General features: G+C 42.0%; 1 protein-coding gene across 4 annotated transcripts; it reads left to right on the top strand.

The window, feature by feature from the left end:
• Positions 1 to 30,287: 30,287 nt before the first annotated feature.
• Positions 30,288 to 106,026, top strand: LOC123748317 (tripartite motif-containing protein 5-like). 4 transcript variants are annotated; one of them, XM_069337402.1, is made up of 6 exons: positions 30,288 to 30,570; positions 54,949 to 55,018; positions 92,874 to 93,575; positions 93,991 to 94,137; positions 98,749 to 98,928; positions 99,045 to 106,026. In XM_069337402.1, the coding sequence occupies exons 2-6, from the start codon at positions 55,013 to 55,015 to the stop codon at positions 99,555 to 99,557; spliced, it is 1,548 nt and encodes a 515-aa protein (XP_069193503.1). In that variant the 5' UTR covers positions 30,288 to 30,570; positions 54,949 to 55,012; the 3' UTR covers positions 99,558 to 106,026. The 4 variants fall into 4 exon arrangements, with proteins under 4 accessions (XP_069193503.1, XP_069193504.1, XP_069193502.1 ...); XM_069337403.1 differs by having other exon boundaries at positions 30,477 to 30,584; XM_069337401.1 differs by lacking the exon at positions 30,288 to 30,570 and adding an exon at positions 31,700 to 32,155.
• The last annotated feature ends 38,153 nt before the right edge of the window (positions 106,027 to 144,179 follow it).

Here is a 144,179-nt window from a genome sequence, read left to right as displayed (position 1 = left end):
CTTGGCTTATTAGGCAAATCGGGCCTTGCATAGTAGGCTGAGAAGTGCGTTCTGGCTATTAGGTACGACATATATATATATATATATATATATATATATATATATATATATATATATATATATATATGTCGTACCTAGTAGCCAGAACGCCCTTCTCAGCCTACTATGCAAGGCCCGATTTGCCTAATAAGCCAAGTTTTCCTGAATTAATATATTTTCTCTAATTTTTTTCTTACGAAATGATAAAGCTACCCATTTCATTATGTATGAAGTCAATTTTTTTTTATTGGAGTTAAAATTAACGTAGATATATGACCGAACCTAACCAACCCTACCTAACCTAACCTAACCTATCTTTATAGGTTAGGTTAGGTTAGGTAGCCGAAAAAGTTAGGTTAGGTTAGGTTAGGTAGGTTAGGTTGCCGAAAAGCAATTAATTCATGAAAACTTGGCTTATTAGGCAAATCGGGCCTTGCATAGTAGGCTGAGAAGTGCGTTCTGGCTACTAGGTACGACATATATATATATATACATATATATATATATATATATATATATATATATATATACATATATATATATATGTATATATATATATATATATATATATATATATATATATATATATATATATATATATATATATATATATATATATATATATATATATATATGTCGTACCTAGTAGCCAGAACGCACCTCTCAGCCTACTGTGCAAGGCCCGATTTGCCTAATAAGCCAAGTTTTCATGAATTAATGGTTTTTCGACTACCTAGCCTACCTAACCTAACCTAACCTAACTTTTTTGGCTACCTAACCTAACCTAACCTATAAAGATAGGTTAGGTTAGGTTAGGTAGGGTTGGTTAGGTTTAGTCATATATCTACGTTAATTTTAACTCCAATAAAAAAAATTGACCTCATCCATAATGAAATGGGTAGCTTTATCATTTGATAAGAAAAAAAATTGAGAAAATATATTAATTCAGGAGAACTTGGCTTATTAGGCAAATCGGGCCTTGAATAGTAGGCTGAGAAGTGCGTTCTGGCTACTAGGTACGACATATATATATATATATATATATATATATATATATATATATATATATATATATATATATATATATATATATATATATATATATATGTCGTACCTAGTAGCCAGAACTCACTTTTTGGCCAACTATTCAAGGCCCGATTTGCCTAATAAGCCAAGTTTTCCTGAATTAATATATTTTTTCAAATTTTTTTCTTATGAAATGATAAAGCTACCTATTTCATTATGTATGAGGTCAATTTTTTTTTATTGTAGTTAAAATTAACGTAGATATATGACCGAACCTAACCAGCCCTACCTAACCTAACCTAACCTATCTTCATAGGTTAGGTTGGGTTAGGTTGCCGAAAAAGGTAGGTTAGGTTAGGTTAGGTAGTCTAAAAAACATTAATTCATGAAAACTTGGCTTATTAGGCAAATCGGGCCTTGCATATTAGGCTGAGAAGTGCGTTCTGGCTATTAGGTACGACATATATATATATATATATATATATATATATATATATATATATATATATATATATATATATATATATATATATATATATATATATATGTCGTACCTAGTAGCCAGAACTCACTTTTTGGCCTACTATGCAAGGCCCGATTTGCCTAATAAGCCAAGTTTTCCTGAATTAATATATTTTTTCTAATTTTTTTCTAATGAAATGATAAAGCTACCCATTTCATTATGTATGAGGTCAATTTTTTTTTATTGGAGTTAAAATTAACGTAGACATATGACCTAACCTAACCAACCCTACCTAACCTAACCTAACCTATCTTTATAGGTTAGGTTTGGTTAGGTAGCCGAAAAAGTTAGGTTAGGTTAGGTTAGGTAGGTTAGGTAGTCGAAAAACAATTAATTCAGGAAAACTTGGCTTATTAGGCAAATCGGGCCTTGCATAGTAGGCTGAGAAGTGCGTTCTGGCTACTAGGTACGACATATATATATATATATATATATATATATATATATATATATATATATATATATATATATATATATATATATATATATATATATATATATATATATATATGTCGTACCTAGTAGCCAGAATGCACTTTTTGGCCTACTATGCAAGGCCCGATTTGCCTAATAAGCCAAGTTTTCCTGAATTAATATATTTTATCTAATTTTTTTCTTATCAAATGATAAAGCTACCCTTTTCATTATGTATGAGGTCAATTTTTTTTTATTGGAGTTAAAATTAACGTAGATATATGACCGAACCTAACCAACCCTACCTAACCTAACCTAACCTATCTTTATAGGTTAGGTTGGGTTAGGTAGCCAAAAAAGTTAGGTTAGGTTAGGTTAGGTAGGTTAGGTAGTCGAAAAACCATTAATTCATGAAAACTTGGCTTATTAGGCAAATCGGGCCTTGCATAGTAGGCCGAGAAGTGCGTTCTGGCTACTAGGTACGACATATATATATATATATATATATATATATATATATATATATATATATATATATATATATATATATATATATATATATGTCGTACCTAGTAGCCAGAACTCACTTCTCAGCCTACTATGCAAGGCCCAATTTGCCTAATAAGCCAAGTTTCCATGAATTAATTGTTTTTCGACTACCTAACCTACCTAACCTAACCTAACCTAACTTTTTCGGCTACCTAACCTAACCTAACCTATAAAGATAGGTTAGGTTAGGTTAGGTAGGGTTGGTTAGGTTCGGTCATATATCTACGTTAATTTTAATTTCAATAAAAAAAAATTGACCTCATACATAATGAAATGGGTAGCTTTATCATTTCATTAGAAAAAAATTAGATAAAATATATTAATTCATGAAAACTTGGCTTATTAGGCAAATCGGGCCTTGCATAGTAGGCTGAGAAGTGCGTTCTGGCTACGAGGTACGACATATATATATATATATATATATATATATATATATGTCGTACCTAATAGCCAGAACTCACTTCTCAGCCTACTATTCAAGGCCCGATTTGCCTAATAAACCAAGTTTTCCTGAATTAATATATTTACTATAATTTTTTTCTTATGAAATGATAAAGCAACCCTTTTCTCTATGTATGAGGTCAATTTTTTTTTATTGGAGTTAAAATTAACGTAGATATATGACCGAACCTAACCAACCCTTCCTAACCTAACCTAACCTATATTTATAGGTAAGGTTAGGTTAGGTAGCCAAAAAAAGCTAGGTTAGGTTAGGTTAGGTAGGTTAGGTAGACGAAAAAACATTAATTCATGAAAACTTGGCTTATTAGGCAAATCGGGCCTTGAATAGTAGGCTGAGAAGTGCGTTCTGGCTATTAGGTACGACATATATATATATATATATATATATATATATATATATATATATATATATATATATAAATATATATATATATATATATGTCGTACCTAGTAGCCAGAACTCACTTCTCAGCCTACTATGCAAGGCCCGATTTGCCTAATAAGCTAAGTTTTCATGAATTAATTGTTTTTCGACTATCTAACCTACCTAACCTAACCTAACCTAACTTTTTCGGCTACCTAACCCAACCTAACCTATAAAGATAGGTTAGGTTAGGTTAGGTAGGGTTGGTTAGGTTCGGTCATATATCTACGTTAATTTTAACTCCAATAAAAAAAAATTGACCTCATACATAATGAAATGGGTAGCTTTATCATTTCATAAGAAAAAAATTAGAGAAAATATATTAATTCAGGAAAACTTGGCTTATTAGGCAAATCGGGCCTTGAATAGTAGGCCGAGAAGTGCGTTCTGGCTATTAGGTACGATATATATATATATATATATATATATATATATATATATATATGTCGTACCTAATAGCCAGAACGCACTTCTCAGCCTACTATTCAAGGCCCGATTTGCCTAATAAGCCAAGTTTTCATGAATTAATGTTTTTTCGTCTACCTAACCTACCTAACCTAACCTAACCTAGCTTTTTTTGGCTACCTAACCTAACCTTACCTATAAATATAGGTTAGGTTAGGTTAGGTAGGGTTGGTTAGGTTCGGTCATATATCTACGTTAATTTTAACTCCAATAAAAAAAACTGACCGCATACATAGAGAAAAGGGTTGCTTTATCATTTCATAAGAAAAAAATTATAGTAAATATATTAATTCAGGAAAACTTGGCTTATTAGGCAAATCGGGCCTTGAATAGTAGGCTGAGAAGTGCGTTCTGGCTATTAGGTACGACATATATATATATATATATATATATATATATATATATATATATATATATATATATATATATATATATATATATGTCGTACCTAGTAGCCAGAACTCACTTTTTGGCCTACTATTCAAGGCCCGATTTGCCTAATAAGCCAAGTTTTCCTGAATTAATATATTTTTCCTAATTTTTTTCTTATGAAATGATAAAGCTACCCATTTCATTATGTATGAGGTCACTTTTTTTTTATTGGAGTTAAAATTAACGTACATATATGACCGAACCTAACCAACCCTACCTAACCTAACCTAACCTATCTTTATAGGTTAGGTTAGGTTAGGTAGCCAAAAAAGTTAGGTTAGGTTAGGTTAGGTAGGTTAGGTCGTCGAAAAATAATTAATTCGTTAAAACTTGGCTTATTAGGCAAATCGGGGCTTGCATAGTAGGCTGAGAAGTGCGTTCTGGCTACTAGGTACGACATATATATATATATATATATATATATATATATATATATATATATATATATATATGTCGTACCTAGTAGCCAGAACGCACTTCTCAGCCTACTATGCAAGGCCCGATTTGCCTAATAGGCCGAGTGATTTTTTTTTTAATAAATAGTTCCCAATTAATTTATTATAATTATTATTATTTTATTATAATAGAAACATAAATTATTTACTTAGTTGTGTTAGTTTAGATAGGTTAGGTGAGGTTAGGTAGGGTTGGTTAGGTTCGGTCATATATCTACGTTAGTTTTAACTAACGTGACAGAAGTGACTCGAACCCATACTCCCAGGAGCAAACGCAACTGGTATGTACAAGACGCCTTAATCCACTTGACCATCACGACCGGACAAAATGAGGTGATAGCCGAAGCTATTTGAACCACCCCACCGCCGGCACTCGGATAGTAATCTTGGGCATAGCATTTTACCAAATCACCTCATTCTTTGGGGCACACGTGAGGAACACAAATGCGAACAAGCCTGAATGGTCCCCAGGACAATATGCAACTGAAAACTCACACCCCAGAAGTGACTCGAACCCATACTCCCAGGAGCAAACGCAACTGGTATGTACAAGACGCCTTAATCCACTTGACCATCACGACCGGACAAAATGAGGTGATAGCCGAAGCTATTTGAACCACCCCACCGCCGGCACTCGGATAGTAATCTTGGGCATAGCATTTTACCAAATCACCTCATTCTTTGGGGCACACGTGAGGAACACAAATGCGAACAAATTTGTCCGGTCGTGATGGTCAAGTGGATTAAGGCGTCTTGTACATACCAGTTGCGTTTGCTCCTGGGAGTATGGGTTCGAGTCACTTCTGGGGTGTGAGTTTTCAGTTGCATATTGTCCTGGGGACCATTCAGGCTTGTTCGCATTTGTGTTCCTCACGTGTGCCCCAAAGAATGAGGTGATTTGGTAAAATGCTATGCCCAAGATTACTATCCGAGTGCCGGCGGTGGGGTGGTTCAAATAGCTTCGGCTATCACCTCATTTTGTCCGGTCGTGATGGTCAAGTGGATTAAGGCGTCTTGTACATACCAGTTGCGTTTGCTCCTGGGAGTATGGGTTCGAGTCACTTCTGGGGTGTGAGTTTTCAGTTGCATATTGTCCTGGGGACCATTCAGGCTTGTTCGCATATATATATATATATATATATATATATATATATATATATATATATATATATATATATATATATATATATATATATATATATATGTCGTACCTAGTAGCCAGAACTCACTTCTCAGCCTACTATTCAAGGCCCGATTTGCCTAATAAGCCAAGTTTTCCTGAATTAAAATATTTACTATAATTTTTTTCTTATGAAATGATAAACCAACCCTTTTCTCTATGTATGAGGTCAATTTTTTTTTATTGGAGTTAAAATTAACGTAGATATATGACCGAACCTAACCAACCCTACCTAACCTAACCTAACCTATATTTATAGGTAAGGTTAGGTTAGGTAGCCAAAAAAAGCTAGGTTAGGTTAGGTTAGGTAGACGAAAAAATATTAATTCATGAAAACTTGGCTTATTAGGCAAATCAGGCCTTGAATAGTAGGCTGAGAAGTGCGTTCTGGCTATTAGGTACGACATATATATATATATATATATATATATATATATATATATATATATATATATATATATATATATATATATATATATATATATATATATATATATATGTATAATATATATATATATATATATATATATATATATATATATATATATATATATATATATATATATATGTCGTACCTAGTAGCCAGAACGCACTTCTCAGCCTACTATGCAAGGCCCGATTTGCCTAATAAGCCAAGTTTTCATGAATTAATGTTTTTTCGACAACCTAACCTACCTAACCTAACCTAACCTAACTTTTTCGGCTACCTTACCTAACCTAACTTATAAAGATAGGTTAGGTTAGGTTAGGTAGGGTTGGTTAGGTTCGGTCATATATCTACATTAATTTTACCTCCAATAAAATAAAATTGACCTCATACATAATGAAATGGGTAGCTTTATCAGTTCATAAGAAAAAAAATAGAGAAAAAATATTAATTCAGGAAAACTTGGCTTATTAGGCAAATCGGGCCTTGCAAAGTAGGCTGAGAAGTGCGTTCTGGCTACTAGGTACGACATATATATATATATATATATATTTATATATATATATATATATATATATATATATATATATATATATATATATATATATATATATATATATATATATATATATATGTCGTAACTAGTAGCCAGAACGCACTTCTTGGCCTGCTATTCAAGGCTCGATTTGCCTAATAAGCCAAGTTTTCATGAATTAATTGTTTTTCGACTACCTAACCTACCTAACCTAACCTAACCTAACTTTTTCGGCTACCTAACCAAACCTAACCTATAAAGATAGATTAGGTTAGGTTAGGTAGGGTTGGTTAGGTTCGGTCATATATCTACGTTAATTTTAACTTCAATAAAAAAAAATTGACATCATACATAATGAAATGGGTAGCTTTATCATTTCATTAGAAAAAAATTAGATAAAATATATTAATTCATGAAAACTTGGCTTATTAGGCAAATCGGGCCTTGCATAGTAGGCTGAGAAGTGCGTTCTGGCTACGAGGTACGACATATATATATATATATATATATATATATATATATATATATATATATATATATATATATATATATATATATATATATATATATATATATATATATATATATATATATATGTCGTACCTAGTAGCCAGAACTCACTTCTCAGCCTACTATGCAAGGCCCGATTTGCCTAATAAGCTAAGTTTTCATGAATTAATTGTTTTTCAACTATCTAACCTACCTAACCTAACCTAACCTAACTTTTTCGGCTACCTAACCCAACCTAACCTATAAAGATAGGTTAGGTTAGGTTAGGTAGGGTTGGTTAGGTTCGGTCATATATCTACGTTAATTTTAACTCCAATAAAAAAAAATTGACCTCATACATAATGAAATGGGTAGCTTTATCATTTCATAAGAAAAAAATTAGAGAAAATATATTAATTCAGGAAAACTTGGCTTATTAGGCAAATCGGGCCTTGAATAGTAGGCCGAGAAGTGCGTTCTGGCTATTAGGTACGATATATATATATATATATATATATATATATATATATATATATATATATATATATATATATATATATATATATATATATATATATATGTCGTACCTAGTAGCCAGAACGCACTTCTCGGCCTACTATGCAACTCCCGATTTGCCTAATAAGCCAAGTTTTCTTGAATTAATTGTTTTTCGACTACCTAACCTAACCTAACCTAACTTTTTCGGCTACCTAACCTAACCTATAAAGATGGGTTAGGATAGGTTAGGTAGGGTTGGTTAGGTTCGGTCATATATCTACGTTAATTTTAACTCAAATAAAAAAAAATTGACCTCATACATTATGAAATGGGTAGCTTTATCATTTCATTAGAAACAAATTAGAGAAAACATATTAATTCGGGAAAACTTGGCTTATTAGGCAAATCTGGCCTTGCATAGAAGGCTGAGAAGTGCATTCTGGCTACTAGGTACGACATATATATATATATATGTCGTACCTAATAGCCAGAACGCACTTCTCAGCCTACTATTCAAGGCCCGATTTGCCTAATAAGCCAAGTTTTCATGTATTAATGTTTTTTCGTCTACCTAACCTACCTAACCTAACCTAACCTAGTTTTTTTTGGCTACCTAACCTAACCTTACCTATAAATATAGGTTAGGTTAGGTTAGGTAGGGTTGGTTAGGTTCGGTCATATATCTACGTTAATTTTAACTCCAATTAAAAAAAATTGACCTCATACATAATGAAATGGGTAGCTTTATCATTTCATAAGAAAAAAATTAGAAAAAATATATTAATTCAGGAAAACTTGGCTTATAAGGCAAATCGGGCCTTGAATAGTAGGCCAAAAAGTGAGTTCTGGCTACTAGGTACGACATATATATATATATATATATATATATATATATATATATATATATATATATATATATATATATATATATATATATATATATATATATATATATATATTTTTTGGTAGCAGTCTTTCCTGTAAACATATATTATTAAATATGACCGAAAAAGTAAGATTAATAATTCTAACACGAATTTTCTCAATCTTTCGTACATTTCTTTTCACTGTTGGAGGTAATTCAAAAATCAATTCTCCAAAATTCATTTTTATTTCTAGTCTGACGCGACACGAGCGCGTTTCGTAAACCTTATTACATTTTCAAAGACTTTAGTTTACAAATACACAACTGAATAGTTTATACGCATACGCATCTCCGATTTTGTTTATATCTACATTTGAGTGAGGTGGATGGGGTGAGGTGGCATTAATGGGGTGGGGTGAGGTGGCATTATCCGCATACGCATCTCCGATTTTGTTTATATCAGCATTTGAGTGATGTGGATGGGGTGAGGTGGCATTAATAAGGTATTAATTTAATCAACACAAGACAGAACAAGAGGTGGCATTAATAGGGTATTAGTTTCATCAACACAAGACAGAACACAAAACAATGGGTATTGAAATGGAAGTGATTGTAGAAAGCCTATTGGTTCATATTTCTTGATGCTTCTATATTGGAGCGGAGTCTAGAGGTGGGTAGAATATAGTTGTGCATTAATTGGCTGTTGATTGCTGGTGTTGACTTCTTAATGTGTAGTGCCTCGCAAACGTCAAGCCGCCTGCTATCGCTGTATCTATCGATGATTTCTGTGTTGTTTAATTGGATTTCTCTGGCGATGGTTTGGTTGTGGGAAGAGATTATATGTTCCTTAATGGAGCCCTGTTGTTTATTCATCGTTAAACGCCTAGAAAGAGATGTTGCTGTCTTGCCTATATACTGGGTTTTTTGGAGCTTACAGTCCCCAAGTGGGCATTTGAAGGCATAGACGACGTTGGTCTCTTTTAAAGCGTTCTGCTTTGTGTCTGGAGAGTTTCTCATGAGTAGGCTGCCCGTTTTTCTGGTTTTATAGTAAATCGTCAGTTGTATCCTCTGATTTTTGTCTGTAGGGATAACGTTTCTATTAACAATATCTTTCAGGACCCTTTCCTCTGTTTTATGAGCTGTGGAAAAGAAGTTCCTGTAAAATAGTCTAATAGGGGGTATAGGTGTTGTGTTAGTTGTCTCTTCAGAGGTTGCATGGCATTTCACTTTCCTTCTTATGATGTCTTCGACGAAACCATTGGAGAAGCCGTTGTTGACTAGGACCTGCCTTACCCTACAGAGTTCTTCGTCGACTTGCTTCCATTCTGAGCTGTGGCTGAGAGCACGGTCGACATAGGCGTTAACAACACTCCTCTTGTACCTATCTGGGCAGTCGCTGTTGGCATTTAGGCACATTCCTATGTTCGTTTCCTTAGTGTAGACTGCAGTGTGGAAACCTCCGTTCTTTTCCATGACTGTTAAATCTAGAAAGGGCAGCTTCCCATCCTTTTCCATCTCGTAAGTGAAACGCAGCACGGAACTCTGCTCAAATGCCTCCTTCAGCTCCTGCAGATGTCTGACATCAAGTACCTGTGTAAAAATGTCGTCAACATACCTGCAGTATATGGCCGGTTTCAAGTTCATGTCGACTAAGACTTTTTGCTCGATGGTACCCATGTAGAAGTTTGCAAACAGGACACCTAGGGGAGAACCCATGGTGACCCCATCTACTTGCTTATACATGTGCCCATCCGGGCTCAACAAGGGTGCCTCTTTAGTACAAGCTTGGAGTAGTTTCCTTAGAATATTTTCTGGTATGTCAAGAGGAGTACAGGCCGGATCACGATACACTCTGTCGGCTATCATCCCGATTGTCTCGTCCACAGGTACGTTGGTAAACAGTGATTCGACGTCCAACGAGGCTCTTATCCCTGTGGCCTGTGTGCCTCGCAGTAAGTCAACAAATTCCTTTGGAGACTTCAGGCTGAAGGCGCAAGGGACATAAGGAGTCAGCAGGCCGTTGAGTCGCTTCGCCAGTCTGTACATGGGTGTGGGTATCTGGCTAATGATTGGTTGAAGTGGGTTTCCAGGCTTGTGTGTCTTGACATTTCCATACGCATATCCAGGTTTATATTCCCCAATAATCTTTGGCAGGTGGAGTCCGGATTTCTTGGCGTTCACAGTTTCGATCAGTTTGTTGACCTTTGCTTTCAATTCGGCTGTAGTGTCTTTCGTTACCCTTTGGAATTTAGTTTGGCCAGAGAGTATGAGGTTCATTTTTGTCAGATATTTGTCTTTTTTAAGAATGACGTATATTGGCGACTTGTCACCTCTCCTGACAACTATCTCCTTGTTCTCACGAAGTTCTTCCGCAATAAGTTCTATTGAACTTATTGTGGAAGGAGGAAAGAATCGAGGCAACTACAGAAGCACCATACTGTCCCCCGAGCTCAAAGCGGCAGCTAAAAGCCTTCGTGAGAACAAGGAGAGAGTTGTCAGGAGAGGTGACAAGTCGCCAATATACGTCATTCTTAAAAAAGACGAATATATGGCGAAAATGAACCTCATACTCTCTGACCAAACTAAATTCCAAAGGGTAACGAAGGACACTACAGCCGAATTGAAAGCAAAGGTCAACAAACTGATCGAAACTGTGAACGCCAAGAAATCCGGACTCCACCTGCCAAAGATTATTGGGGAATATAAACCTGGATATGCGTATGGAAATGTCAAGACACACAAGCCTGGAAACCCACTTCGGCCAATCATTAGCCAGATACCCACACCCATGTACAGACTGGCGAAGCGACTCAACAGCCTGCTGACTCCTTATGTCCCTTGCGCCTTCAGCCTGAAGTCTCTAAAGTAATTTGTTGACTTACTGCGAGGCACACAGGCCACAGGGATAAGAGCCTCGTTGGACGTCGAATCACTGTTTACCAACGTACCTGTGGACGAGACAATCGGGATGATAGCCGACAGAGTGTATCGTGATCCGGCCTGTACTCCTCTTGACATACCAGAAAATATTCTAAGGAAACTACTCCAAGCTTGTACTAAAGAGGCACCCTTCTTGAGCCTGGATGGGCACATGTATAAGCAAGTAGATGGGGTCGCAATGGGTTCTCCCCTAGGTGTCCTGTTTGCAAACTTCTACATGGGTACCATCGAGCAAAAAGTCTTAGTCGACATGAACTTGAAACCGGCCATATACTGCAGGTATGTTGACGACATTTTTACACAGGTACTTGATGTCAGACATCTGCAGGAGCTGAAGGAGGCATTTGAGCAGAGTTCCGTGCTGCGTTTCACTTACGAGATGGAAAAGGATGGAAAGCTGCCCTTTCTAGATGTAAGTCATGGAAAAGAGCGGAGGTTTCCACACTGCAGTCTACACTAAGGAAACGAACATTGGAATGTGCCTAAATGCCAACAGCGACTGCCCAGATAGGTACAAGAGGAGTGTTGTTAACGCCTATGTCGACCGTGCTCTCAGCCACAGCTCAGAATGGAAGCAAGTCGACGAAGAACTCTGTAGGGTAAGGCAGGTCCTAGTCAACAACGGCTTCTCCAATGGTTTCGTCGAAGACATCATAAGAAGGAAAGTGAAACGCCATGGAACCTCTGAAGAGACAACTAACACAACACCTATACCCCCTATTAGACTATTTTACAGGAACTTCTTTTCCACAGCTCATAAAACGGAGAAAAGGGTCCTGAAAGATATTGTTAATAGAAACGTTATCCCTACAGACAAAAATCAGAGGATACAACTGACGATTTACTATAAAACCAGAAAAACGGCTAGCCTACTCATGAGAAACTCTCCAGACACAAAACAGAACGCTTTAAAAGAGACCAACGTCGTCTATGCCTTCAAATGCCCTCTTGGGGACTGTAAGCTCCAAAAAACCCAGTATATAGGCAAGACAACTACATCTCTTTCTAGGCGTTTAACGATGCATAAGCAACAGGGCTCCATTAAGGAACATATAATCTCTTCCCACAACCAAACCATCGCCAGAGAAATCCTAGTAAACAACACAGAAATCATCGATAGATACAGCGATAGCAGGCAGCTTGACGTCTGCGAGGCACTACACATCAAGAAGTCAACACCAGCAATCAACAGCCAATTAATGCACAACTATATTCTACCCACCTCAAGACTCCGCTCCAATATAGAAGCATCAAGAAATATGGACCAATAGGCTTTCTACAATCACTTCCATTTAATACCCATTGTTTTGTGTTCTGTCTTGTGTTTAGGAATTTAATACCCTATTAATACCACCTCACCCCATCCACCTCACTCAAATGTAGATATATATACAAATCGAAGATGTGTAAGTTCTACATCACCTTCACTCACTAGACCACTCCACAAGTGATCATTTGAATTTCATCATGGAATTCCAATTGACTTATAATCGATCCAGCAATGCTGCTCAGTGTAGGAAAAGACCATCGATAATGGATACAAGTTCTGAAAGTGACGGCGAGTGGCATCACGTGAATAAGGCTAACAAGACAAGCCACTCCATGACGAACCATCGCCCATTAATCTCTCCAGCCTCTCCAGCTCTCCCAGCGCCTCAGACTAGATCTACGCTTCCAGTCTTCAAAGTGCAGCACACGGAAGGTAAGTCTTCCTACGCTACTGTAGTGGACCTGGAAAAAGAGTACCCCAGCTCCAGGTCAGAGCAAAACCTAATCTCAAAGGAGAATACATTCTGAGGCCTAAAGACGAGTCGGCCGCTACGATTCTAAAAAATTACGCAAAATGTGAGGAACTGAAACCAGAGGATAAAATAAGTAAAATCATTGTCCTCCACTATCCCTTGCATATGGCCCTTGGCCATCTCGAAAAGCTGAAGTATGTGGTGTCAGCAGAGAGATGCCAAGTACGAACCACAAAACAGGAAACTCGACAAGTCCTTCTCACAGTAAGAGGACGGATCCCGGAGAAACTTGACCTTGGAATCTGGGGTGTTTCAACACAGGCCTTACACCCCAGAACCCCTAAGATGCTTTAGATGTCAGAGATTTGGGCATCACAAAGATGGCTGCCAACGCCCAGTGAGGTGCGGAGTCTGCAGCCAGCCCCATGATACAAAAACATGTATTGATAAATTCAAGGCAAACCACCCTGTTCAGGCAAAATGCCCAAATTGTTCCAAGGCACATCATGCCTGGAACTTGAAATGCCCTGAAAGGCTCAAAAGGCTTCAAACGAACCCCACCACGCCTACAGAGGAGCCGAAACCCAAACCAAAACGAATACCAGCTCCCATGCCCACTAAAACCGCGTGGGGTCTACCCATTCAGGAAGAGGGGGCACACGGCCCTCCACCATCGGCCATGGTGAAGGGTGAAAAGACAGTACAGGACAAAAAAAAAGATGGAGGACACAAGACTCATGTTCAAAGCAGTCGGCCTCCCATTTCATCCAGCAAGCACACTGGGGCCAATAGGAGTAGCAATCCCAGTGCCAAAGTTACCACCGAGAAGGGTCTAAAAGCCACTAGGCCCTCAACCTGCACAACATTAAATAGTGCTCCCACTGAACTGAACGCTCTCTGGCCAATGCTCAAAACTTTGGTCACTGAGTTAATCGAAAGTCTGCTGTCTTCACATGGAATCAAGCAAACCACAGAGACTCGGAAGACAATTGAGCACAAACTCAAAAAATTCGAAGATGTAATATCCACACCGTCAAGACAGCAGGGCAGGAGACACCCCCATAAAAAGCAGATAGAGTCCAGCTTGTCGGAAAGCGACATTGATGAGGCAATTTCAGGACCACTAAGAACCTATACCCCAATTGCAACTTCCATGGCGTATTCATCAGACTCCATGGATACCACGGAATTATCAGCACATTCCAAGAACCTAGAATTCTAAAGATCCTGCAATGGAATGCGCAAGGACTGCGCACTAAATTGCAACACTTGCAATGCATAGCAGCAACCAAAGGCATAGACATCCTGATACTACAGGAGAGCTTGCTTCGAGCCGGATTAGAACCTAAAATCTCAGGCTATCGAGGCTTCTTCCTTCCATGGATCAATGGGCAATCCAGGGGATGTGCAATCTATGTAAAATGTGACCTGATCTCCAAATCCATAACCAGCCCACCCAATTGTGGAGCAGGGACAGAGGTAATGGGAGTCACCATTGAGCTAAGACACGACAAACTTGAAGTGTTCAATGTGTACAGGTCTCCACAAGCCGAAATGGATCTCTCTGTGTTATTTGGACACGCGACAACAACAAACACAATCATTTGTGGAGATTTTAATGCCCATCATCGATTGGCACTGGGCTCGAACAAAACAAATGAAGCCGGCATACACATTACACATCTACTGGACCAGCTTCCAGAAATACAAATCCTAAACAAGAATGAACCTACCCACATCCAAGGAGGCAGATTAGACCTAACCTTCGTTTCAGCCTCCCTAAGAGATGCAGCAACATGGTCAGTTGAGTCCACACTCACAAGCGACCACTATGGGGTCCAAATTGATCTTCAGTTAGACCTACCCACCCCACCTCCGCCTCCATCTGAAGCCTGGAACTTTGCTTTAGCAAACTGGGACCGATTTCAAATCCTCATTTCAGAGTGGCAAAGAAACTATGATCTTCCCGAAGACATTAATCAGGCAGAACAAGAATTTGTCAAAGCGATTCAAAGTGCAGCCAACCACTCAATCCCACTGAAAAAACAGTCCACCGGACACCATAAAGATCATTGGTACTATTGCGAACGTGTCAAAGAACTCAACCATAGACTCAATAGAACAAGAAAGCTATACAAAAAGCAGCCAAGTGACCGCAACAGGATCTTACTTTGTGAGGTCAAGGAACATGTACATCGAGAGACCAGACAAATAAAAGAACAAAAGTGGCTAGAATGGTGTTCACACCTGAATGAACACACCTCTCTCGGGGAGATGTGGCAGCAAATTCACCGGGCCAAAGGGAATAAAACACCTAAAGCTCCACACCCCAAAGATCCTCAACAGGAAGCCGAAGTACTGGCAACCAGGTTTGCAGAGAGAGCAGCCAGCAATCAACTTCCACCAGATGTATTAGCAGTACAGACCGGACTAGAGGAAGAAAGGTGGCACAGAATCCTTACAGCATGTGAAGAAGTCTCTGACACTAATGCCCCCTTCACACTGGATGAGCTCAATCGGGCTAAGAAAAACTCCAAGGATACATCCCCTGGAGCCGACAAAATAACCTATAAAATGATTAGAAACCTCGGCCCAGAGGGAGACGCTGCATACCTAAGGTTAATTAATTTAGCCTGGACTTCTCAAACTAGACCTTCTGCTTGGAGTAGAGCAGACATAGTGCCGATCCCAAAACCCAAAGATCCAGCTAATCCCAGGCCCATCTCTCTCCAAAGCTGTGCAGCCAAGACGGCTGACAGAATGGCACTCAACAGACTGGAGTGGAAAATGCCTAAACTGCACCATGATATGTATGCCTATAGAAGAGGGGTTGGCACAGTGGAATGTATTACAACTCTGTTAGCCCACTTGAATGACAGACCAGGAATGCTGATATTCCTGGACCTCGAAAAAGCCTTTGAACTGGCTAGAGCCCCAGCTATTCTCTGCTGCCTCATTGACAAAGAGGTCAGAGGCAACCTGCTCTCCTGGACCAAAAACTGTCTCATAAACAGAGAAGCAAGAGTAAAACTTCATGGCACAGTCTCTGAGTACAAAAGACATGAAAATGGTACACCGCAAGGAGGTATTCTTAGCCCTCTTCTCTTCAACTGTTTAATGACCATCTGGTCACCACTTGGTCCGGGAGACATCTCCCGTCACGCAGGGTGCAGTCGCGCCTCCACAGATCTCCAGTATCAGCTCTTGATACTGGTAATGGCTCAAAAGGGCCACCACTTACGAGCTATTCATGCCCGTGCCACCTTTTGGGTGGCTTCATCTTCATAACACATTCACAAGGGAGACATCTCCCGTCACGCAGGGTGCATTCGCACCTCCACAGATCTCCAGTATCAGCTCTTAATACTGGTGATGGCTCGAAAGGGCCACCACTTACGAGCTATTCATGCCCGTGCCACCTTTTGGGTGGCTTCATCTTCATCTTCTTCATCTGTTTAAAACACGGGAGACATCTTCCGTCACGCAGGGTGCAGTTGCACCTCCACAGATCTCCAGTATCAGCTCTTGATACTGGTAATGGCTCAAAAGGGCCACCACTTACGAGCTATTCATGCCCGTGCCACCTTTTGGGTGGCTTCATCTTCATAACACATTCACAAGGGAGACATCTCCCGTCACGCAGGGTGCATTCGCACCTCCACAGATCTCCAGTATCAGCTCTTAATACTGGTGATGGCTCGAAAGGGCCACCACTTACGAGCTATTCATGCCCGTGCCACCTTTTGGGTGGCTTCATCTTCATCTTCTTCATCTGTTTAAAACACGGGAGACATCTTCCGTCACGCAGGGTGCAGTTGCACCTCCACAGATCTCCAGTATCAGCTCTTGATACTGGTGATGGCTCAAAAGGGCCACCACTTACCAATTCATGCCCGTGCCACCTATTGGGTGGCTTCATCTTCATCTTAACACAAGGGAGGGATGTCAAGGGAGACATCTCCCATCATGCAGGGTGCATTCGCACCTCCACAGATCTCCAGTATCAGCTCTTGATACTGGTAATGGCTCAAAAGGGCCACCACTTACGGGCTATTCATGCCCGTGCCACCTCTTGGGTGGCTTAATCTTCATCAATCAATCAACTGTTTAATGGAAAGAATAATGAGGTTGAAACTCCCACATCACTGCAGGCTGCTAAACTACGCGGACGACTTTGTCATCATCATAAAAGGAAGGGATGCGGCGCGCCTTGCACCCAAATGCTTAGACTGCATCAGTAAAGAGGCAAAACAGATTGGGATCAAACTCAACCCCTCAAAGTCAAAGGCCATGCCCATAAAAATAGCGAAGCCCAACATCCAACTCACAGTACAGGGTCAACCAATAGAATGGATCGACACCTATCAGTACCTAGGAATCATCCTGGACACACACATGAATTTTAATGCTGAGGTCACATACTTGAGAGAGCAAACTGCGGCCCGGACGGCAATACTCAGGTCGCTAACCTCCCTTTCTGGAGGAGCCAATCTGCAAGTCCTTCGCACATACTATGTACAGGCAGTCAGATCAGTGATCGATTATGCCGCACCTGCACTCACAAATCTATCACACCAACAGTGGAAAAAGCTTGAAGTTGCCCAAAACAATGCTATGAGAGCTGCACTGGGAGCCCCCATGTGGACCAGGCTTGAAACTCTTAGACTGGAGACGGGTTTGCCCTCTCTACAAGAAAGAATATCACAAAGGACAGCTACAATTATCAGTAAGATAATTATTTCTTCTGATCCAATCCCAGTACGGCAGGCCTTGGTGGTTGGACTAGGCCAAAACAATGGAAACTCTTGGGTTGCAAGAGCAGGAAAAGTCCTAAACAGACTACATTTAAAAAACATGATTCTTGATAGAGAGGGTGATCATCCACACCCAAATTACACTCCTTCCGCGCCGTGGGAAGAGCCTACCTTCAAAATAGTAATAGAAAGTCTCCCAATGAAAGAGGCTGCCTATGATCCGACAATCCTAAGGCGCATAATAGAAGAGCAAATGTATAGCATAGCAGTAGCAGGAGCCACCCACATCTTCACAGACGGATCGGTGGACACAGAAAATGAGAGTGCTGGCGCTGCTCTTTGCACGACCAGCGTTCAGGCATATTGGAGACTGGGAGGACTAGTATCATCAACCCAAACTGAGCTGTTCGCCATACAACAGGCATTCGCATATGTGATTGCACAAAACACTCAAAATGCAATCATACACACAGACTCAAAAGCTGCACTTCAAATACTAGGACAAAAACAGTGGAAAGATAATGTGGAAATAATTACCACCATTTTGTATCAAGGAGCAGTCGCTAAAGGCAAAGGCCTCAACATAACTTTAAACTGGATCCCATCCCATATTGGAATCCCATTAAATGAAAAAGCTGATGAAATTGCTAAATTGGCAACTCGTCATCCAGTGATACATAAAACAATTCAACCCAGCCTAGAGAACATAAAAAACATCATCACCAAAAAACTCTCACATCTCAACAAAGCCTACCTGCACCAGAGAATAGCTGAAGGTTCGCCATCTGCAACATGGTATCTTCAGGCAACCAAATTAGAAAGGTTAAATATCCCAAAAGGAATCCACAGGGAAATAGCAGTTAGGCTACATAGACTACGTCTAGGTTACAGATGCAACTGGGAGATTGGTGAACCCCGACAGAGAGAGTGCATCTTCTGCCAAACTGTCACAGAAAAGCCATTACTTCACTATCTTCTGGAATGTGAAGCAACCAATGACCTTAGAAGAGCTTTAAGAGTTCCTGAATCATGCAGTGGCCACCCTGAAGCCATCAACACAGCCACTCACTCTCCTGGTCAACAAAGGTGTCCAGCAGCTGGACACCCTCATAAAGACTGTGAAGCAGTATCCTCCCCCACGATAACAGCTTGATGGTTAAATGCAACCTCAGAACACTGGGAAAAAAAAAAAAAAATTGTACCACTTACGGGCTATTCATGCCCGTGCCACCTCTTAGGTGGCTTAATCTTTATCAATCATCAATCAATCAATCGAAAAGAAAATTATACACATGACAAGATGCTTAAGGGGTGGACATTAACAATGAGGAGAGCTCACAGGGATTGGAATAGGAATGGTAGGACTGAGGAAGGGAAGAATGCTTTACTGGCAGTTGCTAGGCTGTGTGGGGAGAAGAGAAAGGAAATTAGGGGCAAGTATTGGCAGGAATTTGCAGAGAAAGTTGGGAGTAACAGAAACTTGAAGGAAATCTGGCAAGACATAAATAAAATAAGGGGTAAAAAGCACAATTTTGTTGCACATCCAGACCCCGCAAGGAATTGCAAATGGGCTCGTAAATAAATGGGCGGAAGCTGCCAAACTTAGTTCATTACCCGCTGTAACGAGAGAGTCATTAGATTCTTGGAAAGATCTAAGAAAGGATTTCATACTTATAGCAGGTAAAAGTGGTGATGTCACTTGCACAGGTATTACCAGAGAAGAACTAATAACGGCGATTAAAGTTGGGAAATCTACCGCACCTGGGGAGGATGGAGTAACTTATGAAATACTTAATGAACTTGCCACTATGACGAAAAGCCCACTTTTAGACCTCTTTAATATTAGTTATAAAGAGGGCAGTATTCCCAGTAAATGGAAAAAAGCTATGATCACCCCTATCCCTAAAGCCAATGGAGAGTAGAGACCTGTGTCTTTAACCTCGTGTTTTTGTAAAATGATGGAGAGGATCATTTTAAATAGACTTTTATATATAATAGGTGATCAGCTGTCTAGTAATTTGTTCGGGTTCCTCAAAGGAAAAAGTACCTCTGATTGTATTATTAAATGTCTAGCTAATGAAAATGATTATTATAGAATTTTCATTGATTTACAAGGAGCTTTTGATAAAGCCAACAAAGAGGTTATTTTATATGAATTAGCTAGTCTTGGTGTTAAAGGGAAATTATTGCGCTGGTTAGGGGATTATCTTTACGAAAGGAAGGCTCAGGTGTGGTATCAAGGTTGTATGTCAGGTGTGAGGTCTTTTGAACTCGGCACACCTCAGGGAGGAGTGTTGAGTCCCACCTTGTTTAATGTACTAATTTATTTATTTATTTATTTATGCATATACAAGAATGTACATAAGGGATGTGAGGATACAAATATGGTAATTACAGTCTTGTAAAGCCACTAGCACGCGCAGCGTTTCGGGCAGGTCCTTAATCTAAGAAAATTTTAAGGAGGTAAATACTTGCAAAATTTATAGACAAAAAAATGTTAACAGATTACATGGAATGAAAAAAAAAAGAAGAGAGAAAATTATAGGTACAGTATATTAAAGCACATAGGTAGCTATGCTTGATTGCAATGACAGCTTAAAATGGTAGTTGACAACAAATTGGTAGGCACAATACAGCAGAAACAATATAAGATTGATTGCAATGACAGCTTGAATGGTAGTTGACAAAAATTGGTAGTCACAATACAGCATATGGCTAGCACATAAAAGAAGACAGCAATGAGCACAATGATAAGGTTGTTTGATATTACATAAAAATTAGGAGATTGGGTAACACTAGGTACAGAGCAAATTTAAAGCTCAGTGTAGGAAACTAAATAGATGAAGTTAGGTACTTTTTGGTTTTGCTTTTAAATAAGGCAAAAGTTTTACAGTTTTTCAATTCACTAGGGAGTGAGTTCCATAGACTAGGTCCCTTAATTTGCATAGAGTGTTTACACAGATTAAGTTTGACCCTGGGGATATCAAAGAGATATTTATTTCTGGTGTGGTGATAATGGGTCCTATTACATCTGTCCAGGGAGAGTTTCAGAGCATGGTTTGCATTTAAGAACAGGGTCTTGTAAATGTAGTTGACACAAGAGAATGTGTGGAGGGAGTTAATATTTAGCAAGTTTAGGGATTTAAACAAGGGAGCTGAGTGTTGTCTGAAAGCAGAGTTAGTTATTATTCTGATAGCAGATTTTTGCTGTGTGATGATGGGCTTAAGGTGGTTTGCAGTGGTAGACCCCCATGCACAGATACCATAATTAAGATAGGGGTAGATTAGTGCATAATATAGTGAGAGGAGAGCAGAGTTAGGAACATAATATCTGATTTTGGAGAGTATACCAACTGTCTTAGAGACTTTCTTAGTTATGTGTTGAATGTGGGTGCTGAAGTTGAGTCTCTTGTCTAGGAATAGGCCAAGAAACTTGCCATCATTTTTATTACTGATGTTAATGTTGTCTATCTGTAGCTGAATTGCATTTGATGATTTGCTTCCAAATAAGATGTAGTAAGTCTTTTCGATGTTTAATGTTAGTTTGTTCGTTGACATCCATAAGTGGACTTTTTTTAATTCATTATTCACAACATTATTTAGTGTATGTGGGTTGAGGTTTGAGTAGATAAGGGTAGTATCGTCAGCAAACAATATAGGTTTGAGAATATTAGAGACATTAGGCAGATCGTTTATATATATAAGAAATAGAAGAGGTCCTAAGATGCTGCCCTGTGGCACTCCAACGGTAATTGGTAGAGTGGAAGAAGTTGTATCATTGATGGTTACATATTGGTGTCTGTCACTAAGATAGGATCGGATGTAGTCAAGGGCAAGGCCTCGGATTCCATAATGCTGGAGTTTAAGTAAGAGGTAGTTGTGATTAACAGTATCAAAGGCTTTTCTTAGGTCAATGAAGAGTCCAATCGGAAACTCATTTTTGTCAAGGGCTGAGTAGATAATGTCAAGGAGACTAATGATTGCATCATTGGTGCTCTTTTGGGACCGGAAGCCAAACTGGCAGGGGCTGAGTATGTCGAATTTTACGAGGTAGGAATAGAGCTGTTTGTAAATAATTTTTTCAAATATTTTTGATAGAATGGGTAGATTTGATATCGGTCTATAATTGTTTATGTCCGCCGGATTGCCTCCTTTATGGACTGGCGTTACTCTTGCTTTTTTGAGGATATCAGGGAAGGTGTGATACTCTATAGATTTGTTGAACAGTAGTGCTATGGGTGGGGCAAGGGCATGGGAGGCTCTCTTGTACACAATGGACGGAATTTCACTGGTGTTCCCTGCCTTGGTTTTTAGAGAATGTATGATGGACACAACATCTGCCGGGCTGATTGGTGAAAGGAGAAGAGAGTTTGGATAGCTGCCTGAGAGATATGTGTTAATATCTGTCTGAGTCTGTGGGATTTTACTGGCAAGATTAGCACCAACCGATGAAAAGAAACTATTAAATTCATTTGCCATTTCTAAATCAGTTGACGGTATATCCCCATCCTTGTAGAGTTTTATTTGGTTATGTGAGTGTTGTTTAGTTCCTAGGATACTAGAGATAGTTTTCCAAGTGCTTTTCATGTTGCCTTTTGCTTCATTGAATCTATTCACATAATATGCAAGTTTTGCCTTTCTTATGATACTGGTAAGCATTGATGAGTACCTTTTAGCTACTTCCTTTGGAACTAGGCCAATCCTAACTTTCTTTTCATATTCATGTTTCTTGTTGATTGAGTTGAGAATGCCACTTGTGAGCCATGGATTGTTTAATCTTTTGTCAGTTACTTGCTTGGTAAGAAGGGGACAATGAATGTTGTAGAGGCTTAGAGTTTTGGAGATGAAGAGGTTAGCTAATGAATTTATATCATGGGTATTATTGAATTCAGAATCCCAGTTAATATTGTAAAGTGCCTCTGTAAGATTGAATAAGATAGCATCTGAGAGATACTCAAATGGGGTAACTCCGATCATATATGCCGATGATATTTTGTTTCAGGGCAAAGATATTTCAAAGGTTCAAACAGTGTTGGACAATTTCGGAAACCTGTGTCACCATATGGGATTGGTGGTTAATGAAAACAAAACTAAGTTTGAATGTAGAAGTCGGAGTCCCATTGTTTTGAAAATAAACGATAAAAATATAGAGAGAGTTAATATATATAAATATTTAGGCATATATGTTGGATATACCCATGAGAGTTTGGAAGCTGAGATGAACAGACTGTTGGGTCAATGTCGGAAGAGATTACAACCTCTGAAGGCTTTGGCATGCTGTGGAAAGGGAGTGGGAGTCCCTGTGTTACGAATGTTATACTTGAGTACTGTAAGATCTCTTATATACTTGGCCCTCTCCTCTTTCTCATCTACATTAATGACCTTCCAAATGCCTCCCAACACCTCAAACCAATTCTATTTGCTGATGACACAACCTTCATTTACTCCAGTCCTGATCCCCTTGCTCTAAATGCCACAGTAAATACTGAGCTAAATAAAGTCCATCTGTGGCTAACTGCCAACAAACTCACCCTTAACATTGACAAAACCTTTTATATTCTGTTTGGCAATAAATCCTCTAATCAAATAAATCTCAAAATAAACAATACCCAAATTTGTAACAAATTAGATGGCAAATTCCTTGGCATTCTCATTGACCACAAGCTTAATTTCCAGGGACACATTCTAAACATATCCAAAAAAGTTTCAAAAACTGTGGGCATTCTTTCTAAGATCAGATATTATGTACCACGCCCTGCCCTGGTGACTCTCTATTACTCCCTTATCTATCCATATCTCAACTATGGTATTTGTGCTTGGGGCTCTACTACCCAAAATCACTTACGTCCTCTCATTACTCAACACAAAGCTGCTATTAGGACAATATCCAATTCTGGCCCCAGACATCACTCGGTACCCCTACTTAAATCTCTGAATATGTTAGACATTAAGTCACTGCACATTCTCTCATGTGTATTATACATATATAAAACGCTAAACTATAATGCCAATCCTGATCTCAAAAGCTTCATAGAAGGTTGTATCAGAACCCATGAGCATCACACCAGAAATAAATACAGTTTTGATATTCCTAGAGTACGACTTAATCAAACTAGAAATGCTCTACAAATCAAGGGGCCCAGAATGTGGAATGACCTTCCCAACCATGTTAAAGACTGTACCTCTCTCAACCAGTTTAAGTTAAAAGCGAAGCTATACCTAATAAATTCCCTGTAACCTACCTTACCCTTCTATTGTCAACCAATGTCTGTTTTTTTCTTTAAAGAGCGCTGTTTGTCGACATAATTGTATTTGTGCTGCTTTTTCATCTATGTTTTCATTTCTTGTTTTCATTCTACTCATTATGCTCAATTAGTATTAAGCTTGTCATTTAAGTTTATCATGCCCGAAACGCTTTGCGTAATAGTGGCTTTAGGCATTGTATGTACTAGCTCTACCTATAAGTCAAACAATCCTTGTAAATATTTATTGTATGTATGTACCTTACCTAAATAAAATTGTATTGTATTGTATTGTATTGTATTGATTATGCTGCACCTGTCATTTCTTGTTTTGGTAAAGGTAGGATGGGCAAGTTGGAGAAGGTACAAAATGAAGCAATGAGAATTATCTTAGGATGCCCAAGAAATGCTATGATTGAGATAATGAGGATGGAGTTGAATCTGCAGAGTATTGGGGATAGAATTTCAGAGATAAATGTAGCCTCTGCCATTAGATTAATGAGAGGTGGGGGAGCTAATGCATTAATCCTCTCGGTTCAAAAGGTGGGAAGTAGTGAACAGTGTATGATGAAGAAGAGAGTATATATGAATAAATTATGTTATAATGTTATAAAGTATGATGTTATTACAGAGTGTATTGCTGTGCCCAAGAGAAAATTTACACCACCATGGGAGGATTGTAATGTAGATGTAGTAATTACTCCCTTGCATAAGAAAAAAAGTATGTATGAAATAGGAGAGCTGAGGGCAACATATGATTGTATAATTAGAAAACTGCCTACGGAAAACACTCTACATGTATATTGTGATGGGTCAGTAGCTAGGGATGAGAAGGCAGGATGTGGAGTCTTGATCAGGGAGTACACTGACATCGGCACTGTAGATACTGTTATTGGACGCCGCTTAACTGACAATGTCTCTTCAACGCAGGCTGAACTCCAAGGAGTATTAGCAGGATTACAGGAAGTAGTCAAATGTGGTAAAAATGCTTGCTTCTTTATTGACAGCAGAGGAGCGTTAGTCTTTAAATAGCAGACGCCCAGTATATCAGAATATTGTGATAGAGTGTAGAGAGAATGTTAAGAGACTAGAAAAAACTGGGTATAAAGTAAGATTCATGTGGATCCCTTCACGCCACCATTTGGTCACCACTTGGTCCGGGAGACATCTCCCGTTACGCAGGGTGCAGTTGCACCTCCACAGATCTCCAGTATCAGCTCTTGATACTGGTTATGGCTCAAAAGGGCCACCACTTACGGGTTATTCATGCCCGTGCCACCTTTTCGATGGTTTAATCGTCATCTTGGACACATTCATGGGAGACATCTCCCGTCACGCTGAGTGCACTTGCACCTCCACAGATCTCCAGTATCAGCTCTTGATACTGGTGATGGCTCGAAAGGGCCACCACTTACGAGCTATTCATGCCCGTGCCATCTTTTGGGTGGCTTCATCTTCATCTTCTTCATCTGTTTAAAACACGGGAGACATCTCCCGTCACGCTGGGTGCAGTCGCACCTCCACAGATCTCCAGTATCATCTATTGATACTGGTGATGGCTCAAAAGGGCCACCACTTACCAATTCATGCCTGTGCCACCTATTGGGTGGCTTCATCTTCATCTTAACACATTCACAAGGGAGACATCTCCCATCATGCATGGTGCATTCGCACCTCCACAGATCTCCAGTATCAGCTCTTGATACTGGTAATGGCTTAAAATGGCCACCACTTACGGGCTATTCATGCCCGTGCCACCTTTTGGGTGGCTTAATCTTCATCATCATCATCAGCTGAAATTACACCATTTGGTCACCACTTGGTCCGGGAGACATCTCCCGTCACGCAGGGTGCAGTTGCGCCTCCACAGATCTCCAGTATCATCTTTTGATACTGGTAATGGCTCGAAAGGGCCACCACTTACGGGCTATTCATGCCCGTGCCACCTCTTGGGTGGCTTAATCTTCATCAATCAATCATCACACTTATGCACCATTTGGTCCGGGAGACATCTCCCGTCACGCAGGGTGCAGTTGCACCTCCACAAATCTCCAGTATCAGCTCTTGATACTGGTAATGGCTCAAAAGGGCCACCACTTACGGGCTATTCATGCCCGTGCCACCTTTTGGGTGGCTTAATCTTTATCAATCAATCAATCGATCCCTTCACATGTGGGAATACTGTTGAATGAGGTAGTTGATGACATAGCGAAGAGAGCCACTGAAAAAAACTCTTGTTGATGTTGTATGTCAGTTAACCTTGAAACAAATAAAAACAAGACTCAAGGTGATTCAGGAGGGTGAAGAAATGATAAAGAGAATGGCAATGGTGGACAGTAGTAACACACTTAAGAATTATTCAATAATAAATACAAATTCGTCCTACACTTATGGTAAAGGAAAGTCTATTTGGAAGGATTCAATTTACATGAGATTACGATTAGGATATAAATATATCTGGCAATACGGTGTTGATGTCAGTGAAAAAGATAAGGAGTGTAAATTATGTAGTATGCCGTACGCCCACACCTTAGAACATTATGTATTAGAGTGTCACCTTATTGAAAAATATAGAAATAAGGAAATAAATAGTGTACCACATCAAATTGTTTGGATGTGTGATAATGGTATAATAGACCATTGAATTTAATAGTTTCTTTTCATCGGTTGGTGCTAATCTTGCCAGTAAAAATCCCACAGACTCAGACACATATTAACACATATCTCTCAGGCAGCTATCCAAACTCTCTTCTCCTTTCACCAATCAGCCCGGCAGATGTTGTGTCCATCATACATTCTCTAAAAACCAAGGCAGGGAACACCAGTGAAATTCCGTCCATTGTGTACAAGAGAGCCTCCCATGCCCTTGCCCCACCCATAGCACTACTGTTCAACAAATCTATAGAGTATCACACCTTCCCTGATATCCTCAAAAAAGCAAGAGTAACGCCAGTCCATAAAGGAGGCAATCCGGCGGACATAAACAATTATAGACCAATATCAAATCTACCCACTCTATCAAAAATATTTGAAAAAATTATTTACAAACAGCTCTATTACTACCTCGTAAAATTCGACATACTCAGCCCCTGCCAGTTTGGCTTCCGGTCCCAAAAGAGCACCAATGATGCAATCATTAGTCTCCTTGACATTATCTACTCAGCCCTTGACAAAAATGAGTTTCCGATTGGACTCTTCATTGACCTAAGAAAAGCCTTTGATACTGTTAATCACAACTACCTCTTACTTAAACTCCAGCATTATGGAATCCGAGGCCTTGCCCTTGACTACATCCGATCCTATCTTAGTGACAGACACCAATATGTAACCATCAATGATACAACTTCTTCCACTCTACCAATTACCGTTGGAGTGCCACAGGGCAGCATCTTAGGACCTCTTCTATTTCTTATATATATAAACGATCTGCCTAATGTCTCTAATATTCTCAAACCTATATTGTTTGCTGACGATACTACCCTTATCTACTCAAACCTCAACCCACATACACTAAATAATGTTGTGAATAATGAATTAAAAAAAGTCTACTTATGGATGTCAACGAACAAACTAACATTAAACATCGAAAAGACTTACTACATCTTATTTGGAAGCAAATCATCAAATGCAATTCAGCTACAGATAGACAACATTAACATCAGTAATAAAAATGATGGCAAGTTTCTTGGCCTATTCCTAGACAAGAGACTCAACTTCAGCACCCACATTCAACACATAACTAAGAAAGTCTCTAAGACAGTTGGTATACTCTCCAAAATCAGATATTATGTTCCTAACTCTGCTCTCCTCTCACTATATTATGCACTAATCTACCCCTATCTTAATTATGGTATCTGTGCATGGGGGTCTACCACTGCAAACCACCTTAAGCCCATCATCACACAGCAAAAATCTGCTATCAGAATTATAACTAACTCTGCTTTCAGACAACACTCAGCTCCCTTGTTTAAATCCCTAAACTTGCTAAATATTAACTCCCTCCACACATTCTCTTGTGTCAACTACATTTACAAAACCCTGTTCTTAAATGCAAACCATGCTCTGAAACTCTCCCTGGACAGATTTAATAGGACCCATTATCACCACACCAGAAATAAATATCTCTTTATTTATTTATTTATTTATTTATTTATTTATGCATATACAAGAATGTACATAAGGAATGTGAGGATACAATTATGGTAATTACAGTCTTGTAAAGCCACTAGCACGCGCAGCGTTTCGGGCAGGTCCTTAATCTAAGAAAATTTTAAGGAGGTAAATACTTGCAAAATTTATAGACAAAAAAATGATAACAGATTACATGGAATGAAAAAAAAAAAAAAAAAAAAAAGATGAGAGAAAATTATAGGTACAGTATATTAAAGCACATAGGTAGCTATGATTGATTGCAATGACAGCTTAAAATGGTAGTTGACAACAAATTGGTAGGCACAATACAGCAGAAACAATATAAGATTGATTGCAATGACAGCTTGAATGGTAGTTGACAAAAATTGGTAGTCACAATACAGCATATGGCTAGCACATAAAAGAAGACAGCAATGAACACAATGAATCTCTTTGATATCCCCACGGTCAAACTTAATCTGTGTAAACACTCTATGCAAATTAAGGGACCTAGTCTATGGAACTCACTCCCTAGTGAATTGAAAAACTGTAAAACTTTTGCCTTATTTAAAAGCAAAACCAAAAAGTACCTAACTTCATCTTCTTAGTTTCCTACACTGAGCTTTAAATTTGCTCTGTACCTAGTGTTACCCAATCTCCTAATTTTTATGTAATATCAAACAACCTTATCATTGTGTTCATTGCTGTCTTCTTTTATGTGCTAGCCATATGCTGTATTGTGACTACCAATTTTTGTCAACTACCATTCAAGCTGTCATTGCAATCAATCTTATATTGTTTCTGCTGTATTGTGCCTACCAATTTGTTGTCAACTACCATTTTAAGCTGTCATTGCAATCAATCTTAGCTACCTATGTGCTTTAATATACTGTACCTACAATTTTCTCTCATCTTTTTTTTTTTTTTTTTTTTTTTTCATTTCATGTAATCTGTTATCTTTTTTTGTCTATAAATTTTGCAAGTATTTACCTCCTTAAAATTTTCTTAGATTAAGGACCTGCCCGAAACGCTGCGCGTGCTAGTGGCTTTACAAGACTGTAATTACCATATTTGTATCCTCACATTCCTTATGTACATTCTTGTATATGCATAAATAAATAAATAAATAAATAAATAGACAGTATACTTAGGAGCTACAAGAATTTTGCCTCAAGAATGTAACAATTATATGCTGTACTTGCTGTATGCAATGTTAAATGGGATTCTTGTACTGTTATATGTCTATTTGTACTCACTGAATTTGTGCGCCCCTTGAGGGACTTGAAGTAGAGGGGGGTAGAAATAGCCTAAGCTACTCTATCCCTTTGAGATGTATTTATTGCTTATCTCAATAAACATACTTGAACTTGAATTATGAAAGATATTACAGAATTAGGAGGAATTGTCAATCATGGTTAAGCACTTATGTTAAAATTAACGTCAATTGAGAACAGAGAATATATGCCCGAAACGCTTTGCGTAATAGTGGCTTTAGGCACTGTATGTACTAGCTCTACCTATACGTCAACCACTCCTTGTAAAAATTTATTGTATGTATGTACCTTACCTAAATAAAATTGTATTGTATTGTAATAAGTCTTGTATATTACCTAAGAAGCATTTGACTTCAGTAAGATTTGAATATATGAAAAAGTATTCCGTCATTGGAAAATAAGTACCCAGTCTAGTTTCCTAAATCATGTAATTAGTGAAATACAAGTGCTACTGAATATTGTAATTAATCTGGCTCTTGTATCTAGATAAATCCCAATTGTTTTGGAATAATAAAGTCACCTTCAGTGACAAATACTGGATTTTAGTTAATAATCATTTTCAAAGATTAATCTGGCAACTAGCCTGGGTCAGCCTGTGAGAGGTCAGTGTGGAGAGGTTAGTTAGTGTGTGTTGAAGGCTTCCTGGAGGTCAACATCTCTCAGAGCGTAAGGCTGAACAACGAGCCTGGGTCAGCCTGTGAGAGGTCAGTGTGGAGAGGTTAGTTAGTGTGTGTTGGAGGCTTCCTGGGGGTCAACATCTCTCAGAGAGTAAGGCTGAACAACTGGCCTGTCTGTGGTGTTTAAGGTATCTGTCTCTGAAGTTTTAGTACAGTGTAGAGTCCACATCATTTCTGTATTCAGTATTCAGTTTAGGAAGTGTTCAGATAGAACGTTTGAAACTTACCATTATTTTCAGTGTTAATCTTTGCTGTAATAAATCTGTTATAGAATTTGTGGTGTTTAGTGGAATTTCCCCAACGATAATTTTTCATTGTTGTTGATATTAAGTCCCCGTGTTTGAAACTTGGGTTCCCCCTGTAAGCCTGCTGCTGCTTTAGATTCAGCTACTTACAACAAAAGTTCCAAAGTAACACGGGCTATGGTGAGCCCGTAGTGGACTTACCTGGCACAGGAGCGGGGCTATAACTGCCCTGTAAGCCAGCAAGCATTTATTTAATACCAAAGATAGTCCCTTTATACTTAGATTTAATTCCCACACTAACGTCGAAATCTTATCCCATCCTTTTCCGATAACTGGGGATCCATTTTCGGGGTTTATGCCTAGTTGAGGGTATCCTGCTCCACCGTCAATTGAGGAAACTAATCAGTGGGTAGCAGGTGGTGGCGGAGAACTTCAGAGTTACAGTATAACATAGAAGGGTACAGTATCCTCCAGCCATGACATCTAAACTGTCAAATGTTTAGATCTTGACGAGGTGAACTATTATAGGCTACACAGCACATACTCTGGTTCCTGTATATAGTTTTACTTAGTAACGACCAGCATTTAACCAGGAAAGTGAGGGTTAAAGGCTAGCCCCCCTTACACCAGTAGAACAGTCCAGGGTCCCGGTAGTACAGTCCAGGGTCCCGGTAGTACAGTCCAGGGTCCTGAGAGTACAGTCCAGGGTCCCGGTAGTAGAGTCCATCACAAGTCAACAATTTGGACGATGTCAATCCGGACACTTTCTTCAAAAGGTCAGATGTAATACGAACGAGGAGCAAAGGGTTCAAGCTCAACAAGCCACAATGTAGGACAGAAAACAGGAGAGGCTTCTTCACCCGTATGGTTGTAAACCCGTGGAACAGCCTACCCGCCAAGGAGTAGGTAAGGTAAACACCAAAACTCTACTGGGTTTTAAAATACAGATAGAAAAGATCATCCAGGCAAATGGGTAGGACCTTTGACAAGCCGCCAACTTCCTGTCCTCGTTGAGGCCACCAGTATTAGTGGCTCTCAGGTTAAACGTCAGCAAAGATCAGTAACCAAAGAAAATGGGAAGAGCACCGTGGCGGGTAAGCGAGCGAGCGAGTGACGTCATCACAACAAAGGTTGCTATAGACGTCTCCACGACTCGTGAAGTTCGCCTGTCTTAAAGACCTGTGTCCACAATACCCGCCAAATTGTCCCTCTCACAGTACTCTCAGGACACTTATGGCAGTGTAAGTGTGTGGTGAGGCCACACCACTGAAGACATTGAGGATATACCACGAGGGAGAGACAAAACTGTTGAAGGAAGGAGTCACTGGCTCCACCTGACCACCTTGTTCCTCGCACTCTCATCATCCGTAAGTACTTGAGTACTTTCTGCTCCACCATTGTCTTACACCCGAACATGCAATTGTTGGGGTGTGGAAATAAGCCTATGGCAGTGTTGGGGTGTGGACATTGGCCTATCGAATATGATAATTTTTATAATAATAATAATAATAATAGAGAAAATCTACTGGGACTGTGTGGTGTTGCAAACCCACGACCAAGGCATTGCCAGCTGCATACTCTACCACTGTACCACCACTGACTTCCTAAAAGTCTTACAATCAGATTTCTACTGATATCACAGGAAGTCCTGAAGCCAGGCCAAGTTTTACGTAAGGCCCCTAAGCACTCAGGTGAAGGGGTTAAGTATTGTAGTTGAACACCGTATGCCCATCTTCAGATACACAGAAAATCGCACTAAGGAGATATACATGAATGAACGATCCACTGGGGCTGTGAGGTGACGCAAACATTGCAGGTTCGCATCGCCTCACAGCCCGAGTGAATTTTCTCATTGATGTATATCACGTTAGTGTGATTTTATGTGTGTAAATAATAATATTAAAAATATTATTATTATTCAAAAGATTGTTTACAAAGAACATAAGAGTAATAAATGAATAATGGCTTTACCATTGTGATCATTGCTGTCTTCTTATATGTGCTATCAATCTGCTGTATGGTGTCTGTTAATCTTGTTTAAATTAACAATCAAGTTGACAATGTAATCAACCAGAGCTTTAATAAACCAATGTGCTTTAATATACTTACTATTCTCTCTCATCTCATTTTTTTTCTTGCAATGTATGTTATCATTTTATTAATTCTGCTAGAATTTACCTACTTAAAATTATCTGTTAGGTAATAGTTAGATAATGACCTGCCCGAAACACTGCGCGTACTAGTGGCTTTACAAGATTGTAAATATTATGCTATGTATTCTCTAACACAATGTACCTTCTTGTATATAAATTAAATAAATAAATCAATCCATAAGGGCCGTGAAGAGGGTTCGAACCTACATCAGAGAAGATCCCAGACGCTCCTTAACCACTTAACTGCGCCAACCGAGAATACGCAGTTTGTCAACCGAGAAAGCTCATTTTGATTTTTTCGTACCCATTCTAAATGTGTGCGAGGTTGGTTGTGTACGAAATGGACTCTTAGGACCTCCAGTGAGAGGTAGCCATCTAGGAAAAAATTCCCCTTATGCCCTAGGGCTGCTGGCTGGGTTAGTACCGAGTGGCACACGCGCCTCTGGCTCCCAAACACCTGTCCGACGCGAGTTGAAAGATCGTGCTTTGTCGGTGAAATTCAAACCTTAATGTTTGAAGAATATAAGGGTCATAATATTGGTGAAGCTAGACGCAATAGGATCTAACACAAAGATCAGATGCAAGTGATACAGCACCTATGAGGACGATACAGCGAGCATATCCAGTTGTAGCTCTGAGCGCCACCCTTGCCCATCTATGCTATCTCCAATTTATTTAGATGATACATAGATGAATCGTTTTCTGCATTCAGTGATGATGCATCTGATACAAGTAGCATAGATGAGCAGTGTTAGCGGCTTCCATGGTGGTGTTTTCCATAGATATTTTCAAGAATAGCTGAATCTCTTCTTTACTGACGGACACTCTTTGAGGCTGGCTGAATCTCTTCTTTACTGACGGACACTCTTTGAGGCTGGCTGAATCTCTTGTGTGGGACCTTACAAGGGGATCTTTTCACGACTACCTTACAAATTGATCTTTCCTTGTAATCTTTTCAAGACTACCTTACATTTTACAAGCTTGGATACATACTACCTACAGGTACTAATGCCAAGGGTGTACATGAGTGCGTTATTTGCAAGCACACAGAACAAAGAAACAGGAAGCGAAATTCTATCTGTACCTGGTGCAACGAGAGCGAAGTCGCGCTGTGTACCCTGGACTACTTCATTGATTATTACTCACTTCCGAAGTACTGATTGTGTAATACAGTGTGTTAGTGTGTAAATAGTGTGTGAAACTGTACATATTGTAATTTTAGTGAATTTTTAACACGTAATATTGCGACAATAAACATTTATTGTGGACACATTACTGACACATGTATCACAGTTTCATGGAACATTATGAACATTCTGCTGTATACATATTGTAAAGGATACAAATATGCATCATATATGCACACAAGCATAAGAAATATTGCCGGAACAACCGTGGACATATTCAAGAGGAAACTAGATTTATTTCTCCAAGGAGTGCCGGACCAACCGGGCTGTGGTGGGTATGTGGGCCTGCGGGCCGCTCCAAGCAACAGCCTGGTGGACCAAACTCTCACAAGTCAAGCCTGGCCTCGGGCCGGGCTTGGGGAGTAGAAGAACTCCCAGAACCCCATCATCCAGGTATCAACCAGGTATACGATAAAAAAACAAACAAATAAAACCAAATTGGAAATACATAAAACAGATAATTGAAAATATATTTGTGCCAACATCTGGTGCTTGAATGGCCCGCGCGACCGTGTCTGGGCGTGTCACGCATGGGCCACCAGCCCCTGATGACATCACAACGCACCTTGTCCACATCCCCAGAGCCAAAGTAAGTGGAATTTGGTATTTATTTTTACATAGATATTGTGAGAGTTTTAAGTGGTGGAATAAATGAAATTGTTATAAGGAATTGAGCTCGGAAAATTTCTAAGAATTTTCTTTATTCTTTAACCTTTATTCCTGTCGTGATATTCAATTAGGTCGCCTGAGGAAGGACTTGCTTAGCTAATACACCAGTGTAGTAAGCAGCTCATTCCTCACTTTGGGACCATGTATGAACAATTGACTAGGCGCGAGCAAACGCCGAGACCCCAATGAAAATTGAAATCCCCTCCACTTGGTCGTCGACCTTCGCCAATCGCTGAAGCGAATCTAACGAGTAGGTCCTGGGCTCTCACAACAATAATTTATTGTTATGTGGTGCCGTATATTTGGTCCAAAACTCAGAATCGGTCTCAATTTTATTAGTCGAGTGTGAAGAACACATGCATAACAATAATAGTGTGTGGGGTGTAACGAAAAGACAGTGTTAACCATAACAACTTAGTTTATTCAATAAAGTACTAACTACTACAACAAAACAAAAAGAAATGTCAATGACGTTACTCGAAATCCTTCCTGTGACACTATCAATGACAGCTAGACACCAGCCCCTCGAACTGCATAATGAACTAACTCGAACATAAGCGTGAACACAGAGGCATCAATCAAAAAAAAAGAACTAACAGATCTATAATCACAATTACAACAAATGACACAGTGGGTTTTGAAACACGTCTCCAGTAACCTCCTAACTGTTCTACGCCTCAGTGCAGTCTACACCTGCAATGGCGGATGCAATGCAATCAAATCAATAGTCTTTCAATGACAACAATAACTAATGGGTTCACTGGCAACTCCAGCAAACCTTCCTCAAATTAATCCTTACGTTAACACTCCGTGCCACGGACGATCAACAATCAATAACAATTGATTTACGTTAATAACACAAGAACATTTACGTTAATAACAAAATAGCATTTACGTTAATTTAATAACTCTTACAACTGTCACTAGTAACGCAGAAATTACACAACACTCTACCTGTCGAGCATTCAGTGAGAAAATCCCATTAATTAATCCCTGTACTACCAGACAGCTGATTAATCTCTTTACTAGTTACGTTAATTTACGTTAATCAGTTACTAATCACTCAGCGATGGTAAACTCTGATTTACAATGTCCAAAGTGCTAAGAGAACGGTAATCACTCGTGATTAGCTTTAGAGTAATTAATTATTATCCTCAAGATCAATAATTAAACAATAAAAATACGCAACCTTTCACACTGGCTCAGCAATTTACATTAAGGTATGAATTCCGTCTAAGCCTTCCATACTCAGACCAATTCAGGTGGCTAATAACAGTAATTAGCTCCACGTTTACGTTATTCTAAAATGACGTTACTCCTCCCACGAGTCAATCAAGTGCCGGTACTTCCGGACAGATAAATAATGACGTTACGTTAATGGAACAATGAAGCATTCGTGTGAGTCGATCAAACAAGGATCGAGGTTAATTATTTTGACTTCCTGAAACACGTCAATTACCCGGCCCACTGACCATTAATTACGACAGACAATACTGGTTGATACCTGGTTGATGGGGTTCTGGGAGTTCTTCTACTCCCCAAGCCCGGCCCGAGGCCAGGCTTGACTTGTGAGAGTTTGGTCCACTAGACTGTTGCTTGGAGCGGCCCGCAGGGCCACATACCCACCACAGCCCGGTTGGTCCGGCACTCCTTGGAGGAATAAATCTAGTTTCCTCTTGAAAAAGTCCACGGTTGTTCCGGCAATATTTCTTATGCTTGCTGGGAGGGTGTTGAACAACCGGGGACCTCTGATGTTTATACAGTGTTCTCTGATTGTGCCTATGGCACCCCTGCTCTTCACTGGTTCTATTCTGCATTTTCTTCCATGTCGTTCACTCCAGTACGTTGTTATTTTACTGTGTAGATTTGGTACTTGGCCCTCCAGTATCTTCCAGGTGTATATTATTTGATATCTCTCTCGTCTTCTTTCTAGTGAGTACATTTGGAGGGCTTTGAGACGATCCCAATAATTTAGGTGCTTTATCGCGTCTATGCTTGCCGTATATGTTCTCTGTATTCCCTCTATTTCAGCAATCTCTCCTGCTCTGAAGGGGGAAGTGAGTACTGAGCAGTACTCAAGACGGGACAACACAAGTGACTTGAAGAGTACAACCATTGTGATGGGATCCCTGGATTTGAAAGTTCTCGTAATCCATCCTATCATTTTTCTGGCTGTTCAATATTTGCTTGGTTATGCTCCTTAAACGTTAGGTCGTCAGACATTATTATTCCCAAATCCTTTACATGCTGTTTTCCTACTATGGGTACATTTGATTGTGTTTTGTACTCTGTATTATGTTTAAGGTCCTGATTTTTACCGTACCTGAGTACCTGGAATTTATCACTGTTAAACATCATGTTATTTTCTGATGCCCATTCGAAAACTTTATTAAGATCAGCTTGAAGTTTTTCAATGTCTTCAGCCGAGGTAATTTTCATACTGATTTTTGTGTCATCTGCAAAGAATGATACGAAGCTGTGACTTGTATTTTTGTCTATATCTGATATAAGAATAAGGAAAAGCAGCAGTGCAAGGACTGTACCCTGAGGTACAGAGCTTTTAACTGCACTTGGACTAGATTTTATATGGTTGACCGTTACTCGCTGAGTCCTGTTTGACAGAAAACCGAGTATCCAGCGTCCTACTTTACCGGTTATTCCCATTGACTTCATTTTGGGTGCTGTCACGCCATGGTCACATTTATCGAAAGCCTTTGCGAAGTCCGAGTATATCACATCAGCATTCTGTTTTTCTTCTAATGCCTCAGTGACTTTGTCATAGTGCTCAAGTAGCTGTGAGAGGCACGATCTTCCCGCTCGAAATCCATGTTGGCCTGGGTTGTGAAGGTCATTGGTCTCCATGAAATTGGTGACCTGACTCCTAATCACTCTCTCAAATACTTTTATGATGTGCGATGTTAGTGCAACTGGTCTATAATTCTTTGCCAATGCTTTGCTCCCTCCCTTGTGTAGAGGGGCTATGTCTGCTACTTTAAGTGCATCTGGTATCTCCCCCGTGTCCAAGCTCTTCCTCCACACTATACTGAGTGCCTGTGCTACCGGCACTTTGCATTTCTTTATAAATATTGAATTCCATGAGTCTGGACCTGGGGCTGAGTGCATGGGCATGTTTTCAATTTCTCTTTCAAAATTTAGTGCGCTCGTGTTGATATCAGTTATGTTTACAGGGGTTTGAATATCCCGCATAAAGAAATTGTCTGGATCTTCCACTTTCATGTTTATTGGAGTGCTAAACATGTCCTCGTACTGCTTTTTTAGGATTTCACTAATTTCTTTGTCATCCTCCGTGTATGAACCTTCACTTGTATGAATAGGTCCAATACTGGCAGTGGTTTTTGCTTTTGATTTCGCATATGTGAAGAAATATTTTGGACTTTTCTTTATTTCCTGATTTGCTTTCTGTTCTAACTGCCTTTCTTCAGTTTCATATGAGTGTTTCAATTTTCGCTCGATTTCTTCAATCTCCCTATTTAAATTATTCCTTCTTTGACAGGAAATTTGTGTCTGCATAATCAGTTCCGTTATTTTTTTCCTGCGTTTGTAGTGTCGTCTGCGTTCTCTTTCTATGTTGGATCTCTTTCTGGCTTTCCTCAAGGAACATGTTTTAGACAGACTTGATACGCTTCCGAAGTCAGTTTTTCTATTCCTTCTGTAGGACTTGTATTACTTAGAACAGTTTCCCATGGAATGTTTGTAAGTTTCCTGTTTATTATCTCCCAGTCTATCCATTTATTATTAAAATTGAATTTACTGAATAGCCCCTCTCGCTTTATCAACGTTTTAGGTCTATTCTGAGTATTGATGGTCGTTTGCACTTCAATGAGCTTATGATCTGAGTATGTGGTATCTGATATTGTAATGTCTCTGATAATGTCTTCATTGTTCGTAAAGACCAGATCTAGAATATTTTCATTTCTCTAATTCTTATCCGGCTGACGGCTAGGCTCCTTGAGACTACCGAAGCTGCTTGCAGGAAAGTAAATTAACCCAAACGTATTCTACGTTACTCAAATTGTCAAAGAACAAATTCCCTTACAGCAATGGGCGTTCCCTTGGTTACGTTATATTAATTGCCTCGCATCACCTCACTGAATACTGGACTTCGATGTCCTACCAGATAAACAGGAGAATACATGTGTACCCAAGTACTCGTCTACAGCCGAGTTCACCCACGACAATGACAAATCACACTAACAAATCACAGTGATTTACGTTACAATGCGGTTGCAATGACAATTCTGCAGAACCTAGTAAAATAATATACAGGACATGAACCCTCTAGAACACTGCCCCACAATGACTTTACTGAACTGCAATCACATACGGTGATTGCTCAACTCTAGCAACAATCACCATCAAATAACAACCCCTTTGCAATAACATACTCGGCAAGTACTATAATTTCCAAATATTAGAATACTGCACACACTTACTTCCTGTTGCAAATGACCCCAGTGCTCTCAATAACCCCTAGAACATAGGTCCACACATTGCAATCACCACAGTAAATAACACAATAACACTAGGCACCGTGACACTACGATTATATATATATATATATAATTACTGCTGACACATGTAGCCTACAGTTATCAAACGTTATTGGGAACACTAAGGAGATCTCGCACTCCTTAAATCACATGGGTGAGTGATTTATCGATCCCGCATGCCGATAAACACTATCGAGAGTTACGTTACTCGACAGAGCGATGGCGGTCTCTCCAGACAGCCTCGTCACTCACCAAATTCTACCAAAATTATGTTAATACTGCAACCACAATACATATATATATATATATATATATATATATATATATATATATATATATATATATATATATATATATATATATATATATATGCGAACAAGCCTGAATGGTCCCCAGGACAATATGCAACTGAAAACTCACACCCCAGAAGTGACTCGAACCCATACTCCCAGGAGCCACGCAACTGGTATGTACAAGACGCCTTAATCCACTTGACCATCACGACCGGACAAAATGAGGTAATAGCCGAGGCTATTTGAACCACCCCACCGCCGGCACTCGGATAGTAATCTTGGGCATAGCATTTTACCAAATCTAACCCAAATCTAAAATATTTTACGAAATATATATATATATATACAGAGCACCACTTGGTTTCCAAACCCCTTGGGGACGAGACCCGTCGGTTAACATGTAAGTTCGTATACGAGAAATAGAGGGGAAAAAATAAACTAGAAATGTAAAAAGAAATTTTTCCGAAAAAATTTACGAAAAAACTCTAGGGGAAAAAATCGACAGGTTCAAAGCGTAAATGCGACTGTGTTTTGTTTGTACTCACCAATAAGTGAAGTCCTGATCCGCTTTATAAAAGTCCTTAATTGTTCCTAACTGATTATTAAGACGTCTGGCAAACATCCTCTGGATGTTTCCTGCCAGCCTGCAGGCACATCCTGCCTAAAATATACGATGATGTACTGTACATTTAAGAAACAAATCTGGGTCACAGGTCTGTGGAGTGTGGTTAGGCTTACGGAGTCAGCCGGTCCCTCCCCCACCACCAACACACCTCCCCCTCTCCCCCCACCCCAAACCCATACACACACACACACACTCAAAGGTCACGTGGTTCATGGTTCACTTCAACACCCATATATCGCTTCCTGCCTGCCTGCCTCCTTCCCAGCCTGCAAGCCTGCCTGCCTGCCTGCCTCCTTCCCAGCCTGCAAGCCTGCCTGCAAGCCTGCCTGCCTGCCTGCCTCCTTCCCAGCCTGCAAGCCTGCCTGCCTGCCTGCCTCCTAATTCCCAGCCTGCAAGCCTGCCTGCCTGCCTGCCTGCCTGCCTCCTTCCCAGCCTGCAAGCCTGCCTGCAAGCCTGCCTGCAAGCCTGCCTGCCTGCCTGCCTCCTTCCCAGCCTGCAAGCCTGTCTGCCTGCCTGCCTCCTAATTCCCAGCCTGCAAGCCTGCCTGCCTGCCTGCCTGCCTGCCTCCTTCCCAGCCTGCCTCCTTCCCAGCCTGCAAGCCTGCCTGCCTGCCTGCCTCCTTCCCAGCCTGCAAGCCTGCCTGCCTCCTTCCCAGCCTGCCTGCCTGCCTGCCTCCTTCCCAGCCTGCAAGCCTGCCTGCCTGCCTGCCTCCTTCCCAGCCTGCCTGCCTGCCTGCCTCCTTCCCAGCCTGCAAGCCTGCCTGCCTGCCTCCTTCCCAGCCTGCAAGCCTGCCTGTCTGCCTGCCTCCTTCCCAGCCTGCAAGCCTGCCTGCCTGCCTGCCTCCTTCCCAGCCTGCAAGCCTGCCTGCCTCCTTCCCAGCCTGCAAGCCTGCCTGCCTGCCTGCCTCCTTCCCAGCCTGCAAGCCTGCCTGCCTGCCTGCCTCCTTCCCAGCCTGCAAGCCTGCCTGCCTCCTTCCCAGCCTGCCTGCCTCCTTCCCAGCCTGCCAGCCTGCTTCCTTTCCAGCCTGCCAGCCTGCTTCCTTTCCAGCCAGCCTGCCTCCCTCCCTGCCATCATGCTAACGGGTAGTGTGTGTTAGGCTTATCTTCGGGAATGAGCCGGTCTCGCCCCCACCACCAACAAACCACCCGCCCCCCTACATCCCATCTCTCAAGGTCACGCGGTTCAACCGCGACTACCACTCACTCCCTGCTGCGCCTGCCTGCCTGCCTGTGCCTGCCAGCCTGCCTTTCCCTCCCTAATTCTCACTACTTCCATCCCTTCCTGCCTACCTCCTAGCACCTCTCCCTACCTCCCCCTCCCTCTTAGCATCTCTCCCTACCTCCTAACATCTCTCCCTACCTCCCCCTCCCTCCTAGCATCTCTCTCTCCCCCTCTCTCACTGATTCTCCCCCCCCCCTCATTCATACTGCCTCCCACCTAAACTCCATCGTCCATCCACCCACCAGTCAGCCATCACTGATGCAATGCGTGCATTTGGAGCCAACATGGTGCACAGATGTTTCTTGATTGTGCAGATATGTAAAACAAAAGCACAGAATGAACATTCCAGCCTTATGGCAATTCAAAATAATAGGAATAATAGGCCGTGAATCTGTGAAGTCACAGTGGGCAAACTGGACCATCTCCCACCCACCACAACAAGCCGGCGTGACGCTTGGCGGACCCCTTCCTACCCGAACTTTGTTCGGGTAGCATGACTCCCCAACCCCAATCGGGAAACTGGAAGTTTCGGATAACTAAAGTTCGGAAACCAAGTGGTGCTCTGTATATATATATATATATATATATATATATATATATATATATATATATATATATATATATATATATATATATATATATATATATATATATATAATAAATCACACTTGTCACATCCCTGGGAACAATACAAGAAATTAAGACCACACTGTGGTACACTCCATAATAATCATTGCCAGGAATCACTGACGTTACACACACATTAACCTGAGCGCTCAGTGTTGGAATTCCACACCTGCAAGACTACACATGGAAATGATATCACTCCATCCCACGGACGATCAAAAATGCTTTAATTATCACAATGGAATATAATTATTACATGGACATCCTCTCTGTCCGTGGCTAATCTATGTATACTCTGTTCCCGTGTGTACCCACACACACACACACACACACTGTACGTCTGTGTACACAAGACGCAAGTCCCTCTGGACTGACAAGATGACAATAAAGGGTGATTATCTCCTCGTCCACACTTCACTTCACCTCCACAGGTGCTGCGTGACAATGTGGACGGAACACCTGACTTCGAATTCAAGATTTAAGAGACTAACTGATCACCAGAAATACACACATAGGTATTTACTCATTCATACTGCCGGCTTACACACCATTCCCATACATCAGGCACCCCGCTACGGGTGGCTGCCTCAGTCACGGCAGTAGTAGGTGGCGTAGGCGGTGATAGTACATCACGTGGTATTTTACGAACAATTGGCGCGCACTCGAACCCCTCCCCTCACAACACGGCTCAGTTCGCACCCTCGACCCACCGGTAAAGCGAGGCGTTCGTACCCAGGTGATGCGCACAATGATAGCATCTTACACAAACATGGGAAATCTGCCTTAAAACTCTGACACGAATTTCCCCGTTCCCATCGACTGCTACAGAGTACTAGCAGGTATTATTAATAATCACTGGTATGGGATCTACAAGTCTGTTACTGCTCGTATGCACATTACCCCACAATCCCAGATCACTGTACCTCTACCCACTGTACACAATGTCTTTCTCCAATCCAAGCAACAACTTCGGCCGGATTCTGTGACGACCCCCGTCGTCGATGAAGCAGGAGGTGAAGCAGTTGAGTAATCAACCCACCACGACGCCCTATACTCAATTTGGCCGAATTGAGTACAGAGAGCGTCTTGACAAAGTGGCAGCTATGTTCAGAATGACGCTTACACCCGCAATTCCCGCGTCCTCCTCGAAATAACCAATGAGAGGAAGGCATACAGCGGCCTACCCCTCTCGACCAATCAGCGACGGTGTAGCACAGCCCCTAGGGCAACTCCAAGATGGCCGACCAACATGGCGGCTCAAGATGTTTACTAAGATGGCAGCTGTTTCCATGACGATGACTGGCTAGCGCGCGGGAGGCCCACAGCTCACCCCACGCCTGGGGCCTAGCTGTTCCCGCGCAAAGTTGAGTCTCGCTCAAGCCATACAATGAGGTTACCTTGAGGTGCTTCTGGGGCATAGTGTCCCCGCGGCCCGGTCGTCGACCAGGCCTCCTGGTTGCTATCGGCATATCTCTTCTACTCTCATATCATCATGCTATGAGATGATGCTATCGGCATATCTCTGTCCACAGATGTGCTACTCCGGCCAGGGTAACATTTCTGGACTGCTGATGAATGGGGCTCTCACATGAGCCCAAACACTAGATGTTTCGGTTGCTGGTTACCAAGCTTAAGTCCGCACACTTAACAAGTGTACTGGCCTCCACAGGCATAAGAGCACTATTGTAAGTGAGCTGGTGAACCATCTCCTCACAGACATGTTCAGGGAAGGGAATTTATCATTTTACAAAGAAAAAATGAATTTTTGGGAACACTTTATTTCATGCGCACAGGGGGAATTTCACAATAAACTCGGCGCAGCATGGTGGTTAATCGACTGAGCTATGACACGGATAAGAATTGCAACCAAGAAATCAACTTGACCTACCACGGATCTTGCAGTCTCTCCGAGACACAAACCAGGTTTTTACACAATTTCCCCATGCACCTGAGCTCTGTCAATAATCTGTTCTACCTCTTTGCCCTTACTTCATTACACACTCTCGGACGTAGGTTCGAACCCTCGTCACGGCTCTTGTGGATTTGTTCATATCAAACTTGAAATGAAACAAACAAACAAACTCATTTCAAATTTGTTCATATCAAACCTACCCATACTATCAAAAATATTTGAAAAAATTATCTACAAACAGCTCTACTCATACCTCGTAAAATTTGACATACCCGGCCCCTGTCAGTTTGGCTTCCACTCCCAAAAGAGTACTAGCGACGCAATTATTAGTCTCCTTGATATAATTTACTCAGCCCTTGACAAAAATGAGTTAACGACTGGACTCTTCATTAACCTGAAAAAGGCCTTTGATACTGTTAATCACAACTACCTCTTGTGTAAACTGCATCATTATGGAGTCCGAGGCCATGCCCTGGACTATATCCAATCCTATCTTAGTGATAGACACCAATGTGTAGCCATCAATGATATATCCTCTCCTACTTTACCTAACCATTGGAGTGCCACAGGGCAGCATCTTGGGACCTCTCCTATTTCTTATATACATCATTGGTCTGCCTAATGTCACCAACATTCTGAAACCTATATTGTTTGCTGATGATACTACCCTCATCTACTCTAACCCCAACCCACATACACTAAATAATGCTGTTAATAATGAACTAAAAAAAAGTCCACTTATGGATGTCAACCAACAAACTAACACTTAACATAGAAAAGACCTACTACATCTTATTTGGAAGCAAATCAACAAATGCAATTCAGCTTCACATAGACAATGTTAACATTAGTAATAGAAATGATGGAAAGTTTTTTGGCCTATTCCTAGATAAGAGACTCAACTTCAGCACCTACATACAACACATAACTAAGAAAGTCTAAAACAGTTGGTATACTCTCCAAAATCAGATACTATGTACCTAACTCTGCTCTCATCTCAATATATTATGCACTAATCTATCACTATCTTAATTATGGTATCTGTGCATGGGGTTCAATCACTGCAAACCACCTCAGGTCCATCATCCCCCAGCAAAAATCTGCTATCAGAATAATAAATTCTGTTTTCAGACAACACTCAGCCCCCTTGTTTAACTCCCTAAACATGCTAAACATAATCTCATTCCACACATTCTTTTGTGTCAACTACATTTACAAAGGCCTGTTCTTAAATGCAAATCATGTTCTGAAACTCTCCCTGGACAGATATAATAGGACCCATTATCACCACAACAGAAATAAATATCGCTTTGTTATCCCCAGAGTCAAACTTAATCTGTACACACACAATCTATGCAAATAATGGGATCTAGTCTATGGAACTCACTCCCTAATGAATTGAAAAGCTGTCCAACTTTTGCATCATTCAAAAACAAAACTAAAAAGTACCTAATCTCATCTGCATAGTTTTTTTACCTTGTTGCTTTAAAATTGCAATGTATCTAGTGCTACCCAATCTCCCAATCTTCATGTACCCAACCCAAACAACTTTACCATTGTTATCATTGCTGTCTTCTTATATGTGCTTTCAATTTGCTGTATGGTGCCTATTAATCTTCGTTTAAATTTCCAATCAAGCTGTCAATGCAAGCAATCAGAACTTTAATATAACAATGTGCTCTAATATTCCTACTAATCTCTCTCATCTAACTTTTTTTCTCTCTTGCAATGAATCTGTTATTTTATCAATTCCGCTAGAATTTACCTACTTAAAATTATCTGTTAGATTAAGGACCTGCCCGAAACGCTGCGCATACTAGTGGCTTTACAAGATTGTAAATACCATGCTATGTATTCTCACAAACCCAATGTACCTTGTATATAAATAATTAAATAATTAAATAAATAAATAAAAAAATTTGATGCATCACGCTATTGTGATTTCTATGTGTAATAAGAGTATTGTTCAATTGAAGGGACAGCAGTTACACATACTAATGAAGCCACTATTACGCAAAGCGTTTCGGGCAAAATTAATAGTAATATAGAAATTTTTTAATTATTGTTGTGATGGGGTAAAACACTTAATACTATAAGAGAAGTAAGCTAACAAAATGAGAATGTTCAAGGAAAATAAAAAATTAATACAAAGGTGATTCATAAGGATGACAAGCATTTATTTATTTATTTATATACAAGAAGGTACATTAGGGGTTAAGAGAGAACATAGAAATGAAGTTGATTTTACATTCCTGTAAAGCCATTAGCACGCATAGAGTTTCGGGGAAGTCCTTAAACTAACAGATAATTTTAAGTAGATAATTTACAGTAAAATTGACAAAAAATATGTACAGGTACTTTACAGCCTTACTTTACAGGTACAGAGTATAGTCAGAGTACTGGCATAGATTATTACATTACGGAGTCAGTAGTTCTAGCAACAGTACAGTAGTTTATTTACATTAATTACTGAATGGAAATACAAGGTGTATTTTAGAACTGCTCCTCATGACATTTTCTCGGAACATATCAGAACATAGAGTAACATAAACATACTATAATTTAAGGTTAATGAGGCCAGCACTTACAAATAACCAAGATCATAAAGGACACGAGTAAACACTTTATCAAAGAAATGCGTATAATTAAATGACATTAAATGTAGACAGTAAATGTAGAAATTATATGAGTAATACAGTGTGCCCTCGCTTGAACGAACTATATGGGGGCGTAGCCGATTCATTTCAGTGTGGAATTCATTCCATCAATCCGGCCCCAGCATCCCCCTCCCCCCCCCCCAAAAAAAAAAAAAAAATTAATAATACATATGCCAGTACACATTTGCCTTTTGAAAAATTTAAATAACCAAGAATTTGAATTGCAATGAAATAAATTGATATTGCACGTTACAGTACTGTACTTACCCTACCAGTTGAGTTTTGTAGTGCAAACTTTGTTAGCCTTAATATCCTGAGAGTGCCACACGTATGAATATAAATTGTTTAAAGAACAGTAACTTTTCTAACAAATGTACATTATACACTACAGTCTGTACATAAAGTACAGACCACTAGAATCACACTACTGCAGTACACTTATATCATAAACTACACTTTGTACATTTAATGTCATTAGAACTGTGCTGTACAGCTCAATTGGTACTCCCAGGTAAGTTATGGCTAGTGCTGGGTGCTGGTCTAGTGGCCTGGGTATCCTCAGCAGATAATTACCTAAGTGTAGTTACAGGATGAGAGCTACGCTCGTGGTGTCCCGTCTTCCCAGCACTCTTTGTCATATAACGCTTTGAAACTACTGACGGTCTTGGCCTCCACCACCTTCTCCCCTAACTTGTTCCAACCGTCTACCACTCTGTTTGCGAAAGTGAATTTTCTTATATTTCTTCGGCATCTGTGTTTAGCTAGTTTATATCTATGACCTCTTGTTCTTAACGTTCCAGGTCTCAAGAAATCTTCCCTATCGATTTTATCAATTCCTGTTACTATTTTGTATGTAGTGATCATATCACCTCTTTTTCTTCTGTCTTCTAGTTTTGGCATATTTAATGCCTCTATCCTCTCCTCGTAGCTCTTGCCCTTCAGTTCTGGGAGCCACTTAGTAGCATGTCTTTGCACCTTTTCCAGTTTGTTGATGTGCTTCTTAAGATATGGGCACCACACAACTGCTGCATATTCTAGCTTTGGCCTAACAAAAGTCGTGAACAATTTCTTTAGTATATCGCCATCCATGTATTTAACAGCAATTCTGAAGTTAGAAAGCGTAGCATAGACTCCTCGCACAATATTCTTTGTGGTCCTCAGGTGATAGTTTTCTATCTAGAACCACTCCTAGATCTCTTTCTTTATCAGAATTCTTTAAAGATTTCTCACATAATATATAGGTTGTGTGGGATCTATGTTCTCCTATTCCACATTCCATAACATGGCATTTATTAACATTAAATTCCATTTGCCAAGTGGCACTCCATGTACTTTTGTCCAGGTCTTCTTGAAGGGCATGACAATCATCTAAGTTTCTTATCCTTCCTATTATCTTAGCATCATCAGCAAACATGTTCATATAATTCTGTATACCAACTGGTAGATCATTTATGTAGACAATAAACATCACTGGTGCAAGAACTGAACCCTGTGGTACTCCACTTGTGACATTTCTCCAGTCCGATACATTGCCTCTGATCACAGCCCTCATTTTTCTATGTCAGAAAATTTTTCATCCATGTTAGAAGCATACCTGTCACTCCTCCAATATTTTCCAGTTTCCAGAACAACCTCTTATGTGGAACTCTGTCGAAAGCCTTTTTTAGGTCCAGATAGATGCAGTCAACCCAACCATCTCTTTCCTGTAATATCTCTGTTGCTCGATCATAGAAAATGAGTAAATTCGATACACAGGATCTTCCAGATCGAAAACCATACTGTCTGTCTGATATTATATCATTTCTCTCCAGGTGTTCTACCCATTTAGTTTTAGTTATTTTTTTCCAATATTTTGACTATTACACTTGTTAATGATACCGGTCTATAATTAAGGGGGTCTTCTCTGCTTCCACTTTTGTCGATTGGAACTATGTTAGCCTTTTTCCACATATCAGCTACAACTCCTGTATACAGGGATGCCTGAAAAATCAGTTGAAGAGGAATGCTGAGCTCAGGTGCACATTCTCTCAGAACCCATTGTGAAACTCCATCTGGACCAACTGCTTTGTTCTTATTTAGCTCCTTGAGCATTTTTTCCACTTCTTCTCTGGACACCTCTATGTGCTCTATGTTGTTCTCTGGAATTCTTATTGTATCTGGTTCCCTGAAGATTTCATTTTGTACAAACACACTTTGGAACTTTTTGTTTAATGTTTCACACATTTCCTTTTCATTTTCCGTGAATCTATTTCCCATTTTCAACCTCTGAATATTATCCTTTACCTGCAATTTGTTGTTTATGAATTTATAGAACAGACCTGGTTCTGTTTTGCATTTGTCTGCAATCCCTTTTTCAAAATTTCTTTCTGCCTCTCTCCTCACTGCCGTGTAGTTGTTTCTCGCATCTTTGTATTGCTGGTATGTTTGGGGGTTCGGCCTCTTCCTGTATTGATTCCATTTTTGTGTCGTTTGGTCTCTGGCCCTCACGCACGCAAGGTGAGTCCTTGCTAGTGCTGGGTGCTGGTCCAGTTGCCTGGGCATCCTCGGAAGGTGAGTCCTTGCTTGTGCTGGGTGATGGTCCAGTTGCCTGGGCATCCTCGGAAGGTGAGTCCTTGCTAGTGCTGGGTGCTGGTCTAGTTGCCTGGGCATCCTCGGAAGGTGAGTCCTTGCTTGTGATGGGTGCTGGTCCAGTTGCCTGTGAGTCCTTGCTAGTGCTGGGTGCTGGTCCAGTTGCCTGGGTATCCTCGGAAGGTGAGTCCTTGCTAGTGCTGGGTGCTGGTCCAGTGGCCTGGACATCCTTAGAAGGTGTGTCCTTGCTAGTGCTGGTCCAGTGGCCTGTACATCCTTAGAAGGTGTGTTCTTGCTAGTGCTGGGTGCTGGTCCAGTTGCCTGGGCATCCTCAGCAGGTGAGTCCTTGCTAGTGCTGGGTGCTGGTCCAGTTGCCTGGACATTCTCAGGAGGCGAGTCCTTGCTAGTGCTGGTCCAATTGCCTGGGCATCCTCGGATCATGAGTCCTTGCTAGTGCAGGGTGCTGGTCCTGTAGGCCTACTGTGAAACCGTACCAAAAACTTTTGAATCTTAGTTTGTTTCTTTGTTGTGAGTTTCATTATAATATCTTTCATGTCCTTTAGGTGCTGGTAATAATCTGTCAGCTCTTCATTATCAGTTACATCAACCAAATCAAGCAGATCATTAACCTTTTGCAATGATGCAGCATATGGAATAGGTAACACACTATCATCTTCCTCTTTCACATCCTCATCATTATTACCAGTAACACACTGGATAATCTCAGTATCAGTTAATTCAATATAACCTGGATCATCAGCATCATTATCTAACCACTCAGTCACATCAGAAAGTTGCAAATCTTCCTCACCTTCATCTCTGAATGTCTCAAAAATCGCATTATCAAAGCACTCAAAATCATAGTCATCTTCGTCTTTATTCTAACCAGGTACCGGACTCAGAATTTTATTCCATGCATTCTTTTATGTGGTGACCTTCAACTCGCTCCATTCCTTGGCCTAGTTGTAAATTGCATCTTTAATTGAATATTTCTTGAAATTTTCTAGTGTTCTACTAAACTTCGTATCCTTATTAGGCATCTCGTCTTCCTCAGAGAGCAGAACTTCCAAAATATCTGAATTCATAGCTCTTTTATAAAGCCTTTGAGAGCATAGATAACCCCTAATCCATGGGCTGTATTACAGATGTAGTGTTTGGTGGTAAAGCCATACATGTTATTTTGCCATCAGGCGATGTTAATTTAGCAATGGGGTGAGCTGGGGCATTGTCAGTCAACAACATTGCCTTTACCTCAGCAGGATGAATTCTACACATATTGATCTGCTGCTTTTTTACTTCTTTACAAAAATGATTCTGGAACCAATCCTCAAAAATAATCTGTGTGAACCAGGCATTTTTTGTGTTGTAGTAGATGACAGGTAATCTGTTCATGCAGTTTTTCAATGCTCTGAGGTTGGCAGATTTCCCAACAATTGCGCACTTTGTTCGGTGACTGCCATCTGCGTTACAGCACAATAATGCTGAAATTCTTTCCTTCTTTACCTTGCAACTAGGAATACTCTTCTCAAGCCTGAAGGTCAAAGTGTTTCTTTGAAGGCATTTCCAGTTAAAGCCTGTTACATCTGCATTGTACACTTAAAACCAGCTTAGATTATTAGATATAATGTGCTGAGAAAGTTTATGCTTATATGCATTAGCACTTCCAACATCTGCACTTAATGCCTCGCCACAAATTTTCTTGTTAATGATGCCATACCTTTCTTTAAATTGACATACCCATTCAGTGCTAGCCTTGAAATTGTCAATGTTTAACTTTACAGCAAGTCTTTCAGCTGCATTTCTAATAGAATCAACTGAAACAGCAATTCCTTTCACACCATGCTGTGTAAACCATTTAAATACAGACGAGTCCAAATCCGTATACTTAGCAGGCCTCAATTTTTCCTGTTGCCTATTGCATCAGTTTGAGCAAAGAATTTCTTAATATTATCCTTCTGCTTTTTTATATCACAAATTGTAGCTTTACCAATGTTGAATTCTTGGGCGAGTCGAGTGACAGAGTATCCACGCTCTGCTTTCTCTGTTAAGTCAACTGTCTGATCAATTGACAAATGTTTTCTCTTTTATTTTATACCTTCAATACCATGAATGCTGCTCTGAGACATCTTGATAGATTAAATGAGTTCAAACAGTAAAAATTGTTCAAATTTATCACAAAATCCTTCACGCGCGAGCCCGACGTTTTTACCCCAGGAAGAGGAGAAGCACATGGTGCCAGCCATCTCATCCAGGCCCAATGCGTTGACATGACCTGTGCTTATTTTATAGGCATACTCAAAATTTAATGTACATATTGACTGTTACAAGTAGTTTTATTTAAAATATTATTATTGTTATAATTAGAGAAATATTGTTAGTTTGAAGTTTTATGCATTTTATACAGTACAGTTCTGTATTAACCCTTAAGCTGTGCATGGCATACATATACAACAGGACCTGATGGCAAAGTTCAATTTCTCAAATTTGCTCTAATGCTTTCCAAGTTTTTGTGCATACTAGCAAATCCTGCAACTTTGTCTAAATGATCATAAACGTAACTTGTAAAGTAAGAAAATAAAAAATAATTATAAAATTGAATATTGAAAACTTCAGATATTGAGATAAGCTGCAAAAATATAAACTATCACTAATTGTTCATTTGGTGTTATTATGCTCTCAGAATAGTATATGATCTTCATTTTCATAGATTTAGAATATATGTTTTCAGTTTAGTTTACTGTAAAAAATATCATCAATGTGGCATTTGAATTATGCGCCAAATTTAGAAAAAAAATTGATAGCTACAAATGTTCAGGGTTTGTGAAAAATCCATTCTAATAGGATTGTAGAACAGACAACTGTGCACAATATTTGTAAAAATCGTGAGAATCGGTCAGAAACTGAATTTTTTGAAGCTGACTCAAAGTTTTAGAGATAATTGAAGTTAAATTTATCGATAATGAATAAGGTAGTTCTAATTCATTAATTTACTTATATGTTTTAATAAACGTTGTTTGGCATTCGTACTCAAATATGTGAAAGTTGTAGGTCAATATGTGTTGGAATGATGTCAAGAAAAAATACCCCCCACCCCAAAAAAAAAAAAAAACTAAATACTGTATAGGAAAAATTATAATGATTTAGGGGATAAAAATATATATAGTGGCACCTCGATTAACGAGTTTAATCCTTTCTGGCACCGAGCTCGTTATGTGGAAAACTCGTCTTTAGAAACAAATTTCCCCATATAAAATAAAGGAAATAAATTTAATCCGTTCCACTCACAAAAATATCCATACTTGTATGACATTTTATAATGTAAATATAATACTGCACATGTATTTATGAATGTTTTGTTGTACTATTTTCATGTTTACCTTATGAAGAGTCGTTGCTTGCTTGAATGAGACGATGGGGAGGTGGGAAGGAGGAGAGGGGTTATGGTGTGGCAGGAGAATCCACCTCTGAATCAGGGGGGCTCTCTCGGGAATTTCTCCCCACTGGGACCGGATTGTGGATCACTATCACTGGCTCTTCTTTTCTCTACTTTTCCAAAGAACGTATCTATTGACAATTGCTCTTGTCTTTGTTTTAGGATGTTCCTAAAACGAGTCGGCAAATTGTCATTAAACATGTTCACACACAAGGTTGTCACTGCTTTATCAGGGCAGCTTTTCCAAGAATGCGGTCACCTTTTCAAACATTCCCAACACTTCCCTGATCTCACTGAAAGAGGCAGCATCCTCCCTTACCTCCTACCCCCTTACTAATGGTGCAAATTGTTGATGAGGATCTGCCATACTCCATTGTGAGATCAGTCACACAGACACCACGCTCATGCTTTGCTATAATTTCCTTCTTCAAATCCATAGTAATTGTGTGTTTCTTCCTCTTGACAAGACTATCTTTAACAAGCAGCTTCTTTGGCGACATCTTGCGTTACAAATTGTTTTCACAAAACCACAAAATACTGAAAGAAAAGCACAAATAAATGCAGAGGGATGCTTGTCATGCGCGATACAACAACAACACTGGCGTCGGAGGCGTCCGAGAATTTGTGAGAACCCGCGAGACGCTAGGAAGCACCATGTGGTTTTGCTCGTTAATAGAGGTGAAGCTCGTCAATAGAGACAAATTTGCTGTGAGTGGCTCACTCGTTACTCGAAATGATCTTAGATACAGCCGCTCGTTAATCGAGGTGCCACTGTACTTTATAAAAGTGATAAAGCCCTGATCATCAAAAACCGCCTAAAGAGACAAAGAAAATAGAATTTGAAATCTGTGAAAAACTCAGTCAAAAGAAATTCAAAGTCCCAAGTTCTGCCAGTTGTGACTGATTTATTGGGTGACCAATTTCATTCTATCTTGACATAGTTAGGGATGGGTATGCACTCTCCAGGATGTAGAGGTTACATCAAAATGAGATAATAAACAAGGGAGATAAAAAATATATATATTTTTTGGATATTGGTGACAGTAACAGATATTAACATTAGGCAATACATTTTTATGATATTTAACAAAATAGAGCATGATAACATACTCATTATTATTGGTATTATGATGCATCACTCAGCAATGCTATACAGGCACCAGCTGCATATCCACTTTGTGGACACTTCTTGCTACTATTCTTCTTCTTTGTACATTGTACAAGTGCTTGCATCTCTTTATTACTGCATTATCCCTCAGTTCCAGTTAATAGGAGCTGTTCTCCTTATCAACAAAATGTTCTCCTTTTAAAAAAAAATTGTCTAAAATACATTTTTGAAAATATTAGGATGAAACTTGCATGACGCTTATGCCAATAAGTTGGAGATTTGTCTAACATTTAATATTAATTTTCACATAATTCAAATATTTTTTGCCCAGCCCCAGCTTTTACAGCCCAGGCTGTAGCAGCTTTAGGGTTAATGCATGTGGTTTGTATTACGTAGGCTGTTAGAGAGGGAGGGGAGGCAACCGAGAACCCGCCCATACCCCCTTCCCCTTTCCTGCCCCACCCTCCTTACTCCTGCCCACCCTCCATACTCCTGTCCACCCTCCTTACTCCTGCCCACCCTCCTTACTCCTGCCCTCCCTCCATACTCCTGCCCACCCTCCTTACTCCTGCCCTCCCTCCATACTCCTGCCCATCCTCCTTACTCCTGCCCACCCTCCTTACTCCTGCCCACCCTCCTTACTCCTGCCCATCCTCCATACTCCTGCCCATCCTCCATACTCCTGCCCACCCTCCTTACTCCTGCCCACCCTCCTTACTCCTGCCCACCCTCCTTACTCCTGCCCACCCTCCTTACTCCTGCCCACCCTCCATACTCCTGTCCACCCTCCTTACTCCTACCCACCCTCCATACTCCTGCCCACCCTCCTTACTCCTGCCCACCCGCCTTATTCCTGCCCACCTTTCTTACTTCTGCCCACCCTCCATACTCCTGTCCACCCTCCATACTCCTGCCCACCCTCCATACTCCTGCCCACCCTCCTTACTCCTGCCCACCCTCCTTACTCCTGCCCACCCTCCATACTCCTGCCCACCCTCCTTACTCCTGCCCACCCTCCTTACTCCTGCCCACCCTCCATACTCCTGCCCACCCTCCTTACTCCTGCCCACCCTCCTTACTTTTGCTCAAAGTACAATACCTAAAAAATATTATTAAATTTTTCTAAAAATGTACTATGTTTTGGTGGGAAAAATTTAGTCATAGAAACCTTAAATTTGTTTTATTTTGCCTAATAGGTAATACTGCTTCCATCTCTGCTCGGCTCCCAAGGACGATAGCAGACACAACTTCTGCCCATTAATGATGGTAAGGACAGTTTTATTCTTACTGTACTACCAGTGTGTGTGTGTGTATCATATTGTTATTAACTAGTGATGGTAAGTATATTTATTATGTTGCCATTAACTAGTGATGCTGAGCGTATTAACCCTTTAAGTGCGCAACACATCATATGATGGGTTAAGTGACTTGCAGTAACTTGTGCTCCACATCATATGATGCATTGGAGTACCGCGCAAGATTTGAAAGGCCCGCGGGTAGAGGGGACTCCCATACGCTGCTTAGGGGTTATAGTAAACAGACACCATTTTGTAAAAAAAAATCCAGCTCACACTACCATCGCGTGGGAGGCATCAGTTACCCAGCAGCCACCATGTCGAGCGCACGGCCGAACGCTTATCGGGCGCGCACCACGCAATCACTCGTCCAAGAGCAAATAACCAGTGAATTATTTTCTGATGGTGAGGAAAGTAATTTTGATAACTGATATTGATAAAGACTACACACAATTGACCGATGATAGTAGCACTGACAGTGAAAATGAGATACAGCCGCCTCCCATGGCGAGGCCTATACTGTATGCTCACCCATACCACTTAGCCCAGTGTCTACTCCAATTCACCCTCGACCACACAGTTCATGTGATTATTTAGAGTCTGAGGATATTTTCGGTAACAAGTCAGAGGAAGGTGACTCTTTTTCTGGTTTTAGTGAAGTGGAATCAGAACATAGTGTTACCGAGCCTGGTGCCAGTACCAGTGGTGTTACTGGGCAAGAATTTGTTACGTCAGCAGTGTCTCGCCCAGCCAAGCGCCGCCGCATGGAACACGCCGCCGAGGCACCAAGAGTAGTGTAGTGATGGTGATGTTCTCAGGTAGTGTACTCACCTAGTTGTGCTTGCGGGGGATGAGCTCTGGCTCTTTGGTCCCGCCTCTCAACTGTCAATCAACAGGTGTACAGGTTCCTGAGCCTATTGGGCTCTATCATATCTACACTTGAAACTGTGTATGGAGTCAGCCTCCACCATATCACTTCCTAATGCATTCCATTTGTCAACCACTCTGACACTAAAAAAGTTCTTTCTAATATATCTGTGGCTCATTTGGGCACTCAGTTTCCACCTGTGTTCCCTAGTGCGTGTGCCCTTTGTGTTAAACAGCCTGTCTTTATCAACCCTGTCGATTCCCTTGAGAATCTTGAATGTGGTGACCATGTCCCCCCTAACTCTTCTGTCTTCCAACGAAGTGAGGTTTAATTCCCGTAGTCTCTCCTCGTAGCTAATACCTCTCAGCTCGGGTACTAGTCTGGTGGCAAACCTTTGAACCTTTTCCATTTTAGTCTTATGCTTGACTAGATATGGACTCCATGCTGGAGCCGCATACTCCAGGATTGGTCTGACATATGCGGTATATAATGTTCTGAAAGATTCCTTACACAAGTTTCTAAAGGCCGTTCTTATGTTAGCCAACCTGGCATATGCTGCTGATGTTATCCTCTTGATATGAGCTTCAGGGGACAGGTCTGGCGTGATACCAACCCCCAGGTCTTTCTCTCTGACTCTTGAAGTATTTCATCTCCCAAATGGTACCTTGTATCTGGTTTCCTGCTTCCTACCCCTATCTTCATTACATTACATTTGCTTGGGTTAAACTATAACAGCCATTTGTTCGACCATTCCTGCAGCTTGTCCAGGTCTTCTTGAAGCCTCAAACTGTCCTCCTCTGTCTTAATCCTTCTCATAATTTTGGCGTCGTCAGCAAACATTGAGAGGAATGAGTCTATACCCTCTGGGAGATCATTTACGTATATCAGAAACAGGATAGGTCCAAGTACAGAGCCCTGTGGGACTCCACTGGTGACTTCACGCCAGTCTGAGGTCTCACCCCTCACTGTAACTCTCTGCTTTCTATTGTTTAGGTACTCCCTTATCCACTGGAGCGCGCTACCAGTTACTCCTGCCTGTTTCTCCAGCTTATGCATCAACCTTTTATGGGGTACTGTGTAGTGTGGTGGTGATCACGTGCTTCCACCTTATGTGCACGTAGCGGCCGTACTGTGCGTAAACGGGCTTCAGCTCCTGGTCCGCTGTGTACATCACTTCCTCGCCGTCGTGCCCCTGTTGCGTCTCGCAGGACACCAGGTGTACTAGTGTGGAGTGATGGTGCTGGTTTTGTTCCTCGAATTCCTGCCTTTGACAATAAAGATGGGATTACCGAGCTTTTTCCTGATAATGGAGAGGATATGAGTGAATTTTACACTCATATCCTATTTTATTTTACAGCATTCTATGATGAGCCGCTCATGGAATATATTGTACACCAAACGAACCTTCATGCGGCTCATCTCATTAGAAGAGAGATAACAGAATTTTCATGATTGCAACATTGGAAAACCAGCAGGAATGAAGAAGAAATAAATTCTTTTTTCTACAAAGTGATAGGGGTAGGCAAACCAGTAAAGTGGTACATAAAGGCAAACCAACAAAATCAATAGAGAGAGGGGGAGTGAAGAATAAGGAGAGGGGGAACAAGTTCCTGAAGATTGCATACACCAACATAGATGGAGTGAGATCGAAGATACTGGAGTTAAGTGATGTAATACAGCTGCAGACACCAGACATTGTTGCACTCACGGAGACAAAACTTGAAGATGTAATTTTAAATGAGGTCATATTCCCAAGGGGCTACTCAATTTGGAGACGGGACAGAAAAATTAGGAAAGGCGGTGGCGTTGCTGTGCTGGTAAAAGAACACCTAAAGGTGAAGGAAATAATGACTGCCAATCCACAAGAAGTTGACATAATAGCACTAGAGATCTGCTATGAGGATGATAAACTAATGATGATAAATGCATATAGTCCACCGCCAAGCAGCACATGGTCAAAGGAGCTAGATAATAAATGTGAAGGTCTTATAACAATAATGAGAGAGATTATAGCGAGAGCGGATAACGATAGATCACGACTGTTGATAGTCGGTGACTTCAACTTGAAATCCATAGACTGGGAAGCATATGAAGCTAAAACAGAAGATTTTTGGACCTGTAAATTTGTAGACCTCATCCTGGAAACATTCTTGTATCAACATGTTAAACAAGCTACGAGGATGAGGGAAGGGGACGTTCCCTCCATGCTAGATTTGATATTTACCAGGAAGGAGGAAGAGATATTTGACATTCAGTACCTTCCTCCCTTGGGTAAAAGTGACCATGTCTTTTTGGGAATAAAGTATGCAATGCGTTATAAGCTGGAAGAAAATAAGGAGGTTGAAGCAGTTGAAAAACCAGACTTCAGGAGAGGACATTATGGTGACCTTAGAAATTTTTTTAGTGAGTATAATTGGACAGACTTGATGCTAGGCAAGGAAGTGAATGAGATGTATGGCAAGTTTTGTGAAATATATGATAAAGGCACAAAAAAATTTATACCAAAACAGAGATGCAGAACTAGGAAACAGGATTGGTTCAATAGAAATTGCGAGAGGGCTAGAGACCGAAAGACACAAAAATGGAATCAATACAGGAAGAGGCCGAACCCCCAAACATACCAGCGATACAAAGATGCGAGAAACAACTACACGGCAGTGAGGAGAGAGGCAGAAAGAAATTTTGAAAAAGGGATTGCGGACAAATGTAAAACAGAACCAGGTCTATTCTATAAATTCATAAACAACAAATTGCAGGTAAAGGATAATATTCAGAGGTTGAAAATGGGAAATAGATTCACGGAAGATGAAAAGGAAATGTGTGAAACACTAAACGAAAAGTTCCAAAGTGTGTTTGTACAAAATGAAATCTTTAGGGAACCAGATACAATAAGAATTCCAGAGAACAACATAGAACACATAGAGGTGTCTAGAGACGAAGTGGAAAAAATGCTCAAGGAGCTCGGTAAGAACAAAGCAGCTGGCCCAGATGGCGTTTCACCATGGGTTCTGAGAGAATGTGCATCTGAGCTCAGCATTCCACTTCACCTGATCTTTCAGGCATCCCTGTGTACAGGAATCGTAGCAGACGGGTGGAAACAGGCTAACATAGTTCCAATCTACAAAAGTGGCAGCAGGGAAGACCCCCTCAATTATAGACCTGTATCATTAACAAGTGTAATAGTGAAAGTATTGGAAAAACTAATCAAAACTAAATGGGTAGAACACCTAGAGAGAAATGATATAATATCAGACAGACAGTATGGTTTTCGATCTGGAAGATCCTGTGTATCGAATTTACTCAGTTTCTATGATCGAGCCACAGAGATATTACAGGAAAGAGATGGTTGGGTTGACTGCATCTATCTGGACCTAAAAAAGGCTTTCGACAGAGTTCCACATAAGAGGTTGTTCTGGAAACTGGAAAATATTGGAGGGGTGACAGGTAAGCTTCTATCATGGATGAAAAATTTTCTGACTGATAGAAAAATGAGGGCAGTAATCAGAGGCAATGTATCAGAATGGAGAAATGTCACAAGTGGAGTACCACAGGGTTCAGTTCTTGCACCAGTGATGTTTATTGTGTACATAAATGATCTACCAGTTGGTATACAGAATTATATGAACATGTTTGCTGATGATGCTAAGATAATAGGAAGGATAAGAAATTTAGATGACTGTCATGCCCTTCAAAAAGACCTGGACAAAATAAGTATATGGAGCACCACTTGGCAAATGGAATTTAATGTTAATAAATGTCATGTTATGGAATGTGGAATAGGAGAACATAGACCCCACACAACCTATATATTATGTGAGAAATCTTTAAAGAATTCTGATAAAGAAAGAGATCTAGGAGTGGTTCTAGATAGAAAACTATCACCTGAGGACCACATAAAGAATATTGTGCAAGGAGCCTATGCTATGCTTTCTAACTTCAGAATTGCATTTAAATACATGGATGGCGATATACTAAAGAAATTGTTCATGACTTTTGTTAGGCCAAAGCTAGAATATGCAGCTGTTGTGTGGTGCCCATATCTTAAGAAGCACATCAACAAACTGGAAAAGGTGCAAAGACATGCTACTAAGTGGCTCCCAGAACTGAAGGGCAAGAGCTACGAGGAGAGGTTAGAAGCATTAAATATGCCAAAACTAGAAGACAGAAGAAAAAGAGGTGATATGATCACTACATACAAAATAGTAACAGGAATTGACAAAATCGACAGGGAAGACTTCCTGAGACCTGGAACTTCAAGAACAAGAGGTCATAGATTTAAACTAGCTAAACACAGATGCCGAAGAAATATAAGAAAATTCACCTTCGCAAATAGAGTGGTAGACGGTTGGAACAAGTTAAGTGAGAAGGTGGTGGAGGCCAAGACCGTCAGTAGTTTCAAAGCGTTATATGACAAAGAGTGCTGGGAAGACGGGACACCACGAGCGTAGCTCTCATCCTGTAACTACACTTAGGTAATTACTTAGCGGACCAATGTAGGTGAAATGTATGTGTTTTTAGCAATATGTTTGTTGATGAAGCACTGTGTCAAACACGCTATCACAGATTACTGGAGCAAAGATCTGACTATTTCAACACCTTTCTTAGGGAAATATATATCCCGAGATAGGTTTCATATACTCCTCAGGTGTCTGCATTTTGCATGTAATGAGGACCGGGCAGAGGATGATAGACTTTGGCGAGTGAGACACTATATGAATGAAGTGATTGATAAGTTCAGAGATTTTTACGTACCAGCACAGAAGCTGGTGATTGACGAATCCTTTGTGCTTTTCAAAGGATATGTTTCATTCAAGCAGTATATTCCCTCCAAACAAAACAGATTTGGATTGAAATTCTTTGTACTGTGTGACTGTGAAACAGGATATGTGTTACACATGATTCTGTATTCAGCTAGTGATGTAGACATTCCCGGTAACGACGAACATGGTTTCTCGGGTAGTGTGGTGAAGTCACTGATGGCACCATGGATGAACAAGGGCCACATCTTATACACAGATAATTACTATACAAGTCCATTGCTAACTAAGTTTTTGGTTGAAAATAGAACTGGATTGGTTGGCACAGTAAAGGCACGAAGGAGGGAAATGCCAGTGTTTGACGGTAGACTCTCAGTTGGTGAGTGCCAGTTACGGAAATGTGATCAAATACTCTCGGTTCGGTGGAAAGACAAGAGAGAAGTGAACATGCTGACAACCATTCATGAGGGTACAATGTTGAACAGTGGCAAGGTGAACTGTGTAACGAAAGAACCAGTATATAAGCCAGATTGTGTTCTTGACTATACTGTAATATCAACATGCGTTTGATTAATAAGGCTAACATGATGGTTGGCACTATCGAGTGTGTGCGGAAAACATTGAAATGGACGAAAAAAGATTTTTTCCATCATGTTGACATGAGCATGTTGAACTGCTATAATATGTATCTGGTGAAAACTGGACGTAAACCTAGTTTCCGTGCGTTTGCTTTTACACTTGCAACACAGTTATTAGCAAAGCTTGGTAAAGATGTCCCTGGCATGCAAAGACCAATCATGAACCCAGTGTTGCAGCATGCTGTAACACCCACGCTTGCTCACATGGAGGCCTTTCAGCAACACAGACTAAAACATTTGCCACCAGCTGGAAAGCGTGCAATAGGCCAACATGAATGCTTAGTATGTAAAACAACAAAAAGGAGAGTACAGAAATGTAAAGTGGTGCAAACATGGTGTGAAGCGTGTGCAGTTCCATTGTGTGCTGTCGACTGCTTCAACGACTACCACTCTCTCTAAGAATTCTAAATGTGCAATAATAGTGCAAAAGCCTGTACATAGTGCATGCTTGTGTGTACATATAATAATGAACATTGTGATACATAATATAATGGCATAATGGAAAACATTTGTGTGCACATGTGTATACTCGATGTATGTAACATTTATTGACAATGACTGTGATGTAACATTATGTGCAACACAATTGTGACTAATATTGCTAATAAAATAGGCCTAAACACTGTAAATAATGCCGCGAAAATAAATTCGTGGCAACTCTGGCTGCTTGAAGACCGCGCGCGACGCCTCTGGGACACACCGTGCATGAGCGATCATGCATGGTGTGACGTCATCTCCCATCTTGTCGGCTCAATTACGTCGTCGGTAAGTTCAATTGAATTTTTTGTTCTCATGGTCAGGGAACACGACTTAACAGGTTGGGAAGAAAAATTTTTTTTTTTTTTTTTGGTATGCGCCTGTGGGTGACAAATGCTAAATAGCCCGGAGCCACACAAGGGTTATTCTTGGTGTTTTCATTACCCAGTGATGGTGAGTGTATTCATCATATTGGCATTACCCAGTGATGTTGATTGTATTAGTCATGGTATTATTCACCAGTTTTGTTGAGTGTATTAACCCTCTGAAATGCATTAGCGCCTAATTTCGCTCGATCAAGGGGTGCGCATAACACCTTAACCACTGCTCTGTGCCAAACGACAAATGCTTTTCGCCAATAACTGTCCCCACCGACAAAAGTTTTTTTTTTGTACACGGTCAAAACACGCTCGCGGTAGGTTGGATACAAAATGAACTCTTGGGAGGGGAGGACCAGTGAGAGGCAGCTTTCTTTGAAAAAAATTCCCAGAATGTCCTAGGGCTGCTCGCTGGGTTAGTATTGAGTGAGTAACCATGGGGTGGTGCACACGCCTCTGGCTCCCAAACACCTGTCCGACGCAGTGTTGAAAGATCGCTCTCTGTCGGTGAAATTCAGACCTTATAGCTTAAAGAACATAAAGGTCATGATATTGATGAAGCTAGGCGCAATAAGGACCTAACACAAAGGTCGGATGCAAGTTATACCACACCTATTAGGATGATACAGCGAGCGTATCCAGTTGTAGCTGTGAACGCCACCCATGCCCACCTATGCCATCTCCAATTTATATAAGGGATACATAGATGAATCGTTTTCTGGGTTCAGTGATGATGCATCTGATACAAGTAGCATAGATGAACAGTGTTAGCGGTTTCCATGGTGGTGTTTTCCATAGATATTTTCAAGATTAGCTGAATCTCTTCCAGAATGGCTGAATCTCTTCTAGATTGACTGACACTTGCTGTAAATGACTGAATCTTCCAGTCAGGGACCTTACAAAGCAATATTTTCAAGACTACCTTATGCATTACGAGCTCGGCTACATACCACTTTGTAACACGGATTTGGGTTTCTCTCTCTCTACTTCTCTTCCTTCTTTGCCCTCTACCCGTATTTTTACTTTTTATTCTCTACCAAGGGACTCCAAAACTTTTACCAAAGCCAACTCCACGCCACGTGGTCCTAAGACGATTGACCGACTTAGGATTCTACACCCAGTATGACGTGACCTAGGCTCTGAGCAAAACCCTAGAGTCGCCTCTACGCTGCCACCACCAGACCAGTAACACAAGAGCAATGATCGAGGTCTGGATCGATCACGCTAATTATTCAACCTAGGGGCTTGATCCCCACTATATACGATGACCTTGAGTGTGGAATAAATTACACGGTAATGATAATTCCGATTCGATGTTAGAATCGGCGCCCAATCCAACTTTACCTCGTGTGGACCACGTGACCAGGACAAGTTTACACATAAAACACATGGAAATAATGAAATGCAAAATATTAACAAATTTAATTTATTAAAAGAAAACTAAAACAAAATCTAAATATGTTCACTCCCTGTCACTTTAACACTCCCTACTTGACCTGAGTGGCAAATGAGAAGACTATCCCTATAATTAACAATAGCAACTATACCTTGGGCGACCACAGCTCTAGATGTTTGGCTGGTCTTGGGGAGAGGTAAGATGGTTGGCCTCTTATCCCAGCTGCTCCCGTTTCCACACTGATCTCTCCCTTGTCTGGTCTACCCCAGACAGACCATTGTAACCTTCTGCCTAGTCAAAGTTTCACAAAGTTACTAGCAAGGTTTAAGTTATAACAATTAACCTCTGTTGTACTTAATTGATCCAGACTGGTTGAATTATTTTACTGAAATTAAATTACACAAGCCTCTAACGGCAGAGCTGTTCCCGATCACAAAGATGGTTATTAAAACTTTGAGAAATAGTAGACCTGTCAACCCCTGATGACCTATGACCGCCGGTCACTCCGCCTTACAAGTTAGATCTGATTCGTGACGTCACTGATGGTGACTTAAACTCAATAATTAGAATACTCTTGATATTGTACCCAGTACTATTATACAATACAATTTTAATGCAAAATGAATAAAGGCTAATTTCTCTAAATTACTGAATACTATAGGATGGTTCATTATACAAAATTATGAACAAAGATGCCCGCCATTTGTGACTCAGACCTGCTAATTCCCAGGGGACTGGGCGTTGTTGAGAGGTCAGGTCCCTACTCGAACTTCTGGAACCTTCTGGAATAATTCTTACAACAGCCTAGTTTGTTACAACTTACAAGTACTAAAGCCAAGGGTGTACGTGAGTGCGTTATTTGCAAGCACACAGAAGAAAGAAACAGCGAAAATCTATCAGTACCTGGTGCAACGAGAGCGAAGTCGCGCTTTGTACCATGGACTACTTCATTGATTATTACTCACTTCCAAAGTACTGATTGTGTAATACAGTGTGTTAGTGTGTAAATAGTGTGTGAAACTATACATATTGTAATCTTAGTGAATTTTTAGCAAGTAATATTGCAACAATAAACATTGTGGATACATTACTGACACACAGTATCACAGTTCCATGGAACATTATGAACGTTCTGTTGTATACATATTGTAAATAACAAAAATATGCATCATATACAATAAAAAAACTAATAAAACAGCATTGGAAATACATAGAACAAATAATTGAAAATATATTTGTGGCAACTCACAATGCTTGAATGGCCTGCACGCTTGTTTCTGGGAGTTTCTGGTACGGGCGACCAGCCATGATGACGTCACAGCGCACCTTGTCCACGTCCCCACTGCCAAAGTAAGTGGAATTTTGTATTTATTTTTACATAGACATGTTCAGGGTTAAAAAAGCATTTTTTGGGGAACACTTGATTTCATGCGCATGGGGAATGTCACAATAAACTCGGCGCATCACAGTGGTTAAGGCACTCGTAGATATATTGTAGGGTTCAAAACTTGGGTACAAGATGGATTCCTGAGGTGTTTGCCAGCTTGAAAAAAATTCCCAGCATTCCCCATGGTTGTGGGCAAGCTCATATTCAAGGTAGCAACCATTTTGTATGTATCTGTTTGTATATTGAGCTCCCAGTCTCTAGTTGGTCATGTTTTTGAGAAAACACTCTCTGATGTTGAAATACAGGGCATATTGCTTGAAGATGAGCATGCCAGTGATTTTGATAACTCAAATCTGGAAAAAGACCTAAGACAGGTGTCTGATACTAGTGATACAGATATTGAAGTGAACGCTGTGGAGAGTATGTACAGTACACAGCTCTCACAGCCCTGCCATGCCGGCCTAGGTTATCACCATCAGTGGAACAACACAAATGAATTTTTGTATGTTCTCCTGAACATTTAGCGCCAAATGCAATTTGTTCGGATTATCCGGGAATGCTTTAGAGTAGGGTTCGTTAGAGTGAGGATGCACTGTAATTGAATCACTAATATGCTCACAATACTTTTTGAGTATAGCGATGGATCACATTTTATTATATAAATATATCACACTACACACTATTGAATAATATTACTCGAAAAAAAAACAGAAAAAAAAATCAAAGACATTGAAATAATTAAGTAATAATATTTTTGTGGCAACTCCCGCCTGACAGCTCGGGTGGAGCTGACTGCCTCCGATGATTACTCTGTCAACGCCTCACTTTTGCCAGACTTCCTCGCCCTATTGTGGTCAAAATATGTCACAAATTATTTTCTATTTTTCCCATGATCAGGAAACACACATGAACACTTTTATAACTTTTTCTTCAACACGTGTTGCAGGCTAAAATCGCAAGAGAGCAGCTCAAGGGTTAACAAAAACCAACTAATAATATCAGGGGTTTCGCGGCCTGATGAGGGTATCGACATCATAAAACCAAAACACGCCGAGTCCCTGATGAAGGTAATGCCATCATCAATTAACCCCTTAACTGCGTTGCCTCCAAATGTGACACCCCCGCAGTGCGCAGGAAATAAATTCTCTGGAAAAAATTCTTTTTTCTTTTTAAAGTGTCAAAAACCCTTCCCTCAGTAGGGGTATGTAAAAAAAAATTCGAAATTGTACTTACTTTGGCTGCTATGGGGTCCGGAAGTTGGGGCGTGACGTCATCATTCCCCGTGCGCTCATGCCGTAAGCTCTCGGGGGCGGTGGGGCGCTCGGGGCGGGGCGCGTGAGTTGCCGCGAATATATTTTCGTTCATTTTTTGCGCACCTTTCCAAATACATTTTCATTGTTTTTATGTGCCAATCCAATGTATAATGAACACGTATACTATAATATCGCAGTACAACATCCGTACTGTCCGTAGACACTGTGTTACGTGCATGAAACTTGTGTACACATATGCAGCACATATTTACTATGTATCATGCTAATTTGTGTATATATACAATCTATTTACACACTATACACTGTCACACACTATATACATTCACTATCAACACATTCAGAACACCATGTAGCAGCTGCTTCGTATGGGCCAATAGCAGCTGCCTCATATGGGCCAATAGCAGCTGCCTCGTATGGGCTAATAGCAGCTACCTCGTATGGGCCAATAGCAGCTGCCTCGTATGGGCCAATAGCAGCTGTCTCGTATGGGCCAATAGCAGCTGCCTCGTATGGGCCAACAGCAGCTGCCTCGTATGGGCCAACAGCAGCTGCCTCGTATGGGCCAACAGCAGCTGCCTCGTATGGGCCAACAGCAGCTGCCTCGTATGGGCCAACAGCAGCTGCCTCGTATGGGCCAACAGCAGCTGCCTCGTATGGGCCAACAGCAGCTGCCTCGTATGGGCCAACAGCAGCTGCCTCGTATGGGCAACAGCAGCTGCCTCGTATGGGCCAATAGCAGCTGCCTCGTATGGGCCAATATCAGCTGCCTCGTATGGGCCAATAGCAGCTGCCTCGTATGGGCCAATAGCAGCTGCCTCGTATGGGCCAATAGGAGCATTTGGCCATGAACACATTCAGAACACCTCGAGTGAGAGCAGCCACACCCAGCCTGTCTCCCTCACTCCAACATCTTACTCGCCAACATTGCTCCTCCCACCATATTGTTATAGTTCTTATTACACATGTTCTATATACCTATGTACATGTTTTATTTACCAGAACTATGCAAGTAAGCCGGTATTGTGTCCAAACAGTACAGTGGCCACCATACACTGCATGAAAAATCACACAGCAGACGACGCTACGATTACGTCACCTCCCTCACCAAAATAGCTCCTCTCAACACTCTTCTGTTGCTGTTCTTACACTATATACACACACTATATATACCCATGTACATATGTGTTGCCCATAGCGAACCACTAAGCTAGTATGGTGAGCAAAACATTGTGTGTGTGGCAGCCACACACACAATGAGGCTACCTCAATTCTCGCCCTCCCTCCCTCATCAAAATTCCTCCTTCCACAATACTACGCACAACGCTAATTATAAACACATTCCTGCTATTATCACAATCCTGGTCACTAATTCCTGTAAATGAATAATTGACCACACGTTTATTTTGAAAAGGAACCTAAGAAATCATTTGAAGATTCCTAGATGAACGAAATAATGCTGTGGTGCTGTGGCTAGCGCTGTGAACATCGTGAACAGCATTGAATTACTGATATTTGAACATTGTACCCAGTCATTATCACACTCAGGCTCTAATATAACACTATCATAGCTAAATAATACAAGTTATATATATATTTTGACATTATTAGGCGATGCTGTGGTCACATGCTGAACAGCAGTGCTGTGCGCTCATGCTGCGAGCGCCAGCCTTGGTTGCTCACACACTACTGAGGCCCCCACACCCGGGAATGTGGACCACGATTTTTTTTAAAGATGGCGTCTGTTTACAAGAGCCCTGAGGAAGCTGATGTGAACCCCATGTAGCCGCGGGAGTTTTGAATGGAACGTGAAAAATACAAATACCCGGAGGCGCGTTGCGCAAACCAGACGTGAGCCTGCAGGCGCGTTGCGCAGTTTAAGGGTTAATGCATTTTTAAAAATCCCATTTATTGTCCGAATATTATGGGACTGGTTTTAAATGTGCCCCTTTATATTGTGAACAGTTTGATAGCAAAATGAATGACGTAGCATGAAAATTGAGGTTAGAAAGCTGAAAAGAGTACAGTTCATCCTCACTAACGAACCCCGTTCTAGCGAATTCCCAGAAGATCCGAACAAATTGAATTAGGTACTAAATGTTCAGTGGAACATACAAATGTTTGATTAAGCGAAGATTGTTCATCCAAGCAGTCACCGAGACCGAGCGTCGGAGGTGGCTGTCATCATCTATGATTCGCCAAAGTGTAAACAGTTATACAGTGTTTTATTATGCTTACCCATTGTTTCTAGGGATAAATGGTTGAAGGATGATAAAATGGTATCAAGGGTCATTGGTGAGAGTTGTTGTCAGGGGGGGCAAGTGGTGTCAGTAGTTAGGATTTATTGTTAGGGGGGGCAGGTGGTGTAAGTTATTCTCATGGAAGGCAGGTTGTCAGTGGTGTAAGTTGTCAGGGAAGCTGGAGTAATAGTGGTGTCAGGGGAGGCAGGTTGTGTCAGTGGAGAGCTCTGGCTCGAGTTATCATGTAAATGGCAACACGTGGCTGGCGCCTCCATGCTCCACCTTGATAGTTCACTCACTGTCTGCTTTTCACCAAATTAGCTGAGAAAATGTTACCATTTCAGTTGTTTGCAACACAAAGCTCTATCATATTCCATAGTCAAAATTAACAATTTATAATAAATTGTGGTGTCAGTGGTGAGAGGATGTATTAGGGGGTGGAAAGGCGTCAGAGAAGGAGGGTGAGTAGAGACACCAGCTGACTGCTACAGCACGTGCCTGCCTCGATACTAAGCTCACTTGCTGCTTTTGACAAAATTAGGAGAGAAAATTTTACCATTTCAGTGGTTTGTAATGCATCGCTCTACCATATTCCATAGTCAAAATGAAGAATTCATAATAATGTGTGGGGTCAGTGGTGAGGGGATGTATTGGGGGGGGGAGGGAGGGGTAAGGAGGCGGCTAGCCTCTATGCAGTCAACATTGGGTCGAGTTTCGTCGAGGTCTGGGTTCAAGGTCTGGCCTGAGGCCTGGTCTGGCCCAAGGCCTGTCAGTCTGGCTGCCACCCTCCCCCCCTCACTCCTATACCGCCAACATGCTACAACCCCTCCCCCCTCCCCTCCCGCACCTGACTACCAGCGGCCGGCCCTGACCCTCCTTCCCCTACCACCGGGGGCCGCCAACCACCCCTCCTCCTCTCTTCAGTTTGTTGAGAAAATTATATGATTTTGCTTTTTTGGATTCAATAATGCTCATATATGTAGAATTTTTAATCCAAATTGTTTGTAAGTGATTGTTCTATCAAATGCCATAGTGAAAATGAAGACTTCATAATAAATGAATTGTTTATGAATATTTATGTAGACTGATACAGTTGGCTTATGGAAATCCTGGCCATTACATCATATTTGCAGCCACCAATAACAGTCACATAGTTTTGATTTTAATATGGAATTGTTTACAATTGATTGTTCTATCATGTGCCATGTTCAAAATGATAAATACATAATAAATAGATTTTCTGTGATTTTTTGTTTTGTTGATAGTGGATGTAGGACCTTTGTTATTTTCACATGAAGGGGAGGGACAGCCTGGGGCTGACGGGTAGAACGAATTCCGCAGTGAAACGAATCGGCCTCGCCTCGTTCGAGTGAGGTCACACTGTATAAATATTTAAGTGTGGTTTGTGCGCTCACGGCCAATGCTCAGCCTTCGTTGCAGTGTGTGCCAGGTCGCTTGCCAGGCCAGCAAAAGAGTTAATCTTCCTTGGAGATTTCAATTTACCGAGTCTAAGATGGAGAATGGCAAACACAATTAGCATAGCAAGGAATGACCCGGGAAATAACCAACCACAGGTTAGAGAACTTTTGAGATTCTGTGACAAATTCTCGCTCAATCAACAGATTACAGAACCAACTAGGAACGAAAACACACTAGACTTGTTTTCTAGTGTGTTTTTGTTGTTTTCTAGTTTTCTAGACTTGTTTTCTAGTTCATCATTAGTTCACAAACAATGATGAACTAATCAGAGACATCACAATCTCAGATACTTCATACTCAGGCCATAAGCTCATTGAAGTGCGAACTAGCATAAATAATGGTAGTAGGTCTAAGAGACCCAACAAGCGAGAAGGAATATTCAATCAATTCAATTTTAACAATAAGAGGATCGACTGGGAAAAAATAAATGTAGACCTTGCAACCATTCAATGGGAGACAGTCATAAACGACAAAACTCCCACACAGGGAATAGCTCAACTGACAGCTGAAGCTTACAAGGTCTGCTTGAAGCACGTGCCTGTGAGGAGGGGCAGAAAGAGGACCACTCTAGAAAGAGAACGCAGACAACTCTACAGGAGAAGGAAAAAAATAACGGAAATGCTTCGGCAGACACAACTATCACAAGCAAAAAAAATAAGCCTAAGCAGGGAGATCGAAGAAATAGAACAAACGTTGAAGCGATCATATGAGTCTGAGGAAATGGAATTGGAACAGAAAGCTATACAAGAGATAAGGAAAAATCCGAAATATTTTTTCACATACGCAAAACCAAAATCAAAAACCTCTACCAGTATTGGACCGTTAATTACAAATGAAGGTACGTACACAGAGGACAACAAAGAGATTAGTGAAATTCTAAGACGCCAGTATGAGGCTATGTTTAGCACACCAATAAACAACATGAAAGTTGATGACCCAGACAGCTTCTTTATGAATGACATTCAAGCTGCAGATAATATAACGGATATTACCACAAACTCGAAAGACTTTGAAAGAGAAATTGACAATATGCCTATGCACTCAGCTCCTGGGCCTGACTCATGGAATTCAATATTCATAAAGAAATGTAAAGTACCAGTAGCGAGAGCACTCAGCGTAATTTGGAGAAAGAGCCTGGATACAGGGGACATACCAGCAGCACTTAAATCTGCAGATATAGCTCCGTTGCACAAGGTGGGGGGGAGTAAAGCCTTGGCAAAAAATTATAGGCCAGTTGCACTAACATCACACATAATAAAAGTGTTTAAAACGTTTGTATATAGGGTAATAACACCACAAACAGTATTGTTGGGGTGAAACTTTAGTGCGTCTGACCTTGAATGTGTGAAGGAAGCAGCCGCCACCTGACTGTGTGTAGTGACGTCTCTTAGTGCCTGAACTAACTATATCAACTTAGTTGTACAGTTGTGGTGAACAAAACATGTAGATACTTACATATAACATCTGTATATAGTGAATAAAATCAAAAACAGTATTGTGGGAGGAGAATGTGGGTGAGGGAGGGAGGAAGTAGCAGCCAGAGGCGGGCTGCCACTGGTTGCCACTGCCACTCAGCATGCCAACTTAGTGGTTCGTTATGGTGAACACGAATGTAGATACTTATATGTAACGTCTGTATATAGTGAATAAAAGCAAAAACAGTATGGTGGGAGGAGAATGTGGGCGAGTGAGTGGCTGGCTGGTGTGTGGCGGTCACTCCTCGTTGCTTTTTGACTCATATTAGCGACTTAATGGTACGTTATGGTGAACAAAACATGCAGATATTTATATATAACCTGTGTATATAGTGTAATAATCGACAAAGTATTTGTTCACTGTTTGATGAACATAATAATTGAATCAACAATATGCACACTATATTTTTGAGTACAGCGATGATTCACTCATTTTATTATATAAATATATCACACTACACACTATTGAATAATATTACAGCAAAAATACTATGAAAAATCAATCAGAGACATTGAAATAATTAGGTAATTATCTCTTTGTGGCCACTCCTGCCTGACAGCTGGCGAGCAACAGACCGCTTGGGACGCACGCTGAGTCAGCGCCTGTTTTTTGCCAGACTTCCCGCCCTATAGCGGGCAATATATGCCACTTACGATATTTTTATTATTTTTCCCATGATCAGAGAACACAAATTAACAGGTTTAAAAGAAAAAATAATTATTTTTTTGTATGCGCCTGTGGGTGACAAATGCTAAATAACTTTGAGCCACACAAGGGGTTAAACATAATACAGGGTACATAACACAATCAAATTTGCCCATAGTAGGTAAGCACCATGTAAAGAATTTGGGAATAATGATGTCTAACGACCTAATGTTTAGGGAGCATAACCAAGCAAATATTGCGTCAGCCAGAAAAATGATGGATTACGAGAACTTTCAAATCCAGGGATCCCATCACAATGGTTGTGCTCTTCAAATAACTTGTGTTGTCGCATCATGAGTACTGCTCAGTACTCACTTTACCCTTCAGAGCAGGAGAGATTGCAGAAATAGAGGGAGTACAGAGAACATATACGGCATACATAGACCCGATAAAGCACCTAAATTATTGGGATCGTCTCAAAGCCCCCCAAATGTACTCGCTAGAAAGTCGACGAGAGAGATATCAAATAATATACATATGGAAAATACTAGAGGGCCAGGTTCCAAATCTACACTGTAAAATAATAACATACTGGAGTGAATGATACGAAAGAAAAAGCTCAATAAAACCAGTGAAGAGCAGGGGTGCCATAGGCACAGAGAACACTGTATAAACGTCAGTGGTCCGCGGTTGTTCAACATTCTCCCGGCAAGCATAAGAAATATTGCTGGGACAACCGTGGACATCTTCAAGATAAAACTAGATAGGTTTCTCCAAGGAGTGCTGGACCAACCTGGCTATGGTGGGTATGTGGGCCGCTCCAAGCAACAGCCTGGTGGACCAAACTCTCACAAGTCAGAGTTTGAGGAGTAGAGAGTACTCCTCAAGTACTTCCAGTAGAGTAGAAGTAGAACAACTCCCAGAACCCCATCAAGCAGGTAAACTGCCTCTAGATACAATGAAGATAAGCCTTAGGCTACACAATGAAACTTGTAAAAGCAACTGTATTGCTGCTGCCTCTAATATCAATTGGGAGTTTGAAATAGGTGACATAGTGATTATCAACCTTGTAGTGCAAACATTTCTTCACAAAACTTTTAGCCTTGCCTTAAGGCTACCTTGAGGTGTTTTCTGGGCTTAGCGTCCCCGCTGCCCGGTCGTCGACCAGGCCTCCTCGTTGCTGGATTGGTCAACCAGGCTGTTGAATGCGGCTACTCGCAGCCTGACGTATGAATCACGCCTGGTTAATCAGGTATCATTTGGAGGTGCTTATTGAGTTCTCTCTTGAACATTGTGAGGGGTCGGCCAGTTATGCCTCTTATATTTAGTGGAAGCGTGTTGAACAGTATCAGGCCTCTGATGTTGACAGAGTTCTCTCAGAGTACCTATTGAACCTCTGCTCTTCAATGGGGGTATTCTGCACATGCTGCCATACCTTCCGGTCTCAAATGATATTATTTCTGTGTGCAGATTTGGGACCAGCCCCTCTACTATTTTCCACGAGTAAATTACAGTAGTTGCATGTCTCTGCACCTTTTCCAGTTTGTTGATGTGCTGCTTAAGATATGGGCACCATACAACCACTGCATATTCCAGTTTTGGTCTGACAATAGTTGTGAATAATTTCTTTAGTATTTTGCCATCCATGTATTTAAAAGCAATTCTGAAGTTAGAAAGTGTAGCATTGGCTCTTCACACAATGTTCTTTATGTGGTCCTCAGGTGATAGCTTTTTATCTAGAACCACTTCTAGATCTCTTTCTTTATCCAAATTCTTTAAAGATTTCTCACATTTCATAGAGGTGTCTGAATATAAAGTGAAAAAAATGCCAAAGGAGCTAAGTAAGAACAAAGCATTTGGTCCAGATGGAGTTTCACCATGGGTTTTGAGAGAATGTGCACTTGAGCTCAGCATTCCACTTAACAGATTTTTTCAGGCATCCCCGTGAACAGGAGTCCTAGCAGATGTGTGGAAAAAGGCTAACACAGAACAAATGTTTGCACTACAAGGTTGATATTCACTCTACTACCTATTTCAGATTCCCTGTTGATATTAGAGGCAGCAGCAATCTACAACAGTGGCAGCAGGGAAGATCCCATCAAATATAGACCTGTATCATTGACAAGTGTTACAGTATAGTGAAAATTTTGGAAAAAACCAGCGTTGAATGTAATGAAACGCCATTTTCTGGGTGAGACCCGGAGGCTCCCCGGAGCTTTACCAGGCTGATATGCTAATGTCAGACTTTGGCATCAGTCATGTGTATGGAGTTCAAGGGCCTACCGGGGACCACGGCCAGAACCTGGCCCCCTCAGAGAGGCAAGGGGAGCAATGGCCTATAGAATGGCTTATGCATCGTTAACGATGCATAAGCAACAGGGCTCCATTAAGGAACATATAATCTCTTCCCACAACCAGACCATCACCAGAGAAGTCTTATCAAAAAACACATAAATCATCGATAGATACAGCGATAGCAGGCGGCTTGATATCTGCGAGGCACTACACATTAAGAAGTCGATACCAGCAATCAACAGCCAATTAATGCACAACTATATTCTACCCACTTCAAGACTCCGCACCAATATAGGCCCATTGCAGGGTCTTACATTCTTCCTTTTAACTTACAAAATATTATACCCATTGTTTCGTGTTTTGTCTTGTGTTGAAAATTTGTTTTCACCTCATCCAAAACTGTTGTAACATATCACCTCACCCAAATGCAGGTATAAAATCAAAGCTGTTTAACCCTTACACTGCTCAGGGGTCCTGGGGACATTTACACCCCTGTGCGCAAGAAAAAAAAAAATTCAACATTTTTTTTTCGTCTTCTAGACATGTTAATTTGTGTCCCCTGAGCACGGGAAAAATAAAAAAAATCGTAGGTGACATATTTTGGGCGCAATTGACCGAGAAAGTCTGGCAAAAAGTGGGCGTTGACAGAGCGGTCGTCAGACCCGGTCAGCGTCACCCGCGCTGACAGGTGGGAGTTGCCACAAAGATATTATTACCTAATTGTTTCAATGTCTTCGATTGATTTTTTCTTAGTTTTTTTGCAGTAATATTATTCAGTAGTGTGTATTGTAATATATTTATATAATAAAAGTGGTGAATAATCACTATACTCAAAAGTATGATGTGCATATTAGTGATTCAATTATTATGTTTATAAAACCATAAACAAATAGTTTTGCTGCTTTTACACTCTATACACAGGTTATATATAAGTATCTGCATGTTTTGGTCACCATAACGAACCACTAAGTTGGTATTGAGAGTCGAAAAGCAACGAAGAGTTACCACCACACACCAGCCAGCCACTCGCTGCCACTCCCTCAACACACGCACTAAACTTTCTTCCCCCAACAATACCATTTGTGGTGTTATTACACTATATACAGACGTTATATATAAGTATGTATATATTTTGTTCACCACAACTGTACAGCTAAGCTGAAATAGTTAGTTCAGGCACTAAGAGTCGTCGCTATACACAGATGGCGGCTGGCGGCTCCCTCACTCATTCAAGGTCACACGCACTAAACTTTCTCCCCCAACAATACTGTTTGCAGTGTTATTACCCTATATACACATGTTATATATACACATGTTATATATAAGTATCTACATGTTTTATGCACCGTAACTATACACCTAAGCTTGTAGTGCGCCCAAAGAGCATAGTGGCCACCCTCTAAACAGCTAGACAAATCGTGCAGACGACGTCACCTCCGTCACCCATATGGCTCCTCCCAGCATAATCCTTTTGCTGTTAATACACTAATACACACATTATATATAAGTATCTACATTTGTGTTCACCATAGAGAACCACTGACCTGGTATGGTGAATGCAAACAATAACAGGTGGCCACACAGTCAGTAAACGATGCTGTCTCTCTCCGTCTCTCAGCATCACTCCTCCCACAGCGCTAATTATTACAACATTCCTGCTATTATCACAACCCTGGTTATTTATATCAGTCAGGGGTCATCTGTAATATTGTCATCGCTAAATAATAACAATTATATATTTATTTTGACATTTTTCGGCGATGCTGTGGTCACAAGCTGAACAGCAAAGCTGTTCGCTCATGCTGCGTGCGCCAGCCTTGGTTGCTCCAACAGTACTGTGCCTCTTACACCTGAGAATATTGCCCACGATTTGTTTAAAAAATGGCGTCTGTTTACAAGAGCCCTGAGGAAGCTTCTGTGAACCCCGTGTAGCCGCGGGCCATTTGAATCGGGCCTGGCACCCTATGGCGTATATATACTCCATGCACATCGTGGGACATGTTACTCAGGGCGTATATATACACCATGCGCAGTTTAAGGGTTAAACTCTGTTTAGTGTTTGTAAGTTATAGTTGTGTGTGTGTAAACTAAAGTCTTTGAAAATGTAATAAGTTATTACGAAACGCATTCAAGTGTCGCGTCAAACTAGAAATAAAAATGAATTTTGGAGAATTGATTTTTCAATTACCATCGACAGTGAAAACAAACATAAGAAATATGGAGAAAATTCGTGTTAGAATTATTAATCTTACTTTTTAGGTCATATTTAATAATATATGTCTACAGGAAAGACTGCTACCAAAATATACTAATATATATATATATATACAGTGTATGTATATATATATATATATATATATATATATATATATGTCGTACCTAGTAGCCAGAACTCGCTTCTCAGCCTACTATTCAAGGCCCGATTTGCCTAATAAGCCAAGTTTTCCTGAATTAATATATTTCCTATAATTTTTTTCTTATGAAATGATAAAGCAACCCTTTTCTCTATGTATGAGGTCAATTTTTTTTTATTGGAGTTAAAATTAACGTAGATATATGACCGAACCTAACCAACCCTACCTAACCTAACCTAACCTATATTTATAGGTAAGGTTAGGTTAGGTAGCCAAAAAAAGCTAGGTTAGGTTAGGTTAGGTAGGTTAGGTAGACGAAAAAACATTAATTCATGAAAACTTGGCTTATTAGGCAAATCGGGCCTTGAATAGTAGGCTGAGAAGTGCGTTCTGGCTATTAGGTACGACATATATATATATATATATATATATATATATATATATATGTCGTACCTAGTAGCCAGAACGCACTTCTCTGCCTACTATGCAAGGCCCGATTTGCCTATTAAGCCAAGTTTTCATGAATTAATTGGTTTTCGACTACCTAACCAACCTAACCTAACTTTTTCGGCTACCTAACCTAACCTAACCTATAAAGATAGGTTAGGTTAGGTTAGGTAGAGTTGGTTAGGTTCGGTCATATTGTAACAAACTAGGCTGTTGTAAGAATTATCCAGAGTGGTTTATCGACAAGAGAATGGGAAGCTGAGCCGCATGGTGACCTGACCCCCAGGGGAATTCGCGGTGGAAATAACCGACGCTTTGTTCATATCTGCGTATAATGAATCATCCTATAGTATTCAGTAATTTAGAGAAAATTAGCCTTTATTCATTTTTATTAAAATTGTATTGTATAATAGTACTGGATACAATATCAAGAGTATTCTAATTATTGAGTTAAGTCACCATCAGTGACGTCACGAATCGGATCTAACTTTTAAGGCGGAGTGACCGGCGGTCATAGGTCAGCAGGGTTGACATGTCTAATATTTCTACAAGTTTTAATAACCATTTTTGTGATCGGGAACAGCTCTGCCGTTAGATGTTTGTAATTTAATTCAGTAAAATAATTCAACCAGTCTGGATCAATTCAGTATAAACAGAGGATAATTGTTATAACTTAACCTTGCTAAAGTAACTGGGTAAGCGATGCGGAACAATACAATACTCTGTCTGGGGTAGTCCAGACAAGGAAAAAATCAGTGTGGTCACGGAAGCAGCTAGGAGAGGTCAAACATCTTACCTCTCCCCTAGACCAGCCAAGACATCCAGCTGGTCGCCCAAGGTATAGTTGCTATTGTTAATTATAGAAATAGTCTTCTCATTTGCCACTCAGGTCAAGTAGGGAGTGTTAAAGTAATAGGGAGTGAACATATTTAGATTTTGTTTTAGTTTTCTTTTAATAAATTAAATTTGTTATTAATTTGCATTTTATTGTTTCCATGTGTTTTATGTGTATACTTGTCCTGGTCACGTGGTCCACACGAGGCAGAGTTGCATTGGGCGCCGATTCTAACATCGAATCGGAATTATCATTACCGTGTAATTTATTCCACACTCAAGGTCATCGTTTATAGTGGGGATCAAGCCCCTAGGTTGATTAATTAGCGTGATCGATCCAGACCTCGATCATTGCTCTTGTATTACTGGTCTGGTGGTGGCAGCAGAGGTGACTCTAGGGTTTTGTTCAGAGCTTAGGTCACGTCATACTAGGTGTAGAATCCTAAGTCGGTCAATCGTCTTAGGACCACGTGGCGTGGAGTTGGCTTTGGTAAAAGTTTTGGAGTCCCTGGGTTTAGAAATAAAAGTAAGAATACGGGTAGAGGGAGTAGAAAGAAGGAAGTAAAGAGAGGGGACCCAAACCCTTGTTACAATGGTGCACAGCGGTGGTTTCAACAATTTTGTTTGAAATTGTTGAAAGGCTCACGCGTCTAGCCGTTCGAACACGTGCGCGGATGCTAAGGAGACAGCCGCGGGCCAGGATTAGCAGTGCGCCCCACAAGTGCGTTTGAGTGGGGATTGGCGAATCTTGGGTCATGCGGGCTGATATGATTAAGGTTAGTTAGTAAGATTAGACTGTTAAAATAGATTTATTGAAAAGGAGACCGCTCCGAGTTGATTGGACTGGGTACCATACTCGACCCATTGCAATTAATTCAGAGGTGTTGGGAGCCACCATACTCTCAACAGCAGTTCCTTGAGGGCTGTCGGGGGCGGATATATCTGTGGGACGCCAGTAGATAGTCCGAGGGCGTTATTAGACGACCCAAAACGCTAAGGAAAAACGTAATCCGTGAAGGGCGTTGCGGCCTCCGAGGGACGGACTAGTAAACTACCTAGCAGCGATTCAACAACTAAGTGATCGCACACTTAGTGGAGGTTGAGTCGTCCCTAGTCATAATTGTTGCTGAAAGCTGCGTGTCGCTCTGTTGGAACCTAGATGGTGTGGCCTCTAGGCTAGGTGTGGTACGGCGAGCCGGTAGGAACAATTATAAGATTAAGTCGAGTGCATTTTTTTAATTAAGTATACTTAAATTTATAAAGTAATTTCCGTTTATTTGCGTTGTTCTAGATTAATTTTTTTTCCCTAAATTCAATCCCCGGTTAAAAATTTTTTTTTTTTATCAAAGTGTTTAGCGTTTTCTTGCATATTAGGCTAAGTGCGTACGTTAAGTTTTGTTATTCCCTGTTGTATTAGTCTAAGTCAGAGGCGTTGTTGCTAGAGTGTAGTTAATCCTCTGGACTTAGGGCTATGTGTCGGTCACGATAGATAAGTGAAGGACTTTAAGGGATAGTAAAGTTGCGTGTAAATGTTATTTGTCCGTGGAATATTTCTAAGTATTTTGGGATAAGTTTTCGGCTAAGTCAATGTCGGAAAGTCGTTAACTGTAATTAATTTGTATTCGTGGGTCACGTGTATGTTCTGGGCGTCATTAGGATTCCCCAGTCGATGCGCGTGATATTTTCTAGTTGTTACCAGTAAGACGGTAGAATTGTGTTTTAGACTTAGAACTCTGTTTTCAGTAGAAACGTAGGTGGAAAATTTTCTAAGTCCAGCTTGGGCTAGAATCTGACTTTTTGGCGAAAATTCTAATTTTCATGTTTCGTGTATACCCTAGGGTCAGTATTACTCTCTAGTGCGCGCAAGGGACGTAATTCTGTTCGTAAAGCATTAAAGAGTGATAATTACATTTTTGCCGAATTTAGTTATTTTTCGAGAAAATCGTGTTGTAATTTTGTCAGAGTCCATTTGAGGTGAAAATCTCTGATTTTGACGAAAATTCGAATTAATGAGTGTTGAAACCGCCCGAAGTGTCAGTATTGTTCTGCATACAACGTCAGTAGTAAATAATAACGTATTTATATCTGGAAACGAGAAACCCAAATTTTTGTGAATTAAAGGAGTTTGGTGATATTTGGGGTGATAGAAATTTTTTCCCTCGGAGTCAGGAAAATTGGCAGAGTCCAGCAATTGAGTAAAAACGTAGTTTTTTGATAAAAATTCAATTTTTAGTAAGCATTTATAGGTCCTGGGTGTCTATATTAATCGCTAGAGCGGTTTATTAACGTAAAACTAGTTATTTTCCTTCAGAACAAAAATTTTGATTTTTCAGCGTTTAAGCGAAAAAGCGCGGGACTTAGTTTTTTTCAGCGCAGCTGGTCCCGCTCCATCAGTCATCAGGGGCCACGCTGCTCACTTCAAGCGCGTTTAGCATTCAAGTACAGTAAATATTCTTTATTAATCCATCACGAGTGCTGCGCGTTAGTTGCGTTATCATTTAAATTGTTTTATATAAATTAGAATCTTTAATTTTTTTTAACGTAAAGGACTTAGGTTTCAGCAATAGAACTGCGGGATATTTCACGGTCAGACACGAGTGCGGGGCAGACACTCATTCATTGGATTCACTTCAGCGATTCTCTCGATAAATCGTTGTATTTCCTATTTTGGGAATTTAGTAGTTTTCTCTTAGAATAGAGTTGTGATTTTTTTTTTGTGTAAGATCACGGTTGTAGTGAGTCCGGGTCGAGGGTGTACTAAAGGGTAGTTTAGAAGAGACGTGGCACACCAGGAATCACAGGAAATGTTTAACCCAGATAATGGCCAGTCAGTAGGGACCAGTGGGAATGGGAGTGTAGAGGATAGAACCTCTTCCGACACCACTGGGGACCGCTCAGGTAGCTCAACTGGCACCACAGGTGGGGCCAGTGGGACTGAAGCGACGAGTTCACGGGTTCTGCATGGGACTGGGCAGTCGAGGGTATCTTTCCATCCCTGGAGAGATACTATTATTGACATGAGTGGGGAGTCTTGCGAGGAGTCGTCCCATGAGTGGGGAGAGCCGTCTTGGGTTCCCCCACAAATAACATCGACGCCATGCCAGCAGGGTAGACAGGGGGCCTCAGTTAGTATGGCAGGACGTCCCACTTCGCTCGGTAGAGAACAGCAACCCGTTCAACGGGAACATGAACAACCACACCAACAGCAGGAACTACCCAACATAACACCAATACCACAGCACCCACAACACCTAGGTACACCTCATCCGTCACTACAACAAAACCTACCCCATCCTCAATTCCCATACCCACCCCATCCTCAATTCCCATACCAACCCCATCCTCAGTTCCCATACCAATCCTTCCCCCAACCCCAGGCCACTCCATACCCATTCCAACCCCAGGCCACCCCATACCCATACCCATTCCAACCCCAGGCCAACCCATACCCATTCCAACCCCAGGCCACCCCATACCCACCTCAACCTCAATCCACACCCCAACCCGAGGCCACCCACACCATACCTCAACCCCAACCTCCATCCACACCCCAACCCCAGGCCACCCACACCATACCTCAACCCCAACCCCAGGACCCACCCACTGCCAGTAGCTCCGCGTCACATACAGAGGGACTTGCGAGTCTGATTCCCAAGTTGACTCTGCCGACACTCAGAGGTAGGGAGTTGTCGCTTATTAAGGTGGAACGCAACCGCCAGGTGGAAGACTGGCTTTGTGAAATTGGTTCGATGCTAGAAGCTGTCCCGGGGGATAGATCGAAAATTGCTCTCGCTATGGGGGCTTGCGTGCACGTAGCCGGTCCACTAGCGGGATTTACAGAGTTTCAGCACCTGACATCTTGGCCTCAGTTTGTCCAAGCGATTAGGGACAGATTCAAAGACAAGGTTTCAGAGGATGAGGCGTACTTTTATCTCGAGTCACTTACGAGGGATGACCGAAGCACTGTCAAGGATTTCGGGTCAATATTAAAGAGAAGGGTTGACGACCTCACTAAGGAACTGGGGTTCGATTCGAGTCAGGCAGAGCAATTCGCTAAAGAGTTGTTCTGCAAAACGTTACCTTCCGATATGGGGCCATTGTTCCTTGCGGGGAGAGCGGGTGTGAGTTATGAAGACCTAGTCCAACAGGCCGCCACAGCCCTAGACAGGCGGACGCGCGCAGGGACATCGGGCACTCAGTTGTCGCCATACGTAGAGGCGGTAAGTAAAGGCGAGGGAGCCAAGCCGAGTCACTGTGGCGCGGGTTCATCAGGCATGAGGCAGCCCTCAGCGGCAAGTTCGAGCCACCCTGCGCGGGGTAACAACAGGGATCCGCGTAGGTGTTACTCCTGCGGGATGCGGGGGCACATACAGAGGGACTGTAAAGTCACTATTACGAGAGCATGAAAGCAGGCTCCTAGTGATGGTAGGCCTACGTTTGAGGTGAAAGTGGAAGGTGTGAGATTGACAGCTTTTGTTGATACAGGAAGCCAGGCAACGGTAATTAAAAAGTCAGCCTTCAGCAATTTTAAGTATACACGTCTTCAACGTTGCGCAAAGACATTAACAGCAGTCAATGGGGAAAAGATTGAGATCGTAGGTCAAGGTACAGTTAATTTTGAGATTGATGGGGAATTGCAGCCTCACACATGTACGATCGTAGAGAACCTTGATTTTCCTGGTCACATCTTAATGGGAACTGATTTTCTGTCGCGATTTGATTATTCCTTGTCTGCTCAAAAAGGGGCTAGGAACTGCAGGTTGCAGTTGGGACAGACTTCCTACCCAGTGGAGATGATCGACCATCCCCCAGTTGTAGCTTCAATTAAGAGGAAGCTGAAATATAATGCGCACTATCCAAAATTGATTTTTAAGTCTCTTCCAGACACAGTTAAGAGGTCATGCGCCTTGCATGCATTGACCAAACAGAGTTGCCCACCACATTCTGTTAAATTTATTAAAGTAGCCGTGGGACGTCACATACAATCAGGTACCACCCTTCAGGTGGCTGGGAGATGTGATAGTTTATTAATTCCTCATCACTTAGTTGTAGTGCTCGATAAAGGTGCACTCATTCCAGTTGTCAATCTTTCACATAAGACTTTTCGCTTCAGGGCAGGTGATAGGGTATCTCAGGGAACCATGGTGGAGGACACAGAAATCTTTCACCATGAGTCAGCTGAGACGCCAGCCGTCACTGCACAATGTAGTGCACTGAATATGTTGAAAACTAAAACACCATCCAAAGTACAATACGAGACGAGAAATGTTGCACAGAATGTTGAGGAAGTGGAAAAATTAATTTCAGCACTTGATTTGCAACATGTTGCACAGGCAGATAGGAAGGCACTGAGAGGAGTTTTACGAAAATTCCCGAAATTGTTTGCGACAGAGGATGACCAGATTGGTCTCCTTGATAAGATCGAGCACACCATTCCAACTGGTGATCATTTGCCTGTGTACACGAGACAATGGAGGTTGCCGGAACAGGCAAAGAACATTATCAGGGAGGAGTGCCAGAAAATGTTGAGACAGGGCGTGATAGAGCCTAGTACGTCACCGTGGCTCTCTCCTGTTGTGCTAGTTCGGAAACCGGACGGTAGTTATCGTTTCTGTGTTGACTACCGGAAGGTGAACGAATTAACTAAGGGTGATGTGTATCCGTTGCCCCGAATACAGGAGATAATAGATCAATTTGGTGCTGCTAAGTATTTCTCAACTCTTGACGCAAAATCGGCGTATTGGGCGATTCCGGTGGCAGAACAAGATAGGGAAAAAACAGCATTCTCGGATGGTAGGCACACTTATCAATTCCGTAGGATGCCGTTTGGTTTGAAGACAGCGCCTTCGTCGTTTCAGAGGGCCATCAACTTTATCCTTAGTCCGGTACTGGGTAGGCATTCTTTAGCGTACCTGGATGATGTTGTGATATATTCCAGGACGTTTGAGGAACACCTACAGGACTTGACTGAGACTTTGAAGTTGTTAGATCGGGTAGGTTTCAGGCTGAATGTTCAGAAGTGCACCCTGGCGGCTCAGAAATTCAAATTTCTGGGGTTCCAGGTGTGCCCGGACGGTATCCGACCTGACCCAGATTCTTGCCGCGCCATTGCTGACATGCCTACTCCAAGGACAGCAAAGGACGTGCGTAGGTTTTTGGGGGCGGCCGGATATTTTCGTCGTCATATTGAAGGTTTCGCTGGCATTTCAGCACCCCTGACTGATCTGACAAAGAAAAATGCGAAGTTTGTGTGGAAATCTGAACATGACGAGGCCTATCGCAAACTGAAAGACCAACTAATCACGACACCGGTATTGGCTATTCCTGATTTTGAAAAAGAGTGGGAAGTGCACACTGACGCCAGCGGTATTGCTATTGGCGGGTGCTTAATTCAGCGAGACGCAGATAATTTACCCCATCCAGTAGCCTATTTCAGTAGGAAGGTCAAAGGACCTGAAGTTCGTTATTCAGCTACGGATCGGGAGGCACTGGCAGTAGTAGAATCAGTTAGGTATTTCGAGCCTTACCTATTTCAGCGGCATTTTGTAATCTACACAGACCATCGAGCGTTAACACACATATTTAAAAAGCGAACAAAATGCCCACGAATGTCACGCTGGTCTCACGAACTTTCGGCCCACTCATTCCAGATCTTGTACAAGCCTGGTCCAGCACATGTTGTGCCAGATACGCTAAGTAGAAATATAGCGGCAATGCAGATTAGTGAAAATATTGAAACCATTCCATCGGATAAAATGAGAGAATACCAGATGAACGAGCCTAGATGGAAAGAGATTATTGAGTATTTAGAGGGAGGAAAATACCCCAAAAAGAAAAAGAATTTACCTATACATGATTTTGAAATGAAACAGGGCGTCTTGTATTATGTTAATAGCCAGAATGATAGGGCAGTATTTCAGCTAGTTATTCCGGACGCCTTGCGGTCATCAGCGTTAAAGCTCGCACATGCTTCAAAAATTGCAGGGCATCCGGGGATCTTTAAAACGCACTTAAAAGCAAAGTCTCTATTTTATTTTCCAGGATTACTTTCTGAGGTAATCAATTTCGTGAAGTCGTGCCCTCGTTGCCAGAGGAGGAAAGGTACCCTTAAGGTACAAGCCCCACTTCAGGAATTTCCTGAAATTCGTGAACCGTTAGATCGTGTGGGGGCCGATCTGATTGATTTACACCACAGTCATTCAGGTAACAGATATGTGTTGGTGCTAGTTGACCATCTGTCTAGATACACTACACTAGTTGCATTACCTCAGAAGGATTCTCGTACGGTTGCAGATGCGTTCTTGCGTAGGTTCGTTACTGTATTCGGACCTCCTAAAGTTTTAGTCTCTGACCGGGGTCAAGAATTCAATGGGAATATATTTAGAGAAGTTTGTAAGATTTTAGAGACAACTTCGGCTTTTACAACGGCCTACCACCCACAAGCAAACGGAATGACGGAACGGACTAATCGTTCAGTCAAGGATATGCTTGCAATCCTTGCTGAACATGATGCAAACACCTGGGATGAACACCTACCCTATGTTCAGTTCGCCTTGAATACTGCCATCCACCAATCAATTAACACCCAACCACTTCATTTGTTTACTGGTAATTCATGCAATTTCCCCTCAGGTCTGCTTAACAGACATAATGTTGCATACGGGGAGGACTATCCTTCAGAGGTCCTTGGTAAAATGAGAAATGCATGGAATATTGCAGCTGAAGCGTCCAAGAAGGCACGGACTCGGTATGCTCATTTTTATGACAAGAAAGTGCGCCCTCTTGAGTTGAAGGAAGGAAGCCTCGTATTGAGAGTGAATGAGGCTGCGCCCGCCAATCAGAGCAGGAAACTAGCTCCGAGGTGGCGAGGACCATATAGAGTAATTAAAAGGGCGGGGCCGGTTAATCTTGTTATAAAAGGAGTGTTCGAGGACCAGGTGGAAAGGACAATTCACGTGAATAAATTGAAACATTATCATGCTAGAGAGGAATTAGAACTGCCTTCAGCGGGTCTAGTTCCTGACTCAGCAGTGCTGACTCATGGCTTCACCGACGAGTCAGAAGATGAGGATGACCCTCTGTCATCGCTCATCAGTAGTCAGGTGCAGTCTCGCCACCCTATGGTGACGAGATCTCGCGCTGTACAGTAAAGTAACTTCCTAGTTAGTATAATTTAGTATTGATTAGATTTTCCTGTAAAGGCAATGAGATGTACTATGTCTATACTTGACTCAGGTAGCAACTTTTACCGTGCTCTGGGGTTCCACCTCCACCAAACCCAGAGTATATCTATGCTTCCGCTGTGTTGTCTGTCTGTTCCCAGGTCTGATTGGTACACCGACCCAGTTGTTCCAGCCACACGTGAACCCTTGTCTGTAAAGACCGAGGGGGGAGGCACGTTACACAAAGCCCTCCCCCCACCAGACCCAGTAACCCATACATCAGTTACTTTGGGGATGAGTGACTGTCCAAGAGTCACCCGGCCGACGCCTCACGTCATTAACGAGGTTGTCAGGGCCAGCGAGCTGCCCACATTATAGCAGTCACCGGAGGTGCCATACAACGCCGGGGTAGCTGTCTCGAAATCACCACTACCCACCTGCTGCGTCATCAAGACTGCAGCCATTCCAGCAGTGTTGGAGGAGAGGTCAAGAAATGGAAAGCACGTAGCAGTACTCAAGAATTTCGCCGGAAGATTAATGATTACGTCATCTGAAGTAACAAGAAAGCAGAAGTAAGGCGGTCACAGGTGGAAGGCACGGTTTCCCTACAGAGTACCGGGACTCGCCAATAGAAGGTCGCAAAATTGTCTCCTTTGGCCTAAAGTCGGCGGTACGAGGGTATACACAGTTGGTGTTTACGGCCTAGTAACCTGGGGACATCAAGAAACGCCTGAGATGACGTGAGCAATGATGGAAGACGAGATTCACCTGTTCTGCAAACAAGCAACCCGCCTCTACGACCTTCTGACACCACTCCTGCTAAGAGACACCGTTGGTACATCCAGTTCTGCTCTGCTGTGGTCATCTGCGCCGTAAAGTTTAACATCAAGACTGCCGTGTGAACTGTGATTGATATGAAGGCGTGTGGACTGTCGAGAGCAAGATTAATGGCCGAAGTAACAGTATTCTACAGCTGTCACTTGGCACTCCGCTCTACTACACTCTGTCGTCATTCAGGAGTACCGGATGGGAGTACAAGAGGACCAGGTATTGATGTCTACACATGGGGAGAAGCAAGATCGACACCGTCATCGTCAGCGACTACATTCAGCATCCAGCAGCATCGATTTTTTTTTTTTTTTTCGATTACTCAATATGAACAATTGATACAAACAACAAAGTGGCTCTGAACATCTGTGTAAAGAACATCTGGACACTTTTGTTTAAATGTTGAAAAACAGAGTTAGAATCAATTCTTTATAAATGTTGAAAAACAGATTTAAAATAATTCTGGTATAATATATGAAAATTTAACTATAAATTGGTCAGTAATCAAAATCGAAGCCCCTGTGTAATTGTCTCAGCCCAGAACAAACGGTTATGGAAAATTATGTTGTGCTATTTTTTTCAGAATGTTTGAACACAGGAGAGGCGGACCAATATAAACATTGACACTTCTAGTGAGTGAGAACACTTGGCTGTACAGTCAGCTGAAACCTGTGATATAGTATAGGAATTTTTTTTTTATATTTTTAGATACATGTAATAAACGTTAGGTGTGTTCCTTGATGGGGAGTGGTTAGTACACGGATGAGTACCTGATAGTTCCGTAGTACGCTCCCGGATGACTGAAAGTTCAGTCTGATGATATAACTTTAATGTTTGTTTGAGCACGGTGTGGCCGGCTCTAGAGGACACATGGACTTGGCTAGTGAAGAGCCAAGAGAGTTTAATAGCTAGTTTTTGATGGTAGAGTAGGGACATGTTATTTAGCTATGTCAGTAAGGATAGGATGTATGTTTCCTGATATTGGAGGATTGCTGTCAGTTGACAGCTGAGAAATTTATGAAATATGAACATGTTCATTATGATGTTGGACTATTATTTGTCAAATTTTATTAGTTAGGTTAGCTTTTGGTTGTGACATGAGTTGAATTGTGGGTTTGGATACTAAACCTCGTGAATTTTAACAAATTAACAAGGTTTACTAAGTGCTTGTGCGGGGGGGTTGTAACAAACTAGGCTGTTGTAAGAATTATCCAGAGTGGTTTATCGACAAGAGAATGGGAAGCTGAGCCGCATGGTGACCTGACCCCCAGGGGAATTCGCGGTGGAAATAACCGACGCTTTGTTCATATCTGCGTATAATGAATCATCCTATAGTATTCAGTAATTTAGAGAAAATTAGCCTTTATTCATTTTTATTAAAATTGTATTGTATAATAGTACTGGATACAATATCAAGAGTATTCTAATTATTGAGTTAAGTCACCATCAGTGACGTCACGAATCGGATCTAACTTTTAAGGCGGAGTGACCGGCGGTCATAGGTCAGCAGGGTTGACATGTCTAATATTTCTACAAGTTTTAATAACCATTTTTGTGATCGGGAACAGCTCTGCCGTTAGATGTTTGTAATTTAATTCAGTAAAATAATTCAACCAGTCTGGATCAATTCAGTATAAACAGAGGATAATTGTTATAACTTAACCTTGCTAAAGTAACTGGGTAAGCGATGCGGAACAATACAATACTCTGTCTGGGGTAGTCCAGACAAGGAAAAAATCAGTGTGGTCACGGAAGCAGCTAGGAGAGGTCAAACATCTTACCTCTCCCCTAGACCAGCCAAGACATCCAGCTGGTCGCCCAAGGTATAGTTGCTATTGTTAATTATAGAAATAGTCTTCTCATTTGCCACTCAGGTCAAGTAGGGAGTGTTAAAGTAATAGGGAGTGAACATATTTAGATTTTGTTTTAGTTTTCTTTTAATAAATTAAATTTGTTATTAATTTGCATTTTATTGTTTCCATGTGTTTTATGTGTATACTTGTCCTGGTCACGTGGTCCACACGAGGCAGAGTTGCATTGGGCGCCGATTCTAACATCGAATCGGAATTATCATTACCGTGTAATTTATTCCACACTCAAGGTCATCGTTTATAGTGGGGATCAAGCCCCTAGGTTGATTAATTAGCGTGATCGATCCAGACCTCGATCATTGCTCTTGTATTACTGGTCTGGTGGTGGCAGCAGAGGTGACTCTAGGGTTTTGTTCAGAGCTTAGGTCACGTCATACTAGGTGTAGAATCCTAAGTCGGTCAATCGTCTTAGGACCACGTGGCGTGGAGTTGGCTTTGGTAAAAGTTTTGGAGTCCCTGGGTTTAGAAATAAAAGTAAGAATACGGGTAGAGGGAGTAGAAAGAAGGAAGTAAAGAGAGGGGACCCAAACCCTTGTTACAATATATCTATGTTAATTTTAACTCCAATAACAAAAAATTGACCTCATACGTAATGAAATGGGTAGCTCTATCATTTCATAAGAAAAAAATTAGAGAAAATATATTAATTCAGGAAAACTTGGCTTATTAGGCAAATCGGGACTTGAATAGTAGGCCGAGAAGTGCATTCTGGCTACTAGGTACGACATATATATATATATATATATATATATATATATATATATATATATATATATATATATATATATATATATATATATATATATATATACATACACTGTATATATATATATATATTAGTATATTTTGGTAGCATTCTTTCCTGTAGACATATATTATTAAATATGACCTAAAAAGTAAGATTAATAATTCTAACACAAATTTTCTCAATATTTCTTATGTTTCTTTTCACTGTCGATGGTAATTGAAAAATCAGTTCTCCAAAATTCATTTTTATTTCTAGTCTGACGCCACATTTGAACGCGTTTCGTAATAACTTATTACATTTTCAAAGACTTTAGTTTACACACACACAACTATAACCTGCAAACACTAAACAGATTTCTTACTATGCTATAATTCAAATGTTTTTCATTTTATATACCTGCATTTGGGTGAGGTGATATGTTACAACAGTTTTGGATGAGGTGAAAACAAACTTTCAACACAAGATAGAACACGAAATATTGGGTAAAGTTAAAGGGGAAGAATGGAAGTAAATGCAAAGGGCCTATTGGCCCATATTTCTTGATGCTTCTACAGTATATTGGTGCGGAGTCTTGAAGTGGGTAGAATATAGTTGTGCATTAATTGGCTGTTGATTGCTGGTGTAGACTTCTTAATGTGTAGTGCCTCGCAGATATCAAGCCGCCTGCTATCGGTGTATCTATCGATGATTTCCGTGTTTTTTGTTAAGACTTCTCTGGTGATAGTATGGTTGTGGGAAGAGATTATATGTTCCTTAATGGAGCCCTGTTGCTTATGTATCGTTAATCGCTTGGAAAGTGATGTTGTTGTCTTGCCTATATACTGAGTTCTTTGAGGCTTACAGTCCCCAAGTGGGCATTTGAAGGCATAGACGACATTGGTCTCTTTCAAAACGTTCTGCTTTGTGTCTGGAGAGTTTCTCATGAGTAGGATGGCAGTTTTCTTGGTTTTATAGTAAATCGTCAATTGTATCTTCTGATTTTTGTCTGTAGGGATAACGTTTCTATTAACAATATCTTTCAGGACCCTTTCCTGCATTTTATGAGCTGTGGAAAAGAAGTTCCTGTAAAATAGTCTAATAGGGGGTACAGGTGTTGTGTTAGTTGTCTCTTCAGAGGTTGCATGGCGTTTCACCTTCCTTCTTATGATGTCTTCAACGAAACCATTGGAGAAGCCGTTGTTGACTAGGACCTGCCTTACCCTACAAAGTTCTTCATCGACTTGCTTCCATCCTGAGCTGTGGCTGAGAGCACGGTCGACATAAGCGTTAAGAACACTCCTCTTGTACCTGTCTGGGCAGTCACTATTGGCATTGAGGCACATTCCTATGTTTGTTTCTCTAGTGTAGACTGCAGTGTAGAAACCTCCGCTCCTTTCCATGACTGTTACATCTAGAAAGGGCAGCTTCCCATCCTTTTCCATCTCGTAGGTGAAACGCAACACAGAATTTCGCTCAAATGCCTCCTTCAGCTCCTGCAGATGTCTGACCTCAGGTACCTGAGTAAAAATGTCGTCAACATACCTGCAGTATATGGCCGGTTTCAACTTCATGTCGACTAAGACTTTTTGCTCGATGGTACCCATGTAGAAGTTTGCAAACAGGACACCTAGGGGAGAACCCATGGCATCATAAGAAGGAAAGTGAAACGCCATGCAACCTCTGAAGAGACAACTAACACAACACCTATACCCCCTATTAGACTATTTTACAGGAACTTCTTTTCCACAGCTCATAAAACAGAGGAAAGGGTCCTGAAAGATATTGTTAATAGAAACGTTATCCCTACAGACAAAAATCAGAGGATACAACTGACGATTTACTATAAAACCAGAAAAACGGCCAGCCTACTCATGAGAAACTCTCCAGACACAAAGCAGAACGCTTTAAAAGAGACCAACGTCGTCTATGCCTTCAAATGCCCACTTGGGGACTGTAAGCTCCAAAAAACCCAGTATATAGGCAAGACAACAACATCTCTTTCTAGGCGTTTAACGATGCATAAACAACAGGGCTCCATTAAGGAACATATAATCTCTTCCCACAACCAAACCATCGCCAGAGAAATCCTAGTAAACAACACAGAAATCATCGATAGATACAGCAATAGCAGGCGGCTTGACGTTTGCGAGGCACTACACATTAAGAAGTCAACACCAGCAATCAACAGCCAATTAATGCACAACTATATTCTACCCACCTCAAGACTCCGCTCCAATATAGAAGCATCAAGAAATATGGACCAATAGGCTTTCTACAATCACTTCCATTTCAATACCCATTGTTTCGTGTTCTGTCTTGTGTTGTTGAAATTAATACCCTATTAATGCCACCTCTTGTTCTGTCTTGTGTTGATGAAATTAATACCCTATTAATGCCACCTCACCCCATCCACCTCACTCAAATGTAGATATAAACAAAATCGGAGATGCGTAAGTTCTATTCAGTTGTGTATTTGTAAACTAAAGTCTTTGAAAATGTAATAAGTTTTACGAAACGCGCTCGTGTCGCGTCAGACTAGAAATAAAAATGAATTTTGGAGAATTGATTTTTGAATTACCTCCAACAGTGAAAAGAAATGTACGAAAGATTGAGAAAATTCGTGTTAGAATTATTAATCTTACTTTTTCGGTCATATTTAATAATATATATATTTATATATATATATACTGTACTTTATAAATCAAATAGATAAGATTTGGTGGTCTTATCACCACCAAATCAACTAAGCCCAGATTTGTGTGAGACCAATAGTCAATTTATCCATCATGGTTATGTTTGGTGAAGAGTATCACTCAATCTCAACAGTCCTGTAACGTAATTGTGTGTTCCCATAGTAAGTGTAAAATAATCCAGAGTTGTTCAATAAAACCCATGTGTTAAGATGTAACCCACAGTGTACTTATTGTCCAACTTAGACTAAGAATACTTGATCCTTCCCCCATTATCACATACGATACATACATTTCCTTCCATTATTCTTAATAAAGTAAGGACGGGTTTTGTTAGTCTGTACTCTTGGGTACGGCTTATAAACTTATATACGGCCCTGCTGCTGCAATGTGTTACCAAAATATATTATCCCATACTCCGGGATATGTTTATAAAAAATATTGGCCTTGCTGTGAATGTGTTAATCTGTCAGTAATATTAACCCTGCTTTGAAATAGCTAATGCAAAGAATGTATAAAAATATGTAATTTGTATTAGTAAATAAAGTACTGTAATATTAGTTTTAGTTGTAAATACATCTAGCAAACTAAATATTCTTTTCCACAGGATAACAAGCCAGAGGAATGTTCAGTGTGTTTTAACGATTATGCCGAAAATCGGCTACGACCTCGCACACTGCCATGTGGCCACACATTCTGCTCCCAGTGTATTGACAATGCTATCAAGAATGGTCAGCTGACCTGCCCCAGCTGCCGTGCCGAGCACGCTGCCACAGCCTCTACTCAGTTCCCAATTAACTATGCTGTGGAGGCTTTAGTTAGGAAACTCAAAAATATCCAGCTAACAACTGAGGAAGTAGTGCCAGCAAAACCTTATGAAGGTTCTGCCAAAGGCATCAGTAAGACATTACGTTCCATGGTGCAGGAGCAGATGAGCAGCATCAGCCGCCTCATTACTAGCTGTGAAGAGGTACTGTCCCAGCTGGGGGAGTACCGGGGGCAGTTGGGGGACTGGAAGACTCATCACCTCCAGCTCCAGGACAGACTCTATGCTCTGGTAGAGCAGAATAAGTCAGCAATGAAACTCTTGGAACTGGAGGATACCAGTGTGGTGGATATGACAACACAAGGAGAGGAAGGGAAGACTCAGCTGCAGGCCATGTTGGGGAGCCTCAACACAGTCAACACAGCACAGGAAGTATTCATGACCATCAATGAAGTTGACCAATGCAACATGGAGGTAGAAAATTGGCTCCGGAAGTGCCAGGAACTCTTCCCAGATGTCAAGACTGTCCACACCTCAGTGAAGGTACGCTGCTGAAGGTCACATTGTTCTCACCCAACTGAGTGTAGTATTGCCTCTATATAAACACTTTTGACATGGACACACATCAAGATGAGAGTAGACTTTATATATAGGAAACTTTTTGTTCTAACACCTGAAACATTTTTATTAATAAAGTCAACTGTCATCTTGGTGTTTCTCTACACTGTGGTCAATGTAGAAAAACATTACTTATATTGTCAAATTACTTTACTCAGAGGCTGATGCTTCATTTACTCAGAGCCAGGTTCCGCCATTAATGTTTGTGTTGGCAATGACAGGTGCAGGAGACCATGAGGGAGGCCCTGGAGATGATGTCCACAGAGACAGGTGCCACAGCTGACCCCATACACCTGGGAGACTCAGCCTCGACCATTAATGTTTGTGTTGGTAATGACAGGTGCAGGAGACCATCAGGGAGGCCCTGGAGATGATGACCACAGAGACAGGTGCCACAGCTGACACCGTACACCTGGGAGACTCAGCCTCCAGCATCATGAATAAAGTTCAGGAAATCACTGGAGAGATCCACCAGAAGCAATTAACAGTAAGTTTCTGATTTCCTCTCATAGGTCATATCACAAGATATTGAGTTGCGTTTTGAGGAGAGGAAGCCTGTTCTTAGGTTTATCGAGGTTCCCCAAGGTCAACTACTGACTTTCCTTAACATACAATGCACAATAGTTGCCTAACTCCTGGATAAATATTTACTGGTAGGTGAACAGACCTATCAGGTGAAAGGAAGCATGTGAACCATTTCTGTCCTGCATGGTGATTGAACCTGTGATCCTCTATTGAACCCGGGATCCTGGCTCCCCTCACAGAGGCACAGAGAGCGGGTGACACTCCACCAACCAACCGGGAAAGCATTCAGGAAGACAGTGAACCAAAACAGACCACTGCTGGGTTCGAAGAGACTGAAGCCTTAGAACTGCCAACAAACTCCCAGACAATGCCAGCATAAACCTCCCTGCCAGAAGAGGAGGCTGGAATTTCAGGTCCAACACCAACCCCCTGCCAGTAGAGGGGGAGTGGAGCTACGGGTCCAGCACCAACCCCCTGCCAGTACAGGGAGGCTGGAGCTACAGGTCCAGCACCAACCCCCTGCCAGTACAGGGAGGCTGGAGCTACAGGTCCAGTACCAACCCCCTGCCAGTACAGGGAGGCTGGAGCTACAGGTCCAGCACCAACCCCCTGCCAGTAGAGTGAGGCTGGAGCTACAGGTCCAGCGGTCCAGCACCAACCCCCTGCCAGTACCTGGTTGATACCTAGTTGATGGGGTTCTGGGAGTTCTACTCCCCAAGCCCAGCCCGAGGCCAGGCTCGACTTGTGAGATTTTGGTCCACCAGGCTGTTGCTTGGAGCGGCCCGCAGGGCCACATACCCACCACAGCCCGGCTGATCCGGAACTTCTCTTAGAAAACCGTCCAGTTTTCTCTTGAAGATGTCCACGGTTGTTCCGGCAATATTTCTTATAGTCCCTGGGAGGACGTTGAACAAGCGCTGACCTCTGATGTTTATACAGTGCTCTCTGATTGTGCCTATGGCACCCCTGCTCTTCACTGGTCCAATCATGCATTTTCTTCCATATTGTTCACTCCAGTACGTTGTTATTTTACTGTGTACATTTTGGACCTGACCCTTCAGTATTTTCAGTGTGTATATTATTTGGTAACTCTCTCGTCTCCTTTCTAGAGAGTACATTTGGAGAGTTTTGAGACGATCCCAATAATTTAGGTGTTTTATCTCGTCTATGCGTGCCGTATATGTTCTCTGTATTCCCTCTAATTCAGCAATCTCTCCTGCTCTAAAGGGGGGACTGAGTACTGAACAGTACTCGAGACGGAACAACACAAGTGACTTGAAGAGTACAACCATTGTGATGGGATCCCTGGATTTGAAAGTTCTCGCGATCATTTTTCTGGCTGATGCGATATTTGCTTGGTTATGCTCCCTAAATGTTACATCGTCGGACATCATTATTCCCAAATCCTTGACATGCAGTAGAGGTGGGCTAAAGCTACTGATCCAGAACCAACCCCCTGCCAGTAGAGAGGGGCTGGAGCTTTAGGTCCAGCACCAGCCCCCTGCCAGTAGAGGTGGGCTGGAGCTACAGGTCCAGAACCAACCCCCTGCCAGTAGAGGGGGGCTGAAGGTACAGGTCTAGCACCAACCCCCTGCCAGTAGAGGGGGGGCTGGAGCTACATTTCCCACACCAACCCCCTGCCAGTATAGTGGTTGGCTGGAGCTACAGGTCCAGAATCAACCCCCTGCCAGTAGAGGGGGGGGGCTAGAGCTACAGGTCCAGGACCAAGCCCCTGCCATTAGAGGGGGCTGGGGCTACAGATCCAGCACCATCCCCCCCTGCCAGTAGAGGGGAGGCTGGACCTACAGGTCCAGCACCAACCCCCTGCCAGTAGAAAGGGGCTGGGGCTACAGATCCAGCACCATCCCCCCTGCCAGTAGATGGGGGGGGGGGGCTGGAGCTACAGGTCCAGCACCAACCCCCTGTCAGTAGAGGGGGACTGGAACTACAGGTCCAGCACCAACCCCCTGCCAGTAGAGGGAGGGCTGTAGCTACAGGTCCAGCACCAACTCCCTGCCAGTAGAAGGGGGCTGGGGCTACAGGTCCAGCACCATCCCTCCCCCTGCCAGTAGAGTGAGGCTGGAGCTACAGGTCCAGCACCAACCCCCTGCCAGTAGAGGGGAGGGGCTGGAGCTACAGGTCCAGCTTCAACCCCCCTGCCACTAGAGGGGTGGGGCTAGAGCTAAAGTTCCAGAATCAAACACATGCCAGTAGAGGGGGGCTGGAGCTACAGGTCCACCACCAGTCCCCTGCCAGTTGGGAGAGAGGGGGGGGGGGTTGGAGCTACAGGTCCAGCACAGACCCCCTGCCAGCAGAGGGGGGCTGGAGCTACAGGTCCAGCACCAAACCCCTGCCAGTAGAGGTGGGCTGGAGCTACAGGTCCAGAACCAACCCTCTGCCAGTAGAGGGTGGCTGGAGCTTCAGGTCCAACACCAACCCCCTGCCAGTAGAGGGGGGCTTAAGATAGAGGTCCAGCACCAACCCCTTTCCAGTAGAGGGGGGGGGGGCTGGAGCTACGGGTCCAGCACCAACCCCCTGCCAGTAGAGGGGGGGCTGTAGCAACATCTCCAACACCAGCCCTTGCCAGAAGAGTGGGGCTGGAGTTACAGGTCCAGCTCCATCCCCCTGCCAATAGAGGGAGGTTATCTTGAGGTTATCTTGAGATGATTTCGGGGCTTTAGTGTCCCCGCGGCCCGGTCCTCGACCAGGCCTCCACCCCCAAGAAGCAGCCCGTGACAGCTGACTAACTCCCAGGTACCTATTTACTGCTAGGTAACAGGGGCATTCAGGGTGAAAGAAACTTTTGCCCATTTGTTTCTGCCTCGTGCGGGAATCGAACCCGCGCCACAGAATTACGAGTCCTGCGCGCTATCCACCAGGCTACGAGGCCCCCTCGTAGGAGGCTGGAGGCTGGAGCTACTGCTCCAGCACCAACCCCCTGCCAGTAGAGTGGGGCTGGAGCTACAGGTCCAGCACCAACCCCCTGCTAGTAGAGGGGGGCTGGAGCTACAGGTCCAGCACTAACCCCCTGCCAGTAGAAGGGGGCTGGAGTTACAGGTCTAGCACCAACCCCCTGCCAGTAGAAGGGGGCTGGAGCTACAGGTCCAGCATCAACCCCCTGCCAGTAGAGCGGCGCTGGAGCTACAGGTCCAGCATCAACCCCCTGCCAGTAGAGTGGGGCTGGAGCTACAGGTCCAGCACCAACCCCCTGCCAGTAGAGGGGGGGCTGGAGCTACAGGTCAAGCACCAACCCCCTGCCAGTGGAAGGGGGCTGGAGTTACAGGTCTAGCACCAACCCCCTGGCAGTAGAGGGGTGGGTTGGAGCTTCTGGTTCGGCACCAACCACTTCCCAGTAGAGGGGGGCTGGAGCTACAGGTCCAGCACCAACTCCCTGCCACTAGTGGGGGGCTGGAGCTAAAGGTCCAGCACCAACCCCCTGCCAGTAGAGGGAGGCTAGAGCTACAGGTCCAGCACCAACCCCCTGCCAGTAGAGAGGGGGCTGGAGCTACAGGTCTAGCACCAACCCCTGCCAGTAGAGGAAACCTGGAGCTACAGGTCTAGCACCAACCCCCTGCCAGTAGAGGGCGCTGGAGCTACAGGTCCAGCACCAACCCCCTGCCAGTAGAGGTGGGCTGGAGCTACAGGTCCAGCACCAACCCCCTGCCAGTAGAGGGAGGCTGGAGCTACAGATCCAGCACCAACCCCCTGCCAGTAGATTGGGGCTGGAGCTACAGGTCCAGCACCAACCCGCTGCCTGTAGAGGGGGGGGGGGCTGGAGTTATAGGTCCAGCACCAACCACCTGCCAGTAGAGGTGGGCTGGAGCTACAGGTCCATCACCATCCCCCTGCCAGTAGAGGGGGGCTGAAGCTACCGGTCCAGCACGAACCCTTCGGCCAGTAGTGTGGGGCTGGAGCTATAGGTCCAGCACCAACCCCCTGCCAGTAGAGGGGGGGCTGGAGCTACAGGTCCAGCACCAACCCCCTGCCAGAAGAGGGGGGCTGGAGCTACAGGTCCAACACCAACCCCTGCCAGTAGAGTGGAACTGGAGCTGCAGGTCCAACACCAACCCCCTGCCAGTAGAGGGGGCTGGAGCTACAGGTCCAACACCAACCCCCTGCCAGTAGAGTGGGGCTGGAGCTACAGGTCCAACACCAACCCCCTGCCAGTAGAGGGGGCTGGAGCTACAGGTCCAACACCAACCCCCTGCCAGTAGAGTGGGGCTGGAGCTACAGGTCCAACACCAACCCCCTGCCAGTAGAGGGGGCTGGAGCTACAGGTCCAACACCAACCCCCTGCCAGTAGAGGGGGCTGGAGCTACAGGTCCAACACCAACCCCCTGCCATTAGAGTGGGGCTGGAGCTACAGGTCCAACACCAACCCCCTGCCAGTAGAGGGGGCTCGAGCTTCAGGTCCAGCACCAACCCGCTTCCAGTAGAGGGGGGGGCTGGAGCTACAGGTCTAAAATAACGGGACTGACACTGACCACAGGTTATAATGGGTCTGACACTGACCACAGGTGATAATGGGGCTGACACTGACCACAGGTGATAATGGGGCTGACACTGTCCACAGGTTGAGGACCTCCACAGGATGAGGGAGCCCGTCAAGAGGCTGGTGGAGGCTGGCCGGGTGTTGGCCGTCCAGGAAGACCAAGATGGCCGCCGCTCCGCCAGGATAACTCTACAAGACGGACAGCTGTACCTCCACCCACTCCTGCGTCAGCCCACGCCCACCCACGCCCACACCCTCCAGGTTACTTTATTACACTCACTAGTCTTACTGACATTACTGACTTACTGAGTTTTGATAACTAATATGATAACATTTTGTTATACAGTTATCAGCATGATTTATTTCATTTCCTGCAGGAGAGTGAGGTTGTGGGCGTGCTGGAGCCCTCCTGCACCCTGGCGTTCCTTGACCTCGGGTGGGCGGGGTCAACAAGAGGGCGGGTCACCATCCGGCTGACCCCTGACACTCCGCTGGCCAGACAGTTTGTGTTGTTGTGTACGGGCCAGCGGGGCCACACCTACCGCAACACTAAACTGTTGGAGGTGTGGGACCAGGGTCAGCCGGGGGAGTGGGTGGAGGGCGGAGACTACGAGAGTAATGATGGTGAGGGAGGAGCCCCACTGCTGCCTGACCTCCAGGGGCAGTACCGGGAGTCAGGCCAGGCAGGAGCTGTGTGGGCCAGGTGGAGGCCGGGGGATCCCAGGAGTGCCCAGTTCACCATCACCACCAGGGACCGCCAGGATGGTTACCTGTGGTCACATGTCTTCGGTGATGTGGTGAGCGGCCTGGATGTGGTGAGGGCAGCAGTCAACCACAGTGACATTAGGGAGGTGACTGTAGTGGACTGTGGTGTTGTGCTGCCACTCTAGTTCACTGTACCATCACTACTGTGGTGTTGTGCTGCCACTCTAGTTCACTGTACCACCACCATCACTACTGTGGTGTTATGCTGCCACTCTAGTTCACTGCACCACCACCACCACTAGTGTGGTATTGTGATACCACTCTAGTGCACTGTACCACCACCATCACTACTGTGGTGTTGTGCTGCCACTCTAGTTCACTGTACCATCACTACTGTGGTGTTGTGCTGCCACTCTAGTTCACTGTACCATCACTACTGTGGTGTTGTGCTGTCACTCTAGTTCACTGTATCACAACCATCACTACTGTGTTGTTGTGCTGCCTCTCTAGTTCACTGTACCACCACCATCACTTCTGTGGTGTTGTGCTGTCACTCTAGTTCACTGTATCACTACCATCACTACTGTGGTGTTGTGCTGCCACTCTAGTTCACTGTACCATCACCATCACTACTGTGGTGTTGTGCTGCCACTCTAGTTCACTGTACCATCACTATCACTACTGTAGTGTAATGCTGCCACTCTAGTTCACTGTACCACCATCATCACTACTGTGGTGTTGTGCTGCCACTCTAGTTCACTGTACCATCACCATCACTACTGTGGTGTTGTGCTGCCACTCTAGTTCACTGTACCACCACCATCACTACTGTGGTGTTGTGCTGCCACTCTAGTTCACTGTACCACCACCATCACTACTGTGGTGTTGTGCTACCTCTCTAGTTCACTGTACCACCACCATCACTACTGTGGTGTTGTGCTGCCACTCTAGTTCACTGTACCATCACTACTGTGGTGTTGTGCTGCCACTCTAGTTCACTGTACCATCACTACTGTGGTGTTTTCCTGCCACTCTAATTCACTGTACCATCACCATCACTACTGTGGTGGTGTGCTGCCACTCTAGTTCACTGTACCATCACTACTGTGGTGTTGTGCTGCCATTCTAGTTCACTGTACCACCACCATCACTACTGTGGTGTGCTGCCACTCTAGTTCACTGTACCATCACCATCACTACTGTGGTGTTGTGCTGCCACTCTAGTTCACTGTACCATCACTACTGTGGTGTTGTGCTGTCACTCTAGTTCACTGTACCATCACCATCACTACTGTGGTGTTTTGCTGCCTCTCTAGTTCACTGTACCTTCACCATCACTACTGTGGTGTTGTGCTGCCACTCTAGTTCACTTTATCATCACTACTGTGGTGTTGTGCTGCCACTCTAGTTCACTGTACCACCACCATCACTACTGTGGTTTTGTGCTGCCACTCCTGTTCACTGTAGCACCATCATCACTACTGTGGTATTGTGCTGCCACTCTAGTTCACTGTACCACCAAAATCACTACTGTGGTGTTGTGCTGCCACTCTAGTTCACTGTACCACCACCATCACTACTGTGGTGTTGTGCTGCCACTCTTGTTCACTGTACCATCACTACTGTGGTGTTGTGCTGCCACTCTAGTTCACTGTACCATCACCATCACTACTGTGGTGTTGTGCTGCCACTCTAGTTCACTGTACCACCACCATCACTACTGTGGTGTTGTGCTGCCACTCTTGTTCACTGTACCATCACTACTGTGGTGTTGTGCTGACACTCTAGTTCACTGTACCATCACTACTGTGGTGTTGTGCTGCCACTCTAGTTCACTGTACCACCACCATCACTACTGTGGTGCTGCGCTGCCACTCTAGTTCACTGTTCCATCACCATCACTACTGTGAGGTTTTGCTGCCACTCTAGTTCACTGTACCATCACCATCACTACTGTGGGGTTTTGCTGCCACTCTAGTTCACTGTACCACCACCATCACTACTGTGGTGTTGTGCTGCCACTCTAGTTCACTGTACCACCACCACCATCACTACTGTGGTGTTGTGCTGCCACTCTAGTTCACTGTACCATCACTACTGTGGTGTTGTGCTGCCACTCTAGTTCACTGTACCATCACTACTGTGGTGTTGTGCTGCCACTCTAGTTCACTGTACCACCACCATCACTACTGTGGGGTTTTGCTGCCCCACTAGTTCACTGTACCACCACCATCACTACTGTGGTGTTGTGCTGCCACTCTAGTTCACTGTACCACCACCACCATCACTACTGTGGTGTTGTGCTGCCACTCTAGTTCACTGTACCATCACTACTGTGGTGTTGTGCTGCCACTCTAGTTCACTGTACCACCACCATCACTACTGTGGTGTTGTGCTGCCACTCTAGTTCACTGTACCATCACTACTGTGGTGTTGTGCTGCCACTCTAGTTCACTGTAGCATCACCATCACTACTGTGGTGTTGTGCTGCCACTCTAGTTCACTGTACCATCACCATCACTACTGTGGTGTTGTGCTGCCACTCTAGTTCACTGTACCATCCCCATCACTACTGTGGTGCTGTGCTGCCACTCTAGTTCACTGTACCACCACCATCACTACTGTGGTGTTGTGCTGCCACTCTAGTTCACTGTACCACCACCATCACTACTGTGGTGTTGTGTTGCCACTCTAGTTTACTGTACCATCACTACTGTGGTGTTGTGCTGCCACTCTAGTTCACTGTAGCACCATCATCACTACTGTGGTGTTGTGCTGCCACTCTAGTTCACTGTACCACCAAAATCACTACTGTGGTGTTGTGCTGCCACTCATGCTCACTGTACCATCACCATCACTACTGTGGTGTTGTGCTGCCACTCTAGTTCACTGTACCACCACCATCACTACTGTGGTGTTGTGCTGCCATTCTAGTTCACTGTACCATCACTACTGTGGTGTTGTGCTGACACTCTAGTTCACTGTACCATCACTACTGTGGTGTTGTGCTGACACTCTAGTTCACTGAACCACCACCATCACTACTGTGGTGTTGTGCTGCCACTCTAGTTCACTGTACCATCACCATCACTACTGTGGGGTTTTGCTGCCACTCTAGTTCACTGTACCACCACCATCACTACTGTGGTGTTGTGCTGCCACTCTAGTTCACTGTACCTACACCATCACTACCGTGGGGTTTTGCTGCCACTCTAGTTCACTGTACCACCACCATCACTACTGTGGTGTTGTGCTGACACTCTAGTTCACTGTACCATCACTACTGTGGTGTTGTGCTGACACTCTAGTTCACTGTACCACCACCATCACTACTGTGGTGTTGTGCTGCCACTCTAGTTCACTGTACCATCACCATCACTACTGTGGGGTTTTGCTGCCACTCTAGTTCACTGTACCACCACCATCACTACTGTGGTGTTGTGCTGCCACTCTAGTTCACTGTACCATCACCATCACTACCGTGGGGTTTTGCTGCCACTCTAGTTCACTGTACCACCACCATCACTACTGTGGTGTTGTGCTGCCACTCTAGTTTACTGTACCACCACCATCACTACTGTGGTGTTGTGCTGCCACTCTAGTTCACTGTACCATCACCATCACTACTGTGGTGTTGTGCTGCCACTCTAGTTTACTGTACCTCCACCATCACTACTGTGGTGCTGTGCTGCCACTCTAGTTCACTGTACCATCACCATCACTACTGTGGGGTTTTGCTGCCACTCTAGTTCACTGTACCATCACCATCACTACTGTGGTGTTGTGCTGCCACTCTAGTTCACTGTACCATCACCATCACTACTATGGTGTTGTGCTGCCACTCTAGTTCACTGTACCACCACCACCATCACTACTGTGGTGTTGTGCTGCCACTCTAGTTCACTGTACCATCACTACTGTGGTGTTTTGCTGCCACTCTAGTTCACTGTACCATCACTACTGTGGTGTTGTGCTGCCACTCTAGTTCACTGTACGACCACCATCACTAGTGTGGTGTTGTGCTGCCACTCTAGTTCACTGTACCATCACCATCACTATCACTCCTGCATCACCATGGACTGCGTGTTTTGATGCCAATGTAATTTAAGGACACATCTTTATCACTATATCATCATAACTTCACTATCTCTGGTATTTAACACTTTGGTATATATACTTTGGTATCATATACCTGACAATGACGGGTTTATCACCATCAATGCTATATCTTCTCAGTACTGTAACCTATCATTACTGTATCACTATAGCTTCACTATCACCTCTATATATCACCATCACCTCAGGGCCCACACTTAGGGTCATATACTGACCATGTTGAGTAACAAATTGTTGGTGTCACTATATGACAGCTGTTGTCACTGTTATATCACCAACAGCTCACTATCACATTACACTATCACTGCTACACCAACATCATTTCACTTTCTCTGCATTATCACCTCACAGTGATAGATTTCCTCCTTACATTTACTGATATATCACTATCACTGCTACAGCACGACTACCGCACCATCACTGCTATATCACTATCACCTCACCATCACTGTCAAATAACCATCACCTCAGTATCACTGCTATATCACCACTATACTATCACTGCCATATCGCCTCACAATCACAGCTATATTACCATCACCTAACTATCACTGTCATATCACCACCTCAGTATCACTATTATATTACTATCACTGCTATATCACCATCACCTCACAATCACTCAGGTGTGTTGTGATATTACCATACTGGACCATGGTGTGTTGTGATATTACCATACTGGACCATGGTGTGTTGTGATATTACCATACTGGTCCATGGTGTGTTGTGATATTACCATACTGGACCATGGTGTGTTGTGATATTACCATACTGGACCATGGTGTGTTGTGATATTACCATACTGGACCATGGTGTATTGTGATATTACCATACTGGTCCATGGTGTGTTGTGATATTACCATACTGGACCATGGTGTGTTGTGATATTACCATATGGGTGTGAGGTGGTGTTATGACCACACATACACCAGTATGATCATACTGTAGCTGGTGTATGATGTCCTCAAACTGTATAGTGATGTCTTGGCTGATTAGCCTAGTGTCATGAATATTAATTTATGTAGTTATTCTTTTTTCGACAACACACTAGTATTCAATGTGTATTGCCAATGTATTCCACATATGTATATTATATATCTGTACAATAAGTCCTTGCCATGTATTTGTGGATATATATTAGAAGTCTAGGGAATAGCAGTAGCCTAATGTCATGTAGCTTGAAAAACATCCGTATATACTTATATTATGGAATGCTACATAATGCTGTATAGGAAATATTATGTGAACAATGATGGAGAATGTATAAATTTAGGTCTCGGATGTATTACTGTCATGTATACTGTGTAATTTCCTTTCATTATTGTTCATTACATTGTCCTCTAACATTAAATTATATTTTAGCACTGTGAGATGTATACCACATAGACATGGTTTTGATACACATGTTTTATATATATATACTTTATATTGTATTCATGTATACTTATGCATAATGGCTGGCTGGAAGACCTCTTGAAATCCTCCCTTAACCCCTCCTCCCCTCTCTCGCCAGTGTTACCATGTCTTGCCAATATGAATTCTTTGTTCACATATTTTTATATCATGATATAATCTTTAATGTACTGAATTATTGATATGTATTATTATGTAAGGTTGTGTATTATGGTCTTTATTTTGTTGATATATGAATTAGAAGTTCTTGGTCGAGATATGTCTGTATATGAGCTTGAGATATTTGAAAGAGAGGAGTCAGCTGACTCATAGAGGTGGATACAGTGTCGCTCCCAGCCAGCATGCCTCTGGGCGGTCACTCTTTGATTTTCTCAGTTGATTATTATTATTAACATCTTTATTGACAAAAATAATTACAATTTTGCCTAATCTGAGGATTTTGATAAAGTCTTATTAAAGTGAGGATAATGCTGGTATTCACTGTCATGCAGGACAGAGGGTCATACATAAGACAATAGGTCTAAACTGTAGGCTGAAGCACATATATATAATGGTTACAATCAATGTTTGAATGTATGGATATGTGAAAACAACTTTCTATTGTGCACTACCACAAAAGAGCAGGGATGGTTCATAAGTGATGCAGCTTAGAAGTGATATAAATAAAAATTGTTCTTCATTCTTTAAAATGGACAAGCAAATTTTGGATAAATTGTTAGGATGTCGTCCAGAACACCTGAGTCAATAAAATAATTACACAGTTGGTGGTACAAGAGGCCAGGAGGTCTAAAGTCCTTTACGGTTTCACATTCAACAATATAGTGTTCTAGTGAATGCATTAAAGGTTTATCACAGAATTTACAATCTGAGTATTCTGGTAGTGGCTCAGCCTCACTAACCTGCCAGATGTGTCTATAGCCAAAGCGAATTCGCGCAATGACTACATCACATTGCCTGGTTCGGTTACTGTGCTGACCATTCAAATACCTATTATTACAAAACTTGTCATAACTTTTAATACTGCAGCTTTCAGGCCTCTGGGCATTTCTTAGTTCTTCTAAATCTGAAGTAATTTCTTTAATTTGTATGTTATTAATAATTGCATTACATAGTCCAAAGTCATAATCAATGTTTTCTTTCCTACAAGCCTCATTGGCCAATCGATCTACAAAGTCATGTTTTCCAACTCCAACATGGGATGGGATCCACACAAATTTTATACAAGAGTTATTATCATTGGCAAAAATTGCATTCCATTTAATATTACAAGCTACTTCAGACATACATTGTGATGGGTTATTTAAGGACTGCAGAGCACTTTTAGAGTCACAAAAAATAACTCCACCACCATTGAGCTTAAGGTATTCAGTGGCTAGATAAATACCCAATAACTCGGTCTGTGTCGTGCTTGCCCAATTGTTCAATCTCTGTGTACTAGTCATGATCATTTCATTCCCTTTATATACTGCACATTCACAACCTGTTCTACCAGTGCCTAACTGCACAGAGCCATCAGTAAAGGCATAGGATTCAGTCGGTTTGAGAATTTGAAGATGACTGTCAATAGCTTCTAATGTTATACATCTCAAAATGTCAGTGTTATACATTTGTTTTACACTGATGAGAGTATAATGCAGAGAGACCTCCACATCTTTCCAAGGGGGAATATAGTGAACAGTTTTATCAGGGTTAAGAGACACATTCAGTTTCTGAAGATTATAGGCACAACAACTGAGCCACACACTGTAGGGAGCTTTTTGCGGCGGATTGAGGGAACAGTCAGAATTGTTTAGAATGGATCTCAATTTAATTTGAATAGAGCTGGGGGGACCATTATTTTTCAAAGTTTTGGCGCAAAACATAGTACTAAGTAGAACTATTCTTTCGTAAATGGAAGGTAAGTTTAGTTCCTTTCTCATGTTAACAATTCTGACAGTTCTAGGACAACCCAGGATGATGCGCATGGCATCATTCTGTACTACATCTAGGCCTTGTAATTGTTTAGGAGAAAAATTAAGAAGATGCAAGGCATAATAATCAACAACAGATCGTGTAAAGGCAATATGAAAACTACGAGCATATTTTATGTTAATGCCAAATCCTTTGCCAACAAGAGTTTTGAGAGGTTTAAGACGCTCAACTAGTTTTTTGTGCAGGTTGCTGACGAGATTTGTATCATTAACCTCGACTCCAAGATATTTATAAGACTCGCAAGTCTCCACGGGCATTCCATTAATAGTATAGTTAACATGAAGAGAATGGGGAATAAGAACCCTTGTTTTATCAACAGAGATTATGAGGCCACATTCTACTACTTTCTTGGAGAATGCATCAAGTAACACTTGTAGCCTTGGTTTACTGTGTGCCATAATACAAATATCATCAGCATAACATATAACAGTTTCAGTAGTTTGTACAGGTATGTCATGGATAAGTTTGTGCATAAGTATATTGAAGAGCATAGGGCTTAGGACACCACCTTGAGGTGTGCCTAGTTCGAATGCATCTGTTCTTGTACTTTTAACTCCTTTAAATAGGATACTAGCACGCCTGTTGGATAGGTAGCTCTTTATCCAACTCGGAAGATTACCTTTGATTCCAAATTCAGCAAGTTGCTCTAATATTATTTTGCCATTCGCTACATCGAAAGCTGACTTTAGGTCAATAAAGGTTGCCTGTGTCCCATCCTGGGAGTGTACAAAATATTCAGCAAAGCATGTTTGTGTGCTACACTTGGGCATGAACCCATATAGGTTTGGGGGCCAGTTTTTCAATGACCTGAAACATGACACGATTGAGAACAATTCTCTCCAAGACTTTACACATGCAAGATGTAAGGGAAATGGGCCTGAATTTTTGAGAGTTAGGTTTAGGAACTGGTATTATGAGACTTTGTGTCCATTTCTTTGGCAAGATGCCTTGTGAGAGACTCATTTGATGGAGGTCAAGCAGAGGATGGCTAGGGACATCATTCAGTAAGCTCAAGGTGTTATAAGTTATACCATCCTCACCAGGGGCAATTTGTTTAGGTTTTCCTAATGCTGATGTTAATTCAAAGGGGGTTATAGCAAACTGATCTGTTAAATCTGGTGAGGAGCGTGCTATTTCAATATTAAAGTTTCTGTTAATGTTGGTATGTCTTAAATGCTGCTGTATATCTGGGGGTAAGGAAGAAATTTGTGAGACACTAGACCATTGAGCTAGGAGCATGTCAGCATATTCTGCAGGAGTATGATGAAGCTGAACTGGGGCTGAAGGTTTGGTAATGTTTTTAATTTTGTTCCACATTTCTGATAATGTTGTAGTTCTATTGATACCTTGTAGGAATTGTTCCCAATATGTGTCCTTAACTTGACCCTTAAGCTCGCGAAAATCTCTGTTGGCATTAAGGAATGCAAGTAAATTGTCAGCTGTTTTGTCTCGTTTATAAGAGTCAGCAGCTGAAGCGCTTTAGCTCGCTCTGCAATAATAATAGGATCCTCTGTCCATGAGGAAGAACGAGTGTTCTTTTTTTTCCTTGATTTAACCCAGGTATCATAATAACTGGTAATGATACTGACAAGATCATTGTAAAAGTGGTCCACTGATACAGGTGTATACCCAGTGTACCACTTATGTACATAAGCCTTAAAGTGCTGTTTAAGATTGTCTGGAATGTTAATTTTAACTCTAGAATGAGGACTGGACCTAATATCCGCCACATTGTATTCACAATATATTGCAAAATGATCACTTACTAGTTCTGGGATGAGCTTAACGTTAACATTGCTATCTACTAGGCTGTATCCAATCACATAATCCAGTCTACCCCCCAATAAATGGGTCTGTTTATCAGTATCATACACAGTAATATTATGATCATTAAGGTATTTCAAGAAGACCCTCTCATTATTGTTACACTGAACGTCACCAAGAGCAGTGTGACGAGCATTAAAGTCACCCATACATAACATAGCTGTGTTACCTGTAGGTGTCGGTAGCAGGTCTGCTTTAAGTACACTACATCGTCCATATATGTTATACAGTAGGAAATGGCTATTTGCAGTTTGTAATTTGAATTTTTGATAATGTATACTATCACTCTTGTGATTTTTAATTAATTTACAGATTAATCCACTCTTAATATACGTTAGTAAACCAGTTCCAATATTGTTGTTGTATGCTATGTACCCAGGTATCCTGGGTGGGACCTTCTTGATAGTTGTGGTCGTATATGGTTCCTGTAAACACATCACATCCACGTCTCTCATTTTAGCATACAAGATTACGTCATTTATCCGAAGATTAACACTTCGAATATTCCAAGAAAGAAACTTAATTGTTTTTGTTTGATGAGCCATGGTTAAGGGTCAAGGGAATTAAGGTAACATTTAAGCTCGTTAAACACTTGGATAACATAAGCAACTTTGTTCCGTGTGTCCTGAGTACTTTTGTCTAGGAGGCGTTTAACCTGAGTAGGAGTTGGTGTTCTCTTAAACTCTCTACCTGCAACCAAACCAAGGGTGTCTTGACGATCCTTTGAGTTTGCTAGAAAACCTAGTAAGACGTCACGTGGCTGTAGAAGCTTAGCCGGTCAAACAGCTAAGACCAAGTGGCGTGGGACTCGTCTATAGAGTATACTCTGGGGTCCTTTGGAATTCGGTTTAAGTTTCAGTAAGCATAGTCACGGACAGGGTAAAGGACAGAGTAGAGCCAATACCGTCCCGTGTTACAACTGCCATATCCACCTTCGGTAAGAGGCAGAACAAGTCAGCAGATTGGTTCGAGGCCATTGCAGAGGAACTCTTACCCCTTGTAGAGGAAAAGAGAGGAGCTCTCTCATCCTACAAAAACCTGCCCTCAGAAAGGAACCTACAGGCCCTCCGTACTGCCCGCAGTAGAGTTCAACAAACTGTGAGGTGCTGTGCTAACGATTACTGGCTCCGACTCTGTTCCAGCATCCAGACTGCGGCCACTGTTGGCAACATAGGAGGCATGTACGAAGGGATCAAACAGGCAACAGGCCCTACACAAAACAGGACGGCTCCTCTTAAGTCAGCCACTGGAGAGATCATTAAAGACCGTGATCAACAGATGAATCGCTGGGTAGAGCATTACTCCGAACTCTACTCCAGAAAGAACTTGGTCAGCGTAGAGGCTTTGGATGCAATCAAGTGCCTGCCCATCATGGAAGAACTTGACCTTGAACCGACTGTGGAAGAAGTTGAGAAAGCATTGGATTCACTTTCCTCAGGGAAGGCCCCAGGAGACGACGGGATTCCGCCTGAAGTTCTCAAGTGCGCTCGTGGAACACTTAAAACTGAGCTTCATGAACTTCTGTGCCAGTGCTGGAGGGAGGGCTCGGTGCCACAAGACATGAGAGATGCAAACATCATCACTCTCTACAAAAATAAAGGTGACAGAAGCGATGTCAACAACAATCGTAGCATCTCTCTCCTCAGCGTCGTCAGCAAACTCTTCGCCAGGGTCGTCTTGGTCAGGCTTCAGATTCTTGCTGAAAGAGTGTACCCTGAGTCACAGTGTGGTTTCCGAGCAGAGGTCGACCACTGACATGGTGTTCTCCCTGAGACAGCTTCAAGAAAAGTGCAGGAGGCAGAGAAAAACCTTGTACATTGCCTTCATTGACCTTACAATGGCCTTCGACCTCGTGAGCAGGGACGGACTCTTCAAGATCTGGGCCAAAATTGGCTGCCCACCCACCCTACTAAGCATGATACAATCGTTCCACAAGGACATGAAGGGCACGGTCGTGTACGACGGCTCAACTTCTGAACCATTCAACATCAAGAGTGGTGTTAAACAGTGGTGAGTTCTTGCTCCAACCCTGTTTGGCATCTTCTTCGCGATCCTCGTCAAGCATGCCTTTGAAACAACCACAGAGGGCATCTATCTCCGTACAAGATCTGATAGAAAGCTCTATAATCTATCCAGACTCCGAGCAAAGACAAAAGTACAGATGCGAATCCTCAGGGAGTTCCTCTTCGCCGACGACGAAGCGATCATACACACAGCAGAAGGCCTGCAGCAGCTACTCAATCGCTTTGCCGCAGCCTGTTCCGCATTCGGCTTGACAATCAGCCTGAAGAAGGCACAAGTGATGGGACAAGACGTCAATGAGCTACCCTGTAAACATAGCAGACTATGTGCTGGAGGCAGTTCACGAGTTTGTGTACCTGGGCTCCACAATCTCAGACACCCTTTCCCTGGACACTGAGCTCAACAGGCGTATCGGGAAGGCCGCAACAACACTGGCCAGGCTCACAAAGCGCGTTTGGGAAAATGTCAAACTGACAGTGCACACCAAGGCACAAGTCTTCATGGCATGCGTGGTGAGTACACTTCTCAACGGCTTGGAATCCTGGACCCAGCGCTCTCGCCAGGAGAGACGGCTTAATACCTTTCACATGCGGAACCTGAGACGCATCCTTGACATCACGTGAAAGACCACGTCACCAAGAATACAGGACTCGAGAGAACAAGAGTCCCTTCAATGTTCACTCTCCTGAAACAGAGACACTTGTGATGACTGGCACATGTCACACATATGAAAGATGGCCGCAAACCAAAGGACCTCTTGTATGGAGAACTGGCATCAGGAAGGAGACCCACCGGAAGACCTCAGCTGCATTTCAAAGACGGCTGCAAACGCGACCTCAAGCAGATGAGCATCGACATCAACAGAGGAGGTCTCGACCACTGTCAGACGCACCCGCTTCGGCGTTTACCTGCACTCGCTGTAGTTGGGACTGTCATTCTCGGGTTGGCCTTCACAGCCACAGCAGGCGCAGCATCCAACTAGACTATAACAACTACACACCCAGGGCACAACTCCATAACCCACACGGGGTTGACCTTCACAGCCACAGCAGGCGCAGCATCCAACTACACTATAACAACTAGACACCCAGGGCACAACTCCATAACCCGCACGGGGTTGACCTTCACAGCCACAGCAGGCGCAGCATCCAACTACACTATAACAACTAGACACCCAGGGCACAACTCCATAACCCGCACGGGGTTGACCTTCACAGCCACAGCAGGCGCAGCATCCAACTACACTATAACAACTAGACACCCAGGGCACAACTCCATAACCCGCACGAGGTTGACCTTCACAGCCACAGCAGGCGCAGCATCCAACTACACTATAACAACTAGACACCCAGGGCACAACTCCATAACCCACATGGGGTTGACCTTCACAGCCACAGCAGGCGCAGCATCCAACTACACTATAACAACTACACACCCAGGGCACAACTCCATAACCCGCACGGGGTTGACCGATGCCTACTTCTAGTTAAGGTAATTATGGCAAAATTATAGTACTAATAAAGACAATCATGTTAATATTATAGTAATAATTAGGTAATTTTTGTAAAATTATAGTAATAATTAAAGAAATTATGGTAATGTTATAGTAATAGTTCAAGTAATTATGGTAATATTATAGTAATAGTTCAGGTAATTATGGTAATATTATAGTAATAGTTCAGGTAATTATGGTAATATTATAGTAATAGTTCAGGTAATTATGGTAATATTATAGTAATAGTTCAGGTAATTATGGTAATATTATAGTAATAGTTCAGGTAATTATGGTAATATTATAGTAATAGTTCAGGTAATTATGGTAATATTATAGTAATAGTTCAGGTAATTATGGTAATATTATAGTAATAGTTCAGGTAATTATGGTAATATTATAGTAATAGTTCAGGTAATTATGGTAATATTATAGTAATAGTTCAGGTAATTATGGTAATATTATAGTAATAGTTCAGGTAATTATGGTAATATTATAGTAATAGTTCAGGTAATTATGGTAATATTATAGTAATAGTTCAGGTAATTATGGTAATATTATAGTATTCTTTAGGTAATTATCTTATATTCCTTTCAATATCTTATGACATTTAAAAGGTTTTTGATAACTTAAGTTTATTTACTCAAGAGAGGAAAGACTCCTGAATGAAAACCGGACTTTAGATAAAACTTGTCAAATACATATCTAAAAATACAGACTTCACACACACACACACACACACACACACACACACACACACACACACACACACACACACACACACACACACACACACACACACACACACACACACACACACACACACACACACACACACACATGCTGCACGTGTTGCAACGTACAAGAATAGCGTGTTCTGGGTGTGGCAACACATAGATAAGGTGTTGTGAGTGTTGAGAATCTGAATAAGGTGTTGTGAGTGTGGCAACACTGAAATGAAAAGTTATAAGTGTTTGAACACAAGAAGGAGTTTTGCGAGTGTTGCAAAATATAACGTGTTGTGAGTGTTGCAACAAAACAATACGTAGCCAGGATGGTCACTCATAAATAACATACTGTGAGGGTTACAACATGTTATTACTGTAATGTAACGTTTCAACACATTATGTCGGCATTGTAATACAACACATTATGCTGGCATTGTAATACAACACATTATGCTGGCATTGTAATACAACACATTATGCCGGCATTGTAATACAACACATTATGCCGGCATTGTAATACAACACATTATGCTGGCATTGTAATACAACACATTATGCCGGCATTGTAATACAACACATTATGCTGGCATTGTAATACAACACATTATGTCTGCATTGTAATACAACACATTATGTCTGCATTGTAATACAACACATTATGTCTGCATTGTAATACAACACATTATGTCTGCATTGTAATACAACACATTATGTCTGCATTGTAATACAACACATTATGCTGGCATTGTAATACAACACATTATGTCTGCATTGTAATACAACACATTATGTCTGCATTGTAATACAACACATTATGTCTGCATTGTAATACAACACATTATGTCTGCATTGTAATACAACACATTATGCTGGCATTGTAATACAACACATTATGCTGGCATTGTAATACAACACATTATGCCGGCATTGTAATACAACACATTATGCTGGCATTGTAATACAACACATTATGTCTGCATTGTAATACAACACATTATGTCTGCATTGTAATACAACACATTATGTCTGCATTGTAATACAACACATTATGCTGGCATTGTAATACAACACATTATGTCTGCATTGTAATACAACACATTATGTCTGCATTGTAATACAACACATTATGTCTGCATTGTAATACAACACATTATGTCTGCATTGTAATACAACACATTATGTCTGCATTGTAATACAACACATTATGTCTGCATTGTAATACAACACATTATGTCTGCATTGTAATACAACACATTATGCTGGCATTGTAATACAACACATTATGCTGGCATTGTAATACAACACATTATGCCGGCATTGTAATACAACACATTATGCTGGCATTGTAATACAACACATTATGTCTGCATTGTAATACAACACATTATGTCTGCTTTGTAATACAACACATTATGTCTGCATTGTAATACAACACATTATGTCTGCATTGTAATACAACACATTATGTCTGCATTGTAATATAACACATTCTGTCTGCATTGTAATACAACACATTATGCTGGCATTGTAATACAACACATTATGCTGGCATTGTAATACAACACATTATGCCGGCATTGTAATACAACACATAATGCTGGCATTGTAATACAACACATTATGTCGGCATTGTAATACAACACATTATGCCTGCATTGTAATACAACACATTATGTCGGCATTGTAATACAACACATTATGTCTGCATTGTAATACAACACATTATGCCGGCATTGTAATACAACACATTATGCTGGCATTGTAATACAACACATTATGTCTGCATTGTAATACAACACATTATGCCGGCATTGTAATACAACACATTATGCTGGCATTGTAATACAACACATTATGTCTGCATTGTAATACAACACATTATGCCGGCATTGTAATACAACACATTATGCTGGCATTGTAATACAACACATTATGCCGGCATTGTAATACAACACATTATGCCGGCATTGTAATACAACACATTATGTCTGCATTGTAATACAACACATTATGTCTGCATTGTAATACAACACATTATGTCTGCATTGTAATACAACACATTATGCTGGCATTGTAATACAACACATTATGCTGGCATTGTAATACAACACATTATGTCTGCATTGTAATACAACACATTATGCTGGCATTGTAATACAACACATTATGTCTGCATTGTAATACAACACATTATGTCTGCATTGTAATACAACACATTATGTCTGCATTGTAATACAACACATTATGCCGGCATTGTAATACAACACATTATGCTGGCATTGTAATACAACACATTATGCTGGCATTGTAATACAACACATTATGCCGGCATTGTAATACAACACATTATGCTGGCATTGTAATACAACACATTATGCCGGCATTGTAATACAACACATTATGCCGGCATTGTAATACAACACATTATGTCTGCATTGTAATACAACACATTATGTCTGCATTGTAATACAACACATTATGTCTGCATTGTAATACAACACATTATGCCGGCATTGTAATACAACACATTATGCTGGCATTGTAATACAACACATTATGTCTGCATTGTAATACAACACATTATGCTGGCATTGTAATACAACACATTATGTCTGCATTGTAATACAACACATTATGTCTGCATTGTAATACAACACATTATGCTGGCATTGTAATACAACACATTATGTCTGCATTGTAATACAACACATTATGTCTGCATTGTAATACAACACATTATGCTGGCATTGTAATACAACACATTATGCTGGCATTGTAATACAACACATTATGCTGGCATTGTAATACAACACATTATGCTGGCATTGTAATACAACACATTATGCTGGCATTGTAATACAACACATTATGCTGGCATTGTAATACAACACATTATGCTGGCATTGTAATACAACACATTATGTCGGCATTGTAATACAACACATTATGCTGGCATTGTAATACAACACATTATGCCTGCATTGTAATACAACACATTATGCTGGCATTGTAATACAACACATTATGTCTGCATTGTAATACAACACATTATGTCTGCATTGTAATACAACACATTATGTCTGCATTGTAATACAACACATTATGCTGGCATTGTAATACAACACATTATGTCTGCATTGTAATACAACACATTATGTCTGCATTGTAATACAACACATTATGCTGGCATTGTAATACAACACATTATGTCGGCATTGTAATACAACACATTATGCCTGCATTGTAATACAACACATTATGCTGGCATTGTAATACAACACATTATGTCTGCATTGTAATACAACACATTATGCTGGCATTGTAATACAACACATTATGTCTGCATTGTAATACAACACATTATGTCTGCATTGTAATACAACACATTATGTCTGCATTGTAATACAACACATTATGCTGGCATTGTAATACAACACATTATGCTGGCATTGTAATACAACACATTATGCCGGCATTGTAATACAACACATTATGCTGGCATTGTAATACAACACATTATGTCGGCATTGTAATACAACACATTATGCCGGCATTGTAATACAACACATTATGTCTGCATTGTAATACAACACATTATGTCTGCATTGTAATACAACACATTATGTCTGCATTGTAATACAACACATTATGCCGGCATTGTAATACAACACATTATGTCGGCATTGTAATACAACACATTATGCCGGCATTGTAATACAACACATTATGTCTGCATTGTAATACAACACATTATGCCGGCATTGTAATACAACACATTATGTCGGCATTGTAATACAACACATTATGCCGGCATTGTAATACAACACATTATGTCTGCATTGTAATACAACACATTATGCTGCCATTGTAATACAACACATTATGTCTGCATTGTAATACAACACAATATTTCTTTGTTGACCAGACCACACACTAGAAATTGAAGGGACGACGACGTTTCGGTCCGTCCTGGACCATTCTCAAGTCGAAGAATTCTCATCGACTTGAGAATGGTCCAGGACGGACCGAAACGTCGTCGTCCCTTCAATTTCTAGTGTGTGGTCTGGTCAACATACTTCAGCCACGTTATTGTGAGTCATCGCCTGCACAATATTTCTTTGTTGCAACATCACAACACGTTATTTCAATGTTGCAACACGCAATTATATTTATAGGTACTGCAACATTCAGAACACATTATTTATGTTGTAACTGTAACAACAGGTTATTGCCTTGCAACACTCACACCGCGTCATTGTTGTGTTGTAACTGTAACAACAGGTTATTGCCTTGCAACACTCACACCGCGTCATTGCTGTGTTGTAACACTCAAAGCACAGTTTACAGTGTTGCAATTTTGCAACTATCATCGTGTAATTATTGTGATGCAACACTCACAACTGTCATCGTGTAATTATTGTGATGCAACACTCACAACTGTCATCGTGTAATTATTGTGATGCAACACTCACAACTGTCATCGTGTAATTATTGTGATGCAACACTCACAACTGTCATCGTGTAATTATTGTGATGCAACACTCACAACTCAAATTGCCATCAAGTGTTTAACGTTGTATTCTTGCCAGATATTAATGTTTTATTGCTAATATGTAAATTTTATAAAAGTTAGCGATTGAATAAATAAACAAAAGGTGATAGAAAACAAATAACTAACAAGTGATTCAATAGATGTATATAAAATAAATGAATAAATAAAATGTGACTGAATGAACAAACTTTGTAAGATTCAATAAAATATTATTTAATATATATAATAAAGTTGTTGTAATTGACAAACATAACGAGATTGAACATTTAAAATGTGATTATATAAATGAAAATTGCGAATAAATAATTAAAACTGAATCATTATGTAACTAAATGAAAAAAGGAAATGTCAGCCACTGAGAGTTGGAACTGGTGACCATTGGAATTCACGTGTAAGGCTGGTTATCCGGCCGTTGAGTTAGTTATGTGTGACATGCTTCGTGTCCCGGTGGAAGCTGTGTATGGCGTTGAGCTTGTTACGGCCCACCGGGTGATTGTCAAGTTCGTGGGGGAGGAGGAGTATCGGGACTTCCTCCGGCGGAACGAGGGGCGTTCATTGCAGTTGCCGGATGGCGCCGGCTCCGTTACGATCTCGGACCGAAGTGGTGCCCTGACATATGTCAGTGTGCACGGTGCGCTCCTGGAGTTCCCTGAAAACCTTCTCCGGCGCTTCTTCGGGAGGTATGGTGCAGTCGTCAGTGTGCGGGTGAACAAGCTGTCCTCGGGGAAGTATGCTGGGAAGCAGACAAATGTTCGTACATTAGGTATGCGCCTGCGGTCGGATATCCCATCTTCTGTCCGGCTGCTGGGCTACTACGTTCGGGTGTACTATGCCCGGCAGCCCCGTACTTGTTTCCGGTGTGGCCAGTTGGGGCATCAGGCTGCCGGGTGCTCTGAGACACCTGCTGCGCCCGTTAACTTATTCCGGGAGGAGGATTTCCCGCCGCTCCCTCAGGGCGTGAATTCCGGAGATGAAGTGGAGCAGGTCCCAGTCGCTGCTGATGCGGCCCCTCCTGCGTCACCCGACATGCCCCCGGTGCTTGTTGCCCCTCAGCCGAGGGCGTCTGCGTCTTCCTCGACTCCTGCTGCTGCGCCTGGTTCTGCGCCTTCGCCAGGTGTTCCGGCTGTGTTGGGTGTTGGGGGTGCTGCGGAGCATCCTGTTGTGTGCGGCCCGGTTCCCCATGTGGTTGAGGCTGCTGAAGTACTGCGACGGGCGTTGGTTCGCCAGGTTCGTGAGGGCCGTGGTTCTGGGTCCGCCTCCGGCTGTGAGGATGTGCGGCCAGTGCCCAAGCGTTCTAGGCGCTCTTCTACTGCTTGGGCTGATATGGAGGACTACGACGCGGGTGGAGCTTCGGGAGATGGTGTGGCGGTTCCAGGTGCCTCGTGCTCTACGACGCTGGTGGTGGCTGATGTCCATGTGTCGGCTGTTGACGATGATTGTGCGTCTAATTTACCTCCTGTTCTTTCTCCTGCAGAAGGTTCTCCGCAGTGGGAGGTGGTTGCTCCTACGAGCGTGGATGGTGTGGATCCTGGTGCGAGCCGAGGCATCAAGCTGGTGCTGAAAAAGGATGCCAAGCGTGGGGGGTCCCTGCAGGTGCAACGTTCAGTGGTTGCCGAGGAGCCCTGTGAGGCAGCTGAGGAGGCTCCCAGTGTGCTGCCCATTGCCCGGCCTCTTGGGAAGGAGCCTCTCCCTCTCATCTTGGCCTCCGGAGTGGCGATGGATGCTGACCATCCGTTGCATTTTGAAATTGTTGACCGTGTGCGTCCTGATCCGTGGTGCCCTTCTACCATCTGGATTCGTCGGGCTAAGTGTTTTATTGTAGGTGTGCCAGAGTTAATGCCCGATCCTCGTACGCTCAATAGTGACCATGTTTCGGAGGACATTGTTACTTTGGGAAGCGTACTGTATTCGCTTCCCGGCGGAAGAGTGGCCGGACAAGTATGAGATCTTTTCGTAGTCTGTGTGCTTGCTGTGTGTTTTCTTTTTCTTTTGTTTATTTGTGTTTTTGATGTTGGCCCTTCAGGCCGGTGTTTAGTGACTTGTGTTTTTGCCTGCTTTTTTATTGTAATTGGCCTCGCCTTTTGTTACGGGGCGTTAATGTATTGATTTTCTGTTGCTTTAACTGTTGCCTCTTGTTGTATGTTTTGTTTTTTGGAGGTGTTGTTTTGTACTGTGATTGCTGGATTGCCATTGTATTCTGTTTTATGTTTTGATGTATGCTGTATTTTTCATGTTTTTCTTGTGTATGTGTTTTGTTGTGCTATGCTGTTTTGTTGTGCTCGGCTGTCGGCCCTTCTGGCCGGTGGTCTATTGTTTTCCTTTATGTATTCTGTATTTTTATTGTATTTAATTTGCATGCTCTGCATGTAAAAATAAAAATAAAAAAAAAAAAATTATTTTCTACCACAGACGTGGCCACACATTTACAATGCTAACCAGCATATATACACTTTCTTCTGTCCTCCATGGACAGGGTTAGAGATGTGTTAAACATATAGTTCAAGGGTTTATTGAACAATCAACTACAGAAGGTGATTCGGTGCTTTTAAAATGTTAAGCTAACCTACATACGTAAATACATAGATACACAGATTTACGTATGCCCTACATAAAGTGTTCGATGTGTCTTTTACATAGTGTCATTAATGTGCATTTACAAAGGTGAAATGTAATTCTGATCAGCTTGCATATATACTTTATACACATACATATACATACACACACACACATACGTACGTATACATATATACATATATAACTGAAAACTCACACCCCAGAAGTGACTCGAACCCATACTCCCAGAAGCAACGCAACGGGTATGTACAAGACGCCTTAATCCACTTGACCATCACGACCGGACATAATGAGGTGATAGCCGAGGCTATTTGAACCACCCCACCGCCGGCACTCGGATAGTAATCTTGGGCATAGCATTTTACCAAATCACCTCATTCTTTGGGGCACACGTGAGGAACACAAATGCGAACAAGCCTGAATGGTCCCCAGGACAATATGCAACTGAAAACTCACACCCCAGAAGTGACTCGAACCCATACTCCCAGAAGCAAGGCAACTGGTATGTACAAGACGCCTTAATCCACTTGACCATCACGACCGGACATAATGAGGTGATAGCCGAGGCTATTTGAACCACCCCACCGCCGGCACTCGGATAGTAATCTTGGGCATAGCATTTTACCAAATCACCTCATTCTTTGGGGCACACGTGAGGAACACAAATGCGAACAAGCCTGAATGGTCCCCAGGACAATATGCAACTGAAAACTCACTTCTGGGGTGTGAGTTTTCAGTTGCATATTGTCCTGGGGACCATTCAGGCTTGTTCGCATATATACATATATATATATACACACACACACACACATGCATTCACATACATTTGTCTCTTATATTCTGACAGGGTGAGATAGCTGATAGAGAAACTAGTGTAAAATTAAGCACTTAATCACTGAAGGTGATTAAGATGCTTTTACAAGGTCAGGTTATATAGTTACATCACATTTGGACGGCCGGGTGCGGGAACAGTTGTTAATGGCAGTAGAAAATGAGATAGTTTTCCCTAACCTGGTGGCAGAAAACTTGGATCTACAATCGATGACTTCATGGACAGTGCTCGAGAAGATGTTGAATCTGGAAACGGCTTTTGGATTTTCGAAATCTTCTCAAGAAATTAAGGTAGTACATGGCCAGACCAGATGTAAACACTGTGGGTACAATCACAGTAGTAGAGAGTGCAAGTTTCGTGAATATATATGTAACTTTTATAACAAGGAAGGGCACTTCAAGAAAGTGTGTAGAGAATATCTGAAGAGGAACAGCAAGGCCTGGGATTCGAGACGACCAAGGAATGCAGGAAGAAGAGTTAGTGGTAATGTCGTCAAGGCAGTAGAAGAAGGTAACCTGTCTGAAGAAGCTGCAGGTGACGAAAGCAGACTATATTCGCTGAAAGAAAAGGTATGTTGAGTGAAGTCACAAGTAGTAAATTTTGTAATTAATGGGAAGTTAGTTCTCTTGGAACTGGACACTGATGCTGCAATGTCAGCATTCTCTAGAGATTGGGCAGATACCTTGCAATTGAATGTAAAACTAATTGAAAAATCATTAAGTGCATAAGATAATACACCGATTAAGGTCTATGACAAGGTATCGGCAAAAGTAGGTTATAATGAAAAAGAAATTGTCCAGGATTTTTATGTAGCGGATTCACATAATCCTAGCCTATGTGGTAATGATCTCGTGGAAAAAGTGGGAATTTTCTTGGCGGGCCTATATAAATTGTCGATAGTTAAAACAATTAAATGTGCTGAACATATGTTAGATAAATATTCAGTGGAGGCAGATAAGCCCATCAATAGCATGGTGGCAAAAGTTCAACTGAAAAGCAGGGATTCACCTAAATTTTTCATTGCAAGAATAGTTCCGTTTCATTACAAGTAATTGATAGAATCAGCCCTGGCAAAGCATGTGGCAGAAGGCATCTTAGAGCCACTTACGCATAGTGAGTGGGCAGCCCCAATTGTACCAGTGTTGAAGGCGGATCAGAAATCCTTTGAGAATCTGTGCAGACTTCATGGAACTGAACAACCGCATACACTGTGAGAAGTTCCCTTTACCTAAGATAGATGAGTTGTTGTCAGTGGTCTGCAAGGGGGCAATCTTTTCCAAGATAGGCCTAAAAGATGCTTAATTGCAAATTCCTGTAGAGGAGGAGTGCCAGAAATTGTTAGTGATTAATACCGACAAGGGGTTATTTAAGTATAAAAGATTTCCTTTTGGACTCTCTTCGTCTCCAGCAATTTTTCAGAGATTCACGTCCCAGTTGTTAGTAAACATTGAAGGTGTGGCTAGTTTTTTAGATGACATTATTGTATGCAGGGAGAATGAGGAAGAGCATGGTGCTATTGTTGTCCCCTAACTCCCCTTGCCACTTCGGGGGGTATTGGGTGTTTATGTAGCTTCAGGGCACCAATCCCCCCAGCCACAGGGCATGGCGAGAAGGCACCCTAAGCATACCTAATTCCCTATCAAACACAAACTTAAATACACATAAATTGCAGATCTCATCACAACCCACAAGAGTTAAGATGATACTAATAACACAATAATAACCTGAGAATCAAACATATATTAAATGGAAAATTCTTTTGTATTTGTTTTTTTCTTATATGGGACACAACACAAAGGGAGAGGTGCACAGTATATCATTAAAAAAGAACTAACGCTGAAGACCAAAACAACAAGCTGCCTAAGCGGCAGGATTGATGACTTGACGTCGGCATACATGGAAAACTAGGCATAGTGGAAGCTCCTAACAAGGCCCCGGAGCGGGAGGGATATCATGTATGCGCATGGGGGTCCCTCCGACCGCCGCCTTACCCACTTGTGGGCTCCGGCCAGGTCATCCACCCTCTTGTGAGACACCATTTGGAGAAGTGGTACTCCAGATGACGACTCTGCTTAGATAGTTGGCTACCAGCTATCCTGGCTGCGGTTCACCTAAGCGAGACTATACTTACCCTTATGCACCCTGTGCACGGTGATCCTGGGACTAAGGTTTTCTGCCCCTAGATGTGGTCTTGGACCATATTCTGTAGATAGAATATGTCCAGGTCAGGGCTTTTACAGAGCAAATCTCAAGGTCGCTCTTGGTGAGTCCCATATCCTGTAGACCACGCGTACTCTCCTTGCACCATCCTCCCCACCAATTAAGGGTTATTGAAGAGGTGGATGCTGTGTGCTTTCCGGTATATTCCCTGACCTTCTGAAGGATCTCTGGGGTTGCCGTACTTGTCGCACTTGCTCTGATGTGGACGGGAGAGTGGGAAGTTATCAGCAGACACCTGGGTGTCTAATATAAAGGCCTCATCACCTTTGCAAGCTATGATGTCAGGCTTTCAGAAGGTCCTTCCATCCGGTATACGGACTTCACATTCCACCTCAAAACCTCTTTGCCGCAGGCGACCGGCTACGAACCGGGTGATATCGTCATGACGTTTCACCCAAGCCCCATGTGTCTTGTGGCATGCTTGGGATATGTGGCCCAGGATCCCTGGTTTCTGGCAAGCATCGCAGAGACCAGAAGCCTCGGGTCTACCCCTAGCTGCTCTAGATGGCGTGGCTACAGCTTTTGCCCTAATCTGGATAGCGTGAGCAAAATCTTCTCCGCTTAGCAGACGGGTACCGGACGCGACCCACTTGTGGCAAGATGGAACCTCACAAGAGGACGCAAGGCCGGCACCGTCGACCATGCTATACAGTTTTGCTTTCCACTTCCTAGAGCGCTCAGTCATTCTGTTAGAAGGGGTTCCGGCGGCCGTGGTCGGGTCTACCCATCGACGCATTCGCGCTTGGATCGCGGGTAGGAGAGCCGCTGCCACTACCACTGGATCCTCCGACTCTACTAACGCCCCGAGCCGCTTGTTCTTCTGTAGGCGGATTGATGTGGCAAAGTCGGGTATCCCTAGTCCACCGTCCTTCACGTCGGCATGAAAATAGACATTAGGAGTATCATGAGGCAGCCGCAGCCAGCCACGAATGGCATGCCGCAGCCGCCGATCAAGCCTCGCTAATTCCGTCTTAAACACGCGTCCGAGAACAAGCTGGTGGTTCATCTTGGGGATTATGTGGTGTTTTAATAGGTATAGCCTCTGTTGGGGTTTGAGTTGCGCCTTATTGATGTTCGTCAGGCCGTCCTCAAACAGGGAACCATAGGACAAGCGTCTGCCCCCGGCCCCGATAAGTATTCCTAAGTACTTATACTCGTCCGTCACACTAATACTTTAGGACATGTTCTGAATCTCCTGCAAAAGCACAATGTGAATATTAATAAGGGTAAAACAACATTGAAGACCAAGGTAATTGAATACCTGGGGTACCATATTTCAGGTATGGGCTTTACTCCTTCTCACAAAAATGTAGCGGCTATAGTAGATGCCCCAGCCCCAACATCAGTTGGGTAAGTACAGACTTTTGTTAGGATGGTTACATATTTTTGTAAGTTCGTGAAGAACTTTTCAGCAAAATTAGCACCCTTGTGTGAATTGTTGAAAAAAGGGGCTAAATTTAAGTGCAATTTAGCAAGAGAGGAGGAGAATGCCTTAAGGAATATTAAGCAGGAATTGATAAATTCTCCAGTGCTTACTAATTTTACTGGTAGACTTCCTTTAAAACTGAAGGTAGATGCTTCCCCAGTAGGAGTAGGTTGTGTATTATTACAGGAAGTAGATGGTCAAGATAAAGTAGTATGTTTTGCTAGCATTATCTTCCGCGGAACAGAATTATTTTCAGTTAGATAAAGAAGCCTTAGCTTTGGTATATGGTGTAAAAAAACTGAAGTATTTTCTGCTGGGAATGACATTTCTTGCTAGAACAGACCATAAATCCCTGCTAGGATTGTTTGGCTTAGGTAAACAAATTCCAGTTAATTCCAATGCTAGTATTCAAAGATGGGCATTACTACTCACGCAGTTTGAGTATGATTTAGAGTTTAAGCCAGGCAAAGATAATTTCGTAGCTATGCATTAATTAAGTAGATTGCTTTTGACAGAAGAATTGAATTCCAGTATTCCAGTGGAGTATGTTAACCTGGTGGAATCTATGTCTTTTGAGGATATTTCATTCCAGACTATTAATAAGCTACTGGTAGAGATCCCAAATTAAATCTATTGATGAAATATGCTAAATATGGTTGGGATGATAATTTATTACTGTCAGAGTATGCTGCAGTAAAAGCTGACCTTAGTATTCACCAGGATGTACTCTTGTATAGGAATAGAGTGATGGTGCCTGGGGAACTGAGATGTAAGATTTTAGAACAGCTGCATGTAGGCCATAATGGCATAAATGCTATAAAAGCAGAAGCTAGAAGTTGGATTTGGTGGCCAAAAATAGACCAGGATATTGCTGAGCTAACAAAAAATTGTCATATTTGCTTTAAGAATTATCAGAAACCACAGGCCCCAGTACTTTCTTGGCCATGTACAGGAAAACCCTGGGGCCGGATTCAGGAAGGTACTTACGAAGGTTTTTCCTCTTAGCTAAGAGCGTTTTCCGTCTTAGCGCCTTCGTGGCGGCTACGACCGTATTCAATTAACTACCCTAAGTGGAAAAACCTTCGTAAGTTCATTCCGGGATTTAAGTGTGGTTTCGACCACTCGTAGCTTTACGTAAACTGGATATAAGTCATTTTTTCTCTACTACATAACACTGGGATCGATTTATGATATTGGAACATGACCAAAATATTATAGCTGGTGAATCTAGTGAAGAGGAATCCTTCGTGTTAGTTATATATGCATTCTCTGCTTGAAACTTGAAGTAAATATGTGTTTGATGATAGTAGAATTAGTTTTATAATAGCAAGATATTATACCAGTAGTTATTAAATAAATAAACACTGGTGAACATGAAATATGAGAGAAGGTGATGAGCCCTGCCTGATGGGATCATTTACTATCACCAAATGCCCGTGTTCATCTAGTAGTAAGGGTGTACCTTAGCTATACATACCCATTTCTAATTTATTTAGTTTGGTTTTATTTTGAAATTAAGTCTGGGTGAGACATAAAATAAAAATATGCTGCACAAATGATGTTAGGTAAGGAAAAGGGTAAAAATGTCAAAAACTTTATTCATTGAATACTTAAAGCTATAATTATGACTATATAGATTATTAAAAAAGAGAGAGGGAAGTAGGGGTCCAAGACCTCTTCCTGTTATACAATTTGGGTGTGGAACAAGTAATTATCAAAAGAAGGCACCATGCCGGGAAGGCTATGTAGCAGTAAGGCAGTGAGGTGAGGCAGCTACTTATTTGAGAAATGCCTATTTTATTTACCTTGTAAGCTGAGGCAACTTATTTTATTTGAGGAATACTCAGCTGATTCCTCTACATTTAGCATGGAACAAATTTGTGTCCAAGACCTCTTCCTGTTACTCAATTTGGCTGTGTGTAACCAAACTAGAAGTGCTCTACAAATCAAGGGACCCAGAATGTGGAATGAACTCCCGAATCATGTCAAAGGCTGTACCTCTCTCAACCAGTTTAAGAGTTAAACCAAGTACTGCCTAATTAACTCCATGTAACCTAACTTACCTCCTAAATGTCAACCCATGTCTTGCTATTTTTTAGACAACGCTGTTCACCAACATGTGCAATTGCTGATTTATGCTATGTTAACCCCCTTTTTGTATTTTTTATTCCTTCTTTCAACACAATTTATACCTAATCCCGATTACTATTAAGTTTTAGTCTGTGTTTTTTTCCCCCCACACCTTGCCCGAAATGCTATTAGTATTAGTGGCTTTAGGTATTGTATGTACTAGCTCTGCCTATAAATCCAACATTATGTTTGTAAATCAACTGTATGTACTTTTCCTGAATAAAATGTATTTATTATTTATTTTTTAATCAGTAAGTATTAAAAGAAGGCATCAAGCTGGGAAGGCTATGTAGCACCATTGTGTGTAACAATAAACCAAATTTTTTTTAACAAATAATGCACCTGTATGGGAAAACAAATCCTGTCAGCTGTAAAAATATTGATGCAGTTATTTAAATGAAAACTATAATGAAAGAAATATTACTGGTTTATTTTTATCCTATCTTTTTGTACTGTACAGTATATCCAAGGAAGTGAAAAATTGAGACATAATGCACAATTTAATGAATGATTAGCATGGATTAGCAGTTCAAAAGAAATATGACTTGTATTACATATCAACATGAGATCTTAATGATCCATGGTCAACATGATTTAGTAAGGATAATACAGTACTGTATTTGTAATAATACAAACTATAATTTAAAATCTTTATTACTGATTTTTTTTATTAAGAAGATTAGGTATACACAGCAATGTGCTGCTACCCTATTCTATATGGAATATTACACAGTGTAGATAAAAAAACTAGCTATAAGTTTATCTAATACTCCCATCTCACAGGATGGTTAGACATACTGTACATAGAATCAATTTAGAAAATACCAGCCTCAATACAAAAAACAAATCAACTCTGACTAAACAACTCTAAGCAATTTTCACAAGAGGTAAGCACTGAATCATGGAAACATTATATTATAATTACTCTTACCAGTTTCTACAAAACTCCTCTCAAACAATGTATTTTTAAACATGTTTAGGTATACACAGCATTGTGCTGCTTCCCTATTCTGTATAAAGGACCACACAGTGTAGATCAAAAACCAGCTACAAGCTCACCCAACATCCTCACCTCACAGGATGGCCAGTCATACATGGAATTAGGAGAGAACAAAATACTTAATGCTGATCTATTAGCCTCCACTGGCAAAATCTGGGTGCAGCACAAGAATATCTTCCAATATTCCTGAATGTATGAAGTAATTATAGAGCTCAAAATACCTCATACCATTTGGTATGAAGTCACTGATAACAGGACAATCACAGATATAGTGTTGGAGAGTATGTTCTCTCAAGTAGGACTGAAAACAGATGTTTTTTTTTCCACCAAGAGGGCTATAAACCCATGGAACCGCCTACCCGCTGAAGCCGTAAATGCCAAATTCCAGCTAAAAAATATCATTAAGACAATTGGCGGGCCCTTTAACAAGCCGCATGCTTTCTGTCCTCTTCGAGGTCACTAGATAGTTAGTGTCCCTTGGGTAAATTCAGTAAATATATACAATAATTGTCAGCGCATCTTCCGAGCAACAAGGACAGCTACACAGTATCTCTTAGAATTACGTAGGTAAACAACAAATGTAACATATTTGTTTACTACAATGTCGGTGCTGGCTGTAGAACATGAAAAAACATTGTTTTACTTCGAAATATACTAATTTTATAAGAAAATTCGACGTAAATAGGAGGCAGTAGAGCTCCGATAAGCCAGCGCTAAATCTTCAATATGAAGAATATTGCTGCTCTCTGATTGGCCAAACGAAACACAGTAGTGACCTCTATCGGCACGCAGGTGAACCAACAATTTTCTTCCTAAGTATACGTTATTGAATCGCACCTAAGCATCTTCTTAGGGCGCACTTAGGAACCTTCGTAGCAAAACCACTTACGAAGAAATACACAGAGCTTCCTGAATCTAGGTCCAGGTACCTATTGACTGCTTGTATATATATATATATATATATATATATATATATATATATATATATATATATATATATATATATATATATATATATATATATATGCGAACAAGCCAGAATGGTCCCCTGGACAATATGCAACTGAAAACTCACACCCCAGAAGTGACTCAAACCCATACTCCCAGAAGCAACGCAACTGGTATGTACAAGACGCCTTAATCCACTTGACCATCACGACCGGACATAATGAGGTGATAGCCGAGGCTATTTGAACCACCCCACCGCCGGCACTCGGATAGTTATCTTGGGCATAGCATTTTACCAAATCACCTCATTCTTAGGGGCACACGTGAGGAACACAAATGCGAACAAGCCAGAATGGTCCCCTGGACAATATGCAACTGAAAACTCACACCCCAGAAGTGACTCGAACCCATACTCCCAGAAGCAACGCAACTGGTATGTACAAGACGCCTTAATCCACTTGACCATCACGACCGGACATAATGAGGTGATAGCCGAGGCTATTTGAACCACCCCACCGCCGGCACTCGGATAGTTATCTTGGGCATAGCATTTTACCAAATCACCTCATTCTTAGGGGCACACGTGAGGAACACAAATGCGAACAAGCCAGAATGGTCCCCTGGACAATATGCAACTGAAAACTCACACCCCAGAAGTGACTCGAACCCATACTCCCAGAAGCAACGCAACTGGTATATACAAGACGCCTTAATCCACTTGACCATCACGACCGGACATAATGAGGTGATAGCCGAGGCTATTTGAACCACCCCATCGCCGGCACTCGGATAGTTATCTTGGGCATAGCATTTTACCAAATCACCTCATTCTTAGGGGCACACGTGAGGAACACAAATGCGAACAAGCCAGAATGGTCCCCTGGACAATATGCAACTGAAACCTCACACCCCAGAAGTGACTCGAACCCATACTCCCAGAAATGCTATGCCCAAGATAACTATCCGAGTGCCGGCGGTGGGGTGGTTCAAATAGCCTCGGCTATCACCTCATTATGTCCGGTCGTGATGGTCAAGTGGATTAAGGCGTCTTGTACATACCAGTTGCGTTGCTTCTGGGAGTATGGGTTCGAGTCACTTCTGGGGTGTGAGTTTTCAGTTGCATATTGTCCAGGGGACCATTCTGGCTTGTTCGCATTTGTGTTCCTCACGTGTGCCCCTAAGAATGAGGTGATTTGGTAAAATGCTATGCCCAAGATAACTATCCGAGTGCCGGCGGTGGGGTGGTTCAAATAGCCTCGGCTATCACCTCATTATGTCCGGTCGTGATGGTCAAGTGGATTAAGGCGTCTTGTACATACCAGTTGCGTTGCTTCTGGGAGTATGGGTTCGAGTCACTTCTGGGGTGTGAGTTTTCAGTTGCATATTGTCCAGGGGACCATTCTGGCTTGTTCGCATTTGTGTTCCTCACGTGTGCCCCTAAGAATGAGGTGATTTGGTAAAATGCTATGCCCAAGATAACTATCCGAGTGCCGGCGGTGGGGTGGTTCAAATAGCCTCGGCTATCACCTCATTATGTCCGGTCGTGATGGTCAAGTGGATTAAGGCGTCTTGTACATACCAGTTGCGTTGCTTCTGGGAGTATGGGTTCGAGTCACTTCTGGGGTGTGAGTTTTCAGTTGATATATATATATATATATATATATATATATATATATATATATATATATATATATATATATATATATATATATATATATATATATATATATATATATATATATACATATACATAACTTCCAATACAGAGCTTCCTGAATCTAGGTCAAGGGGGTTAATTATGTTGACTCAATGAGAGGGATAATAAGGTGAGACAAACCACATTGGGAGAGGAAAGTGTTGAGGTTATCCTCATTAGCAATTGTAAACATTTTACCTCCTGAGGTCTTTCTCACTTTAATCATGCCATCTCTAACGAAGCACTGGATGAATCGCATCTGGGTTTTGATTACGGATTTGACGCAGGCGGTGGAGGAGTTGCTGTCTTTTTCTAGTCAAGCACTCGGTGATGTAGATTCCCTTTCGTTGGGATGCAGCTGTCCGGACAAGTTGTGATTTTATGGACTGGGAAGCTAGCTTGAAGCGAATTTTTCGCTGCTTCAGACCTGATGAATTCTTTTTGCCTACTCTGTAGGCAGCAATAATGTCGGTTTTATTTAGAGTGACACGCAATTCGTCTTTTATGAGAGCATGAACTATTTCAATACACTTTTCACCTTCACGTTCCACAGGAATATTTTGGGACGACACAATAACATAGTCAAGCAGCTTTTGCTGGTCCTGTTCATCCTGGGAGATGGAATGTTGGGCAGATGACACATTTGCAGATGACACTAAGATCTATGATAAAGAAGGAAGTGAAAGTGATATTGAGACCTTACAAAGAGATCTACATGAACTCCACCAATGGTCAGATGCCTCGCAAATGCTCTTTAATGTCGATAAATGCGAGACCTTGCCTGTAGGGCATAACATTCCACGTCACAACTACCAAATTGCCCACACTACCTTACAACAGATAGATGAAGAATACGACATTGGAATAAGAATCCATCATTCACTAAAAGTTGCACAACAAGTGGGAGCGGCAGTAAAAAAAGCGAACCAAACCTTGGGAATAATCAAGCGTGCCTTTACCTTCAAGTAAACTAAAGTAGTCCTTCAATTGTATAAGTCTCTGGTGCGCCCCCACCTGGATTATTGCATACAGGCATTGAGACCTTATCTTCAGAAAGACATAGCTGCTCTGGAGAAGATGCAACACCGGGCAACAAAAATCATACCAGAGATTAGTCATCTCTCGTATCAGGAAGGGTTGAGGGCCACTGGCCAAACAACACTGCAAACCAGGCATGACAGGGCGGAGCTCATCGAAACAATACAATACAATACAATACAATACAATACAATTTTATTTAGGTAAGGTACATACATACAATAAATATTTACAAGGATTGTTTAACTTATAGGTATAGCTAGTACATACAATGCCTAAAGCCACTATTACGCAAAGCGTTTCGGGCATGATAAACTTAAATGACAAGCTTAATACTAATTGAGCATAATGAGTAGAATGAAAACAAGAAATGAAAACATAGATGAAAAAGCAGCACAAATACAATTATGTCGACAAACAGCGCTCTTTAAAGAAAAAAAACAGACATTGGTTGACAATAGAAGGGTAAGGTAGGTTACAGGGAATTTATTAGGTATAGCTTCGCTTTTAACTTAAACTGGTTGAGAGAGGTACAGTCTTTAACATGGTTGGGAAGGTCATTCCACATTCTGGGCCCCTTGATTTGTAGAGCATTTCTAGTTTGATTAAGTCGTACTCTAGGAATATCAAAACTGTATTTATTTCTGGTGTGATGCTCATGGGTTCTGATACAACCTTCTATGAAGCTTTTGAGATCAGGATTGGCATTATAGTTTAGCGTTTTATATATGTATAATACACATGAGAGAATGTGCAGTGACTTAATGTCTAACATATTCAGAGATTTAAGTAGGGGTACCGAGTGATGTCTGGGGCCAGAATTGGATATTGTCCTAATAGCAGCTTTGTGTTGAGTAATTAGAGGACGTAAGTGATTTTGGGTAGTAGAGCCCCAAGCACAAATACCATAGTTGAGATATGGATAGATAAGGGAGTAATAGAGAGTCACCAGGGCAGGGCGTGGTACATAATATCTGATCTTAGAAAGAATGCCCACAGTTTTTGAAACTTTTTTTGATATGTTTAGAATGTGTCCCTGGAAATTAAGCTTGTGGTCAATGAGAATGCCAAGGAATTTGCCATCTAATTTGTTACAAATTTGGGTATTGTTTATTTTGAGATTTATTTGATTAGAGGATTTATTGCCAAACAGAATATAAAAGGTTTTGTCAATGTTAAGGGTGAGTTTGTTGGCAGTTAGCCACAGATGGACTTTATTTAGCTCAGTATTTACTGTGGCATTTAGAGCAAGGGGATCAGGACTGGAGTAAATGAAGGTTGTGTCGTCAGCAAATAGAATTGGTTTGAGGTGTTGGGAGGCATTTGGAAGGTCATTAATGTAGATGAGAAAGAGGAGAGGGAAGCAGAGAGAAACACTTAAAATACTAAACAATTTGGACGATGTCGATCCGGATACTTTCTTCAAAAGGGCAGATGTAACACGAACGAGGAGCGACGGGTTCAAGCTCAACAAGCCACAATGTAGGACAGAAAACAAGAGATGCTTTTTCACCCATATGGTGGTAAACCCGTGGAACAGCCTACCCGCCAAAGAGTGGATAAGGTAAACGCCAAAACTCTACTGGGTTTTAAAATACAGATAGAAAAGATCGTCCAGGCAAATGGGTAGGACCTTTGACAAGCCGCCAACTTCCTGTCCTCGTTGAGGCCACCAATATTAGTGACTCTCAGGTTAATTAAAGGTCGGCAAAGATCAGTAACCAAAGAAAATGGGAAGAGCACCGTGGCGGGTAAGCGAGCGAGCGAGTGACGTCATCACAACAAAGGTTGCTATAGACGTCTCCACGACTCGTGAAGTTCGCCTGTCTTAAAGACCTGTGTCCACAATACCCGCCAAATTGTCCCTCCCACAGTACTCTCAGGACACTTATGGCAGTGTAAGTGTGTGGTGAGGCCACACCACTGAAGACATTGAGGATATACCACGAGGGAGAGACAAAACTGTTGAAGGAAGGAGTCACTGGCTCCGCCTGACCACCTTGTTCCTCGCACTCTCATCATCCTTCGTAAGTACTTGAGTGCATTACCTGCTTGATACCTGCTTGATGGGGTTCTGGGAGTTCTTCTACTTCCCAAGCCCGGCCCGAGGCTAGGCTCGACTTGTGAGAGTTTGGTCCACCAGGCTGTTGCTTGGAGCGGCCCGCAGGGCCACATACCCACCACAGCCTGGCTGATCCGGAACTTCTCTTAGAAAACAGTCCAGTTTTCTCTTGAAGATGTCCACGGTTGTTCCGGCAATATTTCTTATAGTCACTGGGAGAACGTTGAACAACCGTGGACCTCTGATGTTTATACAGCGAAGAGTTAGGGGTGACATGATAGAGGTTTACAAGTGGATGAATGGACACAACAAAGGGGATATTAATAGGGTATTAAAAGTATCAGCACAAGACAGAACACGAAACAATGGGTATAAATTGGATAAATTTAAATTTAGGAAAGACTTGGGTAAATACTGGTTCGGTAACAGGGTTGTTGATTGTTGATTTGTGGAACCAATTACTGCATAACATGGTGGAGGTGGGGTCCCTCGATTGTTTCAAGCGCGGGTTGGACATGTAAATGAGTGGGATTGGGTGGTTATAGATAGGAGCTGCCTCGTATGGGCCAATAGGCCTTCTGCAGTTGCCTTTGCTCTTATGTTCTTATGTTCTCTGATTGTGCCTATGGCACCTCTGCTCTTCACTGGTTCAATCCTGCATTTTCTTCCATATCATTCACTCCGGTACATTGTTATTTTACTGTGTAGATTTGGGACCTGGCCCTCCAGTATTTTCCATGTGTATATTATTTGGTATCTCTCTCGTCTCCTTTCTAGAGAGTACATTCGGAGAGCTTTGAGACGATCCCAATAATTTAGGTGTTTTATCTCAACGATGCGTGCCGTATATGTTCTCTGTATTCCCTCTATTTCAGCAATCTCTCCTGCTCTGAAGGGGGGGGGGGGGGGGGGAAGTGAGTACTGAGCTTTCTGTTCCACCATTGTCTGCTCCAACATTGTTTTACACCCCCAACATACAATTGTTAATAATAAAAATAATAAAAATTTATTTAGGAAAAGTACATACATAGTTGCAGAGTTACAGTACAAACATTCTGTTTGATTTAAAGATAAAGGTAGTACATACAATACCTAAAGCCACTAGTACGCATAGCGTTTTGGGCAAGGTGAGGTGGGGAAAAAAACATTTGGACTAAAACTGAATAGTAATTAAGCTTAAAGTATAATTGCATTGAAAGAAAAAAATAAAAATAATAAAAGATGAAAAAAGGGGGGAACATGGTAGAAAATAGCCAATATACAAGTTGGTCAACAAACAGCATTTTTTTTTCTTCAACAATAATGTTGGGGTATGGAAATAGGACTATGGAATTGTTGGAGGTGTAGATGTAGGCCAGTGGAATTGTTGGGGTAAATTATATGCCTGGCATTGTTGGGGTGTGGACATTGGCCTATCGAATAATGATAACTTTTATAATAATAATAATAATGAGAAATTCCACTGGGACTGTGTGGTGTTGCAAACCCATGACCAAGGCATTGCCAGCTGCATACTCTACTACTGTACCACCACTGACTTTCTTACAATCGGATTTCTACTGATATCACAGGAAGTCTGTGATATCCTGATATCACAGTCCTGAAGCCAGTCCAAGTTTTATGTAAGACCCCAAGCACTCAGGTGAAGGATAAAGTACTGTAGTTCAACACTGTATGCTCAACTTCAGATACACAGAAAATCACACTAAGGTGATATACATCAATGAACAATCCACTGAGGCTATGAGGTAATGCAAACATTGCAGGTTTGCATCATCTCACAGCCCGAGGGAATTTTCTCATTGATGTATATCACTTTTGTGTGATTTTCTGTGTAAATAATAATAATAATATTATTATTTATTCAAAAGATTGTGTGTACAAAGAACATAAGAATATTGTTCAATTGAAGGGACAGAAGTTACACATACTAATGAAGCCACTATTACGCAAAGCGTTTCGGGCAAAATTAATAATAATATAGAAATTTTTTAATTAAAGTTGTGACGGGATAAAACACTTAATACTATTAGAGAAGTAAGCTAACAAAATGAGAATGTTCAAGGAAAATAAAAAATGAATACAAAGAAGGTGATACTTAAGGATGACAAGCATAGACTATTACATTATGGAGTCAGTAGTTCTAGCAACAGTACAGTAGTTTATTTACATTAATTACAGAATGGAAATACAAGGTGTAATTTAGAAAAGCAAGTGAACTGCTCCTCATAACATTTTTTTGGAACATATCAGAACATAGAGTAATATAAACATACTATAATTTAAGGTTAATGGGGTCAAAACTTACAAATAAACAAGATCATAAAGGACACGAGTAAACACTTTAACAAAGAAATGCATAAAATTAGATGACATTAAATGTAGACAGTAAATGTAGAAATTAAATGAGTAATACAGTGTGTCCTCGCTTGAACGAACTATATGGGGGCGTAGCCGATTCGTTCCAGTGTGGAATTCATTCCATCCGTCCGGCCCCCAGCAACCCCCTCTTCCCCCCCAAAAAAAAATAGTCACATTAATACATATGCCGATACACATTTGCTTTTTGAAAAATTTAAATAACATAGAATTTGTAATGCAATGAAATAAATTGATATTGCACGTTACAGTACTGTACTTACCTTACCAGTTGAGTTGTGTAGTACAAACTTTGTTAGCCTCAATATCCTGAGAGTGCCACACACATGAATATAAATTGTTTAAAGAACAGTAACTTTAATAACAAATGTACATTATACACTACAGTCTGTACATGAAGTACTGACCACTAGAATCACACTACTGCAGTACACTTATATCACTTAGACTACATTTTGTACATTTAATGTCATTAGAACTGTGCTGTACAGCTCAATTGGTACTCCCAGGTAAGTTATGGCTAGTGCTGGGTGCTGGTCCAGTTGCCTGGGTATCCTCAGCAGGTGTGTCCTTGCTAGTGCTGGGTGCTGGTCCAGTTGCCTGGGCATCCTCAGCAGGTGTGTCCTTGCTAGTGCTGGGTGCTGGTCCAGTTGCATGGACATCCTCAGCAGGTGTGTCCATGCTAGTGCTGGGTGCTGGTCCAGTTGCCTGGGTATCCTCAGCAGGTGTGTCCTTGCTAGTGCTGGGTGCTGGTCCAGTTGCCTGGGCATCCTCAGCAGGTGTGTCCTTGCTAGTGCTGGGTGCTGGTCCAGTTGCCTGGACATCCTCAGCAGGTGAGTCCTTGCTAGTGCTGGGTGCTGGTCCAGTTGCCTGGGCATCCTCAGCAGGTGAGTCCTTGCTAGTGCTGGGTGCTGGTCCAGTTGCCTGGGCATCCTTGGAAGGTGAGTCCTTGCTAGTGCTGGGTGCTGGTCCAGTTGCCTGGACATCCTCAGCAGGTGAGTCCCTGCTAGTGCTGGGTGCTGGTCCAGTTGCCTGGACATCCTCAGCAGGTGTGTCCTTGCTAGTGCTGGGTGCTGGTCCAGTTGCCTGGGCATCCTCAGCAGGTGTGTCCTTGCTAGTGCTGGGTGCTGGTCCAGTTGCCTGGACATCCTCAGCAGGTGAGTCCTTGCTAGTGCTGGGTGCTGGTCCAGTTGCCTGGGCATCCTCAGCAGGTGAGTCCTTGCTAGTGCTGGGTGCTGGTCCAGTTGCCTGGGCATCCTCAGCAGGTGAGTCCTTGCTAGTGCTGGGTGCTGGTCCAGTTGCCTGGACATCCTCAGCAGGTGAGTCCCTGCTAGTGCTGGGTGCTGGTCCAGTTGCCTGGACATCCTCAGCAGGTGAGTCCTTGCTAGTGCTGGGTGCTGGTCCAGTTGCCTGGGCATCCTTGGAAGGTGTGTCCTTGCTAGTGCTGGGTGCTGGTCCAGTTGCCTGGGCATCCTCAGCAGGTGAGTCCCTGCTAGTGCTGGGTGCTGGTCCAGTTGCCTGGACATCCTCAGCAGGTGAGTCCTTGCTAGTGCTGGGTGCTGGTCCAGTTGCCTGGGCATCCTTGGAAGGTGTGTCCTTGCTAGTGCTGGGTGCTGGTCCAGTTGCCTGGGCATCCTCAGCAGGTGAGTCCTTGCTAGTGCTGGGTGCTGGTCCAGTTGCCTGGGCATCCTCAGCAGGTGAGTCCCTGCTAGTGCTGGGTGCTGGTCCAGTTGCCTGGACATCCTCAGCAGGTGAGTCCTTGCTAGTGCTGGGTGCTGGTCCAGTTGCCTGGGCATCCTTGGAAGGTGTGTCCTTGCTAGTGCTGGGTGCTGGTCCAGTTGCCTGGGCATCCTCAGCAGGTGAGTTCTTGCTAGTGCTGGGTGCTGGTCCAGTTGCCTGGGCATCCTCAGCAGGTGAGTCCCTGCTAGTGCTGGGTGCTGGTCCAGTTGCCTGGACATCCTCAGCAGGTGAGTCCTTGCTAGTGCTGGGTGCTGGTCCAGTTGCCTGGGCATCCTTGGAAGGTGTGTCCTTGCTAGTGCTGGGTGCTGGTCCAGTTGCCTGGGCATCCTTGGAAGGTGTGTCCTTGCTAGTGCTGGGTGCTGGTCCAGTTGCCTGGGCATCCTTGGAACATGTGTCCTTGCTAGTGCTGGGTGCTGGTCCAGTTGCCTGGACATCCTTGGAAGGTGTGTCCTTGCTAGTGCTGGGTGCTGGTCCAGTTGCCTGGGCATCCTTGGAAGGTGTGTCCTTGCTAGTGCTGGGTGCTGGTCCAGTTGCCTGGGCATCCTTGGAACATGTGTCCTTGCTAGTGCTGGGTGCTGGTCCAGTTGCCTGGACATCCTCAGCAGGTGAATCCTTGCTAGTGCTGGGTGCTGGTCCAGTTGCCTGGACATCCTCAGCAGGTGTGTCCTTGCTAGTGCTGGGTGCTGGTCCAGTTGCCTGGGCATCCTTGGAACATGTGTCCTTGCTAGTGCTGGGTGCTGGTCCAGTTGCCTGGACATCCTCAGCAGGTGAGTCCTTGCTAGTGCTGGTCCAGTTGCCTGGACATCCTCAGCAGGTGTGTCCTTGCTAGTGCTGGGTGCTGGTCCAGTTGCCTGAGCATCCTTGGAAGGTGTGTCCTTGCTAGTGCTGGGTGCTGGTCCAGTTGCCTGGGCATCCTTGGAAGGTGTGTCCTTGCTAGTGCTGGGTGCTGGTCCAGTTGCCTGGGCATCCTTGGAAGGTGAGTCCTTGCTAGTGCTGGCTGCTGGTCTAGTTGCCTGGGCATCCTTGGAAGGTGTGTCCTTGCTAGTGCTGGGTGCTGATCCTGTAGGCCTACTGTGAAACCGTACCAAAAACTTTGGAATCTTAGTTTGTTTCTTTGTTGTGAGCTTCATTATAATATCTTTCATGTCCTTTAGGTGCAGGTAATAATCTGTCAGCTCTTCATTATCAGTTACAGCAACCAAATTAAGCAGATCATTAACCTTTTGCAATGATGCAGCATATGGAATAGATAACATACTGTCATCTTCCTCTTCTACATCCTCATCATTATTACCAGTAACACACTGGATAATCTCATCATCAGTTAATTCACCATAACCTGGATCATCAGCATCATTATCTAATCACGCATTCACATCAGAAAGTTGCAAATCTTCCTCACATGCATCTCTGAATGTCTCAAAAATCGCATTATCAAAGCCCTCAAAATCAGTCATCTTCATCTTCATTCTAACCAGGTACCGGACTCAGAATTTTATTCCATGCATTCTTTAATGTGGTGACCTTCAACTCGCTCCATTCTTTGGCCCAGTTGTAAATTGCAAATTTAATTGAATATTTCTTGAAGTTTTCTAGTATTCTACTAGCCTTTGTATGAACAAATCCACAAAGGCAGTGACGAGGATTCGAACCTGCGTCCGAGAGCATCCTTTGTATCCTTATTAGTCACTGTGCTGCTCAGGCTCCAAATATGGCACCCCCCTGTGTGCAGGAAATAAATTCTTGGCAATTTTTTTTTCTCTTCTAATGTTGTTAAAATAAAGTCTGATCACGGGAAACTAAAAAATAAATATTGTACGTGACATACTTTAGCCGTGATGGAGCTGGGAAGTTGAGCAAATTTTGGCCACTAGGCGATGGAGTGCTCGAGGTTCATTGCTATGCTCAAAATTATGGGGCTTATATATGTGACATATATATTTATATATTTATTTATTTATTTACTATATACAAGATGGTACATTGGGTTTGTGAGAATACATAGCATGGTATTTACAATCTTGTAAAGCCGCTAATACGTGCAGCGTTTTGGGCAGGTCCTTAATCTAACAGATAATTTTAAGTAGGTAAATTCTAGCAGAATTAATAAAATGATAACATGAATTGGAAGAAAAAATGAGATGAGAGAGATTAGTAGGTATATTAAAGCACATTGGTATATTAAAGCTCTGATTGATTGCATTGACAGCTTGATTGGTAATTTAAATAAAGATTAATAGGCACGATACAGCAAATTGATAGCGCACATAAGAAGACAGCAATGATCACAATGGTAAAGTTGTTTGGATTGGGTACATAAAGATTGGGAGATTGGGTAGCACTAGATACAGTGCAATTTTAAAGCAACAAGGTAGAAAACTATGAAGATGAAATTAGGTACTTTTTAGTTTTGTTTTTGAATGACGCAAAAGTTGGACAGCTTTTCAATTCATTAGGGAGTGAGTTCCATAGACTGGGTCCCTTTATTTGTATAGAGTGTTTACTCAGATTAAGTTTGACTCTTGGGATATCACAGAGATATTTATTTCTGGTGTGGTGATAATGGGTCCTATTACATCTGTCCAGGGAGAGTTTCAGTGCAGGATTTGCATTTAAGAACAGGGTTTTGCAAATGTAGTTGACACAAGAGAATGTGTGGAGTGAGATTATATTTAGCATGTTTAGGGAGTTAAACAAGGGGGCTGAGTGTTGTCTGAAAGCAGAATTTGTTATTATTCTGATAGCAGATTTTTGCTGGGTAATGATGGACTTGAGGTGGTTTGGAGTGGTTGAACCCCATGCACAGATACCATAATTAAGATAGGGATTGATTAGTGCTTAATATAGTGAGATGAGAGCAGAGTTAGGTACATAATATCTGATTTTGGAGAGTATACCAACTGTTTTAGAGACTTTCTTAGTTATGTGTTGTATGTGGGTGCTGAAGTTGAGTTTCTTGTCTAGGAATAGGCCATGAAACTTTCCATCATTTTAATTACTAATGTTAACATTGTCTATCTGAAGCTGAATTGCATTTGTTGATTTGCTTCCAAATAAGATGTAGTAGGTCTTTTCTATATTAAGTGTTAGTTTGTAGGTTGACATCCATAGTGGACTTTTTTTTAGTTCATTATTAACAACATTATTTAGTGTATGTGGGTTGGGGTTAGAATAGATGAGGGTAGTATCATCAGCAAGCAATATAGGTTTCAGAATGTTAGAGACATTAGGCAGATTATTGATGTATATAAGAAATAGGAGAGGTCCCAAGATGCTGCCCTGTGGCACTCCAATGGTTATTGGTAGAGTTGGGGAGGTTATATCATTGATGGCTACACATTGGTGTCTATCACTAAGATAGGATTGGATATAGTCTAAGGCATGGCCTCGGATTCCATTGTAACACCATAAAGGTGTTTTGTTTTGTTTTGTTTTATTTAATATATATATATATATTGTGACGATAATCTCCTTCAAGAGATTGAGCCTGCTCTTCCCTCCATAATTACGTCTTCACAATTATATAAAAAGACTATGGAAGAAATGTCCAACAACGACAACAACACCAGCAAGGCTTGCCAGGGTGAGCAGAAACGTATGCAGCCAGCCACCTGTTCGAACTCCAACCACCAAACTACCCGTTGATCGCTACGGCTCCGCTGATTGGTCGCCGGTCTGGCTGCACCTGCCTCGCCCCCCCCAATACTACCTGATGTCTGGGGTCGCCCCAACATCAGTCCTCAGAATGTTCAGTGCTTTCGTGGCCATCACACCTCCCAGCTAGACGTTAGCGTGTACTGAGAGAGGTGGTGGCTTTAAGCCAATATTCCAGCACCTCCCACTTAACTTTTGTTGCACTTCTTGTTATTTTGCCTTAACGTAACTTTTCATTGTGTCATTTAATTATTATTATTTTGATTCATTGATTTTATTATAAGAATTTGTTTGTGCATTATTTTCATGTTTTGATTTATTTAACGTAATTAAAATTTCATTGTTAAAGTTTACTTGTGTTTTGTGTGTCTTCTCCTTACCTTACCACAGACGAAGTTCCAGTTTTTTCTATTTTTTTTTTTATAACTATGTGACGAGGCCATACCCCTAGCCTTAAACAGCCGAACACCAACGCGTTACCGTCACAAGTTATATGGGGGCCTGTCCGGGAGCTTCACTCAGGTACTGGTGCCAAGTGGTAATTTATGGTAAGCGTATTTAACTTTGTTAACGTAGCTTTACTATTTTTCATATTCAATTTCATTTTTATAAGGTGCGGTGTATTGTGCATTACGAGAGTAACATATAGTGAAGGTGAGACAACTTTGGATTACGTGGTGACTGTAGGCCGCAGTCATACTCTTAATTGGTCATCTCTCCCTCCTTGTTATTACTCGTGTTTACCATCTATGTCCCTTGAATATTTCTCATTCTGACAGATCATCATATTGGTACCCTGGTACTGTGGTCTGCCCCGGGTCAAGAGTACCCAATCTTCTGCAATCTGACTGTAGGAGGACAAAGAGGGCCATAGTTCCTCTAGCTCGAACTTTAGTTGCTGAATTGGGACCTCAGCAGCAGTTCTCGTCACCAGTTGACACCTCGCACCCCTACACGTCAGTCAGAGATGATGATACATACAACGGTAGGGAATTAGCTTATTTTTTCAGAGCACAAAAGTTCGCTAATTCTGTAAGTATCATATTAAATTCAGTGGGAAAAACTTGCTTTATGTCCTTTAGAGACTTGGCAAGGTATGCCTACATCCTTGGACTACCAATTTTACTTTTGAAGCATTTAACTGTTTCATTTGTTTTCGAAACTTTGTTTCATTTGTTAGTAGGATTTTCTTGCCCTTATTCTCTTACATGAGTACCGGGTACAAGATTTCCTGCGCCCTTGATTTAATTTAATATCTTTCACTTAACGTTAATTGTTAAAGATCACACAGGATAGGTACCAGTTGCCACGTTGTCCTGTTTCTGACATTTCATTATTGAACATTCGTGTACCTTTATTTGCTAATTTCACCATGTTTCGTCTCCAAACTTTCCGTGCAAATCCAGCAGGTGAAATAGGGACTTTAAGTCGTGCCAAGAGGACTGAATTACAAACTCTTGCACATGAGTATCAACTAGAAGTTCCCTACCAAGCCAACAAAAATGACCTACACAACCTGTTGCTGGATTACTATTTAGAGCAAGGTAAGATAGACTCTGAAACTCATGAAACTTACTATATTGCAGATAAAACTGACTTGGCAACGATGAAACTTAAACTAGAGCTGGCTAAGATTGAACGTGAGCAGCAAAGGGAAGCCCTCGAACAACAAGAACGAGCAGCTGCCATATGGAGGGAAGAACAAGAACGAGGACTCGCCCTCCAAGAACGTGAGGTTGCACTACTCCAGGAGCGGGAACGAGTACAGCTTGAAGCACTCCAGGAGCGGGAACGCGTACAGCTTGAAACCAAACAACGCGAGTTGGAAATGCAACGTGAACATGACAAGCAACAAGCAACTCTGGCTCTAGAGTGTCGTCAACGTGAAATCGCCTTGGAAACTTCCCACTTCACTCAACGCCAACAAGCTACTGCCAATCTTCCCGTCAGTTTTAATATATCACATGCAAGTAAGTTAATGCCATCCTTTGTAGAAGCAGAAGTTGATGTGTTTTTCACCACCTTTGAAACCCTTGCTAATCAACTCAGTTGGCCTGTCGACCAATGGGCCACACTTCTCAGAGTCCATCTTACAGGTAGAGCTGCAGTCACACTCAGTACTTTGGCGTCTGAGAATGACTACTACACTCTGAAACAAGCAGTGTTGGACGCCTACCTACTTTCCACAGAAAGTTATAGAAGGAAATTCCGTGACCACCTGAAGGCAAGTACCACTACCTTCCTTGAGTTTGCTAACACGAAACGGAGGTATTTCATGAAATGGCTGGAAGCAGCACATGTCTCTACTTTTGCAGAACTCGTCAACCTGATGCTTGTTGAAGAATTCTTGAGACGTGTGCCGCCTCCTGTCCGCCTCTACTTAGCAGATAAAGAAGAAACCGACTACCTGAAGTGTGCTAAGTCGGCTGACACTTACAGCCTCATCCACCGGCTGACACCTGAACCATCCTCCAGTAAGAAGTCGTGGTACAGTTACGAGAAGGTGAGCCCCGATCAAGCTGGTTCACAACTGTACTGCAAATATTGTAGACTCTATGGACATACCATAGACAAGTGTGGTAAGTCTCAATACAAGGGAACCACTGACCAACAACGACCCAAACCAACTCCTCCTAAGTCCGGTAAGCCTGTGATGAATGTTGGTGTTGATGTTAATGATCTTTCTCTTTTCAGTAACCACCTGTATACTGGAACTGTCTCTGCCAACGGTTCAAATCCGGAGGGACGTTTCAAATTGAAGATCTTGAGGGACACAGCGGCTCTACAATCGATCATCTTGAAGTCGGCTGTGCCCAACATAGTCTACACCGGGGAAACAGTCTTCATCACTGACCTCACTGCTACCACTCCATACCCTCTCGCCAGAGTCCACCTGAATTGTCCCTACGTGAACGGGGAAGTCCAAGTCGCCGTCAGGGAAAAGCCTTTTCCCATGCCTGGAGTGCAACTTCTCCTAGGCAACGACTTGG

This window comes from Procambarus clarkii, chromosome 37 (assembly GCF_040958095.1).
Source record: "Procambarus clarkii isolate CNS0578487 chromosome 37, FALCON_Pclarkii_2.0, whole genome shotgun sequence".
NCBI classification, from domain to species: Eukaryota; Metazoa; Arthropoda; class Malacostraca; order Decapoda; family Cambaridae; genus Procambarus; species Procambarus clarkii.
This window is presented reverse-complemented; position numbering and strand designations above follow the sequence as displayed.

Bases quoted from the DNA above. Each gene is read 5' to 3' on its own strand.
- LOC123748317 (XM_069337402.1), top strand. The intron at 93,576-93,990 runs GTACGCTGCTGA...TGGTAATGACAG, and splicing joins CTGTCCACACCTCAGTGAAG to GTGCAGGAGACCATCAGGGA. The intron at 98,929-99,044 runs GTTACTTTATTA...CATTTCCTGCAG, and splicing joins CCCACGCCCACACCCTCCAG to GAGAGTGAGGTTGTGGGCGT.